This window comes from Synchiropus splendidus, chromosome 1 (genome assembly GCF_027744825.2).
Source record: "Synchiropus splendidus isolate RoL2022-P1 chromosome 1, RoL_Sspl_1.0, whole genome shotgun sequence".
Lineage (NCBI taxonomy): Eukaryota > Metazoa > Chordata > Actinopteri > Syngnathiformes > Callionymidae > Synchiropus > Synchiropus splendidus.
Genome location: NC_071334.1, coordinates 12,266,998 through 12,408,117, shown reverse-complemented (window position 1 = coordinate 12,408,117; position 141,120 = coordinate 12,266,998). Strand labels below are relative to the sequence as shown.

General features: G+C 43.8%; 7 protein-coding genes across 17 annotated transcripts; 3 read left to right on the top strand and 4 right to left on the bottom strand.

Moving 5' to 3' along the window:
• Positions 1-21,962: 21,962 nt before the first annotated feature.
• Positions 21,963-49,698, top strand: rnf220b (ring finger protein 220b). 2 transcript variants are annotated; one of them, XM_053865776.1, is made up of 16 exons: positions 21,963-22,069; positions 23,770-24,368; positions 42,249-42,375; positions 42,928-42,970; positions 43,060-43,152; positions 43,638-43,680; positions 43,974-44,063; positions 45,261-45,304; positions 45,518-45,605; positions 45,910-46,006; positions 46,182-46,241; positions 46,818-46,882; positions 47,010-47,094; positions 48,119-48,227; positions 49,123-49,197; positions 49,262-49,698. In XM_053865776.1, the coding sequence occupies exons 2-16, from the start codon at positions 23,777-23,779 to the stop codon at positions 49,331-49,333; spliced, it is 1,683 nt and encodes a 560-aa protein (XP_053721751.1). In that variant the 5' UTR covers positions 21,963-22,069; positions 23,770-23,776; the 3' UTR covers positions 49,334-49,698. The 2 variants fall into 2 exon arrangements, with proteins under 2 accessions (XP_053721751.1, XP_053721758.1); XM_053865783.1 differs by lacking the exon at positions 43,974-44,063.
• Positions 49,699-50,565: 867 nt separating this feature from the next.
• Positions 50,566-56,446, top strand: guk1b (guanylate kinase 1b). 3 transcript variants are annotated; one of them, XM_053865796.1, is made up of 9 exons: positions 50,566-50,660; positions 52,223-52,338; positions 52,422-52,463; positions 52,671-52,784; positions 54,927-55,023; positions 55,336-55,474; positions 55,785-55,869; positions 55,932-56,017; positions 56,077-56,446. In XM_053865796.1, exons 2-9 carry the CDS (start codon positions 52,227-52,229, stop codon positions 56,107-56,109), a joined length of 708 nt encoding a protein of 235 aa, XP_053721771.1. In that variant the 5' UTR covers positions 50,566-50,660; positions 52,223-52,226; the 3' UTR covers positions 56,110-56,446. The 3 variants fall into 3 exon arrangements, with proteins under 3 accessions (XP_053721771.1, XP_053721790.1, XP_053721779.1); XM_053865804.1 differs by lacking the exon at positions 50,566-50,660 and adding an exon at positions 50,955-51,152; XM_053865815.1 differs by lacking the exon at positions 52,671-52,784.
• Positions 56,447-56,459: 13 nt separating this feature from the next.
• Positions 56,460-96,188, bottom strand: obscna (obscurin, cytoskeletal calmodulin and titin-interacting RhoGEF a). 3 transcript variants are annotated; one of them, XM_053865749.1, is made up of 86 exons: positions 95,950-96,188; positions 95,557-95,645; positions 95,217-95,483; positions 94,122-94,283; positions 93,909-94,013; positions 93,178-93,444; positions 92,836-93,105; positions 91,971-92,237; positions 91,536-91,799; positions 91,201-91,467; positions 90,727-90,996; positions 90,396-90,662; positions 90,071-90,337; positions 89,681-89,953; positions 89,355-89,618; positions 89,013-89,279; positions 87,224-87,490; positions 86,806-87,075; positions 86,064-86,330; positions 85,132-85,407; positions 84,635-84,901; positions 84,526-84,552; positions 83,685-83,951; positions 83,336-83,602; positions 83,009-83,275; positions 82,684-82,950; positions 82,337-82,603; positions 81,998-82,264; positions 81,332-81,601; positions 80,915-81,193; positions 80,580-80,837; positions 80,191-80,457; positions 79,846-80,112; positions 79,300-79,566; positions 78,966-79,232; positions 78,626-78,892; positions 78,082-78,348; positions 77,562-77,828; positions 77,035-77,301; positions 76,701-76,967; positions 76,344-76,610; positions 76,009-76,275; positions 75,662-75,928; positions 75,318-75,584; positions 74,195-74,458; positions 72,148-74,115; positions 71,900-71,972; positions 71,713-71,828; positions 71,508-71,620; positions 70,481-70,681; positions 70,325-70,407; positions 70,049-70,222; positions 69,807-69,966; positions 69,636-69,722; positions 69,408-69,572; positions 69,163-69,321; positions 68,913-69,090; positions 68,722-68,835; positions 68,481-68,648; positions 67,474-67,576; positions 67,265-67,394; positions 67,086-67,191; positions 65,242-65,350; positions 64,717-64,838; positions 64,530-64,642; positions 63,212-63,380; positions 63,049-63,136; positions 62,775-62,975; positions 62,642-62,702; positions 62,502-62,579; positions 62,264-62,436; positions 62,168-62,194; positions 61,930-62,082; positions 61,700-61,745; positions 61,557-61,634; positions 59,231-60,902; positions 59,034-59,156; positions 58,850-58,969; positions 58,620-58,787; positions 58,432-58,537; positions 57,997-58,236; positions 57,694-57,917; positions 57,601-57,615; positions 57,339-57,435; positions 57,103-57,252; positions 56,460-56,939 (listed from the first exon to the last, which is right to left on the bottom strand). In XM_053865749.1, exons 2-86 carry the CDS (start codon positions 95,594-95,596, stop codon positions 56,759-56,761), a joined length of 19,647 nt encoding a protein of 6,548 aa, XP_053721724.1. In that variant the 5' UTR covers positions 95,597-95,645; positions 95,950-96,188; the 3' UTR covers positions 56,460-56,758. The 3 variants fall into 3 exon arrangements, with proteins under 3 accessions (XP_053721724.1, XP_053721733.1, XP_053721740.1); XM_053865758.1 differs by lacking the exon at positions 57,601-57,615; XM_053865765.1 differs by lacking the exon at positions 57,601-57,615 and having other exon boundaries at positions 57,339-57,414.
• Positions 96,189-97,740: 1,552 nt separating this feature from the next.
• On the bottom strand, positions 97,741-103,347 carry zgc:153738 (uncharacterized protein LOC558115 homolog). 2 transcript variants are annotated; one of them, XM_053854458.1, is made up of 20 exons: positions 103,139-103,347; positions 102,415-102,742; positions 102,224-102,340; positions 101,964-102,146; positions 101,820-101,891; positions 101,422-101,627; positions 101,220-101,304; positions 101,043-101,132; positions 100,894-100,969; positions 100,698-100,804; positions 100,542-100,622; positions 99,648-99,703; positions 99,495-99,577; positions 99,264-99,371; positions 98,986-99,185; positions 98,603-98,689; positions 98,358-98,535; positions 98,135-98,286; positions 98,048-98,068; positions 97,741-97,982 (listed from the first exon to the last, which is right to left on the bottom strand). In XM_053854458.1, exons 1-20 carry the CDS (start codon positions 103,147-103,149, stop codon positions 97,887-97,889), a joined length of 2,337 nt encoding a protein of 778 aa, XP_053710433.1. In that variant the 5' UTR covers positions 103,150-103,347; the 3' UTR covers positions 97,741-97,886. The 2 variants fall into 2 exon arrangements, with proteins under 2 accessions (XP_053710433.1, XP_053710432.1); XM_053854457.1 differs by having other exon boundaries at positions 98,048-98,286.
• Positions 103,348-103,720: 373 nt separating this feature from the next.
• alkal1 (ALK and LTK ligand 1) lies at positions 103,721-112,705 on the top strand. Its single transcript, XM_053854460.1, has 6 exons — positions 103,721-104,179; positions 104,284-104,546; positions 106,182-106,235; positions 106,665-106,748; positions 108,633-108,702; positions 111,619-112,705. The coding sequence occupies exons 2-5, from the start codon at positions 104,291-104,293 to the stop codon at positions 108,695-108,697; spliced, it is 459 nt and encodes a 152-aa protein (XP_053710435.1). The 5' UTR covers positions 103,721-104,179; positions 104,284-104,290; the 3' UTR covers positions 108,698-108,702; positions 111,619-112,705.
• A 4,423-nt stretch (positions 112,706-117,128) lies between these two features.
• Positions 117,129-125,224, bottom strand: mindy4 (MINDY lysine 48 deubiquitinase 4). 2 transcript variants are annotated; one of them, XM_053876326.1, is made up of 18 exons: positions 124,953-125,224; positions 124,172-124,291; positions 123,916-124,094; positions 122,945-123,158; positions 122,683-122,879; positions 122,546-122,604; positions 122,361-122,470; positions 122,155-122,271; positions 121,996-122,087; positions 121,754-121,855; positions 121,620-121,683; positions 121,039-121,104; positions 120,911-120,978; positions 120,780-120,843; positions 120,263-120,424; positions 118,434-118,617; positions 118,251-118,323; positions 117,129-118,184 (listed from the first exon to the last, which is right to left on the bottom strand). In XM_053876326.1, the coding sequence occupies exons 1-18, from the start codon at positions 125,046-125,048 to the stop codon at positions 118,136-118,138; spliced, it is 2,016 nt and encodes a 671-aa protein (XP_053732301.1). In that variant the 5' UTR covers positions 125,049-125,224; the 3' UTR covers positions 117,129-118,135. The 2 variants fall into 2 exon arrangements, with proteins under 2 accessions (XP_053732301.1, XP_053732308.1); XM_053876333.1 differs by lacking the exons at positions 117,129-118,184; positions 118,251-118,323; positions 118,434-118,617 and adding an exon at positions 118,630-118,923.
• A 173-nt stretch (positions 125,225-125,397) lies between these two features.
• nexn (nexilin (F actin binding protein)) lies at positions 125,398-140,346 on the bottom strand. Of its 4 annotated transcripts, XM_053854544.1 has the most exons (15): positions 140,246-140,346; positions 136,719-137,097; positions 135,730-135,927; positions 134,410-134,494; positions 134,182-134,330; positions 131,946-132,146; positions 131,703-131,876; positions 130,848-131,036; positions 129,385-129,576; positions 129,107-129,151; positions 128,411-128,605; positions 126,966-127,187; positions 126,719-126,907; positions 126,293-126,656; positions 125,398-126,158 (listed from the first exon to the last, which is right to left on the bottom strand). In XM_053854544.1, exons 2-15 carry the CDS (start codon positions 137,058-137,060, stop codon positions 126,145-126,147), a joined length of 2,559 nt encoding a protein of 852 aa, XP_053710519.1. In that variant the 5' UTR covers positions 137,061-137,097; positions 140,246-140,346; the 3' UTR covers positions 125,398-126,144. The 4 variants fall into 4 exon arrangements, with proteins under 4 accessions (XP_053710519.1, XP_053710518.1, XP_053710520.1 ...); XM_053854543.1 differs by having other exon boundaries at positions 125,398-126,656; XM_053854545.1 differs by lacking the exon at positions 129,107-129,151 and having other exon boundaries at positions 125,398-126,656.
• Between the last annotated feature and the right edge of the window lie 774 nt (positions 140,347-141,120).

The window sequence follows — 141,120 nt, the reverse complement described above, 5'->3', positions numbered from 1 at the left end:
GCAGAACCCGCTGCCGTGGGTCTGGATCATTTCCCTCCTCCAAACCTCTCATCTCCGACCCACTTTGACTTTCACCTCCCCCGCTATTTGGGTCACCTTCAGGGAGAAAACTTTTAATCATTGCTGCACATCACACTCGGCAGATCCTCCCGGGAAGCTGGGCAGCAACAAAGAGCCCGGGACTACAGGTCGGCCAGTTGCCGGGCCCCCCGGGCCTGGACAGTGGAAGTCATTTCCACTGGATTTTTCTGCAGGTGGGGAAAGTCCTGCGTGCACACAGACCCAATCACTGCTGCTGAGCAGTGCTTACAGCGAGGCATTAACCCCACTGTCCACTCTCCACATTCCGGCCCCCGGGAGGCAGAACGGAGGCGGGAGAAGTGGAGCCCAGAGACTGGACTAAATCTTCTCATGCTTCAGGTGCTGTGATGCTCAAGGATAGTCTCCTCTCGTTGATGCTTTTTACACCTGTAATATGTAAAAAGTCAACCGGTGACATCAACACCATCAGCCCACGACTGTGCCTGCAGTGCTTCGTCTGTCCTTTAATGGACAACATGAATCCAGATCAACAAATCCCATATCAAGGTTTGTTCCTGTGTCGCTATCATACATCATCAACCCTCTTTTAGTATATATAAATACAGTATATTATACATTAATAAATATTAAAAAAAGTTGGGAGGGACATCTTCATCGACAACATCTCATCTCAAAATAGATTTGATAACTAAGTCGGTGTGTGTATCATACATCATCAACCCTTCTTTTAGTATTTTATATATATATATATAATAATGTAATATATATAATGTTATATTATTATTATTATCATTATTATTACAAGTCACAAGACGAAGCTCTCGATTTACCGATCGATCTACGTTCCCACCCTCACCTATGGTCACGAGCTTTGGGTAGTGACCGAAAGGATGAGATCGCGGATACAAGCGGCTGAGATGAGTTTCCTCCGCAGGGTGGCTGGACGCACCCTTAGAGATAGGGTGAGGAGTTCGGTCATCCGGGAGGAGCTCGGGGTGGAGCCGCTGCTCCTCCACATCAAGAGGAACCAGCTGAGGTGGTTTGGGCATCTGATCCGGATGCCCCCTGGACGCCTCCCTGGGGAGGTGTTCCGGGCATGTCCTACCGGGAGGAGACCCCGGGGAAGACCCAGGACTCGCTGGAGAGATTATGTCTCCGGTCTGGCCTGGGAACGCCTCGGGATCCCCCGGGAGGAGCTGGAGGAGGTTTGTGCGGACCGGGAAGTTTGGGCTTCCTTGCTCCGAATGCTGCCTCCGCGACCCGACCCCGGATAAGCGGCAGAAGAAGGTGAAGGTGAAGGTATTATTATATTATTATATTCTCATCGATAACATTCCATCTCAAAATAGATTTGATAACTAAGTCAGTGTGTGTATCATACATCATCAACCCTTCTTTTAGTATATATAATATATATATATATATATATATATATATATAATGTTATATATATATATATATATATTATCATCGATAACATTCCATCTCAAAATAGATTTGATAATCAAGTCAGTGTGTTTTCAATGGAGTTCAGTAGAAACTTTGCTTGCAGGTGACTGAAGGCTTCACATGTTGTCGGATGAAGGCGTCGTGCGTGTTTTCCAGAGGACTCTGTTCTTCCACTGCCAGTCGTCAGAAACAACCCATGAGGGAGAGAGTCTTCTCAACAACATGTGACATGAGTGATCTCAGCAGATACATACAAAGCAAACGTCCATCTCTTACCTGCAACAGAACAGGTCCAAAGAAAAAAAAATCCAATTTACTGTGGATGCGCTGCTGTCACAGGAAAGGAATTAAACATTACCCACAAGTCGCTGGGAGCAGGTCAGCGGGCAGCAGGCTGACATCACTCAGTAACAAGTGATTTTAACCTCGTCGCACTTCCTTGACTCCAGCTGTGTGAGCAGTCAATGACTTAACATGCTCGTGGAAAATAAAAGACTCCCGATACAGCACCTTGAGGAACACCAGGAGCAACTTTGCTTAACCGACTGATTGATTTGATGCGCCAACTTGGCCGTAAACAGGAAGCAATGTCAACATAAATGCAATATTTTACATCCCGCTGCGTCTGGAGCGGCTTCTCCTGCGGAGCTCCGTTGGGGGCTGTCAGGATCCTAGTGTCCTGGTGTCATCAGCCGCACAGGCTCGCCTGGCTGGCCCGGCCCGCCACTACCAGAGCCTCAATTACCTGACTGACGTTTCATTAGCGTCTGCAGCTGATCCTGGGGCTGAGAGGCAGCGGGGCGCAGAGAGCCGAGCAGTCGGAGACGGAGAAGGGAGCCACGCTTCCATGCATTACATTCTCGTGGGCTGTCAGTGTCACTGCGCTGACTACATCCTCGCAGCTACTCATTACTCTGCACTCATTTAGTACCTGCTCTTATTCAGCCGGGCTTTGTTTACTAAAACACAACTGGGCTCCATCTCTGAGGAGAAGGAAGGTGTGTGAAGAGATCTAGTTCATGTACATCTTAGTGCATTATTTTGCTGCTGTTTATCCCGTCCTGCTCTCACTCTGTTGCCAGTGTCACATTCACAGAGAGAGAAACAATTCCAAGGTGGGAACCACCCACCACTGGATCGGCCAGTTGTTTGTTTTAGGCTATTTACTTTTATTATACTATACCAACCCCTGCAACAACATGCATAGGCTGTATCCATCAAAAATCCTTGAAAAAAAATCTGTCTAGTTTTAGCTCAGGTATTAGCTCAGCCTCCTCTTAGCAGAAGAAACCAGTGAAAGCTCCATTTTTAAAAATCGTTTAGACCTCCGCACCGCGTTTGTTGATCTGTTTGTCATGAAATTGAGGGGGAGTCAATGACACTGGTTGGTTCCAGTTATATCTTTCAGACAGGAAGTCTTCAGTCACCAGGGAACCTCTCTTCATCCACAGCAAAAGTTACCTGTGGTGTTCTTCAGGGTTCTATTCCAACATGTGACCTCTTGGTCAGAACATCCAGGCATATGCTCTCTGCTATGTGGACAACACGTTTACCCACCAGCTGCTGTTCTAGCACATCCCAACAACATCATCAGTCGCATTGCATATTTCATCCAACAGAACTAGAAGTATCTGCCCCTTGTCCAATAACTCCTAATATAAAAAACAGCGTAGTCCTGTTCTAAAAATGATCTGTAAAATCAAACCCTGCTGTCACACACGACTTAGAAAAAAGTATTCATGCGTCCATATTCTCCCACCTGGACTACTGAAACTCTCTCCTCACTTGGCATCGACAAGAAATCTCCATCACGCCTCCAGCAGGATTCTAACAGACAGCAACACAGCACTCCAGTGGTCGCTTCACTGCACTGGTTCCCTGCCCACTCAACAGTTGATGTAAAGATTGTATTAATAACTTTTGAAGCCCGTCTTGGCCTCTCCCCATTCTGTTGTAGAACTGCTCGACCCCTATGAACCAGCCAGGACCCTCAGATCCTCAGGTGGGCCTTTGCTAGTTGTTGCAAAGTCATGACTGACCTCTATCCGCCGACCAGACGTGAAATACAAACTGTGAAGCCCTGGCAAAACTCCTGCATTTCACTGAGACATTAACCAACTACAGTCATGTGCATGTTTATGCATATGTATATGCAGACTCATAGCATGTTCTTCATGAGGTTCTGCTACGTCTGTAAAGCTCAAGTTTCATGTGGAAATCCAAATCTTTAAGAATGAGACCTGTGGTGTGTCATGTTTCTGTATTCTGTGCTTTTATTTTGGGATTTCCCAGCTGTGTGTTGTTCTGTTACCTGTCCACACCTCCTCCAGCTTCAGAGCAACACACCTGGCACTAATCCTCCAATCAAGCCATGTGGATTTCAACACCCTGCCAGATGGTTACTTCGCATCCACCGGTAAAGATCTTGCACTTGTGTATTTGTTCCCTTGGGATTGATAGTTTTGGATTGTGCACGCATGTTTATTATCTGCCGCCTTCTTAGTTTCTTCCTTTCTGCCTTTCGCTATCACCTGTGTACGTTGTGTGAGTGTTTCTGCTACTCACCTTTTGTTTTCTCTGGTTAGATTTCCTCGTGTCTGTGTGTGTGTGTCAATTCCACCACACAGCGCTTTTTGTTATTCGGGCCTTGTGAGTTTATTCTGAGTGTGTTTGTGTTGTCCCCATTATTTAGGCTTGAGTTTTGACTCGCCTATTTTCTGTTTCGGGTTTCCCCCCTCTTCCCTGTGTGTTGTCTTCTTCACTGTCGACTTCCTTGTTTCATTGTTCGTGTTGGATTTTTGTGTATTTGTATTAAATCTCTCGCTTTATCTACTCTCGTTGTTTCAAGTCATCTGAACACCAGAAGCAATTTTTTTTTGTTTTTATAAGCATTTGGGCGATGACATTGTGTTAATGCACTGTGCAGCCCAGGAGCTCTCAAGTCTTTGAGTCTGAAGTTGAGGCCATACGTTTGGGTCTAACATGTTCAATCTAAGGTCTGCATGTAGACACACTCAGCAGCTGTGGATGGTGTGTCTAAACTTGACTTTCTGTGCGGTGCACTTGTCCTCTTCATACTTGGGGTGAGTGCAGGCCTTGTCAGAGATGATCCAGGGTGGAGTTGAAGGGGCTTAGCGAGACCCTCAGCATTAGCCTCTCCACAGAGCCCACGCTTGGCTGGCCTCCCCTTGCCATTTGTCATCCTGGGCCACTAAGACCCCTGGAGAGATTAGGGCAGAGCAGAGACTGGAGGAGTATAGAATAATAGGATCAGTTAAGCTATAAACACAGACAAGTTTGCGCCTCTCACCCACTCTGACAGTTTGTAGCGGATGTCAAAAGTTGGCACGGTGCCGTAGATCTCCCCCGAAAAGACACTGTGATGCATGACTGTCTCGTAGTGTGTCAGGAAAAATACAACACAAATCAAAACTTCCGCCCGTCTAATCTGCCGGGAGTTAAAAAGAAACAAGGAAGTCAAACGCTCTGACCCGCTGCGACCCGAAACCGATGAGCCGTGACCCACCGCCACCGATCGCGAAGAGGCAAATCTGCGATGCAAAGGCCATTAGCCAGATCCCGAGCGCCTCTTCATTTGCATATTTTTGAATACTCTACTTAATTATGCAAAGAGAAGCGCGAGGTAGAGGAAAAGTTAAAAGAAAGCCTCATAAAGTCCTTATTAAAAGCAGAGGGGATTAATGACAGCTAATGCGAGGCCAATCTAACGCTTCATGCCGAGGCCCTCCTGCAGGCCAGCACCCTTCCAATGACTCAATTAGCCCTTCATCATTTAGCGGCGTGTGAGCGCAAACCTCAGCACGCCGGGTAACTACCCTCTAATGAAACATTCACAAAGTTGAGCCACGCAGAAGGAGATATTGATGGCTGCGGGGCTATTTACGTGTCGTCCTCAAATCAAAGGGAGTCTGCGGGAGATTGTCTCATAAATCATAATGATTGAGTTAACACAATCTTTGGTCCCAATTAAGCGTCACATGGTTGCGGCGCTATGGAAGGAAGAGACGCTAGCAAGAACTTTTTTTTTTTTTTTTTTTAACTCCTCATCCCAACTCAAACCTGTGTTTTGATTTGAATAATGCGTCTGAGTGGAAGCCCCTCCCTCCTCCTTGTCGTCCTCCTGTCCCCCCTCTCTTTAACCTCCCTCCATGTCTCAGCCTCCCTCCACTCTTGTCAATTGCCTCAGCACACAATTACTGTGTGTGATTGCTATCAGGCGGGACGGTCGGGGAGGCTCCCAAATTAGGGGCCTAAATAGGATTTCCTACATGGCGAAGGGCACCGGCCTGGACATGGTAATGAAAGCCTATACATCACAATCAGGCCGACAATCCTATTCATACTGCAACACATTACTCTCACTCCTCATAATTATAGCCGGGTGACAGACGGGCCTGTGAGGCATCGCGAGGCGGCGCATGACTGCGGAGGGCGGGGGGGAAGGGGGTGGTAGGACGAAGGCGGGGTGGCTCGGAATGTGGCTGTCACAGTTAGTTTGGAGTGGCTTCTTCTGTGCGCTGGAGAAGGAGCTGCTATCTCTTGATACCTGGAGTGAGTGAATTAGCACCAAGCTCAGGAGGCACATTTCCACACACTCCTGCTACCCAAACTGTTGAAACAACATTGAATTTGAAGTCATCTCCTCCTATATTACAGAAGAAGTGATCGGCTGTCCATGCTGACCTCTGACCCGGAGCTTGTATCACTAAAGAAGCAGGGACTATCTGTTGAACTGCCCCTGTTCTGCAAAGATAGGTTTGGAGTTCTGTCCCATTTCTCGTCTTTCCAACTCTCAGTACCCTCAGTACTACACCTCCCTCCTGCTGCCTCACTTCTGTCTGCCTCAGATCAGTCCCAACATTTGTCTCCACCCCGTCTGCACTCTCTTCTTTGCTACCCTTCATCTCTAGTCCATCACTCTCTCCCATGCGACTTCACCTTTCTTCCTGCCTCTCTTCCATTTACCCATGGTGCTGGTGACCTTTGCTCCTCTTCTCTCCAGCTTGTACCACCGCACAAACCTCATCTTCCTGTCAGACCATCACAATAGCAAATAAGGATTTCAACTAAATGTTCAGGATTAAATTCACACTGATGATGTCATTCATCAGATCAGCAATGAGTATGGATATTTATTACACAGTCTACATGAGTAGTTTTCAAAGTGGGGGCCACTGGGGAACCCACAGAAAATTAGAAATAAAATAAAATGTAGTGAAAATAACACACAGTCTACTTATAATAAATGAGATGGCATGAGAAAAGATGTGGAGAACCTCAGGTCTACAGCATGGTTTATATTAAAAACCTGTTGGATGCTGAAATTTAAAAACAAGAGCAACACAAAAACTGGTTCCACTAACCACAACACACTGAAGTCACGGGATGCCAGGGCCACAGCTCTGCGATCGATAGCATGAGCAGGAATCAGCGATGGGGAGAATAAGACAATGTCCTATCAGATGGAGGTTGACTTCTCCTTGTATGTGCGACAATAGATTGGCTCAGAAATCCGATGGAAGCGCCCGACAGCGGGGAGACAGATGAAAAGAAAGATTGCTAATGCTCTGCAAGCAGGCATTTTAATCTGTGACAGAGGAGGGATTTGTTGAAAGCCATTATCACAGTGAACCCCCCGCTCCATCCCGTCACCCCTCGCTCCTCTCTCTCCTCTTTCTGATAAGAGAGTCTTATCAGACGGCTCGGGAGAAGTGTATGCATCCCTTGCTTTGCATGTGTTTGTGTTGCAAAATGGGGAATTCCAAATGGGATTCACTGGAGCTGGGAAAACCCGACTCTCGATGTAAATCACCTTAAGAACTCAGTCAAACAGAAATCAGCATGCAGTGGATCAGAAGAAAAAAATGGCTCCATCTGCTCTGGCCAGAGGTCAGAATCCACCTTCAATATGTGAGTGTGTCCCACCTCCGGCGGCGCAGGTACCTCTCATCTCATGAACACATCACAACCTTCAAGAGAGATGAGATGATGGCGGTTAGCTCACCTCAGGCTAGTCTCCTCTTCTGCCCTGTGCAGGTTCTCACTTCCTGCGAGTGCAGCTGCAGCACGTAGAGTATGTGCCCTGGAAATCTCCATGAGAATTATTTTTAAATTAAAGTCATCACTCTGGTTTCCTCCCACAGTTATGCACGGTTAGTTAGCCTTGCAACCTGCCTAGTGTGTTCCTAACTGTGGCAACAGGGACGGGTTAGAGCCCCATGTCACCCACACATCACGTAACATCACGTCTTACCAGTTATCATGAGTGAGATTGATTTTTCTTGATGCGTTTCACCAGCAGATTCACAGCTCCAAGACTGTCTGTTTCCAGTCTCCACGTATAGCTGCCTGTGTCTCAGCAGTTCATCTGCATGTGTTTGCATATGTGTTATTAATGTTTGTGCATATGTGTGTGTGTGTTGGTTAACAACCTTTTCCTTCATTAGTGTGTATGTGTGTGTGTGTGTGTGTGTGTGTGTGTGTGTGTGTGTGTGTGTGTGTGTGTGTGTGTGTGTGTGTGTGTGTGAGCACTCTGTCCCCTCTGTGATCAGGACAATCCATCAGGCACTGCCACTCATTAATCACCAGGAAGACACTCAAACACACGCTCAAGAACACACACACACACACACACACACACACACTGGGCTGACCACTGTACATTTGCCTTTTTTTTATTTCAGTTGTATTGTCTAAGACTATCTTTTCAAATCGAATGGTTTTCCATCATGTGTTCATCAAAAACGCAGCGTGGCTTCAGCACCATGGACAGCTCCATTCCTCTCCATCATTTTGATCAGGTTCACAATCATTCATTCGGCAGCACAAAGGTTTCTGGTCTTCTTTGTGAACCAAGCAGCTTCATAACACACGGTGGCCACACAATAGCCGGGAGTGTCCTGCTTTTCTCAAACTCTGAAACTCATCACCATCCCCTAATGACCTCTCTGCCTTTCTCTGGAAGCAGGAGCACTTGGCTCCCGCCCTTCAATCTCTCTTCCTTTCCATCCCACACACTCTTTTGTGTGTGTGCTCCCTGACTGATAAGAGAGTAACACGGGGTCCTCCTCGGTCCCTAAGGGAGAGACGGAGCGTGACCGAAACTGTAGTCCCAAACCAAACACAAGTGGAAATTGGTCCACAGGACAGGATCAATAGTGAATTAGCCAGTATGCTGGTTCTGTGAAGGACCGGTGGGCTCAGATCTGACGGTCCATAGGAAAAGGTCGCTGGCAGAGACTTGAGATGAGCTCAACGTCAGAAGGGTTATTACGCTGTCCAACATTGTGGCGACAGCAAACAAAAAAGTTTAGACCAAAGTGTATCCCAAATTCGTGAAGGTGACCGTTTTAGGAATGTTTCTGGACGTCTCTGAAAGCAGCAGATTTTTCTGACACACTTTCTACACATCAAGTCATGTCCACTGATACTCACCCAGGGTTCGGCAATTACATTTCCTGTGCGGCCACATTCTTTCACGTGAGTCACGTTAGGGGCTGCCAAGCCGAAGGTTAGACACAAGAAAAACTCTTGGAGTTACGCATTATATGCTTTTGTCTGTTTTAAGATTCTCAATATAAATCATAAATAATGAAAGATCTTTTTAAGTTGGTAAAATCTTAGCCACAGAAGTCTTGTTAAATAAATATGTTAAAATAATAATAATAATTTAGATTGAATTCATATTGCATTTGTGCTTTCACTGTATTGTGCATGGATACAGACAATGGGCTGCATGCGGCCCCTAGACTGCACTTTGCCCACCTCTGGTGTAACCTGTCATGTGACTTCTATTATAAGGAGTTGAAAAAAAAGTATTTCAACGTTAAAAAATGTATACTATTTTGGTGGAGTGCAGGAATAAACAAGGCCCTTCAGTCAGTGCAGGTTGTGGCTTCGGTGGCTGGGGATGGCCGCATTGAGTTTGGAGGATGATGATCTTTGTTGTCTTAGAATAGTAGCTTCATTAATAGTTAACTTTCCCTTTACCTATATATAATACTTTCAAACTCCTCTCGGCATATCTGTGTCCAAACCGAGGCAGTGAGATCAACCGATGCTTTAGATATCAAATGAGGCCCAGTCTGTGCTGTCTTTCGATCTCCTCGCCTCTCGCTGCTGCTGTCTCAACATCTCACCTCACCTGTCCTAAATCACCTTCTCCCCTTTTTATCTTCCCACCTCTCCATCTCTGTTTCCGCTGCCTCTGTATCCTGCTTCCCTCAGTAACAGCATTCCCCGGACTAATTGCAATTCTGTCAGCGGGTAAATGCTTTGTGACCGGTCGCTGACAGTCACGGCAGCCCGCAGCGTGGATGTCCCTGACAGCTTTTGTGGGGCCGACAGGAGAACCTCAGTCTGGCTGGCAGTCAGTTAGCAGGTGGTGTGTATGAACGTGGCCTCTCAGGTGAATAGTGAGACTGTCTGCTAGTGTGTGACGCTCCCATTACTCTGCCACACAGGAAGGCAGGAGGGCCGGATAATGCACCGGGTGAGTGACACCACACTGTCGCTGGCTTCCTGGGGCCCGGGACCCTCTTGATGTAGTCAGTAAAGCAAACAGAACTCTGATGATGAATGATGGAGGAGAGGGGAAGGAGGGATGCCCGCGTCCTCTCCATTTCTTATCGCGACACAAAGTAATTGAATTAACTATTACACTATCAAATCCTCTCTTCATATCAATCGTCGGCGTCAGGATCCTTGACGGCCAGACGCGGCTAATTAGAGCGGGCCGTTGACAATGGTGAGCAACCGTCGGCCCTCGGGGGTCTGTTAGCATGCTAATGCTAATCCCCAGTGACGGGGGACAGGGCAAGGCTGTCCCCTGCAGCCGACGCTCTTGTGACCACAGGATGTGTCAGGACAGGCGCGGTGATGTGCTAACATGGAGACGTCCCCATGTGCGTGTCACAGCTCCGGAATTAGATGCAGAGAGAGAGCGAGAGAGAGAGAGCTGGAGGGGACAGATATTATGGGACCACTTGATCTATGTTCTTGACGTGGCTCAGGAAAGAGCAATCACGCCTGTAACACGCTCCGAAAAGAGCAACTGGTTCACGGACTTTAATGCGACGATTTGCCTCGTGTGAGCTCGGGGCAGATGTGTGAGGTTTGATGTGAGCAAATGCAGAGTCGGGGTGACACGACGCAGCAGTAAACACAGACCAGTAAGTGTTGTCCGGAGACGGGGGGAGCTGAGGAAAGACATCTGCACCTGTCTGTCAGTCTGCTTGTCTCGCTTCTCCTCTACTCACAGCGAAGGTCAAGGACACATGCATATTCATGGGGAAGCCTGGCACAGGATCGATGGCTTTTAATTGTTTTCTCTTGGTTGGTGGAGAGACGTGCCAGTGTCTATTGATCTGTTTGAGCAGAGGCCACTCACGGAGCACAACACAAGACCTTTACCTGACTGAGCAGCGATAGACCGCCGAGGCAGGAGGCTGTGGTGATTAGAAATTTTGACACACACAAAACTCTCAAGCGGCACGAACAGGCCTCCTGGGAGCCGGAAACGGACGGACATGAACAGAGGTGACATCAGAGACACAGTAGTTAAGACTCAACGCTTTAATGTGTCCTGAAACCTTGGGGTCAACATAAAACTGAGCTCAGAAATCATAAATGATTTGGACTGTCTTAAAAAAAACATCACCTCATCCATCGAGCTGGAAAACAGCCTGTAAAAGGCCGAAATAGAAACGCTACCATCTAGTGAGAGGAGGTTGTCATTTCCTGAGTAGTAAGGAATTGTTAAATTTTTTTCTTTTTTGGGTGATGCATAGCACTGCAAATAGAAGATCCAGGAATAGAGGTCCCTGTCAGTGAACATGGTTTCATACCAAGAAAAAGAGCCCCATATCAGTTGTTTAGAACGTTGATGGATGTCTAGAGGAGGTCAGAAGGAGTTGTCTCTGTTCATGACAGGATTATGAAAAATGTGATTTTTTGAAGCCATCTGGAGTGTCTACGAGGATAGTGAGATGGTGGTGAAGTGTGCTGGAGAGGCAAAAGATGGGATTGAAGATCAGAATAGGACTACGTCGGTTCAGTTTTTTTTATTTTATTTTTTTTTTTATTTTGCTATGGTGATTGGCAGACTGAGACTCCTTGGACAATGATGTTTGCTGATGACATAGTGATTTGTTGTGAGCATAAGGATGGGGAGCTGTAAAAAGTAGGAATGAAAGTCAGAATCGAAGCCTGATCCATCTCACTCCTGTGAGGGGCAAGCTGGAAGACACCAGAGTGGGCCACCACCCGGTTCCATTGATCATTGACTACCTCCATCTACGGGACTGTGTGTGACGGCGCAGGAGTCCCACAGGCCACAGAGTTTTCTCTTTTCCTCTTTGTGCTGTGCACGTCAGACTCCAGACACCTTCAGAAGGTTTCTGCCATTGTGGGCAGGTTGACTGACGGGAACATGGCGGGAGTTCAGGGAGATCATCACTGACTTTAAGGGCTGGTGGGGACCAAACAACCTCCTCATCAATGCCAGCAAGACAAAGAAAATGCTGATTGACTTCCACAGAAAGAAGCTCTCAGGTTACTCCAGTGGAAACCCAGGGAGAGGAGCTCGAGACTGTGGTGACTGAGGGGACTGGCGTCTTCATAGTGGGCAGGACTCTACAGAAACACTGTGGCGGCATCTACAGTACTGTGTGGAGTGGTCTGCTGACAGGAAGTCCCATTCAGGACAACAATAAAACTGACGTTGTTGTCTGACATTTTTGTCTTGTGCATTGTTTTTTGCTCATTATGATGCAACTGACACATAACTTTCTCATGTAATTATTTTTCTTAATTGTTTGTATTTCTTGTCCCTTGAAATACATCAGAATTGAAAGTGGATTTTGAAATCTATGAGACACATCTTTAAATGGAATGTGGGTTAAATGAAATGAAACGCAACAAACCAACATTTTCTGTGCATTTTTTAAGTGTCATTTCATAATCACAAATGATGTCATCACTTGGTTTTAATATTCCATTTTCTCTAACCCTCCTTTCTTTGGGTTTGACGGCCCTTCTCAATGGTCACAATGGGCCCCTATGGAAATGTAGTTGCCCACCTCTGATCTTCGGGAGCACGTCCCAGCTCCTTGAGTAACAGGCCACCAGTGCAAGTATTTAGGATGATACAGAGTAACTGATAGGGGGGTGAAGAGGAGACTGCAGGGACTTTGAATGACAGACGAATGGCAGCTAGAGTGAAAGGGACATGAAGCGGAGTAAGAAGTACAGATACACATTGGCAGTGAGAGGAGAAGCAAGTGATAAAATGAAAGATTAGCTTGGTCTTGTACGCAAAATCTTTTTTTTTTTAGGATTTTCTCACAACACTGTTGTAATGGGAACACAACTCAAAGACTAAGTCGAAAAAGCACATTCTCATTTCCTTCCTTTGTTATCAGCATGGAAACACAAGAGAATATTTACATTATGAATAACAGCAAACTTAAACAGATGTGGTCGTCCCAGTCAACCACATCTTCCCCCACAAAGATTATCCCCTTCAAAGAGCTTGGCTCTCACTTTCATTTATTCTTTTGTCGCTGGTTGAATTTGTCAATTTGAACAGGCAAAGTTGGACGATGGCTGGTGTGTGTGTGTGAGCTGGAAGCAGACAGGAAGAGTGAGGAAGATAAAAAGATTGTGACAGTCACCCATTTGACCCAGGCGGTTGAGTGAAAGCAGTCTGGCTTGTCAAATCTCTGTGCTAACAGTGAATAGCCATATCTGTGCAGACCATAGAGGGGTGTCATGCACTATGGTTTCATAGTTCAGGATAAGGCTGGATAAAGCCATTGGCTCGGTGTCACACCGACAGACACATTTCCTCCCCCACTGCCCGTCTCCCTCTCTGTCTCAGTCAGTTGTACATAGTGAAATACCCCAGTGGGACTGCATGATGACATGCATGTCAAAGTCTTGTCGAGTGACACTTAACTGGACCAGACGCAAGAGTGAGTATAGAATCGTTCCGCTCCCACCTGACACCTGTAACCTGCATCTGCATCCACCAATCATGAAAGGGAAGCCGAATGTTTGAATATCCATGAGTTTTTAAGCCACCAGGGGGTCAACACAGCGTCAGAAGGCTTGAGTGTGTCATACACAGTCTGGTGGTGGGGTCAGGACTACGGACTGTCGGTCTCAGTGTACCGTCATCCAGGCCATGGTTAGAACTTCCTTGTTTGATGCTAATCACTTGTGCATGTGTGTGGGACACTTTTTTGCTTCTTTTAAGACAAAGTTTTCTATAATAAAAATGTGAGAAATGTATGCTTGAGGTCAGTGATTCTTAACCATCGGGCCCCCCAGAGGACCGCTACAAAAGTTTTTTTTTTTTTTACACTTTTGCGTTGTTAAGACCGCGAGACACTCACTTTTAATACATTAGCCACATATGGTGGCAGCTGAAAATTTGTGACAGTTAACAACGATGGAGAGGTTCTTGAAAAGAAACAATGATAAAGAAAGTGATGGCTCCCCCCACAGTGAAGCAGTTTGGAAAATTTATTACAATAATTTATGGCGATACTGTCATTTACACTTTACTTGTATCTTCTTTGGAGTTTAAATAAAATATATTATTTTTTTATTTTATGATATTTAGACCTGGTTTTATTATATTTATTTGATTCAGATTTTTTTTCTTTTTTTTTTCTCAACAGTGTATTTTTTTCATTTTTTTTTCTTCAGTAAATTTGATGAATATGACTTGTTTTTTATGACAAATATCTTTGCAATGATCACAATGTTTTTATGTCATTACATGAGGTTTTGGTTTGTTTACGTGTAAGTAGATTAAATATGGTTATTGAAGAGTTATTGATTAATGAAATCAAGAGTATGAATCAGTTCTATTGAATGGGCTCCGGCCCCATTTGTTCTGGGAAAGGTGGGCCCCGAGATCAAGAAGGTTAAGAACCCCTGCTTTAGGTGACTATCCGGAAGTTGGGGCTCAACTCGTAAGTCTCGTCACAGAGTTTATGAAGGTCTTCCTTAGAACTACGTGAACTAGTGAAAATGGCTTCCCATGTTTTCAACATCATCTTGTATTTCCAGGTTTTCGTCCTCTTATTTCTGCATGAGTTTGTGCCTGTTTGACCAGACATGTACACAGATAGGCCCCTCCTGCAAGAGAAAAATGCCTTTTTTTGCTGGCGCCCCTATTTTTCTTTCCTTCTTCAGTTCAAAAAGTTACTTTTTCTTCGTCAACAATATTTCTATATCTGACGGAGATTTATTTGAGTTCTTGTGTGCATCGCACCCTGTCCAGCACAGGCCCCGCCACGTCCCCTTGCACTCCTCCTCCTCCAAAAAACAACAATAAGGACCATAAGAATACGATGGTTGCCCCTTTTTTGAGCCCCCGCCCCCCAAAACACCGCACATGCCTGTGTTTCACTACTCAAATACGTCGCTACCTATTGAGGGTAAATGACATCAAACCAACTTCAGCTCTAATGGAACTGGTGACGATAAACTTTTCCTGTTTTGCTCTTGAGACAATTTGCCACAGATTCCATCCTGGAGTTGTATACATTTGTCACGCTGGCTAACTGCTGTATATATTGGTGGTAAATAGCTTGTCTTTTAGAATAAAGCCACGCATATATTACTTTTGATCTGGGAGCTTTTCCCTTCAAAATCGAGCCCAAAGAAACTTCACTGGCGGAGGAAACCGGTTATTGGCCGCCTTGATGACTGAACAATGAGAGGCCTCTACTGTCACCCCACTCCTGCCCTCCTCCTCTCTCCCACTCCACTGTAATATCCTCCTCATCCACACACCGGACCTATTACCAGCTCATTAGCCCGGATCATACACCAGAATTAGACCTCGCCGTGCTGACAATTTCTCACATATCGGCCAGTTTTTTTTCCTTCCCGCGAAGAAGTCAGGGGTTAACTTACCAATCAGCATTGCCGGGCAGATTTACTGAGACATTTTAATATTGGCCAATGCAGGAGCTTGGAAATTTTTTAATTTCTCACCGACACTGCTGCCCCTCAAGGCAACTCAAATAACAATGTTGAGGGAGGGGGGGGTGGTGGTGTGGGAAGAATTGATGTTCCCTCTGGCATTTGGATAATTGTGTCGGAATTACTGCCACCTTCAACTGCTCTGAGAAAAGCAGGCTTTGTTCAGTCTTATTTTTAAATCAGCGCAACCACCACATTACACAGAGCGGGAGTGGGTCTCAGTGGTACAGTAAATATGATCTGAACCACCAGAGGGGGCCAATGATGAAGCAGATAAACTTGTACATGCTTAGCGTCACTCCCTTCTCACCTGTCTCACTTGACTCCATCCTCCCTGTGGTAGCCTCTAGTCTTCATCACCACCATCATCATCGTCCCCTCCCCTCCCCCTTCCTTCCTTCTCCGTGCTCCTGTCCTCTGCCAGGGTTCAGACTAATGACTAGTGACAGTCCACTGAGGGGAGCGAGCTGTTTGCAGTCAGCAGTGCGTTTGTTGGTAATTATTTTCCAGAGTGTCACATTAGTGTCAGCCTCATGGCAGTGGGTGAGGACGAGAGCCCTGGCTGGCCGGGTGAGAGAGAGACAGGAGAGGAAGGGTGCGAGGTTTGGTAGTGGACGCTGTGTGTATGTGCGTGTTGATGAAGGATTTGGTGGTAGTCGGAGCATGTGTCTTGCCACAGCTCTCGGCAACACAAGACTGAAGATTGATGTGAAGGGAAAGATTTGGGTAATACCCTTTTTTTATATCCTAAATTTGTCTTGAAACATGTTGTCGGAGAAGTCATATTGGACTGGACTGAGAAGCAGTTAATGGGACACAAAACCATCTGATAATAAAGTGTACAGTTTTGATTTTGGGTGGAATATTGTCCAGGGCTTCAACAAAAACCGCACCTGGTTGACCTAAGATGGCGATTATAAAAATTGCCACAGAGTTAACAGGAGGAACTGACGTTAAGCAGTGGCACCATTACACTGAGGAAAACCAGTCACCAAGTCATAAAAAAACAAAACAAAAAAAATCTTCTTAAACCTCGGGAAGATACAGGTCCACCATATAGTGAAAAAAATCAAATTTCCATAGGAGATTATATGAAATCCCAGGGATTTTGTTTGGGGTACGTAGCAGTAAAATGCAACTTTTAATACACTCTAACATGGGCTAAAAGTGCGAGCCAGGTTAAAAACACACAAAAATACAGCATTGGTGAAGACAAAAACAGTAGAGCTGAGTATTAAATTGGATTTTATGAGGAAACAAACAAAATAAATAATTACATTTGAAAAATTACAATGCAAAAGACAATAAAAAAAAGAAATAATGGACTACACAAATGTTGTTCCATTTTGACCTGGTGCTCATGGGAGCTGGATGGGGACTTTTAAACGGGCCACCTAGTCACAGATGTCCAGTTCTGAACTCGTCTGCTCTGTCAACAGTGTAGATGGGGCACTGCCGACCTCAACTGCTGACATTGCCCATAGGTGGAGGGAAGACTTGGTCCCTGGAGTGTCTCAACGCTGCTGGCTGTCAGACATCAAGTGTGGTGCCTCATGATTGGCAGACCAGTATAGCAACCAGTCCAACTGAGTAGTTAAGGGGTCGGAAATGTGGTGGTTGCACACGGTGGTTATACTCCTCAGCATCACTGGTGAGGTTTGTGGTACTTCAGAGCTGAATTCGACCAGTCTACATGCGTAGACTTGGTGAAGTTCCTCATGTGAGGACGGGCCATGAAGTGGTTTGTGAGGACCTTACAGATGTGCCGATGGTTGGTTGTCTCTTACTGCTATGGACAAAAGTTCACTCACCCGAAACAACTGGCCTCCTGATCCTTGCAACTGCGTTCATAACACATTGTTGTGTATCTTGATAAATATGTCGGAAAGGTCTTCTCATACAAGACAAAGCACAAGGACAAGCTTTTTTAGGATCCAAATCATGGTGCATGGTCAGATGGATGGAGGGTTGTGGTTGGATCCTGTATAGATCCAGTATGAATGGCGTTGTTCGTCTGACTATTAGATCTTATCCCATATATTAGGTCAACAAACTTGACGCAGAGTTAAGATCATGTAAACAGTGTTGGCAGGACGGTGTGCTGGGAATGTGAAAACACACGATGTGCGAGTGTGTGTGTGTGTGTGTGTGTGTGAGTGTGCGTGTGTAGTGCTGGGCAGTCACCAGGACCCTTGGGAGGAAGCGATCAATGATTGAGACCATAATGCACCTCTCTGTATTCCTCCTCACATTCACGCTCACTGGCTGCTTTGGGGACCTGTCACACACAAACACACACATAGTTCCACTTCCGCACACACACACACACACATTGTCACATGTTGGACAGCTCATCTCTCACACGTTCCCTTCCACTCCATCTTGCAGCTGTCTGGTCGATGGCCTCGCCCTCTCACGGCTCAGTATTTGGCAGGCTGCTGCGCTCTGGCGCTGTCTCTGCCTATGTTAATATAGTAGCTAACCCTACTCTCACTGCTGCTACACACACTCTCTATGTTGATATACTGTGTAGCCCTCAACCGCACAACTACCACCCGGCTGACTCCAGAGAACTCTCTTCATCTTCACCGGCGGGATCGCAGGGGCTGTGTTCTCCTCCTGGCAAGTTGGAATTCAAAGTAGCTGCTTGTGTATTCACCTGAGGGAGGGTGTGATGTTGCCTTGTGTTGCGTGCGTGTAGTGATGATGCAGGGGTGAAGTGAGGACGCCGCCTGTCACTGTTCTGTACGAGTTGCCCGTGGGCTGCATCAAACCGCAGACAGAAGATGAACAAACTGCACCAAACCATTTGTGTCCTGAAGACCTGACCTGAAATCAAGTCACAACAAAAGGGGGGTACATGCTTCAGGACGTTCTAATTCCACACATGAAGATTTAAAATGAAAAGAAGAAACTCAACACATTTACTAATAATTGACTGATTGATGGTAAAAATCCTACCGTTGCAGGTGGAACCTAAATGAGTGTCACTACTCCCGCCACGACAGCTAAAAGTGAGGATCTGGATGAGATTGTAGGGGATGGGAGTGAGATTAAAACTAACATTTTTATTGTCTGCAAATCAATAAATATCAAAACATTGCTTCCTCGTTTCTCAGTTGGATCGCTTCACGATTGGCTGTGTTCTGTTTCACGTTGTGATTCAAGTCAAGACTGGTCATCTCTTCACGCACCCACAGAGATTTTTTATTTTGTATTTGTGTAAATATTGAACATGCTCAATGTTTCTGTGTGGCAATCTTGTTCGAGAAGTGAAACTAACACTACTGCCACCCACTGTCCCGCTTAGCTCATTGCAATCAATGATATTTGAAATGCTTAAAAAGGTGTCAAATTATAAAGGTGTGTAGAACTGCACTAGCAATGTGAAAGTGCTTTTCTTTTAAAAGTGCTTTTCTAGTTAACTCATTTAATAAACAATGAAAACAAATCATGAACTTCAATGTACTTCACTTCAAACATTAAAAACTTTAAAAACCTTAAAAACACGAATCAGAGTCTGAATATGATTTTTTTCGTTTCCCACAGACTGATGCGAACCATCAGTAGTGACTCACAAGGAGCAACATGGTGCAATACAAACTATTCAAAGAGTGTAAACATATTTCCAGCGTGAGACGCTAATGTGTCCAAGTTGTCCTCCATCTGCACTTTGGAAAAACAAAGTACTGATAGAAATTGTGGCTGACTGCTGATGTTTCGTGGGATGTGTGTCAGGAAGCTACATGGGAAAGATCCCATTCCACTTCTTTTGAGAGCAATTCTGGTATTCATGGAGGCTCTTGAAACTTAAAGTACAGCTACCCTCAACGCACCACACGGAGTGGAGCAGTCCCAATTGCTTCAACCCATAGGAAAACAGAATATACAGAAAATAATATGCCATTTAAACAACTTTTGTTCGTTTGTATGTTTCTTTCATGGAAACAAATTATGAAGTATGATTCCTTTTTTTTCCACATTTTTAATCCGTTGTTGCGGTACAGAAGTCCAGGAAGGATTCCTTCAGCCAAAAGCTGAAGGTCGAGCAAACGATGCACCTGTGAAGTCCGCGGCGATGTGCGATGGTCAGATTTCAAGCGAGTTTCTGGGGGTGTTGGAATGTGTCGCACGTGGAGTCAGACAACAAAGGGGGCTGGATGAAGCTGCGCCTGTTCAGACATTAACATGCTGTTTGTGTCGAGAAGACGAGTGAGTCACCTCCTGCCAGAAAAATGAAGACATACAATTAACATCGCATCCCATCATCCCCGGCTGAGCAGGCAGGCCTGTAATTGGCTGGCTGACCAACCTGCGTGGCTCCGGGTGGCAATTTATTCTGGAGTTTACCCAGGGCAGCTAACGGCCCCTGTGCCATAACCTGGCAGAAGCAGTGGGGACATCATTAACACTTCAGTGGGCCTGCAGGACACAGCACCCATCGTCCACTCGCCAACACAGAGCCCTGTAAGAAGGTCGGAAGACAACACAATCTCTGGTTTCTTATTCATTGCAGACACTTTTCCCTCCTAAACGGTGAGTGAGACGTGCGAGCTCGGGCCCCCCAGTTCTGACCTTGCCCTGTCATGTGAAAGGCATTTGTTTGGGCCATCCATACCAGTCCGACTGTCGCACCGTCCGTCTGGACCTCTGTTTATATGGCCATTTACAAGTCTGCATCTGCCGTCTGGACTCCAGCCCGTCTTCAAGCGTGTGAAGCGGCGGAAGACGCGGCGCTCACGCTACACAACGCGTTCTCAGTTACGTCAAGAGTGAAGTCATTTTTATTTCCACTTCCCATGATCCTGGGTGTTACTGGCTGAGTTGGTGCCATCTTCCCATGAGCTGTTCCTCATATCTCCTCCCCGCTCACTCATTTCAGAGGCGCTCTCCTCGGTCTGAGTGGACACACACACTCATGCATGCGCACACAGGCTCACAGCCAAATGGCTGTTCATTAGAGACAGGGACCTGAGGGGAAGCAATCGTCTGAGAGACGGAAATTGCGTGTCACATTAGATTAGCGGTGTAAAGCCTCTGGATTGGCTCCGGGGAATAAAGAATTATTTCAATTACATTATTTCAAAAAGTCTTTAAGCGATACCAATTCCGATAAAAACAAATTAAGAGTGATTTGGGCAGATTTGTGGCGCTCTGAGCTCTGCTTTCTGACAATGTGCTTGAAATCAGATATGAATTATGTAGATATTACACTGTCTAATGCCTTGTAGTTGAAGGCAGATTATCTGTGACAAATCGTACCATTGCTTTGCATTGTGTCTCATCAAAACGGAATGTTCCCAACTGTCACTCAGGCAGGCGGAGGACCAGAGTCGGTGAAACACAGAAGAGCGGGTCCCGGCGTTGGCTGGGCTTCTCAGCAGCAGGACTCCTCAGGCCGCTTGAAGGAAGTGGTAATGAGTTGCACTGACCCACTCAATCCACTGAGGGTCTGTTGGTTGTGTCGACTCACTCTTCACTTACACGTCGCTTAGAAACTCTTGAGGTGTTTGTGTGGGTGTGAACGATAAAATATACAAAATGAATTGCTTAACAATTTAATAAAGATTAAGTCACTATACGGACTCAAACAGTCCAGACATATTGTGAGCAAGCGCAACACAACTTTAAGCCACCCAGATTGTTTTGTTGTGTGTAAGTTGCAGTGTTGCATTGTTTTTAGTTGCAAGTGTGTGACTGTGGTGAGGATTCATTATGTATAGAGTTATATATGTTTTGGTGCAAGTATTTGAACTGCATCTAGGCGTTTATTTTATGTGTTGTTTGTTTTTTGTGTGTGTGTATTTTGCTGTATGAGGGGTTTGTATTTCACAGTGTGGCTTTGTAAAGTCCTTCATTTGTGTTGCTTATGGTGTCTCGGGACATGTGTGTGGCTGGCAAACAGTATTTGTGTTGCATTTTAGCTGCTTGTCTTAGTTTGTGTGCAGCAGTGTGGGTGTGTAGCAGTGAGGCATGGGGGAGCGCTTTGGGTAGAAGTTGTTTTTTTCTGGTGTATGTACAGTTTTAGTGTGTGTTTGTGTGTGAAAACCTGTGTAAGGATTTCAGTTAACTTTGGAACTGACAAACACAGTGTTATCAGCTGCTCATAATGTTGTGGCTGCTCACGTGACTCAATTAAAAGGATATAAATGAGTTCATGACTTGTTGTCCTGCAGCTTCCTCCTCACTTCTCCGCACCTTGTAAGAACGCAAGTGTCCGTCAGTCTCCTGGGGAGGAGGAGGAGGGGGGAGGTGACGGAGGAGGAGGGCCGGGAGAGGGTAGGGGGTGAGGAGGAGGAGGAGGATGAGGGGGGCCGGGAGGGGGGTGGGGGGTGTCACACGGAGCTCATGAGGGAGAGACCAGCGGAGGCAGCCAGTCCTCACTCAGACCCCGCTCCTGCGCTCACACACGCGCGCGCACACACCTCAGCGTCTGCGGGACAAGTTGCGGAGGTTTTTCCACGGGAGAAAGTGAAGAAGTTGAACGGAAGAAGAAGCGGCGGCGGAGAGAAGACAGAGAAGTTCACCCGCAGAGTGACTCCAGCAGAAGTTGATCTCGGTGAGTCTCCGGTGATCATTTACTTTAATTGCTTTAATTGGTTTGGAGTTGAAGTGACTTCACTCCGCGTTTGGCGCTGAAAACCAAAAACGGCTGCTCTCGTGTGACGTTCACGTGCAGGAAATGACTTTCACAACATTTCCCGCTTCGACTTGTCTGTGGAAAAATCGACGCGGAGAAATCGATGTAGTTTGATAAAAGTTCTCCAAGTCAGTTTTTGTCTCCACGTTTCGCTCTTCATTGTCGTAGTGTACAAGAGTGATGCGGTTGTTGTCAGGACAACCCGCATGAAGGGACTCGCGAAAATGTCGTCACACCATTACATTTTTAACAGTTTAAAATCACTTTCTGACATGAGTTTGTGTTTGTTTTTACTCGCGTCTTTAACAGGGTTTAATGTGTCTTGTGTTAAACTGCGTTGACCGTCATCGGTGTTTCACTGAAATTATATTGTTTGCTTCTCGCCTTTATTTAAGGTTAAAATTATATATTGCATTGTATCTGATATTAAGAAATGGATTGATTTACTGCTGAGTGAAATTAAATGTTAAAATGTAAAAGGTCCCAACTTCTGGTTTGAGTACAAACAACAACGAAGTTATCAATTAATTGAATTCGTAATTATAATATAGAATTATAAATCATTATTTACACCCCTTTGCAAATCTCTCTCTCTCTCTCTCTTAAATGTGATTATTATTATTATTTATGCTCAAATACTGAAGCTGGTTTGAAGTTTCTGACTACAAGTTTGGATGACTTTTATTTATTTATTTTTGATACCATGAAGCAGAATAAAATGTCCACATTTGTCACAAAAAACTTGAATTCATTTAAATATTTACAATATTTTGATCATCAAAATATGCATGTTCACCACACACTTAACATCTAACATTTCAGCTGGGAAGATGCTAACATACGTAATAGTTAATTAAATTCCACTTCCTGTTGAAGTTGTCATTTCTTTACTTTTTGTTACGTGACGTCATTGTCAGCGTGTTGAAAGTGCTGTCCTTAATTTGTAATCATCATAAAAAAGACCAAATGAAAGACAATTTAAATCTCATTGTTTCTTTCTTCATACTGGCTAAACATTCAGCACAAAATTTTAGGATCATTAGTATCTAGTGAAGAGGGACTCAAAATGTGTTTAAAAAGACTATTAATGAGCTGCTAAATCTAAAATACGATCAATGCTAACTCTGTTAAAGTCATTGTTGCCAATTTGTTCTGCTTCTACTTTACTTTTACAGCCATTACGGTGATCTTGCATCACTTTTTGGAAGCCTTTTTATTCTCTTATTTCATGGGAAAACAAGAGTTGGCACTAGCGCTGCCTAGAATGAACAAAATTCCATGTTTCAAAAGTACATTTTCCTCCAAACCCATTTGCTTACATCACTGGTAAATTTATCACTTGCTAACTTGAGCTACATGTGTGTTTTATAGGCAATTTATTCAGTCGTAATTATTTACAGGCACAGTAGGCCTCCAACTGCTCTCTATTGAAATTTGTCCAAAAGTCTAATTGTTAAAATGCACCCAGGGTTCTCTTCAGTTTGACAAAAATGAAAAGTGTTTCATAAGAGGAGGGCGGTTGGCTAAAGGGAACTTAAAAGCAAAGTTGTGGAAACTTCATAAAAAGTGTTTTACTATGTTGAAATGGATTGAAGACGGAGAGTTTCTTCTCTCTTCAGGAGTTGAATGGACCTCCACCGCCCCTTCAAGATGGACAGTCCCTCCTACCTTCCCGCGCCTCTGGCCTCCCCAGCTCTGATGGTCCTGGCATCCACGGCAGAAGCAGGACGGGACGCCTCTGTCCCCTGCCAGGCGCCCAGACCCTTTGGTGTCCCTGCTTCAGTGGAGAAAGACCTCCACCTCCCCTTCCCCTCCGCCTCCTACACGTTCACCTCCATGTATCAGCGCCAGGGTCCCATCTCAGGCACCTTTCCGCCCAGAGACTTCCCGGCCTCTCTTCTCCACCTGCACCCTCAGTTCACCCCTCCAAACCTGGACTGCTCCCCTCTGGGAATGCTCAGCCACAGCGGGGTCGGTGCTTTCCGACCTTTCACCTCTCCGCAGGAGGAGAGGGAGCCAGTGGGTTATCACTCCGCGTTCACTCCGGCCAAGCGGTTGAAAAGTTGCTTCACAGATGTGGAGGGGAAGGAGTTTGACTTTGGATCCCCGGGAGGTTCCCTGAAAGCCGGCGAGGACTCCGGGAGGAAGCTGTTCTCCATGTCGGGTCTTCTCGCAGACCGAGAAGCGTCTTCCAGTCCAGAGGAGCGGAAGGATCACAGTGAGTACGGCAACACAGAGAAATCTCGGCCTGGGGGAAATAACTGTGTTTACGGTTTTAGAGGAAACCTCAAACTAAACTCCAGGTCTTATTTAATTATTCAATTGTTTCATTACACGTCAAGGCCGAGCGTCCAAACACAGAAATTCAGTTACAATGAATCACAGTTACAAGATGTTTTATGTGCAGCCTTTACTTTGGGAATAAAAAGAGATGCTTTACATGTCATACCATCAAACCTATTTATAATTATCACTAATATTAATAAAGTTTGTACATTATCATTCAGAATATTGCTCAAAAAGCATTTTTAAAAAGAATTGTTTTATTGATGTAAAAGTGAATATTTAATGGAAAAAAGTGATATTGCATTAATGATGAACTAAAACTGGAATTTTTAAACCACATTTATGAGGTGAATGAATTTTTTTCTTAGTATTTTAAAAATACACATCAAAGGATATCAGATGAAGAAGTGTAGTCTCTGTTGCTGTCATCATTCACACACAGTTTTAGGGTTTGTGAATTCATATTGCATTTTATATTTTCCCCTGTTTATTTAAGTCTTAAATGTTAAAGTTAGAATTAAATATGTAGTTCAGCATGTCAGAAAATTACTCCACATGTTGATTTCACACCATATGAAACACCAGCTATGATTTAACTAAAATAGACTTCTTAATGTTTATTGAATTCTGCTTGTTGTATCTTCCGCCCTATAGTGACCTGAGGCCTCCGCAGATATTTGTGGCAAGTTCTCCAAAACATTCACAATTTAAATAAACTGCATTGTTATTGCGTGACACAGACAAGAAACTTTGGAATCAGAAGAGAGCAGAGGTGTCAAACTCATGGCCTGGGGGCCAAATCCGGTCCACAGTTTTGTTTTGCCTGAACTAAAGCATTTTAAATGCATCTGTAGTCTGAGCTGCTCCAAAAATGGAAAACTAACATGGATGTCATGACCTCTGGTCAACAGGCTAGTTGGCGATGGTTAAATTTATGAGAAATTTATGTGTTTTGAGGCAAGTCTTACACATGTGAAATGGACACCTTGATCTACTTTTTCCCATCCATGAATTCCATTTACTGACTGGCCCCTTATGTGACCCTGAGGCTAAGGATTTAGAAATGAGGCAAAAGGGCATTGAAACTTTCCTCTCTCATGTCACTCTCGACCCTGTGTCTTGTTGCTGTCTCATTAAAGTAGCGTGATACACTGGGAGGGAAATACATTGCAATGTTTAGAGTCCCTCATTTGGCCTTTGCAGAGTCGCTGTAAAGATCAAACTGCTTCCGACGCCCTCGCCCCCTGCTGGGCTGCGACATTTTCATAAATGCAAACATGCTAGTCTTCCCGGTGAACATCAAGGAACACCTCACAGGTTCTCTAATGTGGCGTCTCCACACGGGTTCTGACTTTAACTGACACATCCAAGAGCATCTGACGTCTCTGACACCAGATCACCAGGGCCAACGACTGCTTCATGAGAAAGGACCAATGCAGAAATATTTGCTTGCTTTGTGACTGAGTTGGACAAAGTGTTCGCAGCGGCAACATGTACAGAGTCACTTACTCAGCTCAGTGATCATTAGCTATATTTGACCATTAGGCCTTTCGGGAGTCAGGCGTGTCTCGCTGGGGCGACGGCGGCGCAGAAACACAAATAGAGGAAGCGTATGGAGGGTTGACATCGGAGGAGTGAGCGTTGGAAACAAGTGACATCCTGTCAGCGATAACGAGGTGGCAGAGACAGAGAGATGGAGGAGGATAGAGGGAGATGTGGCGATGCGCCTCAGCCTCGGCTCCCCGACGACAACCCTCAGCTCAATATGGCCGCCCACACCAGCCGTCTGATTTGTTGACAAATGAGTGGGAGAGGTGTCAGTCAGCGCGTCGTGGAGGACGAGACGCTCCTCATTACTCCTGGGGATAATTGCCCCAAGACGCAGGGCACAACATTCGCCTCAGAGGGAGAGGCAAGGGGTGGGGTGGGGGGGGTGGATGCTTGGCATGATGGGAAATCAAACTCTCGCAGCGGCGGTCGGTGAGGGGAGCGCCTGACAGATGAAAGGGACCAGAGGAAGACAGAGAGTGAGAGAGAGCACCCAAAGGCTCGGCGCATCTGAGGGGGACATTGTTGAGAATAATGACAATGTTAAAGTGGGAGGGGGGGCAGATGGTGGGGGGGATTCACGCTCTACATATCACCTAAAGGAAACTTTCATCCCACACATGAAGGGCAGAAACACGTTGTCTTAAGAAAAGTTTGGGGTTTTTGGGTGGCACCTCCGTGTGAATGTGTTTGCTGAAACTTGGGTACGTGAGGTGGCGCAGTGACAGGAAGGGAGTTTCACTGAAACTGTTTTGATCAAGGACATTGTCAGCAGAGCAAATGAAGCTTTAGCAGCAGGTGACCCTCACTCTCTGGGACTTTAACTTGGGATCAACCTTGCAAGATGACAGGATAGACTCGCTTGACTAAACTGGCATTAAACTTGCTTCTCTGGGTTTCAAAATATCAGTAGTTTTAAGTAAATTTCCTGCTCAGATGTGTATAATAAAGCGCAAGTTCAACTTTAAATCTGGAGTGAAAAATCCGACCCTTGTTAACCAGTAGCCAGTTTATACATATGTTGTCCGATTATTGAGAGAAAATAGTTTCATTATTATGATGATGATTTGTGTCCTAAAAAAATCACTGTGATAATAAAATACATGATTTTGAATACATTCAGATGCTTGCTGCATCCTGAATATGGGCCTTGTGTTAGCTACAAACTTGCTGGTTGCGTTGTTGAGTGACAGGGCCGGGGGTTGGCAGGAGGGAATCTCAATATGGAATTTTAATAAGGATGGGAAAAGAAGGAGACGCCAGGCAGCGTGTTGGTGTGAGAGGTGTGTCTGTCTGACAGTGTTTGCTCTGTGCGTGCGCCTGTCTCACCTCCTGTTTTTGGAGAATGTAGGCAAGGACAAAAGACTGCTACAACACAGGGAGCAAAAAAAAAAGTTTGAGGGGGGGAAAAAGTATTCGCTCACATTGGAAGCTGCTTTTCCAGCTTTATCCAATTAGACGGCAGCAAAGGCAAAACTAAGCTTTAATGCAATTGAGCTCCAAGTACTTTTCTAAGTCTGACACACTTGTTCCTCTTGGCTGGGTAAGAGACTGTCACTTCACCACCAAAAGTCTTACTTGTTAAGCTTGAAATCTGCTCAGAGAAGGAGAGTGTGTTCGACACGGCTGCAGTGACGTCAAAGCAAAAACACAACGACAACTCAAAACCTTATTCGAGTGATCCTCTCACATGATCCACTTTGGTGACAAACTTTTTTTCTTCTGGACGTTCATGAGTGTGGCGTGCATCCATAGGTTTTCAGAATCATCGCTCATGTGAAATCGTGCGACTGTGTATTTGTTAGAGGATCAAAGGGCTGACTTGTTAATGTTGTTGGTAAATCATAGCGTTTTCGTATTAATGTTTCTAATGGAGCTGCAGACATTCAGCCCGTGACTCACGCTTCCCTTCCTGTTTCACAGAACACATCATCATTTGTCTTGAGTTGTATCTACGTTGGCCACTCAGCTCACTTGGCGGTCTAGATCCTTCATGTGAGGCAGCTAGCGGATGTCACGTCTCTGCTTTACCCATCGCCTGTCCGCCAGCGTCTTCTGTCTACTGTGTTCCGGGCCTCACTTTTATCAGGGAAGGTCTGAGACGAGCCTGTGCTATGACAGCTGTTCAAACAGCCGCGCTCCCTTTCAAAGGGCAGATGTCCTCGCTGGAGCGATTCTTGCTTATTTTCCACAGGCAGGCGCATTCGGCCGCCTGAGCTGGGACGGCGCTTTACCAGGAATAGTAGTTGGTGGCAAAACACACATTGTCCAGATGTTGGCAATGTGCTGAGTGTGTTTATGCGTGCATGCATCTGAATATCTGTGTGCCAGCGCTGGTGGAGAGTTGTGATAACTAGATCCAGATGTTTCACGGCCATTGGACCTGTAAGATGGGGCCACAGAAACCTGGAAACCTCTCACCTGCACATGCGGCTGCCGTGTTTAAAAAGGCAGCCTGTTAAGTTTGTGGAAAAATCTCAGCACCTTTAGAGTAACTTGAGGTCGACGGGGTAATATTTGGGGTGGAAGTGATTGATCGAATTGATCCAAACTGTTGGTCCCTAACATGCGCTTTTATTGAAGGCTTGGTCTGTTTCTGTTGCCATCATCACCACTTTCAGCTTCCTATCGGTCCAATAGGGTCTCATCCCTGACTCTCTGGCCACTTTTCACTTGGGGTTTCCACCTCATGCTTGCACCAGGCTGAACTGTTCCATGTAGGACGACTAGAAAAAGGACTAAATAAATCAATAAGTAAAGGTACCCAATCAAAATGGTTGTCTTGAACAACTCCACAACCCTCACTTCCTCAACTACTGAATTTGAGGTTTGTCTTGACTTGCTTGGGCAGGGGTTACCCTGAAGAGGCCACCAGACTATGACAGGACACGCAACCATCCGCACGTAGAGTCTGTCCACTGACGGCCAGTTCATCTCGATTATTGTACTTTAGGTGGAAAATGTGTAGCACCAGAGAGATTCAGAAATTTAACAATCGTCTTATCAGTGAAGGTTGCGTGTGGACACATGGGATAAACCTGCCTCATTCTTTCTAAGGAGGAGAAATAAAGTAAATAAAGGTGCCAGGAATTAAACACACTTTTGAATTAAGGCACAGGAAACAACATTGTTCCTATACCTCGTGCGCAGTGATGTGAAAACAAACGTGCTCTCTCTGTTTTCCGTGCACCTGTCAGCGACGACAGGTCGTATTGAGTGAAGTGTCCTGTTGAAAGACACGGTGTTTACATCCCAGTGGCAGACTGCGAGGATCAATATCAGCCACTCGATGCTCATGCATACACATATAGTATCTGGAGCAAGTTGCTATTCCCAGGACGCATGTGCATGATACACATCAGCATTCCCAGTTGCTCCTTTAATCCAGCTCAGTTGTGTTACAAAGATCAAACATGAACAAATCAAAAACATCCGCCATGTCAAACTCCATCAAGTTGCTGTACATTGGACATTTATTATCTGTCCTTTTAAAGATTGAAACGTATATGAATCCCTCCATTTCCTGACAAAATACATTTATCCTCAGTCCCTGAAATAGTTTCCCCATCTTTCGCTGCATGACTGTCTTTGTTTGTGTTTGTTTGGTTGTGAAATTTTAGATCATCTTAATAGCACTAGAGGCTTGAACATCAGATATAGAAAGACACTTCTATTTCATAGCCAGCATAAAGAAAATATCATTAAAGCATCTGATGACCTTTCACCCTCTAATGAATGAAGGACAACTCCATAGTGTCAACTGTTTTGAGTTGCTCACAATCTCTGAATCATGGATTTTTTTACATAGATTTTTTTGTATAAAATAAAGAAAGCCGTTACCAAAGTGCATATCATAAGTGTTATTTATTTGTCTGCTTCTCTCAGACTAGCCCTGTAACACCTGTAATTACAGTGATCTCATTGAACACAGATTTTTTTTTCAAAAATGTCTTGCTTAAAATCCTTCGAACGACACTCAAAAGCAATATCTTCGCACCATTATCTCACTGGTTTTGTGAAGCTCCTGTTGATCCACATGATGTCACATCTGCAGCTCCTCGGCTGACCACACCGCTTGTCTTGTTCTGTCGGGGCAGAGACATTACAATATTAATGGTGGGTGTGTTTGATGTGAGCGCGCTCCGCGGTTGACTGTTCCCCCTCTGCCCCCTGTTGTGATGCTGGTTTGTTCTCCTAATGTTCTCAAGTAAAAGCAGCTTTCATCCTGGCGGGAGGGGAAACTCTTCCTCTGTCTTTCTGCTGGCATGTTAGAATTCGGGCCACAGAGAGGAACAACTCCACGTATTTAGACTTTGGGGTGGTCCGGCTTTTCAGTGATGTTCTTGTATGCAGTCATTGCTGATCTAGCAACTCACTCTTAGAAGGGAACATGCTTTGTCTAACCAAATATGTTAGAGACTAGCGACTCTGTGGCTAAAGGTTTGGCTCTAAGAGATGTCTTTCTCCCACAATAGGCTGCCAACCTGTTCTCCCCTTCTCCTCAAATAACAGCTGGGATGGTCTCACTTGCCCTGGCTAGCTGGGACTTGAGTGAATGATTGAATGTCTTATCATAATGAGCAGTTTGTTCCAGCTCTCACCCGGAACAAGGCAGTATACCACCCGGTATATTGTCAGAGGCAGACAGGATCTCTATAAGTCTGGCAGGAGGCTTTTACAGTAGCAGGGGGATGTGAATGTATCGTTTCTCCTTTTGTGGTGACCGCTTGCACCTGTCAGACGGTCAGCTGTGTGCGTTCCACCGACAGTCATAACATGTCTTGCCGTCTCCGCGTCCGCCTCCATCCCCCGCTGCGCTCAGCCTACATGATCCGCTGCTCCTTTGTGGCGAGAGAGAGAGAGAGAGACTCGAGTTTGTAGAGCGAGACGCAGGAGTGGAGGTCATAATGAGTCCAGCGCCCGAGGGTTGTTAAAGCAACAGCAAAATGTTTCGGCATCAACAAGGTTTTTCCTCTCTCGACCCTGCACCTGATCAACCTGCTTCTGAGCCGCCTCTGATCTGACATCAAAGAGCCCTAATAGTGTGTGTGGGTCTCTGTGTGTGTGAGGAGACTGAATGTAGTGGCACGCTCACACAAGCAAGCACATCGTGTCCTATCTGTCAAAGCCTCGAAAGATCAGTCAGGTACATAGCAAGGTCAGCAAAGGTCAAACGCTCCATTTAAACTTCCCGCTAATGAGCACGGCAGACGGTCATCAGGACCACCGCTGAGCCTGAGCACAAGGAGGACGGCCAGACAGGCGTGTGTGTCTTCATACGTCTCTCTCTCCGTGGCTGTCGCCGACGTCAAAGACAGGCCTCATTACAGCATGTCACTTGTTCTTGTTGCGTCTCCCAGTCTCAAGAAGAGCTAACATGTCAAGGACGTGATGGTTTCACTCCCCGAACACACAATTTCTCAATTTGTTTCTTCATATAGAGGATTTCCATCACGTCATTTGTCATTTGGAGTTGAACGGTGTGACACTCTGGGAGCAGCAGTGTGTTACCTACACATATAGATTATGTGAACGATGACAAGTTGAAGTCAATCTGATCCCCATTCAGAGGTTTCTCGACCTGCTTAAGACTCAAGACAACTTCTTGTCTGAGAGGAAGCATTTGTTTTGTGACAGAATATTTCTTACTGCGAGTGTGTGAACAAGCTTGTTTGTCTCACTCTTATACAGCAGCTTTAAGGTGGTCCTCCTGTTTTACCATGGTGATGCTGAATGCATGCAATTTGGAGGCAGATTTAGTCTGAAAAACTGTCAGACAGAAGAGGAACTACAGTGTTGTGGGGAGGAATCAGGAAGACATGATGTAGTTTCCCACCGTGTAACAGACAAGATGAACTCCAAAACATATTCTGTTAAACTGACCAGGCCCTATCTAGCTATCATAACTCATGTGTATACAGTGAAACTGCAACCTCAGCTCTGGCGAAGGTTTGAGCCAGGTCATTTGCTGTCTGTGATGTCAGTTAAAGAAACAGGCACATCATGTTATAGGGTGGTATTTCAAACTATGGGGTGGCATACAAAAACATTTTTCATCATGTTAATCATGATTAAATGAATATTTTGGTTTGAAAAATGAGACTAGAACATACTAAGTCCGAGGACATGGGCATATTGAGTTGGACCCAAATGAGGCATCTGGGAAAGGGATTTTACTTCAACTTCTGTACCTGCGACTCAACTGTTTCCGACTTTCACTGGCCAGAAATGGAAGATGTAGAATTGATGTGTTCATAACACGTTTACAAGTTGACTGGTTTTGGCTTCAGCACCAACAGTATGAGGTTGTATTGCATTCATGTATAAAGCCAGTCAGAGCTGACTTTCTAACCAGTTGAAAAACGTGGTTGTTGTCATGAAAACTATTGTGAAAGAAGGAGGAAAAAGAAGGCTTGCCTTTTCGCCACACAGAAAACAACGCATTGACATATTTAACAAATGCCTCACATTTGCATGCTAAACATCATCGGATCGATCCCGTCACTGGCCCAACTACCTTCCCGGCGGCTCTACCTTAGAGCCCTAAAGGTCAGAGTTTACCACGATTGACCCCTCACCCTTGCTCGGCAGGGGCGTAAACACTCCCCCAAGTCTCCTCTGAGAGTAGCGTTGAGGTCGCTCATAAATCACCAACCTGATAATTGGTAGGAAAACAGCCGTCTAGCAGTATATAACCTTTTACGTGTCATCTCAGCTCTTTATTATGGTGCTAAAGAGTGGATCAGGGTCGGACGGGCAACACGGAGCAGTCAGGCAAAAACAGGAGCGGTACGCAGCGGCCAGAGGGCTGACAGATGCCCAGCTGCTCACAGGAAGTGGCTATGGAGAAGGAAATGCGCGTATGCTAACATTCCCTAACACACACAGACACACACACTCAGACACATGCATATGCAAACACGCAGTCGCTGGCAGGCTCAGCAGTGTCCATTACAGACAACCATTAGTATGGAGATTGCGCTAATTGTCCCCATAGACCACACAGGCGGGCGCTCGGCAGGCCCACTGTGACTCCCTGATGCTGAGTAAGAAGCCCGGCCCGGCACCACGCATGCCTTTGTCTCGGCCATGACCCTATTAGTGCGATTACAAATCAATCCCTGAATGGTGATGTGAGGCCTGCCGTGGTTTGTTTCAATGTAAATAACACATTCTACACACGCCAGGTCTCAGCGCCCGCTGCTCCAGCGCCCCGACGTATTATTGGGTTTCTCTTTGTCAAGTGGGGAACAGGTTTCCAGGGCAGCGTACATTAAGAGATACATCTCTGTAATAACTTTTTTTTGTTTTTTCGGCCAACTCATAGCAGTTGTTATTAAACCATTTTTCAATATTAAATGGGGACCTTTGTGTCAGTTTTAATGGCTTCTATTTAAGTATTTTTTGACTTCCCATTTCAATAATTAATTTACAATGTTATGATCAAAATATTGAAATCATTATTATATCAGTGCCCCCTTACATAAGCTGTTTAGCTTAACATTTAATAGTTATATTACCGTATTATATATAATATTACATATTATATTACTGTCAATAAATATTTCCAATAACTGTAACTGACGTAATACATTAAACGTCATACATTTTTCCAACAAATTAGTTATTTAGCAATTCTAAAATCTATAGATAGAAATAATAAAATATGATACAAAGGTATAAACCAGTTTAATGTAAGTTTATTACATTCAAATGTATTTATTTGGTAAATTGCTAAAAAGTAAGTGACAAATGTGCGATGAATTACTGTCAATATGTCTTGTCTTCCTATAATCCAGTTGTGCTGATGCTGTTTAAGTTCATGAGGGCGTCCGTTGGTTTTACAGCCGGTCGTATAAAGCAGTGATCTTCTCTGGTGGACCCAGCTCCTTTGTCATTGCCAAAGACCTTAATCGGGAGTTATGGATGTAACTAAGGTGCTATGAATTCTGGACAACAGCCAGAGAGGCTTTTGGCAGTCGGTCAGAAGGAACTTTTGATCGGTCAAGTACAGGCGGTTGAACCCTGGAGCAGCTTGTGAGTGACCCCAGTGGAGTAGAAGACAGTGGAGAAGATCTATGCCGCTGGCTCTGCCTGAGGCCTCTTTGTTCCTACGTGTTTGCTGACAAAGGGGGGATCACACAGGGGTATTGACGGGGGCTGCACTCACCACGGATACATGGGGGTTTGTGTCAATGATATACAAGTGTGTAGACAGGCTGCACACAGATATACAGCCATGCTGTTAATTTTACACTGACACAACGTGAGGTCCAGTCTGAGGTGGCGTCTTGTGGAGTTCAGCACTTTCCTTTCTCCTGAGTCGTCACATTAGTTACATTGCAACAAATGTGATTTTTTTTCACTGGTTTCTTTGGTTTTTATTTGGCTTCAACATAAATATTTGATCTATTAAAGTGTTTTAAAACGCAATCAGATAAGACTCTCCGCTCAGACACAATATCATCCTGCCTGTTGAGAAGAATAGCCCAAACATGGAGGCTGCACCAGGTGCTTCTGCCCCTCAGGTACCAGCATCAGTCCTCACAGTGATTCACACAGTATCAGATCTTATCTGCCTAAGTGCTGGGAGGAGAGCTTTTTGACACTTCAGACCTCACGAGGGGCTTTTTTGTGGTCACATGATTCTTCCATCAGCTAGAGGAAGACATCCTATCAGCTTCAAGTGCTGCCTTTTTAAACCATCAACTCACCTGCCCTGCATATGGGACAGGTGTGTGTGTTTCTGACAACAATCGGATGTTATCCGTCATGTTTCCTCACTTCAAGTGATTTTATCTTCAAACTTAAGAACTTTTCTTTTCTGTCTTTGGAGCATAAAAATAAAAAAATAAAGTTTGTGCACTTGATGTCCGTGAACAACTTTGTAAAGGTACATACATCTATATTATACTATTATCAACAGTCTGTCATTGCTGGTGGAAGCTATTCTGTTCTGTCACTTATATTTTCTGGTTTGTTGGCCCCGTTTTCCAGTCCTTGAGCCTGAACCTCAGTCAACAGAATGTTGTTCTTGTTTGCTCGAGTTAACCGAACTGCATGTCTGTGGTGATGGTGTCATTAGCGCTGAATCGGCGACGAGAAAGAGAAACCGGCTTAAGCTTAATGATGTGGAGACAATGAAATAATTGCTGAGTGGGTATTAATGTGGGTTAATCACTGGTCCGAGTAATAGTCTTAGTTGTAGAGCCATTATCATCACAGATCCACTCATACACAAATGTTTAAATAACATGAGGTCCTGTTGAGGCGAGGGGGGGTTGTCATATTTCAGCTCGGCTCTGTCATGATGAGTGACAGCTGGAGAGCTTCCTGAAGTGACCGCTGACTGGATCCAGAGAACGGCCTTTGTCTGCTCTGATGCTCTCTGTCACACCTCATGTTGAGGACAATATGAAAGAATATTCATGGCTCTTTAATGTAATGTAAATGACACTTGCACTGATCAAGTTGTTATCTCCCTCTATTTTCCCCCCACATTCTGCAGCAGCACGACCATGTAGCCTGTGAACTTGCGAGCAAAAACTTGGCTGATAAGTGTAGTGAGACGAGTGCAGGTGAGGCTGACTCTTTAAGGTGAAAACACACGTAACAGTCTACGCTTATGATTTTCAAAATCCTTGTGTGTGTGCTTAGATTAATATTCGATCAAGTGTGCTGCCCCACTACACTGGCTACAGTGGTGTGAGGGGGGCGAATAGCGAAGGAGTGACTTAAGTAGATGTGGTGGTTGCAGTTGTTGCACTCCGCCAGACTGTCTAACAGCCAACACCTGCAGCGTGTGTGCCTGTTGAAACCACAGGAAAACACAGGGCAATACCCCAAACAAAAGACAAACTAGAACGTTGTCTATAATTTTGAAGGATAAGCATTTAAAATGGACATAAACAAGTTGTTTCTGGGCGACCGATTTAATAAAGCGGACCAGGTTTTGGTTTGGTGCTCAGAGACTCTTAAGCCGACCCTCTTTCACCTGAAGAAGGCCATAAGTAGCCTTATGTGACACTCAATACCCAAGGACAGTTCAACGACCTGCCGACTTGCACCCCCCCCACCCCCAGATCAGAGCTCATCGAGCCATGCATCTCAATGAGCCACAGATTGATCGGCTGGACTGGAGCGCGGGCAGGGTTCGATCTTTGCCCTTGGCTCCTGAAAAGGGAAATAAAGTCACACGGCCCCAGTTTCACTGCCGTCCAGTTCACTCTCCATCAATGTGATGATTGGACTCACACATGCGGGGCCACGCCCGCACCCGATGGAGCGACGGTGAGTGACCGGAGGAGGAGATGAGAGGGAGGGGAGGAGGAATCGGCGTGTGGTGTGCTGATTGACCTGTGGTCGAAGAGGTTATGTCCATTGATCTGTGGGCCAGAAGGAAAGGCTTTTGCCCTGCGCTGCTTGAGAATGAGTCTATTGGAGGTTTAGGATTCCTGTCCATTCCCACCAGGAGCTTTTTCATCATGCGATTCCCCCGGACTTACAGCTGCCCTGGCTCCCGCCGCGCCCCATAATTCACCACGCACTACAGAGGACAAAGGCCAATCAATGCTTCACAAGAGGTTGATACAGATCTTATTAGTCAATGAACGATCATTAGAGCTCTAACAAGGCATTGATCCCCGCAGAGGCCAAAGGTCGGCGCGGTTGCGGCGAGTATCTTTAACACGTTTAATACAATTGATCGCTTGGGAAGGAGGGCAGTGTTTTTTGAAGAAGGCTGGGATTGGATCGGACAGCCGGGGAGCTGAGGTCACATCGGGAGAGGAAGTGGAACATGGTTAGGATCGAGCGTGCCAGCGCGGCCAGCGCTCGACTTTTTGCGTCGCACCGCCGCAGCCACGCTGTAATTAATACAAAGCAGATATGCAGAAGTATGAAGTCAAAGTGAGTGGACTTGTAAAGGCGGGTGCTGCCGCCTTTGAAAGTTGAGGAAATGACTGTGCTCATAGCAGATGTGTTACTACAGGCCCTATTATGTTGCTCATTAAATACCCAACCTCTCAATAGGCCATTATTTCCTCAATAAAAAACAAACGGCGGCCTGCATACTTTCCCCCCTCCCCCCCCTCATCTGCTTCAGAGGTTCGCTGTACCTCACAGACGGCAGAAAAGCCTGACTAATATCCTGCATGCGATGCCTTAAATAGGAAGCAGGCTGTGGGACAGGGCGGGGTCCAGGTGTGGCAGGAGCCAGCTGCTTTTATAGCCTCCATCTCCTCTGAAAGTCTGCCAGGGACCTGCCTACACAGCAGAGCGCCGCAGCGCCGGCCGCCAAGCGTTAACTCCACTCCCCCCCGAGATTTCGACTTGTTATACAGAGTCTGTGCTTGTTACAACTTTATAGAGGGATTTCTGATGTGCTTAGAGAATTGTTTGATGATTGGGGTAATGATGCCGGTCCGGCTGACTCGCATCAGCACTTTATTGTCAGGGAGCAGCAGACGCCAAATAAGCTCCATCTCCCTCCCAGATATGTGACTTTCTTTGCATCCTTTATTTGATCATGAAAAAAAATATATGCTCTCACAAAAAAAAAAACATTCAATGTGGCTGGAGTTTGTGCATGTTCGTGCGTAACTTTCATGCCTTATTTCACCATTTGGGTTATTTTCTTTTCTTTTTTTTACAAGATTTTTTATTGACAATTTGTCAGCAAAATACAAGAAATGCGTTGCGTTTCCATCAACACCCCCCTCCCAACTTTCTGGCAGCGGCCCCTTTTTATGTATATATATATACATATATATATATATATATATATATATATGTATATATATATATACATATATATATATATATATGTATATATATATATATATATATATATATATATATATATATATATATACCACAGTCTGTTCACTTTTGTTCAGGGATGTTTTTCACTACACAATGGCCAGGGTTTCCACCACTCTGAATGGACTTGAAATTCTTATAAAATTGAAATTCTTATGCAAATATTTTGAAGACATTAAAAGAGCTTTAGTTTAAATGAGGTGATTTAAAAACTTGAATATAGCCACCATCGTGATTTATTGTGCTATTGTCAAACTGATGCAGAGTTAACAATATTTCAGTAATATACCAAATTCATTCACACACATATATATATACATATATATATACATAAATTTAACAACAACAAAAAACAGACATTTTTATACGCAGTCGTTTTCCACTCTCTCTCTGATCTTAACATATATTGAGCTCCAGGATTCCCCATTTTTTATCTTTGCACCATGCATTCATGCGGGCGATCTCTCCATTTGCACAATATCCAGTGGGGTGTTTGTCCATTGAGATATTGACAGAGAGTCTCACCTCAAAGCAAGCTTATTCTTTGTAGCAGTAAGCTAAGTCCATAAAAGCCGTTATCGCTGGAGGGACACATTCAAGCCGGAATCATCATAAAATCATTGGGTTCTTTTCTGAAACTACTGGTGAAGAGTCAGGGTTGTTACGAATTAATGCAGATATAACATTAGAAAAAATAGCAATCAACAGAAAGTCAGCTGACATCCAAATGTCTTCCCCATCCGTGCCTGCTTTAGTCATCCTTCCGGAACCTTTATTTTGTGTCTCCTGCCATTCAAAACCATCCGGCTCCCCTCATGTCAATCAGAATTATCCCATGTCCACATGTTTGTCACCGGAGGGGTGTTTGTCACCACGTCTCCCCCTGCAGAACAGCCTTTTCATGCCCCGGCATAATGTCAGCAGGTGACATCCAGGCCTGATGTGATGTGGCATTCACTAAAGGTCACGCTGAGCATCTCTGCTCCATCTGCATCAGCAGAACTGGCAGCCGTCATATGGGCGCTGGCATCGGCCATTACCCGGGCCCCCCGGGGGGACGCAGTGTTTTGGGGGTTTGTTGGTAGGATTTTGATCTCTGCGCTGAAGGGGCAAGAAGTGAACCCTGCAGAGCAACAAAAAAGCTGAAGGTGAACGACGGTGATATCTTGTTTTGGTTGAAGGAGGCTGATGCCGATCTTGATCCTGGGATGTCGGCCTCTTGGGATTGTTTCTTCAAGATAAGAATCACAATGTGTTCAGGAATGTTTGCATCCCAATTTTGATTTGACAACATGAACTGTGTACAAGACTGGTTAATATAACCGGAGTGTGTGTTTAATTCTATACTAGTGGCACATGGCAAAAGTGTGGCAGCTTCCTTCTCTCTCTTCAGGAGCACCAAACTGTTGCATCGCTGCATCATGTTATTATCCAGTTTGCTTCCAGATTCTTTCTTCCAAGTTAGGGGCAAATCTCATATATATATATATATATATATATATATATATATATATATATATATATATATATATATATATATATATATTACGTAACTGTGTGGTTGAGTTGGACACCTGTGTCCCAAATGTAAAGCTAAAAACTAGGACAAAAGTATGAGGGTGGGAGTGGGGGCCTGAACTGACAAGAGACAAAAGAGAACAATTGCACACAGAGAGGCCCTAAATACACGAGGAGATGGGCCAGTCATCCTCAGCATAGCTAAACCAGAGAGGGCCAAACCTTCCAAGGCAGTTGCCGTAGTGAAGGAGCAGTTAACAGGCCCCTTAGGCAGGTTTTACAGCCCCCTCCTGTGTGTCTGAGACCCCCCAGGCTGAAGAAGCGCTGAGTCTGACTAACACTGACAGGCTTTATGTGTGCAGAGGCGGAGACGGAGATGCGTAAAAGAGGTGGTCGTGAACCAAAAACTGTCACTTACGAGAGCCGGGCAGCAGCGGCCAGGCCTCGGACACGACATGCAAACACACACTTATCTGAAGTACAGAAAAATGCGAGTCACATCATTAAATGTTCGTGTAGACCTGGGGTGGAGTGTGTAGGGGGGGGAGGGGGGGGATGGATGAGGCTTATCCAAAAAAAAAGTGGACCAATAAAACACCTGGAAATCAAATCCCATTGCTCTTATCGCGGCGCCATTCACAGACGTTATCTGTCCAGGTAATGTGGTTATAAATTCAATTTCAGCCCAGAGATTTCATTGTTTACTGATGCCTGCATGTTCCGGGCGGAGGAGCGCAGAAAGCCCGGAACGCTCGATGCATGTCAGGAAAAGTCATTTAGGCACCGGGGAAGAGATGCAAAGGGGCTTTGGGGGTGGGGGGTCCCTCCACCAGGAGAGGTGTCCCTCCACCAAGGACGCCTGGCTCAATATTCCATTTCCACTTCCTTGTTAAGGGGCAATTTCTCACCACATTCAAACAGAGATGGCTCTTCGAAGTCCTGAACATGATGCCGCGTAACAAGAGTCACAATTAAACTTGTGACGACCAGAATGATCCTCACAATCGCACAAGTTGTGAGACATTAGCGGAGCAACGAGTGATTCATTGCACTTATGAGTAAATCGCAGCATCTTGGATGTAAAATCTTGATACAGTCCAGCACCTCTGGCTCCCACCTGGCTGCATATGGTAGGTATCCATTAGTGGAGCCCAATGGGCCGAGTGGTCCTGCGGGGTAATGTTCCTGTTGACAGCCTGTGATGTCAAAATATATGTGTACGCGCTGAGTACAAGGAAGCCTGTTGAAGTTCCTGTCAATAAGAGCTATTCTGTCACCGTTCCTCCACTACACTCCACTACGACGTGTAAAGTGTGTACCTTGTCTAGAAGTATTTTTCGAGAAGACCTTGGAAAAACCCCTATCTGGAAGGACATTTTGCTTTTGGGGACCATTGATCTCAATTTGAAGACTGAAGCTTCAAAATAACTGGGTTGGGATTAAGTTTGGTTCAGTCCTGGTTAAGGTTAGCCATTTGTTTTGGATGGTTAGGTTGAGGGTGTCATGTCAATACAAATCCGTGTGTGCTTTTTAACCATGAGGAGTCAAAACTTTCTCTGGTGTGTTGACGTATGCCACACAGTGTTGTTACCAAGCTACACAAATTTTTTTTGTGCACTTAAAATGCAATTCTGCGTCTTTATACTCAGAGTATCCAACAATTCTGTATATTAAATATGCATCCGTTTGCTTCTGATGGTGACATTTTTCTATAAATTTTTGTTGTCCATAATTGTGTAGTATTACAGAGAACTTTGATCAGGTCTCTGGCTGGGGAGTTTGGAAACATCGTGGGGTCAAGCGTTTTTCCGTGTGAAGATGTAGGGATGACCTGTTTACTTCTCTAGTCAGGGTCATTCACACTGGCTAGTTTGTAAACTTTTTGTTATGTTCGAGACGTGGAGCAGAACCCAATGCAAGAGAATACAATGATTTGATATAAAAGAAATACAAAGTCACAACAACAGGCGTCACTGAACCAGGAGAAATAAACAGAAAACCAAATCCAAAACGCTACGGAATCGGGAAGAGTCCACATCGGAATAAGTCCAACGAAAAGTGTCTCTGAACCAGGAGAAACGAATGCGAGCAGAGTCTGTCAAAAGAGAGAACAAATACAATGAACAATAAAACACTAAATAAACTACAGAGGTTGTCAAAACGAACGCACCTGCTCGGAGGTGCAATAACAAGGATAAAACCAAGAAACCACGCGGGGCAAATAGACCAAGAAAAGCCAAACACAAAACTCAGAGCACCAGGGTTTAGAAAGAGAGAACAAATGATAAATCACAGTCAGAAAAAAATGCAATGAGAGATAAAGAGCAAGCGAGAAAAGGCGATTGCCAGTGATACAAATGAAGTCGAACAAAACAAAACGGGAATAAAGGGACAAAATAAAAGCGGATCATGACACTTGGTGTCACCACCATCCCAACTGAACCTTCAGTTGTTTGTTTATTATTAATGGTCTGGTTAAAAGCATTTCCCTTTAAAACCAGGAATACTTGTTTGTTATTTTGACTTTCAGTTTTCAGCCACTTTCCATCTGAACGTCTAAAATAAATAATTTTCTAAATAAAAGTTGTAACAACAAAGAGTACGCAAGCATCCTCAGTCACATCGTTTTCACGTTTTTCACATTACGATACATGTTCACATTGATTAAAGATATGGAATGAATGAATGCAAAGACTTAAATGATATTGTTATATACAGTAGGTCACCAAATCAGTGTCGATTCAGTCTGTCAAGTTGGTTGCCTGCATAGATTTTTAATGTCCAGCAGGTGTCAGTATTCAGTGACACAGTATCAGCACAGTGTGTCATTGCGTCGAAACGCTTCATGATGCCTCATTTACCCATGACTCGTATTTAGACTTGAGTGGGAATTCAGTTCTTACCTGTCAGTTTCCTCTCTCGGCAGGCAAAGTGAAGGGGCTGTACGACTCTCAAGCCCCAGTCTGCCCAGTGTGCCAGACCCTGCTGAGACCTGGAGAGCTGCAGGAGCACATGGATCAGGAGTTAAGCAAACTCAGCCAGCTACAAATCAAGTACGTCTTCATCTTGGATCGACATTCTAATGTCAGGCGGCGATTCATGCTGTCCGATCGTCCACTCCTGAGCTTCCCCAGGTGGCGTCCCTCGTCCTCGCTGTCACCTGCGTGCCGTGTTTACAAGCCGCCTCATTGTTCCCAACATATTTCATATTACGACCTCCGCCTGGAGGCGACAAATCATACAGCGAGCAGATAATGTCCTGCTAATGGCCTCTCTGTGCCCCGCGCACGCACACACACCAGTAAACACAGGCAGGACGCGGAGGTGCGCACACGCAGAAATAGAAATGCACATTACGTGCTGCTCAGAACAGAAGAATGATTTCTCCAATAAAGACATTACACTCCAAATCTGCTTAACAAGCGCTCAGCGGACAGTAATGGTTTCAAATTGGAGTCGGCCCCGGGGGACAGCGGTTGTGGACTCTGCGTGTGTGTGTGTAGTTTTATTCAGAGACATGAAAGTGGACGGTTATTGACATGAGGACATTTAAATATTTGTTTGTGATGGGTGATATTGATCCTCATGAGCTTCTCTTGCCGCAGCATCAACCCGGCGCCTCACGACCACCTCATGAGGACCCCCAAGGTACACACTCACACGCACACACACACACACCGGAGCAGTCGCCGAGGTGCTGGTGCTTTCTCCTATTTATTTCTCCTCTTCTTTCCCAGGCTCTTTCCCTATCGCTGCACATCAAACGTGAAGGAGCTTCTCCTGCTTCGCCGCTCCGGCCTGCGGACGACACGCACTCAGACAGATACCAGGTCAGCCTGCGCGGATATGAATGAGCCTCATGGTCAAACCGTGGCTGAGTCATAAACAGTAGTACTTATTAAGTCTGGTGAAAATCAAAGTTCTGTTTATTAGTGCGCAAAAGGGGAACCGATCAGTGAGAACATCATAAACCTTCTCCTGATCACTAGCAGATGACTGAGCACTTTTAATGCCTCAACTTCAGCTGCAGAGCCAAACGTTTTGTAGGAGTCAGATGTGTTTACTTATAATTCTCATCTTAAAATCACATTTCCTTAATTTCAGTCTGGTTTTTGGAAATGAAAGATAAAAATGCATCTATCATTTTTGTTGTTTTAGATCTTGGTTAAACGTTTCACACGGCCAAACGCTCAGATTATAGGGCTGCATGTGGTCCTGGAGCCGCACTTTGATCAACTGTATAGTGGGTGACATTCATATCAAAAGCTCTATTGTTCTTTTAAAAACGTTGTTGCCGCTCCTCTGTGTCCCGCAGACCTTCCTTCGTGTGCGAGCGAACAGACACACTCGACTGAACGGTACGTTGACGCTTGTGTTTCACTGCTGCTGACTCAGTCTCTCATTAAACAGTCTTTAAAACGCCTTAAAAAAAACAGACTCAGAGCTTCTCAATCATCCCAGCAACTATTGTTGAACCACCAGTGTGTGTGTGTGTGTGTGTTTTGTGTCCAACTCCCACTGCCTCCTCTGCCTCATTGCTTGCTCAGATAGTTGCCCCCTTTTTTTCCCCACATCATCTCCAGCGGCCTAGCGCCCACACGAGCAGAGGAGCTATTAACCTTTCAACTTTGACCTCTTGATATGTTAACAGTTGATGACCTCTGCTGGTGCAGGTGCTACGTCAAATCTGGCCCATTACGTCCCCACAGCGCAGGAGCCCACCTAGACTGCACACAAGCTGGTAAGAGACGAGACCGAGGAGAAGAGTTGCATCCTGCTTGTTAAAAATATACACCACGTATATACATATATATATATAAAAATATCCCTGACGTGTAGCAATATATAAGAAAAATATACTTTTAAATATCCCTAACATTTTCATGTGTTAAAAAAACGCTCAAGCAACTTAAAAAAGAGGCGCCATTTGCTTTAAAACTAAAGGAATAATTGTTGAAATTTCCCAGAGACTCAGGCCTGGACTCACCTGTGGGCAGATCTTCTTCATCTTCTCCTGAGTGTTTCAAACTGTCACGCAGGTGTCGGCCGCACCTGAGTCTCGGCGTCAGTTTCATTCCTCATCTTGCATCATTGAACAGATCTTCCTCTCCCCGCGTCTCACTTCTGTTATTTTTGGCGGCGGGAAGTGACTCGCTCTCTGAAAGTGTCGGGCTCAGTTAGCCTTTATTGAGTTTTTTATCTTGAGGACATAATGAGCTTCTAAATGAGCGTCGTGGTTAGAAGAGGAGGAGGGAGTTGATTAATCAACCTCCTTGCCTCTCTGTCGGAGGAGCTCTTCCTCGCCCGGACTGTCTCTTTAACCCTCATTATGGTTGGTGGGGTGAACCTGCGTCAGGCAGGGATGAAGGGCCCTAAAGTTTAACGTCCCCCAGGGGCGGGTCAGGGCCCGAGCGGAGGTGCTGTTATGCCATCTTAACTTTCACACCGGCGCTGAGGGAAAGAGGAAGGAACATTTCCATCCAGCAGTTGCACGAGTATTTATACACACACGAGGCCCCCCACTTCTTCATACTCCACCACCAGGATATGTGTGTGACTGTGGTCGAGTTACGGTTATGGGAGTGTGTGACTGTTCGGCAAGCACAGGGTTGTGAAACAGGGCAGACACGTGAAGTCGAGAACACTCACATTTAAATGTGCACTTTTGACAGCAAGAATGTAACGGCAAATAATATGATATAAACAGGTCATATGTAATGATGTGCTGTATATATTTTGTGTAATGTCACTTAACTGTTTTTGCATTTTATCCTTAAAGAATGTTTCATATAGTCTAATCTAGCATCTTTTAACACCTAAAAAAATCACTTAATTTGTGTTTCAAATTATACATGTTTTAACACTCAGATTAGTACAACTACAACAACAAATATGGTTAATTCTAAGTAACCATGCTGTTTCCCTTTTGCCTCACCAGTCAGAATCAACAAACTGAGGAGGAGGAAACCAGAGGATGGACAGGTGCGTTCTCATTTAAACTCATTTCTATTACCATTAAAATCAAATATGTAACCCGTCACTCGAAAAGGTCGGAGAACGGAAGCCTCAGTATCACTGACAGCTCTCATGGACCCGGCAGTATCCTCCTTTAAATGATGGATGTGAACCTGCAGCCTGAAGCAGGAGGTTGTGCGTGTTTTATTTGTGCGTCTAACACATGTTTGTGTGTCTCAGGAGAGCGCTGCGGAGCTACTGCCTTTAGAGGACGAGTGGAACGAGAGGAGAAAGATACAGATGATGTCTATCGTGGGAGGCTTTAAAGGTGCGTGCGTGTACGTGTGCGCTCAAAAGAGCGAGAATAATGCGAGTGAGTGGCAGTTGAAAAACCACTGAACTTTTCAGTCCAGATTACGGCAGAACAGGATGCCTTCAAGGTCTAACTCAAAAGTAACGGTTTCCTTTTACAAGGCAGGAAGTTCTGACCCGCTTGTCACTCACCGTCTGTCATATTCAGGCATCATTATTCTGGCCCATCATTCGAATTTATCACGACAAAACTCAACTTTGTCGAACGCTCCGGTGCGTGAGAGTGTGTCTCTCACTCTTGTGTGAAAATGTCTCGGCAGGTTCGATGCTGGTGAATGCCACGTCTAAGGAGTGTCGGGACAGCGACGCAGACTTGGATGTGGATGGAGACGACACGCAGGAGTACGGCAGAGCACAGTATCCTCTCACCCGATGACCCTGCGTCTTAAAGATTGGCAAAACTAAACATCTATGAAAATTCAAGCCATTGTTTTCGTCCGCTAAACCTTCATGTGTTTTAGCTTATTCATCAATATTGTTGATCAAGTACATGATGCCATTGCTGCCATGAGTTTTCCTGAGTTCTTCCCAGATACACAGAGACAGACGTGATCCTGTGTTCAGGAGGAAGCCCCAAAGAGACTCCAGTCAAGTAAGTTGTAATGTACACTAGATTAAGAATGCCACACTTAAAAACTGAGCTCACTGCATCCACCAAGAAACCTCAATAATAACTCAACACATATGCAATTAGATTTCACGTAGTAAATATTTGTAAATACTCCTGAGGCTGACTCAGTTTAAAAAAATAATGTCCTTGTGTTGGTCATTTGATTTTGTTTTTTAATAAAGAACTTGGATCTATAATACTAATAATAATAACTAGTAATAATTAAACTGACCCACTCCCTTATCTGTAGCATTTTTTTCCTCTCTTTATTTTAAGTTTGGATGTGATTTGTTTGTGTCAAAAAACAAGAAAAGATTTTCAGATTTGACATCAATACAACTTGCAAACAATAATTCTTATTATACATATTTAGAAGTGTGTGGTCAGTCTTGGACATGAAGTTTACAACGTCTCGTGTCTAACATTTAGAAGTTAAGATGAACCGTTGCAACAAATATGTGTGTTCAAGCACATTACACGAAAGCTTTTTTAAACGGAGGAACATGATTGCTTTAAAATATTTAGTGTAACTGTAGAGTAAAATGAGCTCTGTTGCAGCTGCAGCATCAGCACGTCACCAGACTCTGGGGTGAAGCAGGAGTTCCCCAAGTGGTCCAGCGAGGGTAAGGAACATCCTTTTCTCCCTGTAGCATGAGCTACAGTAGCGTGGAACTGTACTGTTTGCTCACATTTGGTCGACACTACGCAGGAGTTGTTGTTCCTAATGAAGCGTTTCTACTTCCCATGCAGGAAGTCCGTCGACCAGCAGTGGGGAGAAGCTGGAGGGCAGTTTATCAGGGCTTCCAAAAACATGTAAAAACACAGAGCTGGAGATGTAAGTTTTTTTAAGCAATTAAATCAAAGATGAAAAGACTACACAGTTGTTTGCATGTGAACCTTTTCATAATAAAAGCTGCACATCAAGGTCTGCTCACCACATCTGACCTGAAACATCATTTCAGATCCTGTTATGGGCCCGGCTGGTAAAAAGCTGTCCCACCACTCGTACGACAAGCCCCCAAATGCATTGAAACTATTTAAACACAACTTTTGTAGTGCTAGTACTATTCACAAAACTTAAAATATATTTAATTTTTTGTTTCCCTTTTGATCATTAGAGATGAAACACCCACTTCTTTTTTAAAACCCTTGAAAGAACGATCTCACGTTTCAGGTTTTTATTTATTGTATTCAGGGAAGTCATTCCACTGGTCCAGGGAACACATCACCAATGCTTTTCCCTGACCCTAGTGTTCAAATGTAAAATGGTAACTTAATCCAACTTGACGTTCTACACTGAGATTTATCTCAACCACGTAGCTAAGCACAACTCTTAACACAGCGCTATGCGTGTCCCTGAATGCACCACCATCCACACAGACAAGTCTTTTGAACAGTATTTGGGCAGCTATGCCGCCGGCCAGGGTTCTGTGCTCCCGCCAGCCAGCAACATATTACTTTATCAACGTGATGATATCATCCATCAAGCAGCAGCAGCAGCAGACGCACACATGTACACACATTTCATCACACTTAATGCCTCGCAGCGGCCGGCTTGACTGTACAGTATGTTTGCGCACGCTGTCTGGCCTGTAATTGTGTGTATGTCTTTCTCTGTGAGGACCCCGACACCTGCCCCCGCCCCCTTTGACTCCCCCGCCTCCCCCTTTCGGCTCATGATAAATGAGACAGGGAATGCAGCCGATGTGATTGCTGCTAAATTTCATGCTCAGTGTCCATGTTGGCCAGCGAATAATTTAATCTGTCTTCGATTTATAAATGACTCTCCGGTGTCTGCCTAACTCGTGCCCTCCCATCTCCTCTCCTGTTACTGTCTGTGCGTGTGTGTGTGTGTGTAGGCTCTCCGAGGAATCCTCGCTGACGTCTCTTGATGCTCTTAAAGCTCGGATACGGGACTTAGAGAAGCAGTTGTCTAAAGGAGACAGATTTAAATGCCTCATCTGCATGGTGAGTGTGTTCACGCATCAGACGGGAAGTGGTGTGATTCTGTCGACTTTCTAATATCGGAGTTACAGTTTATATAACTGGGTTTTAAGTCACTGTAAATGGGTCATTTTCATTCTATTATTTGCTTTATGATGTGCTCTGTTTTAGTGCTCCAATTAACAACAAAACAATGATTTCAAAAAATCGGAAATTATCCCATTACATTTGTATTATTACCATAAATACTTATTTTGTAATGACCTAGTTATTTCTTATATTAGCCTAATATTGTAAAGTTTTTTTCCTTGCCGTCTCAAGTGTAGGCTGTTATATCAGCAGTGGTCAGTAGTTTTCCACTGAGATTAGACCGTTTTAAGTGGAAACAAGGGTCAGCATTGGGACACTTAAGTTAGTAGTGATGGCCACCAGGAATAAGCTTTAAGACTCTTCAGAATCAGCAGGTTGGCATAATGTTATGGGTGTTATGAATTGCATGATGCCAGTAAAGTAGCGTTTTATGGATAACGTTTTACATTGTTTCACTCTGAACATCTCTATGTCGTTCTATCGTCCTTACTTTCACAGCCTTTTTATCCCATTAATATTGAAGTTTTTCTTTTTCTACAAATCGTTATTACCACTTTCAACACAATTTTTCTGGTTGAGGTACATTAAACCATAAAAAAAATATTTTCTGTACAATAGTGGGGGGAATGGTTTCGTTGTTTCCGTGTGTCTTAATTAAAAATAATAACTATAAATGTTAAATTATTAATGAGAACATAACTCGACATGGACTGTGATCGTCAACACAGATGCTGAAGCGCAATAATGAAAAATGCAATTTCGGGCGTTTGTCGCCACCTAATGGCAGAATGCTATACTGCGGGGACTCAAACGATCTGTGTTCCTGCAGGACACCTACACCACTCCCCTGACCTCCATCCAGTGCTGGCATGTTCACTGTGAAGAGTGTTGGCTCCGAACACTGGTATGAGAGCTACCAAAGCAAACATGCACACTCTTGAAATGAACACCATGACTTCCTCCACCAGGGAGCCAAGAAGTTGTGTCCGCAGTGCAACACCATCACCTCACCCGGAGACCTGCGGCGGGTCTACCTGTGACCCGCAAGACCAGGTGCTTTTCCATTTGCAGCCAATCGGGGTGGACCTGCGAGCAGCTGGTCTGTCATGACTCCACCCTCCTCCACCTCAGCGCGACCTGCTGTTCCACCAACCTCTACCCAGTGTGGCCCCCGACCTCCAAACGTCTCCACCTTAGAGCTCAGGCACCGAAAAACAACAAACTTTGGGATGATATTTATGTAATTTGTAATCTTTTTGTGGGGAATATAATCTGAAGCGAAGCACATGTACATATATTTTGTGTATGTTGACATTGTTGAGTAAAAAAAACTGTACAGTCCTCGATTCCTGAAACACGTCGTTGTCACTTAGCTTTTCTCCGTGTTCCATCAATAAAACGCATCATGAAGTTTAACCTCATTTTGAGCAGGTGCCTTACGTGTTCGTCCTTTAAGAAGTGGGTCGACGCTGGATTAGCCAGTCAGAGGTCACAGCGGCTCATTTGGAGCCCAGGGACTAAACCCTGCTATTTTTAGCTTTTACTCATCTTGGCCTGAAGACCATCACGTAAGATTTTTGACGGTTCTCGAGTCTGCAGGTCCTGACATCGGTGAGCAGTTTTGAACGCAGCGGTGACTTCATCTCAGTGGCAGTGGTTTGAAACTGGTGGCAGAAGGTCTCATAGATGAAAGCTGCGATCAAACTTCCCGGCGAACGAATCGTAAGCGTCTTCACCAAGGACCTTTAGAACAATTGATCTTGTGACGGCCACTTTGCATCCAGACAAGCGACTTGAATATGAAAGCAGACTGCAAAGTGAAGGTTATGTGAAGAACCTTGGAGGATAGTAGCATGAAGTTATTCAGCTCTGATCCTTTCAGACTGGAAAAAAACAGCAGTTGGAATGAAACAATAAACACAGATTAAAGTTTGATCTTCTACACATTCAACATGAATATCTACATCAGTTATTGGAAGTTAAAACAGAGGAGAACAGCAGCTGGTTAGCATTCAGATTAGCTTCCCGCTACTTTTAGCACTCCGCTAACAATCGTGACCCAGGTTTCACGGCAGTGTTTCGCGTGTGTAAAACGAACAGTTTTCCCTGACCACACGGTGTGGGATTATGAGTCAGATAACCTCCAGTCACCTGCGAGTCACCTGGAGCGCGGCGCCTCCTGCAGCCCAGCGGCGAGGCCTCGGCTCCTGCGGGGATTGACGACGAGCCCCGCGCGTGATTGGTCCGCGGGTGGACAGTAATTCAGAGTGACAGCGAGCAGCTCCGTTAATTCGCGCGCACACACACGTTTGCGCAGTCCATTCACACACCGGGGTGAGGAGCCGTCTGCGAGTCAACCGCACACAGGTAAGACACTCACCTCCACTCACCACCACCAGCCAAATGTTTTACAGCGCTGTAAGAGTCGTGTTTTTATGACGTCAAACTTCAGAATTACACTGAAAATAAGACTCACTCAGATACTCGTTTGGAAACAACAATGAAGGAAAATACGGGCAGATGTTTTATAAGTTCTCATCAGAGTTGAATTCAAAAGCAACTTCTCGTCTTCATCGTCTCTCAGCGCGTCCGTAATCGGGTCAGCAGACCGCTTTCCGCCACCTGGGTAGGATACGATTAATCCGGCGCACAGGCTTCATGAGCAGGCGACATGCACCGCAGAGGCTCGAACTGCCAGGTCATGAGCGATACATTCGCTGTCATTTCAAGTCCCAACTGTTGATTGCTGGTGACTATTTGACGGAACCAGGATCATGGGATTAGTCTCTTCAGAAATGGCTTAACAAGATACTGGGACGCTGCGGCCGGTGAACCAGTTCACGATAGCAATAATGGAAGGTCAGGTTATCCTGCAAGTATATTTTTTACCTCACCTTTTACCTGACCTTTTTCACCGCTAGACATCCGTATATGAAGCTACTTACCTCGGTGCTGTCAGTTCCGTGTCCCACAGTGAAGAACTCAATAATACGTCAATAAATGATGGGGGAAAAAGGACAGGTTCTTCATGTACTGTCTTGTTTTCTTGCTGTAGTATTATGTACACAGTGTGGTGGGACTTGATGAAAATGAATCTGATCTATTACAGATGTATAATGAATAGATTATTCATCTCAGAAGCTTCAGATGAATAATCATAAACTTGAACATCAGGGTGAAATAAAAAAAAAACCTTTATACATGATTAATCTGTAACTTGGATTGCTGAAAAAGTTTTGTCCTTAAGTAATGAAAGTCTTGGCCCTAGTATAAAGTGAACATAAAATTATAGTTATAATAGTCAATTACAGGTATTTCAGAAGCTGTAAGTCAAGAGACGAAGTATATTCACATGGGAAATAGTACCATGTGAATATACTCCTATGCTTTTCAAAAATATTATTCTAAACGTTTAGTATTACATAAATATCACCCTTTTGTTCTTCATCCTCATTTATTTCTTTGTGTATATTGCAAATAGGTGGTGCAGAAACGCCAAACTTCTCAAAAAACTAATTCAGCTAAATCATTTTTTAAATTGAAAACTGTGACGTTAAGGTCACAATTCAGTCACCTCCAAGTTTGGGATTAAAACAACTAAATCTATCTATTCCCATCAGGTGAACATGCCTGATGAAGCATGGCTTCCCTCACTATTTTTTAAAAGAAGCCCAAAGAGGTGTTTCCCCTGAGAGTCCAGATGCTGCTCCTGTGTTTAGTGTGAGCCAGGGAAGTCTCCCGGTGAACCAACATCAGGAAGTTCACCTTTCAAAGTTTGCAGAAATGTCTCCCTGAAGTCAGAGTGATCTTGACTAGTTCATGCCGTCAATCTTGAGCTGTACACCAGCTGTCTACTTCATATTGAATGTTATGAAACTTAGCATCATTTGTCATGGGAGGATATATCGCTGATCCGAATCATGTTCCAGGACCATGTCTGGACCCAGGCCCGTGGTGCTAAGCGGCCCCTCTGGAGCGGGCAAGAGCACGCTGATGAAGAGGCTGATGAAGGAGCACGAGGGCATCTTTGGATTCTCCGTCTCTCGTACGTGTGCCGACTGAGATCAGTGAATTTGAGGCCCGAGCCAGCAGGCGTTTCACTGAGGACTTGTCATTGTCTTCACACAGATACGACAAGAAACCCGCGTCCAGGAGAGGAAGACGGCAAAGGTATGGCAGTCTTAGCTCCAAGCTGGCTTGGTTGGTCAGTTATCCAATAATCCCGGTCGACCCCTCACCCCGAATCTGCCTTACTCTTACATCTCGCCTGTGACACCTGCTTTACTCCCGAGTGAGCTGCAGAAATGGTTTCGTGTTCAGCCCCAGCTTTAACAAAGGGATCAACGTCTTTCTCAGCCTGTCTTGTTTTCTCCGTAGGCCTGAACAAGCTCCCCCTGCTACTGGGGGCTACTTTACTGCCCGTAGCAGACGTCTTTTCTTCCGAAGACTTAGAAACTTCGATTTCAAACCAATCCGAAACCACAGATAAAGGTGACCGCTGTCGGATTCCAGATGATTCTTTTCTTAAGTGAAGGCAGCGGGATGGGGGTTACTTTCATCATCCTGGCACTTTGGACAAAACCAAAAAACATCACAAATTCAATGATTTCAGGAATCAGAATCAGACAGTCAACACCTCGGAGTAAAAAGCTTTTGAAAATAGCCCCCTGTGATGCCTTAGTGGTGGTTCCCACGCCCGGCCCTGAACGGTCTGGCAACCCGTTTCCCCTCTGTGGCTGTCGGAGCGTCAACCATCAGCAGCGCATGACAGCCAGCTCAACCAGACTCGACAGCTGATGAGCCCGACTGTAATGGAACCTGCCATGGGAAAACAATGCTGTGCAGGAGTTACCAGATTTGATATAAAATAATAGCTGAGTTATTAAAATAATGAAAACATCTTCCATAATATACTATACTACAATACAGTTACATAAGAAAATATGCATTATAACTTAAATAAAAACAGAAAATCGACTTTCTTTGCAAAATACAGCGGTACCTCGGTTTTCGAACAAATCGGAGTTCGAACAAAAATTTCAAGATTTTTTTGCTTCAGAATTCGGCCCCGAAAAAGCCAGAAAAAACATAACTTGCGCGGACCGATCAGCTGACCCATGATGCGCTTTGTTATTGTGTATAACACAGCCTCTGTATGCAGACGTGTCCCGTTAGCTACATTTACTGACTGTTTTTTCTTCATACTGAGGTGTAAAACCTTTCCTGTCTCCGCACTGGACCGTGGCAGAGTGTCACAGGGGAGGTGCTCCTCGACACCTCCGAGGCTGGAGCTCACACTCCAGGGTTTGATGTCCTGTTGTCGGCTGGAGCTGGGACAGGGATGAGGCGAGTCTGGGACAGAGCGTGACTTGGTTTATGACTTTGTCACAGCCAAACTGCACAGAAGCGCACATTCAGAGCTGGACACGCACCGGGCACCTCTTCACTTCTGGAGAGACCTCACTCACTCGGCAACCCCTCCCACATGCAGCGGCCACACACATGGAGGAACAGCGCACCTGCAGCAGACACTCTACATTCACTCCTACAAAAGACTATTTTAAGGCTTGGAACGCATGATTTCTTATTCCTTGTCATGGGAAAAATCGATTCAGATTTTGAACAAATCGCTTCTCGAAGGGCCTTCTGGAACAGATTGTGGTCGAGAACCGAGGTACCATTGTACTCGAAAATCAGTTTTGCAGGCGAAGGCAAATCTAGATTTTCTGAGGAAGAATTAAAAAGAACATATGTTCTGCTTCCAATTCTCAAACAACCATGGCGGATTTCCAAAATAGCTCTGGTCTAGTTTACTTTCATGTTGCGCTGCTAATGGCTCACGGACCTTCCCTTGTCCTCATCCCTCCGTTGCACTGTGGGAGAATGTTTGTGTTACACACATACAATACAAGCTCTGACTCACTGCAGGTTAGCATACACTGAAACAAACAAGGTAAAACAGTGATTTATGAAGTGACCATGTGACTTTCAAAATAGTGTGTCTGTGCACTCATTGCACTTGACAACAGTTTTGCACAAAGCAATTTCATCTTTTCTTTCAAGTAGCAAAGAGTGTGTTACTGTGCGTGCAAGGCTGCAGCGATAGTCATAGACATTGCATCAGTGGGAGAGCACACACTTTGCTTACTCTTCTCACAAAGCTCCAATGGATTCACTTGTTTATCTGCTCACCCATCTAGCAAAACACCAGGAAAAATGGGGGTATTTAACGTGATTTTTCACAGTCAACCGTTTGGCTCCCCTGTGCATGAGCATGTGCGGCGCATGACAGTGTGTGGCGGGGTTTGTGATAGCACTAGATGCTTTGTCCTGATGATGACATGGGCATCTCAAAGATGTTGGCTGATGTCTAATTGTTGTTGACATGATACAACACTCACTATCGCTACCACAGCTTACCGCCGTCCTTGGTCCTGTGTGCAAACTGTGTGACTCTGCCTCCCAAACATTGTGGCAAATATGAGTTGATGTATGAATTTATAAACAGAGCTTCAACGTGAACTGTTTCCCACGTGTGTTCTGGGTTTTGCATGTCACTTTTTGGCTCACATTTTTGAGGCACACCAGCAGTTGTCGAACCATGATCTGTCCAACACGCTGTAAATCTTGCAGACTACCACTTCACCACGAGGGAGGCCATGCAGGACAGCATCGACCAAGGAGAGTTCATTGAAAATGCAGAGTTTTCTGGCAACTTGTATGGAACAAGGTGCTCATCTACTTGTTCATGTTTTGAAATAGAAAAATTGCATGGTGGACAGAAATAGGTTCCTGTTTACAGACCACATTGTTCAGTATTGTACCGAGTGTAAAAAAGTAGTGACATTCGTACTTGTTTCCCATTAATGGTCCAGAAGAAAGATCAGACTTCAGGGTGGCAGCAGTTCAGAGATCCGCTCAGACTAGCAGCCAGGAGCACCAACTCTCCACCATGTTTAGAAGCTGTTTCTGTTTGACAGTCAGACTTGAGAAAGTATTTGTGTTTGACTCTTAAATCTTTTTGACACTTTGTGTTTTCCAGTAAATCTGCCATCGAGGATGTCCAGGCCAAGAACTTAATCTGCATCCTGGACGTGGACATCCAGGGAGTGAGGAGGATTAAAGAGACTGACCTAAACCCCATTTACATCTCCATTCAGCCGCCTTCCATGGAGATCCTGGTATTATATGTATTGACCATCAGATTACAGCAGATGAGAAGGAACAGCTTCACAAACACCCTGCACTCTGACAGTATGGTGTAACTCACAGGGCATAAATAAATAGCTGAAAAAGGCGTCACCTTTCTGTATTGCTTTTTGTCCAGGAGTGTATTTTCCATGTTTACTTAGGATGATTTTAGGAACATTTTATCCCATTTTTGCACATCTCCTTGGAGGGCAGTTTTTAGAGTAACAGATTTTCTTTTCATTTAACAACTAAGCTCTGGACATCAGAGGTACGACTCAACAATTGTTCTCCCGATTTCAGGAGAAGCGTCTGAGGGACAGGCAGACGGAGACGGAGGAGAGTCTCCAGAAGCGCCTGGAAGCCGCCCGCATCGACATGGAGCTGAGTGAGTTCAAACAGATGAAGAAATAAACAGCGGTGTCTCTGATTTTGACATCCTGGTTCTAGGTAACGAACCCGGCGTTTTTGATGTTGTGATCATCAACGACGACTTGGAAAGAGCCTACGAGGAGCTGAAAGATATCCTCAATGATGTAAGAGGGCGCTTCTGTCGGCTGCTTGATACGACATGAACTTGTTTATTTGCTTTCAGGAGATCAAAAAAGTCCAAGAAGCCAAGTCGTAAGAAGGAGTCGAGGTCTGGATGTTGCTGAACGAAGTCACCGCAGCTGACCAATAAAAGCGTCCGACCGATTGTTCAGGGCGTTCACATGCAAACTTCAGCTCCTGCTTCCAAAACTGGGGGCTGTTTTTGGTTGTAGTTAAACGCCTGTGACAGGGTGGATCAACGCTTCCATCGCACTGGATCAATCAGCAGGTCAATGTGAACATGATGGAGCAACAAAACGCTGACCTGGCGTCACTGTAGCCGTAGAATAGCTGCTGTCGATGACCAAATCACAACCTTTCTTGTGTGTTTATACTCAAATAAAACATTTTGAACGATCACATTTGATTATTTTTATTAAACCTCACTCACACACACACACACATAACTCTAGTTGACTACAATAGAGAAAACAAATATCTACTATTTGTACATATAGCATGCTTCTTTTGAATTAAAATGGATATAAATCAAACATACTCAGGTTCAAGTGGAGCAAAAAACCTTTTCTTTGGCGTTAAAACACCTCATAAGCAGTGCTTGCACAGCAGCCCGTCAAACAAAGGGCGACCACTCCTTAAGACACAGTTATGTTCTCGTCTATATAAGGACATGTCATCACCAACGAGTGCAAAAAGTAGCAAAAGCAGAAGACAAAATCCTCATGTCACTGCAAGAAGGGGCCCTGCACTTTGGTTTGGACCTGGTCTCTCATCTCCTCCTTCTGTTTGAGGTAAGTCTTCAGCTTGTCCGTGGAGAAACACACCTTAGACTGGCGGGCCTTGTGAGGGGTGCGTTGGGCTCTCAGCCACTGGTGCTGGAGGCACTCGGCCGCTGTCGGACGCCCCCTGAAAGAGAGATGGATGTGTCTCAAAAGAGTGTCCGCGAAACCTTGCCTGATTTCATCTAAACAATGGCCAATACAGAGGCATTCTCCATCTACATTATGAGAGACTTGCAGGGAATGAAAATCTGTCTTTGTTTCACAGGGACAGTCACCAGGCTGCTCACCAGGATTTGTTATTGAGGCAGCTCTTCATCAAGTTCAAGGCTCCTTCAGACAGACCCGGGTAACATCGCCCGAACTGGATCTTCCCTTTCTTGATGTTTCTGTCTTGCTCCCAGCTCAGTTCCGAGTGAAACGGATTGTCAGCACTCAACCTTGGGACACATGACGCGCCAGCGTGAGCCAGTCGAGACAAAAAATCGAGACAAAATCAACGCTCCAAGTCATTTTCCCAACTCACATGATGAACAGCAGAAGTCCAACGGCCCAAATGTCGGTCTCAGGTCCGACTCCCTGACCCTCCAGGACCTCCGGAGCTTTAGGAAGGACAATATAAACTGACAAAACAGACACGTGTTCATGATGAGTTGGTCAGTGACTGTTATTTCCTTGTGTATTCACATGCTTAACTTGGACGTTAGTTGAACAACGTCCTGACTAATACAAACGTGTTAGCTCAGCTCAAGTGGTCAAGCATCACTCCTCCGTTAAAGACTGCGTACCTTTGCTGCGGCAGTCTGCAGAAGCCACCACAGTTAAAGTTTAGTCGATTAGACTAGGCTCTACTTGAGTCTACGCTCAGATCTGGTGGTCACCTTTGCTCTCAGAAAGGCCGTGGATGTGCTCGATGGTGAGCTGCTGACCCGGGGTGAAGGACTGGGCCGAGCCGAAATCGACGATCTTCACCAGGTTGCGTTCGTCCACCAGCATGTTGTCTGACTTCAGGTCCAGGTGCATGATTCGGCGGCTGTGCAGGTAGTCGACTGCACTCAGAATTTGGGACAGCAGGTCGGCGACGTAATTCTCCGAGTACAAATCTCTGGAGAAAACAGTGGAGATAAGGCATGAGTTTCTGCCAATACATTAGACTCCGGACCACAAACAAGACTGGATGCTACCTCGCAGCCAGACTGTACAGCAGCTCTTTGCCTGGGCAGAGCTCCTCCACCAGCGCCAGGTAGCCAGGGGTAATGTAGGCAGCGTGCAGCTGGACAATATGAGGATGATGAATCCTCTTCAGCAGCTGATACTCCCTCAGGACCAGCTGCCTCTGCTCCGCCTGGTATGGAGTGATCTTGGCAGCAAACACTTGGCTGGTCTCAGCGTCTCGGCACATGGTGATGATGCTGAAACGACCCCTGAGAGAGCACAGTTGGACAAGGCAATAGATTTTAGACTCCAGTGGCCGTGTCATTGTCAAACCAAATTCTCCTCCGTCCATGGAGGAATGATGCTGAATGATGCTGCAGCCACTCTTTCACCAGTCACCAAAAACAATGACCTGACTCCAAAAACACAGCTTCAATATGACAGAGCACAGCTACAGTTCCCACCTGTGGATCTCAGAGAGGAAATTATAGTTCCTCTGAGCAGCAACAGGTTCAGACCCAGTGGCCTTTGACCCCAGCGTCTCAGTCTGAATCAGAGGAATGTGAGTTTCTGTCCAAAGTATAAATGATCATTATCAGATGGCAGATTCTTCCCAAAATATATTTTGGAATTGGAAATGTGATTTTCTTGCCTTCTGGGTGAGTCGCCATGACAACGGGAGCTGAGGCCTCACTAAACGGCCCTGCAACCGTCTTGGTGATGCAGTTGACCCTGAAGACGTACGAGGCTCCCCTGGGCAAGTCGCTCACCACATAGCAGCTGTCCATCACCTCCTCCGACAGGACGCTCCACTCACCACCTGATCACAAAGGAACGCGTTACTTCCAGTCTCAGACTGACAGTCAGTCGCTACAAACTCACCATCAGTGCAGTACTGCACGCAGTATGTGGCCTCCTTGGATTTGACAGGCTTCCACACCAGAAGGACTCGACCTCCAGCTAACTGGTGGACTTCTGGTTTGTTGGGACGAACTGGAAGATCTGGATAAAAGGAAAAAAATGAGTGGCCCAAACAGCTATAGTCTATCTGTGGTATGATCGTCACCTTTGGACTTTTTGAAAGCAGGAATCTTGATGGACAAAAGTTTAGATTTTCGCCTTTTAGGAATCTCAGGACCAGAATCACGCACCATCTCCGGAAGGCTGGAAGTTGATCTCACGATCGGCCCTTAACACAGTAGGAGAAAACATGTTCATAAATGATGTTCAATGATATAAAAGCGTTAAAATAAAAAAGCCGACCTGTTTTACCGACGTCCTCTTTACTGGACGACCTGGTGAAGAGTTTGGTCAGGCTGGAGGCCGAAGCTCTCATCTTCTTCCTCAGCGACATGGTAGGAGTGTCCGGCTTCATGATCTCTCCAAGTGTGGGTCCTAGCTCTGAGTTCTCCAGCTGGGAGTAGGAGTGTCCAGTCCAGGATTGCCGTCTGAAGATATTCAACAGTCCAAGCTTTGGGGATTTTCCTGGTACAGGTCGAACTTCAAGTGCTGGGGCCGACGCGTGTCTCTGGAGGCCTTGGCTTTCTTTCTTGTCCCGGGCCCTTGGAGGCCTCTCTGGGCTTTGGAGGGAGGAGAGGCTGGGACTGGGAGTCATCTGTGATTCCACTTGGCCTCCACTGGTGATGGAGAGGTTGGGGTTGGAGCGGGTGCGGTTCCGTGGAGGTGCTTGAGGAAATGAACTTCTGGGTTTAACTTCTTGAAAGGAGCGAGGAGAAGCTCCTCGTCCTCTGTAATGCAAATCCTCATAAGAACCAAGTCTACTTGAGGATTCAGAGCTGCAGTGCTCCAGGATGGAAGACTCAGCTAAGGAGCCTTTGGAGCCGGTGAAGCTGTCTTCCTCATGCTGCTCCTGATCTGACACAAGCCTCCGTCTCTGTCCAGCGAAGAAGCTTGAGGAGCTCGATTGAGCCGCCGGTGCCTTGGCAACAGGGCTAGGAATAATCGGACCTCTTCTTCTGGTGGGTCGACTGGGACTCGGAATGGCCAGAAAGTTCTGTCCTCCTGCTTCATTATCAGTAGAGTCCTCCTTCAGACTTTGCGTTCCTTCTTCTTCACATGGTTTTGTGCGTTTTGGTGAGCTGGGAGATCTTCGGGAATATTCATCCAAAGACCTGCTCCTCCTGTGAGGAGGGGCATTGGCGTGAACCAGACCCACGCCACTGTCAAAGGAGCAAGACTTCTGCATCGCAGTGTGGACGGATCCTCGTCTTTGACTGCGGTTTGTCTCCGTCTCATCTTCCACGTATTCAATAAGGGGTTCACTAAGACGACCTGAGAGGCTTCTGCGGAGCGGCTTGCGACCTCGCTCCTGCTTTTTGGCCTGGAATTTGTCCCTCAGTGTCATGTGCCTGGCAGACATTGGCGAGAGCTGCTGAGAGGTGTTATAGAAAGTGCTTCGGATGACGCTTCCCCGAGGGATTCGCCCACTGTCGCTGCCTGAGCCTTCATCGCCATCAGACATATAGAGGCACGGACTACTGTCCTTGCTAAATCTCCTCTCCCTCTGAGGAGTGTGCTGGTACGAGACCTCAGACGAAGTTGCCGACTGTCGGCTTACACTCCGCTCTATTACACTTTTCCTTTCCTCCATTTCTGCTTCTTCCTCCCCCCATAATGTGGCATCCTCTTCGTCCTGCAAGTGGACACCGGAAAAGGGTTCTGGGATCTGTGCTCTCTCCATCACAGGGTCGTAGTCTTCCTCCGTCTCGTCCTCCTCCTCAGTTTGACTGCACTGTTGAAAGAAGTTCCACGAGTCGGCCTCATCATACTCGGAGGAGGAGCCACTGCTCAGGGAGCTGCTGCTGTGCTCCTGCGGCTCACGTGGCACCGTCACCGCCGTCTCTCTCAGGGGGGCATCCAGGAGCTCAGGAATGGGCCGCAGCGTCAGAACTGACCCAACGGAGGTTAGAGAACGCTGAAGAGAAAAAGGGCAAAATTGCTGATCATGTCTTTCATGTCAATTTCCTCAAGGGCCACATTATAAACTGCGGCTGTTGTGAGGGAAGAAAGGCGGCGATGACTACGGAACCTGACTAAAAAAAATCTTAAGAACCAAGGACGATTTATTTCATTATTTTACATGCATCTTATTCGAATATAAATCATAATACAACTATGGACCAAAGACCTAAGATAAAAAGGACATTTATTTCAAATTTTCATTCAATTAATTTTGAGGAACATACTAAAATGAAACAACATTTTAGTCATGAATGTGTAACTTATTATTAGTCTGACCTCGTGAGGGCCACAAAAACCAGGGTCACACTTTGCACAGGTCTGGTCTAGAGCTATATGTAGTCTGCATTAGGAGGAATGGTGATGAGGTACTGTGCTTTTCTTCCAGTAGTGGGATTATGAGTGCCAAATGCCAGTAGTTAAAGGAAAGCTGGAGAAATAGGACAAACTTCTACCATACACACTGCTACCATACGATGCAGCAAATAATTGAGATATTCATAATTCTATTCCCTCCCTCCCTTGTAGTTTGTCTCAAGGTCATGGCAATGTCAACAGCTACAGTATAGTGACTCGTGATGGGAAGTGAGGATTATTGGACTTGACTTACCTGCCACTTTCTTTTGCTGATAAATGTCTTCAGAGCTTTCGTGTTAATTTCATCAGTGTCCTCGCCAGCGTGTTCGTCCTGAGATAAAAAGAGGAGGGAGCTCACTCTCAGTACACTACACAACCAACAGCTCTTTGAGCTACCTGAATCCACTCATGGCTCAAACACTCGAAAGCAGACGGTCGCTTTCTGTGAGAGGATGGAGGAAGAGATGGCAGTGACTGTACCAAACATCCTTTTAAGAACACTTTCACAATAATAAAAATGCATGGACACACATTTTTGTTGAATAAAACACATTTCCTAATTTCTTCTGTAATGAATGACAGAGGATCTTGGCACATTGAAAGAAAACCAGGAAAATGCTTCTTACTCTGGGTCTGGCTGAAGGAGCATGTGGAGGAGGTTCTGGGCTTCAGGGCTTCTGTGAATGATGTCTGGCGCCCCCCAGTTCACAGACCCTTCACCCACTCTGAGCAAAGTGGCGCGGTCCGTCTCACCCACGAAGGGACATCGGCAAACAAGGCTGCATTGAGATAGGAATAATAGAATCATGTATGAACAGATGATATTCCTAGTTCCTGAATCAACTTCAGTTAAGAGCTACATACCACAGAAATGCGATCACACCGACAGCCCTGCGACAATCACAGAACAGATTACAGTTGCATCTCCTGACTGTGTTGTTTCACTTCTGTGAAACTCACCAAATGTCTGTCGCCACGGTGACTGGCTCGAGGTGAACAATTTCAGGAGCCACGAACTCAGGCGTTCCAAACATACTGTACTGGTGTCTGGAAGTGTCTATTTCCTGGCAGAAGCCAAAGTCACAGATCTTGATCTCATCTCTGGGTGGATACACCATCAGAATGTTCTCCGGCTAAAAGAGGAAAAAGTAAATGGTGTTTTACACAAAGTTTCAATGACGTCCGCCGGCACTCTTACTTTAAGGTCCAAATGCATGATGTTCATGCTGTGAATGTGGCCGAGCCCCTCCAGGATTTGTTGGATAAAGGACTGAATCTGAAATGAAAACATTTGTTATGAATCGCCCGAACATAAGTGGCGCAACTGGAGATTTGAACCTCCTTCTCTGACGCTGATCCTCTCAGTAACAGATGGTCGACAAGTCCATGAGAGCAGCAGCTGGAGGAGTGAAGAGGAACCCCCAGTCAGACCATGTGACCCTGATAATAAATGACTGACCATGATGGTTACATTTCAGTGATGAGCACAAGAGTCCGTCTGGTGCAGAAGAAGTCCAGCAGGCAGGACACTCTCGGGTGAGCCAGGCGGGACAACAGGTCTCTTTCCTGGAATGCTCTGGTACGGGTGCTGCTTCTCAGTGGGAGAAATTTGGCAGCAAAAATTTCCCCTGTTCGTCTGTGGACTACCCGTTTCACAACCCCAAACGTTCCTCTGCAAGACAGAGAGCTATGTCATATTGGGTGAGAGACGGTTATGCGTCATGAAGTGCGGCGAATGAGCCCACCGGCCAACTTCCTCGTGAACATCATAAACAGAAAAAAGCTTTCTCCTCTTCCCCAGTTCCACTTCTCTCTCCTGAAATTCCATTGGACCTGAAAGGAAGAATCAAGTATCAAATTTCATCAACCACGAGGAAGATCATGGAGGTCCTCCTGGTGGTTCCTCACCTTCCTCCACAGTGAGCTGAGCCTGGCAGGAGGCATGTCCAGATGTGTTGAAGGAGAAGCAGGTGTAGATGCCGCTGTCCTCGACCTCAGGGCGCACAATGGTTAGCGAGGAACGGGCGCCATGCTGAGCGATTTCCACGTTCTCATTTGCGACCAGTTGCTCTCCATCCTAGAATATAACAGAACAAATAGAATAGATATGTTAGAATAGATATGTTCCATGAAGGACACCATGAATCATCTAAGTGGTTCATTCACATTCTAACGGAGGCATGTGAGGAGACATGATAAGGTGTAACACATATTATTCATGTAAATGTGGTGTTCTTAGAACCATTTTCCTCCTCTGTTCCTCTACAAACTTCATGCACTCAATAAAAGACAACTTTTTTCTTCAACTTATATGTAGCAACTTCTTAAGTAATTTCTCTATGACCTGTTTTTTGGTTCACAGTGCCATGCTTTTTCTGATCGCTGAATTTCCATAAATGTCGATTGATGATATATTAATTTCATATTTTCCCAACAATAGGCTTTTCTGAATAAAAAATCAGGTTAACAAAGTGACTAAGCAGACATTACAGGTGTAGCCCTGCCTCATGGTTCAATAGTTATGTGGGCTTCTCAGTGACTCTCATTCAGTGGCATGCTGCGACCGTCGCTGACAGAGAGACCACCAGGCTGCTCACTCCTACCTAGACAAGCTAAAAACATTGCTCTTGTCAACAAGCAGAAAAAGATAAGATTTGCCCAGGAGTGAAAATATGGAATTGTAAATGTTACAGAGTCACACGTATGCATGTGGGCCAGAATTATTTTAGGGGAATAACTGAATAATCCAATGGAGGACTAAAACAAGGACAGCATCAGATGCTGCTGCACATGGAAGAACTGAGATATATTGTTCAATCTGGCTAAATAAAAGTCACAGTCTAATAGATAATAAAGAATCAATACACCTGAGAGCATATCTCAACAGTAAATATGTAGAATAATTCTAAATTTAGGTTCATCACAGGAGTTTGCTTTTTCATGTCATTGTTTTACTGTTTTCTGGAGATTTAGTTGTGTTTTTTTTTCCTTTTAAGATGCTATTGAGAGCTCAAAAACTCACAGTGAGGCTGTCTACCTGCCACATGCTGGAAATATACACACAAACACACTTGCTTGCTCTGTTACGTGGAAATGATGTGTTCAGACAGTGACAGAGAAGGAAAACTAAAGAAGTTGTCATTTGTTGTTACAGGATTGATAGATTGCTCATGTGCGTTTCTATAAACCCAAAGTGACTGCAATGATGAAGGAATGGTAGTTTTACCTTGTACCACTGCACACTAGGAATAGGCCTCCCAGTGATGATGGCAGTGAATGTAGCTGACTGACCAGGCTCCACCAGCGCGTCATCAATTGGGATCTGGATGGAGGGTGGTGCTGAAGCAACCGTTGCATGGATAGATTAGTGATCATACAGTCATGATGCGTAAATATCTTCTTCACAGTAATACCATCTGTTATCTCTTGCAGTTGGTCAGATATGTAAATCTCTTCTTCTTCCTCTTCAATATAATACAGAGGTTGATCCTTGGATGAATAGCGAGGAACAGTTTCTTCAGACGCACACTTGGCTCTGCAGAAAAAGACTGAGTTGTAACAGGTATAAACTCATCCATTCTGCTGAGTTAGTTGCTAGTGTCCGTGGCTGAGATTAACAGGGACACAGTTTGATTGACGGCTTCAGGATGCTAGAATTCTTGCTTGTTACTCTCATAAGAAAACACAGGGATAATAAAAAGTCAGATTTTGTTGCATTTTACCATTAGAATTGATGGGGGAGCACATTTTTGAGGTCAAGTTTGAAGTTCTATAAAATATTTAGTTTGTTCTGCTGGCTGAAAAGAATCAACATGTCAAAGAAAAAAAAAACATGAATAAATGTATTTTATCAAGTATTTAATAGTTTATTACTAGCTTTTACTCTTTCCCCAGTTTACTTGAAAGATCGTTACTCAGAGCCCAGTCATCAGACTGACTTTTCATGCTGATCCAGAGGGTCAATAGTCTTGGCGATAGTGGAAGGAGAGAAATCTGTTTGTAGCCACTTCTTCACAAACGACGCAGACCACCCCTCCGATTCTTCATCTACGACAACAAACAAACCATGAAGCATTGATAGACAAGTCAGAGCAAATAAACTTACCTCTGATTTATTCATTTCTATTGATTTCAATGAATCTTCTGCAGGCATTTTGGCTTCTTATCAAGAAGCAGAACTGATACATCTCTTACCTTGACTCTTGAGGCTTCACACATCAACAAGACACAGCTGACATGACCACTGGAGGGTGGGAGTTAGTAGAAGACTGAGCTGCTGTTGAGAGTTAGCTTGGGGATCATGTGGAGAACTTATTAGTTATGATGGCGATGATGACTTACATGGAGCGATCCATGTGAGGAACTTCCTGCTTCAGTGGAAGGGAAGACGAAAACTCATTACTGACAATGGAAATGCAAACATGATGGGATGGCGTCCAAACGTTAAGAGGGATAAGACAAATGTTACGTTGTGAACTCGAGTGTCTCCTTCTTACCCTCGAGGATGACGTAAAATAAAATGTGTTTGAAATAGTGTTTGGATTTTGAAGTGAGTGAAATGGATACGGATGATGTAGTTTGATGGACTCATGCCTGCGGAGACTGAAAACAAACACATTAAATACAACAAATGCATTAATGTCTTTCCATGGATGAAAATGTTGGGAAGTTCAGTATGAAGCAAGTATCATCATGAAAACAGCTGCAAGTTCTCTCTTGGTTATGGCAACAGGTGATTTGACAAATAATGTGTAATGACCCTGTTACAGACCCCGACCGTTTGATCATATTGTTTTGGACAACTTCCTGATCTCGCCTTTCTCTCCTCCTCTTTTCCAGGATTGGGGGTCTTCTTCCCACCAAACAGGTGTCACAGACACACAAACACATGAGCCCAATCCTCTCATCATCCACCATGCTACTTGAACTTGAAGACAACTGTTTGTTGCTTTTGCTCGTCCTGGTATGACCCTCCGTGCCTGTCTGCATGGATGATTCTTCTCCTGACCATGGACGTTTTTTCCCCATGCGCTTTCAGTTTGTGAGTTCTGATTGATCTCCTTTGTTTTACAGTGCATCTGTGCCTGCTCCTCTCCCCCAATCCTGTGGACTTATTCCCTGGACTCTGGTTCTTCCCCACCGTTTGCGCTCATGGACGCTTGTTTTTGTTTCTGGACTGTTTAATTTTATTTATCGGACTCTGTCTCCCAGTGGTGTTGAGTTTTTGTATCGTTTCTCCAACCACCTAGTTCAGAAGTAGAGTGTTCTGTTCCTGTATAGTATTTTGGTTTGCCTCCTTCTAGCGTGGAAGTTGAGTGTAATTCTGTCTGTGTATAGCATTTTATTCATTGTTTATCTGCCTCCTTCTAGTGTAGAAGTTGAGTGCATTGGGTTAGTTTAATAAAATTTCTTGGACTTAAACCTCAGTTTCCTCCCTGCTGCATGTGGGTCACCCGTCTGAAATCGCTACAGACAAGCTTTTCATTCCTACACACCATCAGTCACAATTTCATCGCTCACGTTTTTCAATTCAAGTTTCATCACAGCCTCTTGTCTCGAATTTAATCTTAAAGATGTTCTCAACAAATATGTTGTTGAGCCATTAACCACAGAGAACTGGTGCTGCTGATTTTAATTTATGATGTAAGTGGAACTGAAATGGAGAAGATACTGTAAGGCTTCCCATGTTTAACACAACATATGAACTGATGAATGGGATGTGAAGTGAAGTCAAGGATAGCTCGCTGTAGAGCGGTACCTTCAGCCTTGCCACATGTCCTACCTTTGGCTGGTAAGTCTTGTGGCTGGTCCTCCTCAATTTCAATGGAGGGAACATAGGCCGGACACAGACCTGCCTTGCACTTAACGCACCCAAATTCGTTCCAAAGCTGCACCAAACAGGAAAGAAAGTCTCAAGTCTCTGATACAGCAATGACAACGGGACATGGATAGTGATCCTACCTCACATTCGTACTGGCCAATATCGTCCTCTGTGGCACTCATGACTGTCAGTGACAAGATCCCACTGCGGGCGTCGTTCACAATGGCATATTTCTGCTTGTCAATCAGCTCATTACCATCTTTTAACCAGCTGTCATGTCAGAGAGTTGACGAAATTTAGTCTCACACGGCCTTGAGATTTAGCAAACTGAGGCGTATCACGACTGTACCGGATTCTTGGCAGAGGGGTGGTGAATGTGGAGCAAGAGAACTGGATATTCTCTTTCTCTATCAAGCATGCACTTTCCAGCCGACTCACGAATCTGGGTGGAGCTGCAGAGAAGAAATAAATGTCATGCATTTCAGAGAATATTATCACATATTAAATTACAATTTGAACCCAATTTGAAAAAGTAATCTTTTGTTTTGGAATTAACCAATTTTAATGTTGGTGAATTTAAGTTGAATCTGCTCACATAAGCTTAAACATCAGGGTGGAGGTTCCACAATGATGGGCAAACTCCCTGGTGTATAAAGCGCACATTTTTGGTGGAATACAATTTTTCATCATCCCATTTAGTCTCCTTCATCATGGAAGTTTTGGTGATGACATCACAAAACATATGTAGGGCACCTGGAAGTGGTGACTGAAAAGCGCTCCTCTTGTATGAAACAATATATGCAGAATTATTTATGCAGAAATTCTTTTTGTTTAATCTGTTAAAGTCCCAGCTTTAGTATTTACATAAATAAATCAAAATCTAGGGAACTGCACTTATAACAGCAAGTGAACATGCATATTCACTGGCATGCAAAAATAAAGTAGAAGGAAAAGGGGGGGAAAAACAACCAACAGAGAAGATATGAAAGCAATAAATAAAAGTTTCTTAAGCAAATCATTAGAATAATAAACTTTTTCACCTTTCATCAGTTTATTACTTTTAAATGAACAGTGACTTTAATAGTCTTCACAATAAATACTACTCTCCCTGAAACTCTTCAGTTTTTGGGCTGTCAAAAAACAAATGCTGAGCATTCTTACTTTCACTTTCGTTCTTGTTTTCATTCATTTTCATTTGACTTTCACAGCGAAGTGGGAGAGGGCTCTATGAGCTTATCTTAATCATAAATGTGCAGCGGTGTTTTACATGCATGCTGAGGCACCAAGTTAGTTTTGCATTACATCAGCTCAAACAAACTTGTAAGACAGAATCTCAATGCAAGAGTTTTGACTGACCTTGTACAACCACCTTAGCCAGAGCGGCAGCCTTGCCCACACAACTGGAGGCATAACAAGTGTACTGCCCAGAGTCCTCCGCTGTCACGCTGTCCAAGATCAGACAGAAGGTGCCGGTCCGGTCCTCTGACATGATGTGGCGAGGGTCGTCCTCCAGAGGCAGGCCATCTGGGACATGAGCACAAGTTTAACAAGCACAAGCTTCTTTCACGAGGACGTAACAGAAGACACAAATGTTCACCTTTAAGCCAGCTGACGGTAGGTTTGGGTGAACCCCTGACGTTGCAGGTCAGTTTGATCGTCTGACCTACTTTTGTTGTGCAGTCCGACAGCAATGACTCAAACACCGGAGGGCCTTAGGTGACACAGGTGATGGACGGAAATCACAAACCCTCTCATCACTCAGCTTGACTTCGGTGTATCTGAACTCACTGTGACTCAGCAGGCTCAGCCGTTGCTTCAAGTCCTTCAGGTCCTTGAGCCAGGACAGTTTCACCTGGGATGATCGACCCTGCAGTGTGTACCTCCGTACTGACCCCCTGTGCTCATGCCACAGCCCCCAAGACTTGTCATCCCCTCCCAGACTCTCCTTTAACTCCACATCACTCAGCTGCACGGAACAAAAGTAAGTGAACATCATCACAGTAACAGAGTTTTCATCATTAATACTTGTTTGAATGACCTTCATTTTATTCTTGAAGGCGAAGGAGTCGCTGCTCCTGTTGGTGTCTCTCTTCAGTTTACAAAGAACAATGCATTCTTTAAAGAGAAAGACCTGTCTCTGATGCCCTCTCGAGGTCGCCTTTATTTCTGGCGAGTCCTCCCAGACGGTGAAGCGCCCCTGACAGAAAGCGGTACACGATTTGAGAAGTTGAAATACTTCAAATTTACCTTCAGAAATGTTAAGATGGTGATGGAAACATCTACCTGTCGCACAGGTTCACCCAGAGCAGAGAGAGGAGCTGGATAGTTCTCGATCAGTGAGACCTGGTGCAGGTTTTCAGACCTCCATGGTAAACAACACACTATAGAGAAGGCGTCCTCCAGGAGAGCACAGGTCTGCCCACTTTTGGCCTTGTTCTTGATCAACTCCTGAATGAAGACATTTCTCATTACACAGAAGCTCAAGAGATTCAGTAAATGGGACGTTATCACCTTAAGAAGTGTCTGGTAAGTCTGAATCCTCTCGACGGGTCTCTGGAGGAAGGTGATGATGTCCATACTCCCGGACTTAGTGAACTCCTGGTCCATTAAAGAAAAGTGGTCAACTGAAACTGCAGCACTTCTACTTCTACTTTTCTGTCAGATGTGTTTTAGGTCACGTACTTGAAAATACTCCTGGGTTGCCTTTTCGCTCAGGCAGGCCTCCGCATGAGCTTGCCCCTCCATGTAATGAAGATACTTGTCGAAGTCACTGGCGTACTGGATCAGTTGCGCAGCGACGTCATCATCTGTGACACACTCCTTCAGGTTTGGCAGAATGGACCTGCACAGGGGCCAAAAACAGCTCAGTTACATATGGGTGCAGATAAAAATATTAGTTATCATGGTGAGCACGATCTTCCTACCGCTCATGCAGAAGAATAATGTCCTTAATATTCCTGAAAATGATGTCTTTCTGGTTGCAGATGTTCAATGGAGCTTGCTGGCTCGAGTCAATGGAGCGCATCTGGTGAGAGGAGAAGTCTTTCATCTCGTCCACAAACTCCTCTTCTCCATCAATTAGACCTTGGATCAGTTGACTGGAGAAAAATAGATGTGAAAAATAGATCTTGTTGTTGCGCACAACACTGTTGGGTTTTCACTATTTTCCTGAGAATAGATTCAATAGCAAAAAGTCCGACCTCAGCACTTTTCTGTACTCTTCTCTCGTGGAACCAATGCCGTCTATATCCTCTTGAGTTGGTCTTATTTGGGTGAAGATCTCCTGTTTGACACGATAGAAAATGTCACAAACTACTTGTGGTGAAAATATAATGGATGTTGCCGTCATTAGCGACCTTTCTCTTCTTCTCAAGGTAAGCAGGACACACCCAACCCTGGCGAGCAAGGCTGGTTTTAGTGGGTTTGGTCCGGATGAGCCAACTGTCAGGGTGAACAGAGTCCAGGACCTCCACATACTGGCCCTCCTTCAGAACGAAACTGTCCTTGTTTCCACTGTTGGGGTTACAATCTGCTCGAGCCACGAAGATCTCAAAGTTCTACAGGAATTAGAAGTAAACGGCAGGTAAATCAGTCATGTGCATTAGGAAAAATAAATAAGCAACTCTTTAATAGCAATAATCATAACAATACCAGGGTTTAAGTGACCTACATTCATCAAGCTGCAATGTGAAAGGAAAAATGGAAAGTGAGTGACTGGATAGCATTTCAACGACTGGAGAATATGTCTAGGGCGGTACATTTTTTTTTTTTTTTACAAATTATTTAGTAACCTCTTAACTAACTATATGTCATCCTGCTTATATTCCCCTTTTTTAGTCAGTTAATTTTACACCATTGACATCCAACTAGAACTACACATATTTCTATCTATAGAATTTCTGCAAATGAGTGCAATGGGCATAATCGGACAGCAGGGGGCAATAGAGGCACAGAGCTCTTACAACACACACCAGGAGAAGAGACTGCAGATGGAAATGAATCAAAAAACTTTTCAAAATGTATGTTGACTTATTTCAGATATTATGTTCTGTGTTGAAAGAAGTCTAAATGTCTGGTTTCTTGACTGAGCCAGACCTAGTCATGTCACTAGATGGGCTACTTACTGCTCATGAAATAATATAATAATGGGGAAGTCTTTAGGAAACTGCTGTCAGTGGAGGTAAAAAGTAAAATAAAAATCGGTTTTCTTGTTATCCTGTTTATACTCAATACCCCGTGCTTACTATTAAACTTAATATACTACAATGTTTCAATCTCAGATGAAACGGTGGCATGACAGTTTGGACTATCAGTTCCTAAGAGGTTAATACAACACATGCGTAAACAAACAAGGTAAGATCCACGCAGGGTAACAACCCCGACCTCTCGCTGGTTCTCTTCTCCGTCTGACTCAGATCCGGACACAGTACTAGTGAGAGGTGTGTGGGCACGTGGATGCTTGGGAGATGGTGTTTTCAGTCGGGCATCATGGGGCTCTGAGGGAGGATTGGGAAACAGATCAGTTATTCTTCAGTGCAGCAATAGGTCAACAATAATTCCAAAGATACAGTCAGAGTAAATATGTGACCTTTGACAGCCAAAAGATCTCGATCAGGTGCTGGAGGAGGAGCAAGACCCTCATCTTTTGGAGGCATAGTTTGTATTTTTGCTACCTGTTCTTTGGGTGTCTCTTTGGGTGCCACTCTGTCAAGAAATGATTGAAAACTTGGAACAATATGTAGAGCAATGCATTCACCAACCAAATGTTGTCTGACCTCATCATAGCAGGACTGCTTTCATTGGACTCAATCATATCTGGAGCTGTATCATAGTCAGAAGGACTTGACGCTGTTGAATCAGAATTAGACACTGGATTAATGTGTCAAAAAGGTGTATAACATTGATGAGATAGTTCTCGAAATACTAATGTGAGATGAAATATTAGAAATCATAATAAATCACTAACTTTAAGACTGATGGTGAGTTGTGATGTTTCCATGTCTTGCTGGCTGGTTTTACTCACCAGAGCTGGAGGCGACCAGTGAAGCTCTTCTTCTGTCATCCAGACTCATCTGAGCGTCCGCCTCGGTCAGATTATAAGCCTCCCACCACGACACACTCACACTTTCAACATAGTTATCAGCATCGGGAGTCAGTGTAGAAACCTGACTCTGCTGGAGAGGCTCACTGTCTGGGTGGGTCTGGGGTGCCAGCTGCAGAGGGGTGATGGTAGCCAGAGGTGGGTGCAGGTGCTTCTGGGCCACCTCCGCAGGCTGCACTACTTTTACATTTGCATTGTAGGAGGTGACGCCAAATTTATTCAAAGCCTCACATGTATAGATGCCACCGTCACTGCTGTTCACTTTGGTGATCACCAGTTTGCACAAGCCATCCTCTGTAGTCTCCATGTGACATCTTGAATCACAAGTTATTTGGTGTCCGTTCTTCAGCCAGCGCACACTGGTGGGGCTGCCGTCCACTGTGCAAACCAAACTGATGCTACCGTCAACCTCAACACTCTGGTTCTTAAAGACCTCCTTGAAGACGGGTCGCATGTCTTTGCGGGTTTTGTAACCTTTGAAGGCAGCCTGGATCTTAACCGCAGCATCTTGCATCTCAGGTTCATCTTCCATCTGGAACTCAGGTGTCCTATCATCGACCATCTCTCTCCGCTGGACGTGGTTATCTGGGATTTCTGACAAAGCCTCTGAAAAGGTTTCATCCTCAGAGATGTATAGAAGAGGAATGTCTTTGTCATGTGGTAACGGTTGTATCTCCGTTCTTCTGACTGGTTCAACCACTAGTTTCAATGCTCCATCTACCTCTGGGTCTTTTGTCAGTGGTTTAACTGGTTGTTTGACAGGCTTCTTGACTTCGAGCTCCTTCACACCCAGATTATTCTCACTCACCTTCTCATATTCCACATGTGCCGTTTCATCAGCCATTTCTTTTTTCTGTGAGCTCACTAGATATTTGACTGAATGATCGTCAGCTTTTACCAACACTGGTGCAGTGATCTGCTCCTCTAGGTCGGTCTCACTGTCCTGTGACAGTCGTTTCTGGGCTCCCGCCTTGGGTTTACTCTTCACTCTTGTAGGAGGCTTAGGAGGGACAAAGTCAGACTGTTTCGGTTGCTCTTCCACCACAGTCGGTGGTGGTTGTTCTGGCTTCTCCTCGCTGAAGACTTGTTTCACATAACTCCTCTGTTTTTGGTCGGTGTCTGAACTTATTGTTTCGCTAGGCCTCTCTAGTTGAAGATGAATGTCTGTGATTACCATTTCAGTTTGTTTCACTGGTTCCTTAACTCCTGTGGTTACCTTCCCTTTCGACCTTGAAGGTGGTTTTACTGAATCTACTTCAGAGTTTTCGCTTTCTTCACCTTCTTTCAGGTAAGAAAGAGCTTTCTCTTGTTTGATTGTATCAGTCATATTCAAATCTGTTTTTGGTTTCACATCCTGTTTTTCCTCTTTGCTTTTCCTCCACCATGATTCTGGACCATCGTCCCTCACTTCAAGTATATTTTCAGGAGACGTTTGTTTTGCATCTTCGTCTCCTTTGGTGTGAAGGTGCAGATGAGGACTTACTTGTTGGTCGACCTTAACAAACCCCAGGTTCTTATCAGGTGTTCTCTTCTCCATCTCTACTTGAGACTTGTCTTCTTTAATGGCAGCTATCTCCACGTCCTTCTGACCTTCACTGGCTTCAGTCACGTCCCTCTGAGGTAGTTTCCTACTGTCGTCCAAACATTTCTCCAATCTCTCAGATTTGATCAGCGATTCTTCTTTTCCCAGCGATGGTTTGGGCAGCATGATGTCCAACATGGTTTCTATGTCGTTTTCTGAGGGGGTCATAGAAGCTTTTCTCATCGTCCGCTTTTTAGGCTCTGGTGGAACAGGTGGAACAACAGGGGGCTCCTCTTGGCCTGGAGATGCTTTTGAAATAGATCCCCTTGACCTCGGAAGAATCGTTGGGGCTTCTACTTTTGGTAGTGCTACATACAAATAAACAGTTAAACATCACCGTCACATCTTCATTCTTACTAAAATGAAATGTGGACTTTCTGGATTCACCTTTAACAGAGACACTGGCAGTCGTTTCTGCACCGCCTGCTTGGCAGGTGTAGCTGCCATTGTCATCAACAATGAGATCCTTAATGTGTAGCTGGAGAGCTCCATCAACTTGCTTCATCTCATACTTTCTGTTCGCCCTCAGCGCCAAATTGTTCTTCTTCCATTGAACCTGCACCCCTGGTTTGGAGAACTCACAGGCGAGGACCACGGTGCCACCCTCCTCGGCCTCTGTGTTTTGTAGCGCTCTGGTGAAGTGTGCTCGTTCTGAAAGCCACATGGAGACAGTCGAATACATTTAGTTTTAATTATTATTATTATCTGAGATGAACATGGCAGTTAGCATGTAAACCTGCAAATTAAGAGCCTATATTTCTAATGTGTTTTGTAATCCAGGTCAAATGTATTTTAAGTAGCATAGTCCTTTGCGTTTGGTCACATTAAAATCTCATATTAAATCATATATAAATAAAAAAAAAAAAGGTTACACTGCAGATTAGGGGACAAATATTTATATTAAATGTGCATATTAGAAAGCTGATGCCTCGATGCTTTAATACATTAGCCACGTATGGTGGCAGTAGTGTGTCACTGAATTGATTTGACAGCGGCATATCTGTGACAGTTCTTAAAAGAAAGTGATGGCGCTCCCAACAGCAAATAAATGTTCATGGAAGCAACTATTGAAGCAGTTTTGAAAATTAACTAGAACATTTTATGGAAATACTTTCATTTACATTATACTTATATCTCCTTTGGAGTTTAAATGATATTTAGACATGGTTGTATTACATCTATGTTATTCTGAATTTTATAAACTTTTTCCAATTTTCTCAACAGTTCGCATCAAGTGCATTTATTTTCTTTTTCTCTTTAGTGAATTTGATGAACATGACTTGCACCTGGTTCTGCAGTTGGTTGGACTTTTCGATGACAAATATCTTTGCAATAATCACATGATTTCATGTCATTTCATTGTAAGTAGCTTGAATATGGTTATTTATCACAAATGAAATCAAGAGTAATGGATCAGTTTTATCACTTGAATGGGTCCCAGGCCCATTTGTTCTGGGAAAGATGGAACCTGAGATCAATTTAGGCTCGGAACCCCTGTCTTAAAACACACCTTTGACAGTGAGTGTCGCCCCAGTTCTGGCTGCGCCTGCTTGACAAGAGAATTCTCCACTGTCCTCCAGTGCAAGCTCCTTGATTCGAAGACTAACAGCACAGCCATCGTGTTTCATTTCGTACTCCCTGTTGGCTCTGAGGAGCACGTTACCCCTCTTCCACTGCACTGGAAAGCCAGGTTTGGAGAGCTCGCAGCACAGCGAGACTGACTCTCCTTCTTCAGCCTCTTGGCTTTCTAATTCTTTTGTGAATAGAGGCGGGAGCTCTGAAAAGAACATACAAAGAGATTTATAAAAAGTCTGATGTTACAGCCGTGCGTGATTCAACATGTCATCAAACCACCTCTGATTGTCACATTGGCCCGTGTCTCTACAGTTCCAGCCTGGCAGGAGTAACTCCCACTGTCCTGAGGACTGAGCTCTCTGATCGTCAGCTGAAGCAAACAACCGTCTTGTTTCATTTCATACTTCCTGTTGGCTCTCAGGAGGACGCTGTTCTTCTTCCACTGCACTGGTACCACAGGTTTGGATAGTTGACAGCACAGCGAGATCCACTTTCCTTCTTGAGCCTCCACACTTTCTAATTCTTTCATGAAAAAAGGGGGGAGTTCTGGAGAAATAACAGAAGTTATACAGTATATCATTTATATCATTCAAGAGGATTCATGAATACAGATGCATTTATGTCACCTGTAACGGTCACATTGGACCGTGTCTCTACAGTTCCAGCCTGGCAGGAGTAACTCCCGCTGTCCTGAGGACTGAGCTCTCTGATCGTCAGCTGAAGTGAGCAGCCGTCCTGTTTCATTTCATACTTCTTGTTGGCTCTCAGAGGCACGTTGTTCTTCTTCCACTGCACTGTCACCCCAGGTTTGGACAGCTCACAGCACAGTGAAATGGACTCTTCCTCCTTCGCCTTCATGTCATGTAACTCTTTCTTAAAGATCGGCGGCAACTCTGAAACCAACAAATGTTTTAACAGGAACATTCATGAGATACTGGGAGAGTGAGTTTGCCATCCTTACCTTTCACTGTCACAGTTGCACTTGTCTCTACAGCACCTGCTTGGCATGCGTACTTCCCACTGTCCTGTGGACTGAGCTCTTTGATTGTGAGCTGAAGTGAACAACCGTCCTGCGTCATCTCGTACTTCCTGTTTGCCCTCAGAGGCATCATGTTCTTCTTCCACTGCACTGGGATGCCTGATTTGGACACTTCACACAGCAGAGAAGCAGATTCTCCTTCTTGAACCACCTTGTTTTCTAGATTTTTCTTGAAGAACGTTGGGAGCTCTGGACATGAAAATTGAAAAGAGTATAATAATCATGAAACATATACTTCCTTATATTTCTTTAGAAACAAGGCTTGCAGTTCCATCACACCTGTAACAGTCAAAGTGGCACCAGTTTCTGCACTTCCTGTATGGCAAGAGTAACTCCCACTGTCCTCCACATTCAGATCCTTGATCAGAAGCTGGACCCTGCAGCCCTCCTGCTTCATCTCATACTTCCTGTTGGCTCTCAGAGACAGGTTGTTCTTCTTCCACTGCACAGCGGCTCCAGGTCTGGACAGCTCACAACACAGAGTGGCTGTGCTTTTCTCTTCAGCTTCCATATTTTTTAGGTTGTTCTTAAAGAATACAGGCATCTCTGGACAAATATGAAAACAATTTATAAGAATAGCACTTTGAAGTAGTTAAATATTCTTAGAACATACCTTTCACCGTCAAAGTCGCAGTCGTTTCTGCATTTTGTACTTGGCATGTGTAACTTCCGCTGTCCTCAACTTGGAGATCCTTGATGAGGAGCTGTAGAAGGCAGCCATCTTGCTTGATGTCATACTTCCTGTTGGCTCTCAGAGGTACCTGGTTCTTCTTCCACTGGACAAGCAAGCCGGGTTTTGAGATCTCACAACACAAAGAGGCCACGCCTCCTTCCTTCATCTTCAGACTTTCTAATTCTATCTGGAAGAATACTGGTGGCTCTGAGAAACAGAACAGAGGATTCATTACTAGGATTGGTGATAGAGTTGCAGTTGACCAAGACCAAGACTATAAAACAAACGTCTAGTTTGTTCCACTGAAAACAAAGTCTTGGTCTCCTCCTTAAACTAGACAAATACTCATCACGTGAGGAGGATTTTTTTTAAGGAAACATCTGAAACAAGAATCTTCATTAACTACGTTGCCTCAAAAACTTCCCAAAAACCCCAAAACAGAATGCTACCATATGTAGCATATATACCTTTCACAGCAACCGTCGTAACAGTCTTGACACTGCCTGCTTCACAAGTGTAGCTCCCACCGTCTTCAGGTTTGACATGCTTAATATGAAGCTTTATGAAACCACCATCTTGCTTCATTTCATACTTGGGCCCAGCTCTCAGCGGCAGTCCATCCTTCCTCCACTGAGGAGAGACACCTGCCTTTGACAACTCACAGCACAGCAACACTGTGTCCCCTTCTTCAGCCTCCACTTCCTCCAAGTCTTCTTTGAAGTACAGAGGGATTTCTACAAAGCATAGACAGGATTTTACACATTAAGACAGTATGTGATTGTCAACTAGGGCAATAACCTCATTAATGTGACAGCTTTTACAACATAGTCTTTGTCGTTCTTGTCACCCAAATATCAATAAGTAAGAGGGTTAGTCCCACTCACAACTATACATCATGATCAGGAGAACACTTCCAACCCAAGCTCTTTTTTATATATACCTCTGGTAATTTAATTTCTTAAAGCAACAGAGACCTGAGGGACCCACCTTTCACTGTGACTCTGGCGCTTGTCTCCACCCTTCCTGCCTGACAAATGTAGCTTCCGCTGTCTTCCAGTTTGAGCTCCTTGATGAGAAGTTGGACAGAGCAGCCATCTTGCTTCATCTCACAGTTCCTGCTGGCTCTCAGTGGCAACCTGTTCTTCTTCCACTGTACTGCAACTCCAGGCTTGGATAACTCACATTTAAGAGCGAGGGACTCGCCCTCCTGACACTCAACACTTTCCAATTCGCTCTTGAAGAAAGGTGGGAGCTCTGGAGGGAATGGCGGGACAAGAAAATAGCTATATGAACAAGTAATTATTTTGTTTTTGTGCTGTATTTACACCACCTGTGTTGCACTAAATCCACATAACCTGTAGAATTATGTCCATTATGAAGTTTCTTGAGTAGCACCACACTCACATCCCAAAATGTACAGCAACAGTTGACAGTCAAAGATTTGAATTAAATCTGAATTTGCAGACAAGATATTTGCAAAATATGATAGGATAGTTTCCCCTTCCAAAGTTGAGTTATATTTGTGACGAACCTTTCACTGATACAGTTGCAGTCGTCTTCACACTCCCTGCTTGACACGTGTATTCGCCGCCGTCCTCAACAGCGATCTCCTTCATATGAAGCCGCAGACTGTGACCGTCCTGGATCATCTCATACTTCCTCCCCGCCCTCAGAGGAAGCTTGTTTTTCTTCCACTGCACTGACACTTCAGGTTTGGATATCTCACAACACAGTGTGACCGACGATCCTTCCACAAACATCATGTTTTGAAGCTGTTGCTTGAAGAATGGTGGGACTTCTGTGAAACACAGACACAGACTTGTTTCACTTGCCATTGTATGATTATTTGAAAGACGTACAGTAGAACGTACCTGTAACAGTCACTGCTGCATCAGTCTCTGCATCCTCAGCTCGGCATGAGTACCGTCCACTGTCGTCCACATTCAGGTCCTTCATGAGCAGTTGTGCGATGCATCCTTCCTGCTTCATCTCATACTTCATGTTGGCTCTCAGAAGCAGTTTGTTCTTCCTCCACTCAACTGTTAGCCCAGGCTTGGACAGTTCACAACACAGACAGACTGTACTTCCCTCTTCAGCCTTTGTGTTTTCCAGGTTGGTCTTGAAGAACACAGGAAGTTCTGAAAATCATAAACTATCAGCGAATGCAAGATGGATTGCAATATCAATATATTTCTCTTCATACACCTGTAACAGTCAGACGTGCAGTCGTCCCGGCTCCCTCTGCCTGACATGTGTAGCTCCCACCATCCTCAAGTGAAAGGTCTCTGATGTGAAGCTCAACACGAGCGCCCTCTTGTTTCACATCATACTTTTGACTGGCCCTCAGCGGCAGCCTGTTCTTCTTCCACTGCACAGCAACCCCTGGTTTGGAGAGCTCACAGCGTAGGTGAGCTGAGCTCCCCTCATCCGCCTGTGAATTCTGGAGCTCGGCGATGAAAAATGGTGGACGCTCTATCGGGGGAAATTATAAATCAGAAAAGCAGAAGCATGTAATCAGTGAATATATCTGCAATTTGTCTGTGGTTGCAGACGCCGTGAAATAGCTTCAACTTAGAATAGAAACAAGAAAAAACACATAAAAATGCTCCCCCTAGTGAGGGTTGTGGGGCATTAGCTAGGATCAGGCTCAGAGGAGTGTTTTGCTGTTAAAATTACATACACAAATGACTGAAAACAATTATTCTGGTGCAGTGAAATTCAAGGTCAATATACTAGTCCCCGTGTACATACCTGTCACAGTCACGGTGGCACATGTTTCAGCTCTTCCCACCTGACAGGAGTAGCGGCCGCAGTCCTCACTTTTGAGATGTCTGATAATGAGCGTGAGGAAGCAGCCCTCCTGCTTCATCTCACAACCAGCGCCGGCTCTGAGAGGCAGCCGATTCTTCTTCCACTGCACTGCTGCGCCGCTCTTGGACAGCTCACACTGGAGGGAGAGCGTTCCTCCTTCCTCACCATTCACGTTTCTCAATTCTTTTTTGAAGAAGGCAGGGAGTTCTGGACAAAATAAAGGTCCAACAATGTGACATCTTATTATTATTACTAGCGGTACTAGTCCTGCCACACTCAACACACCTTTGACCTTGACAGTTGCACTCGTCTCAGCACTTCCAGCTTGACAGGAGTAGACGCCACTATCGTCCAGTTTGAGCTCCTTGATGTGGAGCTGCAAGAAGCAGCCATCTTGTTTCATCTCATACTTCCTGCTGGCTCTCAATGGGAGATTGTTTTTCTTCCATTGAATGGGTACACCCAGTTTAGACAGCTCACAGAAGAGTGAGGCCGAACCTCCCTCCTCTGTCTCCACGTCTTGGAGCTCCTCATGGAAGAATGGAGGCAGTTCTGAGCCAAATGAGGGGGAGATCAAGGTGTTGGGATTAGTAACTTGCAGTCATTTTGTTGCTAAAAAGGCCCTATGAGTGTGATACTTTAATATTGAAATATAATAGGAGGAACATGATCACCTGTCACGGTGAGCTTCGCGCTGCTTTGCTCGTCCCCTGTGTTGCAAAAGTAAACGCCTGTATCCAGAGGATCCACATCACGTATAAGCAGCATGTTGTTCCTTCCCTCCTTCAGCATCTCGTACTTATCCCCGCTGCTAAGAGGGATGTGATTGCGTATCCAGGTTACACGCGAGTGGCAATCAGAGATGGTGCAAGTCAACTTGGCTGTTTCTCCTTCCATTGTCGTGACATCTTGAGGCTTTTTCTCGAATAAGACTAGAAGTTGAAACGCCATGAGTGATCATAGGACAATGCAACACTTGTGGACAGGTGTCTTTTATGTATGTGCTCACCTTTGGGTTTAGCAGTCACCAGCAGGCTGGCGGACGTCCTCTCCTCCCCGACCACGAAGGCCACCGTCCCTGTCTCATCCGGAGTTGCCATGGTGAGGACCAGGCGGTGCTGCCGGCCGTGGCACATCATCTGGTTCATCTCGTTCTGTTGCAGCGGGGTGGAGCCCAACCACCACACTCCATCACGGACGTCTGCATGGCTCAGCTCACACACGAACACGGCATCCTCTCCTGCCGTCACCGTGATGTCCTGCAGCGCCTTCACGATCCGCACTCGTTCTGTGGAGGAAGATGGAGCTAGATACGGCTGGATGTTTAGAAATGGATTCTGCGATGAGGTTCATAAATGCTGACGGTCACACGGGTGGTTAGGCGTTGATGAGGTTGAGTTAGGCGTGGTCACATGTCATCACCTACCCCTCACGATCAGCTTGGCGGTGGTCTTTTTGCCCCTGGTGATGCAGCAGTACTCCCCAGCGTCCTCAGGAAGCAACTTTTGGATTTCCAAGGAATGTTGAGGGCCGTTCTTCTTTAGAATGTAGTGACCGCCGTCCTCTATGGCAACGTTGTCCTTTTTCCATGTGACAGGCACGTTGGCACTTGAGAATTCACAGGAGAACAGCACTGGCTTCCCCTCCATCACCGCCTGACTCTCCAGCTCCTTCTCAATGAACACAGATGCTGCGGCTGCAATGAGAAAGAGCACATCTGAACACATGGACACATTTACTGAAGCCTAGTCCAAGGGTCACATGATCGGTCGATAAGATTTAATTGATAAGATTTAATGGATAATCCAAGGCTAAAACAAAGTTTATTCATTATTTTATGGGTCTGAGAATAGTGAAACAATTGTTTTTGAGCATGAAAACTGTTGTGCATCAAATCTGAGAATGCCATTAGTTTGCATATCGCAATACTAAATGTGTTTATTGTGAATAAAACATTGCAGACTGCTTTTTGATCCTGTAGTTCACCAGAAGGTAAGTAATGCTGAGCTCCGCCCTGTTCTCCAGGCTGCAGTGAGATTGGTGAGGTTCGAGCAATGAATGTTTATCAACAGGTAATAAGTGATCGAATGACCTCGCACGTTGACTTCAGCTGCTGTCTTCTGCTCGCCGAAAACACAGCTGTACTCTCCCACATCCTCAGGCTGGATGTTTTTAATCTGCATCTCAGCCGTCTTTCCTCTCAGCGTCATCCGATACCGTCCTCCATGATGGAGCAGGTCCTCCCCCTTCCACCACTCCACAGGCAGCCCGTCTCTGGACAGCTCGCAGCGCAGAATCACATTGCCTCCTTCAGGGGCCTCCTGGTTCTTCAAACCCATTTTGAATGACAGGGGAATCGCTGTGAGCAAAAAAAAAAAGAACCGTTCAGTGGAACCTGCCAAACATGACCAGGCTTCACGACCTCACTCACGGTTCACGGCGACAATAGCCGTAGTCTTTATGTCGCCATGGACGCAGCTGTAAGCTCCGCTGTCCTCCACCTGGCAGTTCTTGATGATCAACTCCAGAATGCCACTTCGACTTTTGATTTGATACTTGAAATTATTCTTCAGCACTTCCTCGCCTTTCCTCCACTCAACACTCAGGCCCGGCTTCGACAGCTCACAGCTCAACGTCACAGTGTTTTCCTCCTCCACCTGCTGGTTTCTTAGCTTGGTCTTAAAGGTGATAGGAGAAGCTGCGAAAGAGAAGAAGGATTAAGTGATATGGACTGGTTCCCAGATCCAGTTGTGAGACTGGAGCAAAAATCCCCTGTACTTCTGACGCTCAGCTCAGCTGTGGACTGGCTGTCCTTCGTCTTGCAGGTGTACTTTCCAGCATCATTCTCCTCCACATTATTGATGATGAGTCGCGCCTGGTGCGCGTCCTGCTTCATCTCGTATTTATAGCCGGGCTTCAAGACGACTCTTCCTTTCCTCCAGTCCACCGCAGCTCCAGGTTTGGAGAGCTCACAGGTGAAGACTCCAGAATCGCCCTCCTTCACCTCCAAATTGTTGACCTCTTGTTTGAACGTTACAGGCAGGTCTGAAGGAAAAAGTAGACATTTACAGTCATGTTCCTGACAAGATAGGAAGAAGAGCACCTCTTATCTTGACGTCTGCAGATGTTTCAACGGGACCAACAAAGCAGCTGTACTCCCCAGCGTCCTTCAGAGTCAGATCCTTGATCAACATCTCACAAACTCTGGCCTCCTGCTTCATCTGATATCGTCCTCCCTCCTTCAGGAGTTGGGCATCTTTCCTCCACTGGACTGGGACTCCTGGTTTGGAAAGCTCACAGTGCAGCGTCATGGTTCCTTCCTCCACTGCTTCCATGTTCTTGAGCTTTTGCTTAAATGTTACTGGAATGCCTGGAAAGCATGAATCACGATGAGCGACGTGAAACTATATAGATTCAACGATGTCCGTACCAGAGATGATGATGGTGGCAGAGGTTTTCACATCTTCACAAACGCAGCTGTAAATGCCACTGTCCTCAGGCTGGCTTTTCCTAATGAGAAGCTCCACAGTGGAGCCGCTCTGCTTCATCTGGTACTTCTCGCCGTTGGTCAACTCTCGCTCTCCCTTCATCCACTGCACTATAAACCCTGGCTTGGAAAGCTCGCAGCAGAGAGTCACTCCATTTCCCTCCCGTACCTGGATGTTCTTCAGCCCTTGGACAAATTTGATTGGTTGCTCTGAAAAACAGATAAGATCCAGAGTGCTGACAACCTTTTCTTTTACTAAATCGCTAAAGCTCTTCTAAGCTGCAAAACTCACCGTTCACCATGACCATTGCTGTGGTCTTCTGGTCGCCACAAACGCAGGTGTACTCTCCAGCATCTTCTAAAGTAGCATCCACAATCTTCATCTCCACCTGCAGTTCCTTTTTCCTCATCTGGTACTTGTCTCCGGTCCTCAGCAGCGCCGCCCCTCTTCTCCACTCCACTGCTGGAGCAGGCTTACTGAGCTCACAGTGGAGAAACACACTGCTTCCTTCCATCACCTCCTGGTTAACCAGCGGCAACTTGAAACTGGGGGGTAAACCTGACAAGGCAGGAATGAAAATCACAATTTGGAAATGAAGATGAACGAGTTACGCCAAGCAAAGGATTTAGGATTTGGATCTATTCATTCTCAAGATGAGATGCCACATGAGGTGTTTTAGTCAAAACAATGTCACCTTACAGGTTTTCATCTATTTAAATAAGCGCTGTTAAAAAAAAGTAAATAAATGATGTGACAATATATACTAGAGATTTTTGCCAAAAATGTATGCAAAAAAAAAAAAAAAAATTTTAAAGGGACAGCGCCAATTTAAACAGACATAAACAAGATTTTAACATGCCAGTAAACAAAGTCAAACACGATTGTGAAGAATGTGAATTATTCTTTGGATGTGGGATGAATCACATGGAAGTGGAAATGTAGTTCTAGCTTCTGAAACAGGAAACGCGTGTCTAAAAAGTCATGTGAAGTACACTCAGTGTGTGCACATCTGTGACTGGGAGATGGATGGCTTATGCCTGTACATTAGACATGACAAACAACAAGTGGAAGGTCACTGGGGGTCAACAATAATGGATCTATATTCATAACAGCTCTTCTATTTATAGCTGACCTCTTTCCCTCTTGCGCTCTGCTGACTCTGTTAAATAACAACACAATGAGTGGCCTTCGTTTGATTTCGACTGTTTTTCAAAATAAAGTCCAGCTTAAATGTGAGGTACCTTGCACCGTGAGCTCAGCCGTCGACTGGCTGTCGGTGGTCTTGCAGGTGTACTTCCCTGCGTCGCCCTCCTCTATGTTGTGGATCACCAGCTTGGTGTAAGGCCCCTCTTGTTTCAGCTCATATCTGCCTCCAGGCTTCAGGAGGCTTCTGCCTCTCAGCCACGTCACAGGAGAGCCGGGTTTGGAAAGCTCACAGCAGAACACTCCGCTGTTCCCTTCTTTTATGACCAGAGACTGGAGTCCCCGCTTAAATGTGACTGGAAGAGCTGTTGCAAGCACATTTTCCACAGTATATAATGAATTCAAGTTTTCTTCTTGCAGATGTGTTTAATAAAAGAACTTCTGCAGGTCATTGTAGGTAAACACTGAAAGATACCAGTGCCGATAGGACCAAATACATCCAGGCTCAAATATTTCATGTCTCTTAAAGCATCACTGGGAAATGGAACAATGATCCCATATTATGATTTATTGTTCGTCATAACTTTCAACTTACGTTTGACTTTGACCTCAGCTGTCGTTTTTTCGTCTCCCATGATGCAGCTGTACCTTCCTGCATCCTCTGGTTGGAGGTTCCGGATGATCATCCGAGCTGTCTTGCCCTCAAGCTTGATCTGGTACTTTTCTGAAGAAATCTCCTCAGACAGCAGCTGCCCATCCCTCTGCCACTGCAGCACAGCGCCTCCTTTTGACAGCTCGCATTGTAACGTCAGCATTTTTCCTTCCTCAACCTCCTGGTTCTTTAAGCCAACTTTGAACTTGGCAGGAATTGCTGCAGAGCCACAGAAAGAAGGCATAGTTGTTGAGAGTTATTAATAGCTATGGTTAGAGTATGGGCAAAAACCTTTATGATACGATACACTTCACAATACTTGGGTCACAACGCAAGAGCGTCAACTTTTTTCATGAAGAAAAGTGAACCCACCTGAGCTATACTTAATTTTTAGATGACTCCATTGAATTAAACTTATTTTTCTTGTCAAAGACTGTTGTCACTAACTGCTTTTGACGCAACTCCTTCCATGTCAAGTCAGTACACTGTGTTCACATCAGTTCTAACATTTGTGGCAGCTACTGATTCCACTAGTAAACAACGGCAAACTTCAGTAAACACTTCAGTGAGATGTCAGCAACAATGGGGTAACTCTCATCTGCTGTGTTGAACTAGTTTGACGCGGTAATATTGAGTTTTTGTCAAAGTTGAATGGAAAGGAGTCGACTTGTTACAAAATCGTCTGCTACAATCTGTAAACCAGGTGTCATGTCCATGACAAAGCAAAGGCGAGTCATGGCCATTTTCCCATCTGTAAAAATCACTCCCATTATTCTGACAAGTACCATGAAGTACTGCAACGGTTGAAGACAGGTTGCATGTTGAAATAAAGAGCAAAACTAACAGTAATCTTCAGTGAATTCACAGACGCTCACCTATGATTTTAACCGTGGCCTTGGTCTTCTGCTCTCGGCACACACAGGTGTAAACTCCACTGTCCTCTGGCTCAGTGTCTCTGATGGTCAGCTCCAGGACTGTCCCCCTCTGTCTGACCAGGTACTTGTCTCCGTTCTCCAGTAAATAACCAGCCAGTCTCCACTCTACAGGGACTCCAGCCTTGGAGATCTCACAGCTGAGTGTGACGTGGTTTCCTTCCTCGATCTGAATGTTCTTCAGCTTTTGCTTGAAGTTGATGGGGATGGCTTCAAAGAAGGCAGCAAGAATAATAGTCATAAGCTAATATTCCCTCTTAGCAAAAAGAAATTTATTCAAGTGTACTATGAGTAGACTGATTTTATACTAAAACTGAGGTAGTACTTTTGGCATACTACATTGAAAATACTTAAAGGTAGAGAATGTGTCCACCATTCTGGTGATCTACCAGTATTTTGTTTGAACTATACATGACAGTGTACTATTGTAAACTTAAAAGATCCCAGTTTAGGACGAAGAAGTATTAAATTAGTATGCTTTTGGTAGACTATAAGTATATGGCCGGTAGTACACTTGCTATACTTATACTCAAGAATACTTTATAAAATGAACTTCAAGTGGACTACTTTTTGTGAAGGGCTTGTGGGACATTAGCATTTTAAATAAAAAACAATGTGGGTTCAGATTCAAAAGAAAGAAAGCAATTTTGGAGGCGCTTGCGTCAAGTTCCATCATGTGTTTTACCGTTGACGGTGAGAGTCGCAGTGGTCTCTAAGCCTCCACAGATGCAGGTGTAGATGTCGCTGTCTTCCGGCGTCACATCTAAAATCCTCAATTCGATCAGGGTTTCTCTCTGCCGCATCTGATACTTGTCTCCATTGTGGATGAGTTCATTCCCCCTCTTCCTCCACTCCACAGCCTGGCTTGACTTGGACACCTCACAGCGGAGTGTCGCAGTGTTACCCTCCTCCATCGTGATGTTCCTCAGTTTCTGTTTGAATGTGACTGGAAGACCTGATGGTGAAGTTGAACATTAACATCTACATCCATTTGTTCTGACATCATATTTCACCCTCCTAACATCTAGAATCAAGGATTTGAATTATTTCTATGTTTTCAATAAAAAGCTTGCCACTAACTGACTGAATAAAAGTATACGTACTGGTGATTTTGACAATTGCAGATGTGATTTGATCCGCACACGCGCAGCAGTAGATGCCGCTGTCCCCAGGCACAGGCTTCCATATCAGCAGCTCCATAGTAGTCTCCATTTTCCTGATCTGGTATTTAACCCCATTCCGGAGAAGCTCGTTCCCCTTCCTCCACTCTACTGGAAATCCAGGTTTGGAAAGTTCACACCGAAGGATGACACTGCTGCCTTCCTCGGCCAGGATGTTCTTCAACTGCTGCTTGAATGTTATTGGAACAGCTGCAGGGAACAAGTTCATTTTCACCAAACCTTTTAGTTACTATGGACACCTTTTTCAAATCAACCCCTTTGACCATAAGGCTGGGATCATGAAGAACTGAATGTTGTTGTTCATCCTTCTTTTGAAGAGTGCAACTTAATGATCATGTTTCTGCCGTTTTCATCAACAACAAATATCACTATAAATAATTCAAAAACCACAGATAAGAAGAGTAAACTTATCATACACAAACTATATATTCATGCAATCTTTGCATGAACAATTACAATAAAGTCGCTATTGGCTGGAATTTTATTTAAAAATAATAATAATAATAAACAAAGATAAAAGGTCTCCAAACTTTTGTTCACCAAATCTGGACGAGAAATTAGTTTCTGACAGGACAGTGTTACATAGTCACTGTCATTTCAGTCTATCTTTCAAAACAAAGACCACAGTATGCTCACATTGATATATTTATTTTTGTGATACAGTAATTATGGATTATTTTGTTTGTTATTGTTATTTTTATAATTAATCCCTGACAAAACACTCAAGGAATTTGGTCTTATACAGGGCAAAATAATGTAAAACACATCTAGATTTTATATTTTCTTGATATTTCTTGAACAATTTTGTCAACTGAAAGTTTTCATTGACTAAAACTCTACGTTAATAGCCATGGATGACTAAAATAAGAGTTTTAATCCACTAAAACTGGACCGGACTAAAAAGAGTTTGGAAGGGCCCAGAAGTCATTCAAAAAAATATTTGAGCTTGACGCAAAAACTAGATGAAAACTTAAATTAAAACATGAAGCCAGAAACAACACTACTTCAGAGTCACCTAATGAACTCTTTGAAATATTTCAGAATAGTATGGTAGTTTTTAAAATTCTTATCATCTTTGTCAAACAAGAAACATATGCAAAGAATATGGCAAAAAAAGGAAAAACAAGATTATCAATCACTAAATTACACAAACAAACATTAACTAGAAAGACATGCCAACGCCCAGCAATCCTTTCTCATCCCAACTGTGATTTTGATGTTATTCCTCTACTTGTATTTCATCTGTAGAATTTGTGTTTAATATATTCTGAGTGCGATGTGCTCAGTCGGACAGCAGGAGGCAGTAGCTATAAGTAGCTCCATCCACGGATGGAAGAATGAGAATCACTTAAAACAATGGTAGATCTACATTTTGCCACCATAGTGACATGAAGATTCATCGATTCAGTAGTTCGATTGTATGATGTTTTATTAAGTCAGTATTTACAGCCAGTAACTCACATTAACCGGAGCCACTCACGTGTTTGGAAGTGATAGAAATGAATGGGAAAACCTTTAGAATGTTCACCAATCCAAATGAGCCAATGGATCAGCCCTGAAACCGAGTATTGTTTTTTATATCCCATTTCTGACTTGTCCTCGAAATTCCATTAGAATCCACCATCAACTTTTTGAGTTTTGTTGCGAACAAACACACAAACAAAGAGGCCGACAGGTAGTAGTGAACGTAAGCCACGTTTCCAGCTCCTACCTTGAACCTTAAGGCTAGCGGATGTGCAATGCTCGCGACACTGACAGCTGTACTCTCCGGAATCCTCTGGTTTCAGGTATCTGATGGTGAGAGAGTTGACCGTCTTCTTCTGTTTGATCACGTACTTCTCTCCCTGCCTGAGGCTCTCTCGACCTCTCTTCCAATGGATGACGACGCCCGGCAAAGAGAACTCACAAGTCAGCGTTGCTGTTTCACCTTCATTGGCCTCAAGAGGCTTCAGAGGTTGGATGAACTCGGCAGGGATGGCTGGGGATGAAAAAGATATTTACAGTGATATTCCGGCTTTGGACAGTGGCATCAGCAAAGAATGCTGCTTCAAACCTTTGACAGTGACAACGGCTCTTGTTGTCACAGACCCAGCGCTGCACTCGTACACTCCTGCATCACCACTTGACACTTCCCGGATGGTGAGACGGGCTTCACAGCCGGAGCGAGAGGCAAAGTACCGCGAAGAGTGCCACATGAGGCAGCCATCTTTGTACCAAAGGATGTGACACGGCTTGGAGGTCTCGCAGGACAGAACCAGACCTCCGCCCTCTATGGCCTCACAGTCCTCCAGTGGTTTACAGATGGTCGGACGTCTTTCTGATGAGTGAGCAACACAATCAAGACAATGGGATTGAACGATAAACGGAAGACGGCTTTACCTCTGACCAGCAGCGAGGCATACGAGCGTTTGTCTCCTGCTGCAAAGGAGATGGTGCCGGTGTCTTTGCGGGCAAGCTGCCGGAACATGAGGGTGTGGTAGCCCCCTGCCACCATTTGAATTTCATTGAGCTGGTTGGTGTAAAGCAGGGTCTCATCCAGGTACCACTTGACGCCTGTGTAGTCGCTCGGACAGATGCGACACCGGAACGTGACGGTGTCGCCCTCCAGGCACTCGACGTCCTCGAGCTCATCCAAGATCAACACCTTCTGGCCTGAGACACAACAATGCCTTCATTCATTCATAGCACTTCCACTCCTGACGGTTTCTAAGAATTGTTAAAAAGTAATGTGGAACAGGGGCAGGTCGGGTCAACATTCGTGCCGCTCACCCCTAACAGTCAGCTGTGCTCTGCTCTGCATGGTTCCCACATCACACGTGTAAACATCCTGGTCTGACTTCTCCAGACAGGCGATGGTCAGCGACAGAACCACGCCCTTCTGCCTTATCACATACTTCCGTCCTGACCTCAGCTCCATCATTCCCTTCAGCCACGTGACCTTCTTGGCAGGCAGTCGTGTCTCACATTCCAGCGTCACTTTGCTCTTCTCCTCCGCTTGCGTCTCCTTCAGATCCCGAGCGAACGTGTGCTGAAGCTCTGTAAGTCCAAGTTTTCATCAGAAAAGGAAGCACAAGGAGAGCAGGAATGTCCAGACCTCTGACTTCCAGCTTGGCGCGGGTGGCAACGCCGGCAGCCTCGCAGCAGTACTCCCCAGAGTCTCTGACTGTCGTGTTCTTGACCACCAGCCGGGCCAAGTTCTTCTCCACACTCATCACAAACTTTGGGCTCTGCCTGAGTAGACGGCCGTTTCTCAGCCAGTGGATCGTGACCTCGGGTTTGGTGATCTCACAGCTGAGCTCCGCATCTTCACCAGGTACAGCTTTGACATTCAGCAGGTCTCTGAAGATATGCACTGGCCGCTCTAAAGGAGAACGCACACTTTCATAGAAGCATGAATGTGGTGAAATAAATCATACAAATCCAACCTTTCACAAAAAGCATGGTCCTGCAGCTGAGGTCTTTAATTGAGAAGACCACTTCACCGGCATCGGAAAGTGTAGCCTCCTTAATGCTGAGTTTGTATTTGCGCCCGTTGTTGACCACTTGGATGCGACTGTTGAGATCCACAATCTGACCGTTGATGGTCCAAGAGGGTCCTTCACTCATGTCGTGGGAGACAAGACACTCAAAATAGCACGTCTCTCCTTCGAGGACAGTGGTGGTCTTCAAGCGATGGACGATGCTTATGCGAAGATCTGGAAGGGAAGAGGATCTAATGAAGATTTAATGTAGGCATGAGCAAAGTGTGGCCCGAGGGCCACATAAGGTGCCCAGCAAAACTATAAAATTACATTAATTTATTACTGTTTGAACTGTAAATATCGTACGTATATTACTATTTATATTCGCAGCATTGTAGCATCATCAGTTTGCCAACAACCTTTTGAACCTTGACCTACCGTGGACCGACACCTTGGCCTTGGTCTGACTGGTTCCCAGGTCGCAGGTGTAATGCCCAGCGTCATCCTTGGTCAGTGCATGGAGAATCAGCGCCATGCACTTCCCAAACTGGCACATCTCATGTTTATCATCAGCCACCAGGACCTCGCCGCCCTTCCTCCAAACAGGAGCGACAGACTCTTTGGAGGCTTCACACTGCAGGCAGACCTCGCCTTGTTCCTCCCCTGACACGTCCTCCAGAGGCTTCAGGAACACCGCGGGGCGCTCTGAAGACAAACCATTTCATGAATAATCTTAACATTATGGGTATTCAACAGAGAGCTGAGGACCTCACCTTTGACCTTTATACATGTTGTCTCGCTCAGAAGACCCGCTTTAAAGGTGATCCTGCTGGTCTGTGGTCGCAGCTTCTTCATGGTAAGACTGTGCATAGTGCCCATGAGCTGGATTTTGTTGATGGCACTAGAGTATATTCGCACACTGTTCAGCAGCCACTCCACGTTGGCGACCACATAGTTGAGCTCGCAGGAAAATTTAGCGACACCATCCTCCTCAATCTCAACTGGCTCAAGATGTCGGACAAACTTCAGTGTTTTTACTGCAGTTTCAAAGAAGTATCGCACATCAACAAACACAAAACATCAAAGGAGTCATCATTCATCCACATAATTCTGATCTGAAAGCTGACTTACAGAGCGCTTTGTCATAAGAGTCACGTTTCACGAGATCATTGCTCCTCTAAATATATGAGTTCTTAAATACAGCTTACCTTGTACCTTGACATGTCCAGTGGTCTGTGAGCCCCCGGCCATACAGCGGTACTGTCCAGCATCCATCCCAATGAGACCGTGAATTGTCAACTCTGCCCGCTTCCCCTCTCGCTTCATGCTGTACTTGTTTGAGGGCTTCAGAGCGGTGCGACCTTTGAACCAGCGAACCACTCGGGGAGAGGGCGCGAACGCACATCTCAGAGTCACAGAGCTGTTCTCCTTCACCTCCACATCTTCTAGATGGTGTGCAACCTCAAGAGGTCGCTCTGGAGCAGGTATAGATAAAAGTGAGTTGAAGCATTTGGAAATGTTTAAGTCCAAAAATATATGAATAGAAAGAATAAATAAAATTATGACAAATGAGAGCCACACTGCAGCAAGAAAGTTGCAGGTTCGATTCCTGGGTTGGACCAGTGGCATGCATGGAGTTTACATATTCTCCCTGTGCCTGCGCTGGTTTCCTCCAGGTACTCTGGTTTCCTCCCACTGCCCAAAGACATCACCAGGTTGATAGGACACTCTAAGATTCAGATCAATATATACTAAGGTTTTAAACAACTGTATCAAAACTGTCTCCATTTATTTATTTATATTTTGGTCACAGTGTTGTATCATTTCATTATCATTATTTACTGTTTCTAATAACCCTTCATCATTCACATTTGATATTTAATCATAGATATTTTGGCAAAAATACAATCTTTACAAGCACACTTTTCAACTATTTAATAGTATTTAATTATTGTTTGAAACATTATTTTAATATTTTTTTGCCAACTGTTGAATTTCCCGACTGTGGGTCGAATAAAGGCCATCTAATCTAATCTGATGTAATCTTCTGCCGTCACTGAGCCTGTCACAGACCTTTCACAGTAAGTTGAGCAGTAGAGCGACTCTTGCCAGCCACAAACACGACAGGGCCAGACATGGAGCTGTCTGTGGAGGTCAGACAGAGGCTGTGGACGGTGCCCTCCCTGTAGATGTTTACTGCTGGACTGGCCTCCAGAACTTCACCATTCAAGGTCCACCTTGGAGCTCTCCCGGATTTCAGGCTGGTCTCCACCTGGAAAAGGGCTGGTTCTGGCTCCATAACCTCCACTGGGCTCATTCCTTTAACAATAGTGATCGCCTGTTCTGGATAGACGACCGGCCACACAGTGTTTTATTTTCAAGACTCTTATACTCATTTCTATCGGCGAGTCGCACCTTCCACCAGAAGCTGACAGGAGGTCTTGTCATCTCCTGCATCACAGGTATAAGTGTCCTCATCTGAGGAGCAGACGTCATCGATGGTCAGCTGCCTGTAGACGTCCTGACTGATCAGCTGGTACTTCTTGCTGGACAGGAGCTCCCTCCTGTTTTTGTACCACCTGACCTGAGCGTTTGCTCGAGAAAGCTGGCACTCCAGCAGACCACGGTGGTGATACATGGCTATCTTCACCCGCAGAGGACGGATTATCTGGACTGGCAGCTCTGCACAATGAAGGAATATTCGCGATACATAAGGAATCAATTTACAAATCGATAATACCGGGAAAAAAGAATGTCGCTCTCTTGCTGGTTTTGTTATGCAGTCCACCAAATAAGCATTTTCATATTACAGTTAGGAATTTGGAGCATGTTTAAAGAAAAAAAAATGTAATCTATATATACCTCCCATAGTTAAAATGTTCTGTTCTCATTCATCTGTAACCATAGTATGTTTCCTGTAATATTAAATATTTCTCACAATATTATTATTCATGTTATTTTTCATCTGTTTATAATTGAAATCCTTTGCTTCCTTTGTTGCCTTCTCATTCTTATCTGTCATAAATGTTGTTGAGCACAATACTTTTTGCTGTCTCTTCTAAACTCAGATCCAAAAGTCTATTTGGAGCCACCAACTTGACCGACAGTAATTGTGCGAGCCAGTTTAGGAACAAGCAGGTTCTCACCTCTAACTGTGAGCGTAGCATAAGATGAGACTCGCTCTGCTGTGAATCTGATCTCTCCGGCGTGTTCTGGTCGGACTGACCTGAAGGACAGGGTGTGAGTTTTCCCTAAAATGAGATGGAGGGTGAGTGTTAACTTGCAAGGTTTGTGTGCAATATGATCAACGGTGTAAAATACTGGTTGTTACGAGCAGTAAAATCGGGGTGATGTCTCACCCTGATGTCTGATCCGGATATTGTCTCCAGGTCTGATCCTGCAGTCGTCCCGGTACCAGCGACCCTCCACATCTGGCTGGTTGACCTCACACAGGAAGCTGATAGATTGACGTTCCAAGATGTCCACATCCTCCAGCTCTTTAAGGACACGGATGTCCCTCGCTGGCAGAAGAAAACACAAATCTTCCATTGAAGACAGCAGCACACTCCACACTCTCTTTGGCCTTTGCTTTTTTTTTGTTTATCTTTAATGACATATTTACCAACATGCAACAGCAACCTAAGAACAAGATAAACAACAAGCAACAACATTGGTGCATGACTGACAAGTCACTAAATATCCAGCAGTAGAGTAGATTTGGGCATTCATCCATAGGATACTACAGTTAGAACCATTTCAGTGGAGGTCCTTGTGGGGGGATCTATGATAGAGGTGAACCCCAGGGCCCATATTTTTTAATATTTATCTCGCCCCCAGGGCACATCTTTTATAAACATATGACTAATTCCCACTCTACGCTGATGATACCTATCTCTACCTCCCTGCTAAACACAGCTCCAATTCCCCTCCCTCTCAGACTTGGAAAGGCTTTCTTTCTTCTGTTTTCCCCTTCACCAGGTTAAAACTCTAAGGTCCCATTCCATTTCTTGCCCTGAAAACTTTGGTTGGTTTGAAGTGTCCCGTAAAGAAAATTCCCTTCAACAAGGAGAAATCGTCCCCTATGAAAATGGGACACCACTGAATATGAATTAGTTTAGTGAGCATAGCGAACATATATTTAACGTTGACATCTACTATTCTGCGTCCCACACATTTGTCGTTTACTTTGCCTTGCAGTTTTGTTTCAGGTATGTTGATCTGTCTAAAATAATATTTCAACAAGTTATTTACAGTTTGATTATAAGGGCAAACTCCCACTCTAAACATTTTAAAACTCTATTAAAGAGAGACATCGACTGGAGCTTGACGCACGACACATTTTCTACAAGAGCGAGCAGGATGGTAAGTATGAATGCTCTCTCATGACCGTTCCAATAGGAGCATAATACAAGGCCCCGCTCTTCAACACACACTTGAGTCCTCCGCCATCTTACCTCTGACACTGAGGCGACCGGAGGTTTGAATGTCGTTGGCCTGAAAGGAGATCACGCCGGCGTCCTTCAAGGCCACTCTGTTCAATATCAGGGCGTGTTTCTTTCCATGCGCACTGATGTGATAGTTGGGCCTGGACTTCAGCTGGACCCCATCCCGGGCCCACACGCCATCAATGTAGGCCAAGTTCAGCGTCACCTCGAACGAGCAGCTCTCACATTCCTCCACTTCAACATCCTCCAAACCTCGAACCACCTGCAGACGGTTCTCTGACGACACACATGGAAGACAAACCAGTGATGTGGAGCCAACACTTAGCAGAGTGACCCAAAAAGAACCTACTTGCAGCTGCCACGATTCCTCCGCTTTTAATGTCTCCCATTATTCCTCTTATACCGCGGCTAAAAAAGAACCCTCACTCGCCATTAGACCTGCATGAAACAAATGAACTTGAATCTTAAGTAGGTCAAAAATGGCATCAGTTCCATGCGGTGGAGCCCAATGACCGCATACCAAAACCCCCTTAGTAATGAAGAACAGAGTAATCTCTGTCACCTCGCTTGTCTGAGCTCAGCACCACCAATATAGAATCACTTTCCTCCGTCACCAGACTGAACACATTTATTTGGAGCAGCCAAGCTTATAGAATCAACAGTTTAGCTTTCATCTACTGGTTAGAAACAAAAAAACATTGTTTTAAACAAATAAACTGAAACAATAAGAAGAACAGCTCACCTGCTGAGATGCCAGCACTTTCAGCTCTTGTCTTTAAAGCTCACTTCCTTGCTGCTCTCCATCGATCACCTCGAAAAACAGCCACCATGATGTCATACGTCCCAATGTTCTGTCCTGCAAAGTTAGTTCGGCAACTTTTGCTTGTGCTCTTGGGATCATTCGAAGTGTTGCCAAAAGAAGCAGCGTCCCGCTCCCCAAACAAGACGCTGTTGTAGTGCTTTCTTTTTTTTCTGCTACGATGGAGGGTCCCGCTCAACAGCTGACATATCTCTCCCCACATACTAAACTCCAAAATAGCCCTCTGTCAGTATGAGGGGCAAAGATACTGTAGCTCTAATGATTTGGTGAGCTATTCACGCATGGCACCTCTATCAAATACAGAAAAAACGGTGAGAATTTCTGTTTATATTCCAGAGTCAAAGAGTCGCCCAGATGCTGTTAGCTTGAATTGAGAAATCAGCTACTTTTCAGCCTTCTGAGCGTCAGCTAAGTTGAGGAGATGGTTGTCCATGAATGACCTTCCACTACTGCCTCAGTGGAAATGTCATCTAAAGATTAACATCACCATTTCAGTTGGAGTTATTTCAATAGAGGCTCGCATACAGTTTGCTTGTAATTGTTTTTGAGTGCATTACCTTTCTTTTTTATTATTATTATTTTGGACAGACAGACAGACAGACAGACAGATAGATAGATAGATCTGACAACTTGTATCATGGTCCACAACTTGGTACCAGGAAGCAGAGAACAAAGCGGAGTCCAGTTCAGTGTTGTGGCTTGACGGACAGCTCCATGTGCCTCCGAGCACTTCCAAGTCCAGTGAAACTCTATCGAAGGGCTAAGCCATGATCTGTCCCGCTGTGACACCGAAAACAACTTGTCATCGCTGAAGGGAGGAGTGGCGGGCAACAATAACACGTCCACCTCCCACAGATTCACCGAACGATGACCCACAAACTTACCACCATAGACCCACGTCCGCGGAACCACAGACACCTGAGGATGTGTCTGGTGAAACTGCAACTTGACCAGTTGATCCCTCCACCTCAGCCTCTGGATTTGTGCCAGAAACTCAGTTCATGAGGCAATTCCGAATATTAGATATTCCCACACTTAGATTAGGATGACCTTGATAGCTGTCAATGACTTGGACGGGAATGTTTAAATAAACCTCTGGCTTGAGTTTGGTGTCGAGCGGATCTGCTTTCAAAAGGTTAACACCGAACCGTTCGACGTGTTACTGAAGTGTTTCGACATCATTTTCACACGAGAATGTTGGCGCTCTCTAGTGGCCATTGCAGTAATGTACACAGAGAGACGACTGAAGAAGATAGAGGAGATTAAAAAAAATCAATAAAAAAAACATACCAGACCAAAACCACGGAAAAAGCTGCTGATTTGTTTATGGTAGCAATAGAGCTGTTGATTTATTTTGAAAAATAAAATAAAACAGCCAATAATAAATGTGTGTCTACATGACAAATAGACTTGTTCTTCTGTATTTATATAAGTCTCAATATTGGGTCTCTGCATGCGATGGTCTGGCCACGATCGTGACTACAACACTACAATAAAGCCTAACTGATGTCTGCATACTGCTGCCCCTTCTTGTAGTCAGTCTAAAAAAAAAGAAGTTGTCAGTGATGGAAGTAAATAGAGATGGAATCGAAGCAATTATTGATGACAACAACTGCAAATCTGATACAGTATTACACCTCTCAATATCACCTTGACACACCATAGAATTTTTTTTGGATTTTAATTATTTTATTTCCAAAAATACAGGCCAAGAAGGGTTAAAAAACTTGCAAAATACAGTGTGCAATAAGACAAGAATTGATTTGAATACTAGTCATATTATGAGGTAACCAAATGCCGCGCAGTTGAATAACTTAACAAGACGCACAGTACATGTTCGTGATGCTGTGACCAGGAATCTATTTTTTCCCTTTCTTCCCACCTTTAGGAGGTTCTTCATTTCCTGAAGCCGCCTTTATCCGCTTCTTCCCCAAGGGGGTCTTTGCGTACCAGCCCTGGAGACAAGAACGCACAGAGTAGGCTCACAGACTTGCAGCACCAAACATCAGAGGACACTTACTTTCAGCGCCTCCTCTTCAGCCTGGAACACAGGGTCGATTTTAGCTAGTGGTGTAATGAATTCAGCAGTGGTCAGCGGCTTCTTGACCTGCTGCCGGATCCGACTTTTGGTCAGAATGTTCTGGAGAACGTGGACCATGTGACCAGGGGTGTAGCCATCTGAGATTTTAGCCAGGGAGCTGAGGTCCAGGGCTTTTGTTATGGTACCTCCATGTTTTTCAATTAATTGCTTCCATAGGACTGAAACCAACAACATCAAAGCCAAACATGAGTCTCGTAAAATGGGTTCTGCACAGCTGGTGTTTCCTTACTGAATCTTGAACCGTAGTCCGGCCGAGGGATGAGCAGGACTCTGCTGAACAGTTTACAAAACCCCTTGACGTCTGCCGCTAGAGGAGCTTTTGTCGTACCGATCACAAGTACTCTGTCCTCCGCTTTGATCAGCTTCAAAGACTTGGGTAAATCTTTCTTTAAACGTTTGGGATCCAACTGTGAACACGAAGACTTGGTCTCAGCTTGACGTCAAAAACACATAATTCACATTGACCGGTCGTACCTCTTTTTCATCTTTGGGAACCTTCTTGTAGAACATCTTTTCAGCATCCCCGACCCATATTACTGAAGGCTGCATCAATCTGGCAACCTGGCCGACATAAGTCACCCATTCACCTTCATGCTGAGCAGCTCAGTATCAACACATCCACTGTACTAACATTCAGTCACTGAGCAATCGCTTAACCTGCTGTAGCGTAAATGATACACCTGTAACAGCGGTAGCAACAACCAGAATTTGTTTTGACTTGAACATTAAATAACAAATAGCTGAACCAGCTGATCTTAACTGACACACTGACTGTAAATATCTTCATGTGAATTATACATGAGGGAGCTCAACAGACGACCATAACTCTCTTCAGCTGATGCAAACGTGAGTGTTACCTTGAACACCATGTGAACCATCATGGCCAGACCACTCTTGCCTGGGTACTTCCTGGCTGTGTTGATGGGTGACAGGTCAAACAAAAAGGCACCGGTCTCCTGACAGATAGCATGGACCAGCATCTTCTTCCCGACACCGGCCGGCCCAGCCAGCAGGAGCGACTTGATCAGCGGAGCCTTTTCATGAACCAGCTGCGAGCCTGCGAGAGACATTAATCACGATCCAAATAACTTTGTTTCAGGTCAAGCTGACTTTATATCGCGGAGCAAAACATTACCTAATGGCAGAACTGCATACAAGGACAAGACCTGTCGCACATCTGACAAAGAGGGCATGGGTTCTATGTCGTTCTGTCTCAGTGTGGTTCCAAGGTAGCTGAAGTCACCTAGGAAAGAAGAGGGAGAACATTACATTTACATCCTCAGGAAAATGTCCTTGGCAATCGTGTGCCAGATGAGGGCAGTAAAGACTACACAGCGCTTCCTAAAGCACCAGCTGAACAACTTACCCAAGTATTCCTCCATCTTTACTGGCTGTGCTTCTCTCAACAAGCCCTGTTGCACCAGCTCCTGACACAGGGACTCGAGGGTCCTTGAAGATGCATGACAAGCTCATGGGTTCACGAAAACAACAACTATAAATGAATGAGTTGGATGCTCACCTGTCAGCCGTCAAGTCTTTCTCCTTCTTCTTCTTTCCACTCTTTCCTCCCTTTTTCTTTGAGAGAACAAAACAAGCATGATAAATTGCACTTCATAAAGGGGAAAAAAAAACAACTATGTCATAATGGATTTTCAGGTCCTGATTTTGAAGGCAAAAAATGACACATGAATTTATATGATCAAGAAATAAATATGAATTTGATAATTGTTGAACTAAAATAATAAATAAGTGCAGCGATAAAAGTAGCATAGAATAGTATAGTATAGTATGGTATTTTTACACAGGTATTTTTCTATGCATTTATTTCCATGCATTTAATTATTTATTTAGTTATTTATATATTTCTATATTTCACCTGAGGACTGCCTACTTAACTCAAATATTTATTTTCGACCGCCTAAACGGAGACTGTAATGCAGAAATAAATATGTAAATACATAAATTAAAAATTAAATGAATTAATAAATATGGAAATGCAATAATACAGAACTAAATTCAATACAGAAAGTAAAAAATATTTGGTCCTGAAGTAAAGAGAAGCATCAATGAGGAAAATGGTGGATAAATGGGGTAGATTTACTGAACAAGGCTGAGTCTGGCACAAGGCTTCTCTGTGGTTGGCATCAAAACAGATTTACTGTAGCCTACCACCACAAGCCCACAGCACTTCTTCTTGAAGGACTAATATTCATCTACTTCCCTTTCTTCCATCAAATTCACTTTTACCTGCATCATTTTTTTAGGAATTTTCCTTATTAATTCTTGGCATTTTTAATCTCCACTTGCTAACCTGTCTTGAGAAGTAGCTTTAACAGGTCATGACGTCAACATGATACACCAAAATGTATCAAAATCGGCCGTCAGTTGTGAGAGCGACATGTGAATGCTGTACCTTGGCTTTTGCTTTCCCACCCTTGTCTTTATCAATCGTTTGCTTCCATTCTTCCAGCACCAGTCTCATCTGCTCATCCACCTGAGAGTCACAGAGCCGGGTGGCAACAAGTTAGAATAGACCACACTGATGTAAACCATGTTCTCTAAGCCACACCTTCAGTCGGATCTCCTCCTCCACTTCCACCCGCTTTTCCTCTTTGACTAACTCAATCTCGTGTCTTTGGTTAAAATTTGTCGACTCATTGCGCGTCTGCCAAAAATCTAGTGATGAAAAAAAACACACACGCAATCCAGTTCACGCCACTTTTGAACTGCAGCTCTGTATTGCAGTGAACTATAATCATCAGTACCTACAAACGTGGTGCATCCCAGCTCCAGATCTGCCAGGAATGCTGATGGCTGCAGCTTCAATCCTGCATCCTCTTCCTACAGTTCAGAAAGTAACTGGTCAGTCAGTGAACCAGTTGTGTTAAGTCACTTTTCAGTTGGCAAGAATCACCTCATCCTTTCTCTTGTCTTTCCCATCTTTGGCATCCTTCCCTTTTTTGCCCGTCTCCTCCTCCTCCTTTGCTGCCAACTCTTCCAGAACCTGACAACTTGTACTTTAATATGCATCCAAACATTTATGCTCATGTTAAATGTCCTTGCATTTTCCCTTCCTAATTCCCTTGCAGACCTGCTCAGGAGTGCTCTCAGCAAATATGAGCGTGGATCCTCCTTCCTCTTCATCTGGATAGTCCGGGAAAGCCCCTGTTAGTTCACTGGCAAAAAAGGAGACAATGCAATGGCACATTTAGAACCCATTTTAGACCACGTGGATCGAGTTTGGTGCTGAAAAGCAGCATATATGTGATAGAAGTTCCTGCGTGTCTCCTTACCGGCATTCAATAAACCACTGTCTGATCTGTTCTTCCATCGTCTTCCTCAGGTAGTGGCCCTCAGAGACGCGTAGCTGGCTTGTAATCGCAACTAAAGACTTTTGATAGTCCTCCTCATACTCCGCCTGCTTAATCCGCGTACAAGCTTCATTGGCCAAAGCAATGGTTTCTGCTGGAGTTGGCATCTGGAATCTTGGATCCATGACCTGAGATGGTCAAAAAAATATCAGTAAAAGAGCTCATATGAATGAAGTGGCACCATGAAACCTCATGCCACTGAAATATTTGTAATCATCATATATTATGAAGGGAAAAAAATAAGGGTGTTGTTCACATTTCATTTGAAATTTATTGGCCATAAAATAAGATGAGCATAAGATAGCATGTGTTTCACTTACCATTCCCAGGAAGATCATCTCTGCCTCTCGGGCAGCCTTGGTTCTTTTTCGTTGTATGTATCCTCTCCACACCTTCAAGTGACATTGATAACATGAAAACCATGACACCGCGCTAGACGCGAGTTCGCAATGATGATGTCTGACCTTTTGAATAGAAATCGCCGCCAGATCAGGGTTAGCCGATCCTTGCTCTTTGGTCTTTTGCATCATGTTCATATCTCTGCTCTCTTCATTCAACCTCGCTCTGAGACGGCCTTGGCGAGCTCTCTCTGCCATCTGAATGATTTTTATGGCCTCCTCACGACTCATTTTCTGACTCACTTCAACCTGTGACGGATATAAAACCTGGTTGGGACTGTTTCAATGAAAAGAATCAACTGTAAAAAATGACATTTTTGACTTACTGCAGGACTTTCTATGACCACGGTTTTGAAGATTTCACTCAGCATGGATTTCTGCTCTTGGTATTCTTTGCTTTGTTCAGACATGAAATAGTGAGGAATAGGGATATCGAGGTGCTCCTGTTACGACAGTAAACAAAATCATGAAGATCAGCAGCTTCTCGTTTAGGTTTCTGAACAAATATTAGACTCACAGGAAGCAGCTTGAGATCGTGAAGAATATCATCCATGTAGTGGTACTCTGAGAATTCATTTTCAACCATTTCATTTTTGAGTTCTAGGATTCTTCCCATGACAGGCTCCAGAATGGCCCTTATAACCCTTCTCTTCTGTGGATGAACCAACTGGTCGTAGACCTTCTCCAGCCGCCTGAATATCTGGATGTACCGCACATAACGCGTTGCCAGGAGTTGAAAGAATACCACCCGATCTTTTTCTGGCTTCGGTGGCTCTTCGGGCATCTCCTCCTCGAGAAGCTGGCTGAGGTCTGCCTGGGTGTTCGCCCACAGCTCATTGTATGATCTGAGAGTTCGGAGACATTGAGACAGTCATAATTGGATCAGATGGCAAAATATACTTCTGAGAATAAATACATTTAGTAATGAGTATGTTGACTGAACTGTACTTTGGATATTTGGATGAAGGAAAGAATATTGAGCCAAAGACAGAAAAACAAATTCAAATATATTGAGAAAATCTACAGAAAAGGACATAAACAAGATGACGCTTAAAATATAATACTGACATGTTGCAGTAAACACCTGCTGAAACTTTTCACACGCACTCACAACCCACAAGATCCAATCTAGAAATTGAAAAGTGACGTTAAAAGTAAGCAACTATTGCTATGCACTAGCCTTCCTTTCATTAGCTCGCTAGCTCCTCGGGTAAACAGCGACATCATAACATTTCCTTTACCTTTGGGACATAACTGCGGCTTGGTTCGTTCTTTAGATGGATTCAAAATGCAGGTGAACTGCTGAAAACAACATCAGGCCGAGTAAAAAGTGACTACACACAATGCCAACAGTCAGACATTGGCGTTTGGTCCGTCTCCGTGGCAACAGCCATACCGGAAGTCCCTCGCCTGATTGTGATTTACATATTCATATTGAATAAACAATCAGGCCGACTTGACTTCTCTGAATACCTTACCAGTACTTATATATACATTTCATGTTTAAAATATGATGACGAAATTACGCTTTTCCTTTTATACCTTTATTTTGGCGTCATTTACGTCACCACTCGAAATGCATGCGAATGATTTACGAATCTCGTTTTGAAACGCAGTGTTGAATTAAATACAATTCTCGGATCTTGTAATTCGCGTTGTCAGAGTGTGTTGGGGAAACTTTTTACACACCGCGTTGCTCACAGTGGGGATCAAAGGCGGATTATGGTAATTACACAAGTGTTAAAAACTGTAGGATCCAAGATTAAGATTCATGAAAGCTGGAAACTGAGGCGCATATTTGCGCCGCTTAGAGGATCACAAGACCGGTCCATCGCTGGACAAACAGATAAGTCATGTAGAAGAAGCTCGCGGCCCGCCAACTCTTTTCTCCGCGTCCGTCTGCAGCGGGACTCGCAGTGGCACTCGCGCGTGCCTTTCTCGCTGCTCTGTGCGCTGTCTCCGAGCATCGGCGCGTGTTGTGAGGTCATCTTTGTCGGGCAGTTGTCGTGCGCGGGGACCCGAAACTTGTGATGCGCTGGTGCGTAAAGGAGGGGCGCGCGTCAAAGTGAGCGCATGTCACTGCGAGAAATTGCATCAAAGATGTTGCTTTACCACCCACTCGATATCGATTCCATTACCTCCAAGAGGGTCGCTCTTCGTATAAAAAGGCACGCGTTATTTCAAGCACGGCGGCAGTGAGCGCGTCTCTCTTTCATTGTCGGAACTATTTGGAACGTCTGCAAGATTTACTGAGGACAACTGAGCCGCCATTAATTTCGGTGGTAAGTTTTTCCTCCACTTTTATTTTCGATTACAGCTGAAATGTTTTTTTTTTTGTTTGTTTGTTTGTTTGTTTGTTTTAACCAAGCCTTTCTCCTATTCACAGACAAGTCATGCGGGTGGAGAGGAAATGGCACATATTGTTAAGTATTTTCCTTCTGCTCATCACTTCGGGTCAGTGCCTGGACAGCAAAGGGGTCAAGCAGAAAGAGAAAAGGACCCTGTTGGATCTAATCTTGCAGGTTATCAGAGACAGCCAGCAGAGCATTTCCAAGCGCTGCACCAGTGGACTCTTAACTCAAGACACGAAGTTCTCCTCCCGAGAAAAGCCTTTCTTTGCTTCTAGGCTGGATAACAGCAGACTCATAGGTAAGCTGATGAGATTTATTTTTAGATCTTGATGATGAAAGCATAATCCTTATTTTTCTGTTGGAGACATCTGTCAGTCTGTGCTGATCAGCTTCTGCCACATTTTAAATAACTCTACATGCGCTTTTTTGCGCTCGGAATGCTTTCAATTCTCGAGCCATTATGGTACCCTTTTCATCATTTGCCACACTGGTCAGTGGCTTCTTGCGTCTTCACTCAAAGTGATATGAAACCAGAAAGATTTGGTAGGAGGAGCAACGTGATGCCTAACTTGTGAATGACGCATTCAGAATGATTCATTGTGGAATCGTTAACAGAGCCACCTCAAACACGTGCTTGTACGTAGAGATATTTTTAAAAACGATGCATAAAACTGTTTAATCTAGAGCAAAAAAATGCAACACTCAACAGATATTAGAGGTCAAATAACACAATAGGTGGAATGGAATAACTCAAAGAAAAATAAAAGTTGGAGCTGTTCATTGATTTCTCTTATATTGTCTACCAAAAAAGAAGCTGTAAGCTGCTTTTCAGCTGTCAATATTGGGAGAAATTGTAATGTAAAATACCTAGTCTTCAGCTGCAGATGCTGCACAGACTAAGGGAAGTCTTGCTCTGTGCTTATGCAATGGGAAAAAAACCTTTATCAGGCCACTGACTTGGTGGAATTTGTCTTTTGAGAGTATCAAACGCAGCAGACTAGAAACTGATGCGTGTGACACGCAACGTTAAGAGAAACATTTTCCAAACCTGCCGTTATTAAAACTCAAAGCTCTGTCATCTCAACAACAGCCATGGAAGGAGATACATAGCTGGATTACATTGGTTTTACTACCGGTTTTATGTGTAACATACACCACAAGATTACTGCGTCACTGATTCACAGCGTGTATCACCAACACTGACTTACAGTCCAATCCCCTTTGCTTCTGGGTTGTGTCTTTAAATTAGAGCCTTGAATTTCTTAAAATCAAAACAAATCAGGATGTTTTCATTGGCGTGTGTAAAGAGGCGTTGATGTTCTGGCCAGTGCTTGTAGCAGATGTTGATCAGCCTCTTCGGTTACAGTTACATATTTCAACGTCTGTGTTAAGCCAAGAGCAGACTTGCACAGTCTCAGTCTAATGAGTATTAAACTCTCATACAGTAATCTCATCAGCCAGTTAGCTGGTCTGCAATGTGCTGCTGTGGTTCAGAAACACACACTAATACTGCCAGCAAGAACACACAACAATCAGCGAGAAGGTATTGCTCCCAAATACTTTCATTTGGAGATGGCGTGAGTCACTCAAGCAAGATAAGCCTCAGGTCCTGAACTGTTTCACACTGCTGTATTCTGACTCACACATCTGACCACACACAGCTAGAAGCCATGAAGGACAGAGTTGTTAACCTGTTTTCTAACATCATCGGGTCAGATTTCTATGAATGCAGCCACCATACTGAACACAAGAAAATCGGTCGACATCAGCGTGTCCTTGTCGTCATACAGGAGTTGTTGACATGTTTAGCATGAGAAGATTGGAAACCACCAACCCACACTGGATGGTGCCTGTGACAGCATGATTACATAGAGGCTGATGGCTCATGTCCTTTTGCTCCATGATAACTGTGATTTTTTTTTTTTTTTTACAGAAATTGTTCCCCGAGATGTGAACATGAAGGAGAAATTCATTCAGCATTTCACAGGTAACACAATTTGTTCAACACTTTTAAATCTCAATGGCATTCATTGCAGTAGAGTCTGGCCCCTGGAAAGGTTCTAATCTCCGCTCATAGTCCAAAGCAGCTGGCTTAGCTGTACTGTATATGCAGCAGAAAACAGCACATGGTTGGAAACTGACAGTCCAGAGTTAAACGCAGTCCAAAGTTAAGCTGATTATTTGTCTCAGGACAGGGGTCTGCTCCATTAGTAGTGTGAAAATCTCGAGGCTTTGCTGCACAACTGCTAAAGAACATTAGAATTGAATCCTAGCTTTGGTAATCCAATTAAACAGCAACAATGCATAGTTCACTCTAACCGCCGGAACAGAAGCGCTGTCAGCGCATCCACGCATGATGTCGTACAGTAGGCAGCGTCCATTTTTTGTTTTGCCTGATGAGAACTTTTCTCTCAAGCAGGACCAGTCAAGTTCTCCTCGGAATGCAGAACACACTTTCATAGGATTTATCACAACACTAGGGATTGCTCAAGACCGGCACGTACGTATTCCCGCTCTTGCTCTCATTGAAAGAAAGTCTGTTTACTCCAAATGAACACGCTGAACTGGGACCTTGCTGGATGATGCATATATTCACGTACCCACTGTGGGACAAATAAAGGATGATCTAATACAATGTAACATGATAAACAGAGCAGAAAAATGCTAATGCACTTTCTCCAAATAGCTGGCATATTGAAAATAAACACCTGATATCAGGAGGTAGAAATACAAAAAGTTGAAGGAGTCCAAATGAACAGCAACCCTCCAAATATTTCCTTTGACAGAGGAGAACCATCATAAATTAAGGCTCAAACTCCGACTCCTCGCCCAAAATGAAATATTTGAGGAGTTACTGTCAATTCCAATAGTTCTTGTGTGTGTGTGTGTGTGTGTGTGTTTTCTGACCTACTGTACAGAGACCATTAAACTGGACCTGTGCCTCCATGTGTAAAAAAATAATCCACTTAGAAAAGGTTGGCATTATAAGCCTCTGCTCTGAAAGGAGCTCAAGCTGCTCTTTGACTTTTTGTTTGAACGGTGGATCTGACTCTTGGAGATGAAAAGCCACCCAGATTCCTAATTTTTCCTTAATTTCACCTGGACATCGACAATAATCTGCCTTCAACTCTTCAGATTTATCTTGCAAATCCATGCCACGGGCCCAAACCACTGGCTGAGAACCAGCGCTCCAAACAGAGCCATAAATCTGGTTTGCAGAGGGATCAATCTCTTTTCCTCCAAGGTTTTTACCAGTGGGATGTGGAGAAGATGACGTCAAAGCAGACTTGAGAGAGTCAGTGCAGACGATGTGGACTCGTCATTGAAGGATGTCTGTTCGCTTTAATTGGGAACAGAGTGATTCAGAGAGAAAGATCTGCTCCTTACTTTGCTTCAATTGTCTTATCAGCATCCAACATAAATCATCATTTATCCGCTGTGGTCTCTGAATACATAGATTAATTCATTAAATTGTGTTTGTGTGTACTTGTGTGTGTTGTGTCTAAAACTAGCGAAAAAAAAACAAAAACTAGAATTGTGAATCATTTTTGTTAAATAACATACAAATAAAAACCCAACTTTTTCATAAAATGATAACTAACTCAAACTGCATTTTCTGTTTACAAAAATAATCAAAACAAATACAAAAAAATAGCTAAACTGTCCTTCGTTTTTGTCTCTATTCCTTTCATTTTTCAGAAGCATTTTGAGATGATCTTAAATCTATTTATTCAGCTGTCGACAAGTCCGGTGACGTCACTTGTATTGACGATCGGACCTGACCTAGTGTGGTGGTATCAACAATATTGGAAATGACTACATGTGGCTACATATGTATTCAATTTCATGAGGTTTAAATTTGACAAAAGAATATTGTAGATGGCGGGAGTTAGGCAAAAGCGTCATCTTTCCAATCTCAATGCATGGTTTTGTTGAGTTTTTATTACTGAGTACTTTTGTGAACTATTTCAATCTGCCCCGCCCTCTTTTGCACCCCATAACTGTTCTGTCAAGAATAGCTCAGAGGGAAACAGGGGAGTTGAATTCTGGCAAAAATGAAAAAATATATATGTGAAGAAATGATAATATTACTGTGGAATATATTTAATTTAAAAAATATGAAAATATATATATATATAAGTGTTAGGTGAAATAAGAATTTCATTGGCCATAGAATATAAAAAGCTTGGGGAAATTAAGTAAAGAAACTACTGTTGGATAAACAATACAAATTTGCGAAAATACATGCAATAATATAATTAAAAATGCACATTTGTGATGTGTCAAGTTGAGAGATGATGCTGCTCTGGTCTCAATTTGTGCTACCAAATATTTTTTGCCCACCACTTATAAATAAAATGTATCTCTGTTTCTTTTTTTTCAGATTATAAAAGATGTGCGAGACTGCTGACACGGTTAGCGATGAGTCCCCTCTGCATGCAGTCATAAATATTGTGAGTATGAGGGACTTCCACAAGGGAGTGGTCTGCTGCATTGTCCAAACACACGCTCAATGTTCCACATTCCCGTCCTCTTTATGTCAAAGCAAAACTAATGCTGCAGGATGACATTTTAGTTTCTTTTTCTTGTTGTTGTTGCCTGTGGTGGGATGTATTTTAATTTGTATCTGATGTTCAACTGAAGCAAAGTGAAGTTCACACAATGTGATGCCTGTCTCTCCCACATTCGCATGTTGGCCAAATGATTTTCGAAGAACTGGAGTCCCGAGTGAATACATGCCAGTTTATTCAAGGTTGGGCCATAGGAACAGTGTTCAAAGAGAGCGGACATTCAGCTCCACAGAAACCTTAACCTCTTCTGGGAGGGTGCCGAAACACTCCAAGGACAAGAAAGACTTTGGCTACTACCAGATGAAGAGTGTTCTGGGCCATGTCTTACCGAAGCCACCACAATGTGTTTCTCAATATGTGAATGAGCATTTGTTCTCGTGAATGACCAAGCTCATCACTCCTGTCTGGAGGAGGGTCCAGGCTCTCCTATTTTATCTGGTTCTCCATGAAGCTTGTGACCACTGCTGAAGATCTGGTGTAGATCAACCACTAAATGAAGAGCTGCTCTGCCACAGACTCCATCCTCCTGACCTGCCCCTAATCACTAGCCACCTTCCCTTCAATCGTGAACAAGACTCCAAGATACTAGACCTGCTCATCTTGGACCAAGCAGGACGTTCAGTCCTTTTCACCGTGAGGCCCACAGTCATGATCTTGGACTGACTGAACGCCTAACTGGCGGCTTCACACTTGGCTGGCAGATGGGGTCCATTCTGAAAAAGCGCAATGAAATGTATTGATTCTTTTGGGTGAAGCAAGATTTTCTCTTCCAAGTCAAAGAAAATGGGCAGCTATGGAGTCCAATCCTCACTGGAGTCGGATTATTGTGGACCAGACAGGTGCCTCTGGTCATCTGTGCCCAGGCTGATGTGCTTGTGTGAACTTCAGTACACCATAGTCTTGAAGTACCTCCCACAAGATTAGCATTTTATAACCACAATGTTTAGTGTGCACACGTATGGAACACTTCCAATCCATATTTCATTGAAGAGTGAAGGGGGGGCTGGCAGTGCCACCAAGTACTCAAGACGTTATGGATGATCCTGACTAGCAAAGTTGATGATATGTCTGTGTCACTACCATCCCTACTTCATTCTGTTTGTTTTTTTTCACTTGTTTGTACACTTTTATAGTGTTATTTATTCACAGTGGCGTGTATAACATTAAGCATTTAATAAGTAAAAGACACTTGTTGAGCGACTCGCCTGAGTGGTTTCCAGCTACTAAAAAAGTTTAGTTCATGTTTAAAAGTATGCTGGAGGCAGGTCTAAGTGGAACATCATCTTTATCTGTTGTGGAAAAACCAAAAAATAAAACTATGGATGCCCCTGTCTCTGAGGCCATCAGATTCATCAGAGGCACGACCACCGTGGTGAGTTGTGAACGGCAGCGCCCGCCATTTACTTGTCTTTGTTGATGACTTTTCTGGGCTCTGGTTGGTTAACGCAGCGCGACTTGTCACTGAAGTCCAGATTTTTCAGCATTTGATGCTACAAATGTTGCCCCAAATATGTTACATTCCCCACTCAATTATTTGTGTGTCGCTAGAAAAAGAAGGAAAAACCCGCTCTCCACTGTGTGGACGCAGAAGTCAGCCTTCAGTATTGCATGTTCTCAATTGGTTTTTCAATTGGAGAAAATGTTCATTTCAAATTAACATTTTGAAAGCTATTTTCACCACAACATGGGTTTACTTGACATCAGTGCAGTGACAGCATGTAGTCGTCTCCACCTCTAAGCTGAACAGATTGATACCAAAAGTATTGTTAAGTCAAGTTGCCTCGTCACATTGAGGGAATGAGAACAACAACAAGAGCGTTTCAGCTCCACTGGGTTCAGCACTGTAGGTGGACGGCCATTTTGTCGGTTGAAGGTGTAGTTGCTAGGTCTAAAATCGGTCGCCCTAAAAGTGTAGTCCTGTTGAGATATCGACTCTCCTCCTCGCCTTGACTAATAAAAAAGAAAAAAAAACTTATTTGGAACATGCAGTCTGACAAGTTATTGTAGCATGCGAGAGGTTTCTCTGTGCACCCAGAAACAACACGATTTCTCTTCGCTCTTCTCGTGTATTAGAAGTCAGTTTTATAACCTGGACCTCCATTTTACATCTCCTCTCGAGCGATATTTCACAACCATTGGCATGAATCTTATATTTAAATGCTTCTTAGTATTCAAATGTAACCACAGCTAGAACGAGGTGAAGAATAAAATCAAGTCAATCTGGTGGTAATTCCAACGCAGCCTTCTTTTGTGGAGATGACGGTTGGTGACGGCCGGTCAGCTCTGGTCTCTGACGTCCGCTGCACGAAGCGATATAAAAGTAATGGCTGTAGATCTTTCAAACTCAATTAGGCTTGGCTAATGCATAATGGCTGTAAAATAGTTCCACTACTGACCACTTCAGCTCATGTTCATGGTGTGGAGATGCCAGTGGTGAGCTGACTGAAGAACATGACACATACTGACACAAGTGTTCCTTTCTTCCAATAGACTCAAATACTCTGGTCCTCATTGATGTATGTCGGAGTAAGGTTTCTAAGTTCCATTAAAGGTGAAAATATATTTTTTTTTACATTACCTGCACTTACTAACACTGATATCTGTGCTTAAAAAGGAAAACAAATGTTGCTTGTATTCACAAGAGACTAATGTAAGTAATGTGAGGAGACACATAACCTTGAAAAGAACTTTCTGTTCTCAAAGAACTTTCATCCAAAAGCCAGGTGGATCAGTGTGAAAACATGCGACCAATGATGGCAAAGGTTTGATCTCAAAGTTGATTTTCCCTTTGTGTTTCAGGTCCACACATCTTGGTAGAAGGATCAATGTGTCACCATGGAAGTGCCTTCACAGCAGTTTGAAAGATTTTGAAACATTTTGTGCTCATTTGTGTATCGGCTGAGTTCTGTGTCACTAGTTACTTTTAAACTGAAAACTCTCTAGCTATTCAAATATAAGTGCTGTTGAAACCATCAAAAAAACGATCACAATGGCTGACCTCAAGCCGTAAGACATAAAATAAATAAATAAATAAAATATGGACCAAAGCTGGATGTGAATATTTCATCTAAAGCCATCAATTTTCTTCCACCTGAGTGAGCTTGAGTCTCAGGGGTCTCAGCCAAGGGGTGTAGACTCATGGATCAACAAACCTATCATGAAAACATGGTTTCAGATACGTGGAATTTGCTCCTTTGGTCACTGGCTGGCGACCTTCGGTGAGGATTGGGCTGCAGATCAACTTCGAGGAGCTGACCTTGGCCAAACATTAGATCTCGAAGTCACTGAACGAGTCTGTTGCCGGTGAGAAGAGTCCAGTCCCTCTTCTGTGTTTCAACATCAGTTGACCAATTTCAAAGAGTCTGATCCAGAAGTGAAGGAGGTCAGCATCATCTGTCTGCAGTGCTGGAGCGTGAAAACACCACTTGTTTGATCTGAAATGATTTTGACAGCTTCCTAGTTCAGATTTTATTTGAACCAAAATTTTCATTCTTGTTTTCTTCTAAATTTTAAAGCGTTAAAATCAGATACAATTGCGGTGACATACAATTCAGCCCATGATGTGTATTTGTTTTCCCCTGAAGACACAGATGGACTCAAAGCTTGTTTCAAAGTGTCTATTCTGACCATGTATTTTTCAAGTACATTAATTTAATATTGAATACATGTATTTATTAAAAGACTGTCTTTATACTTCACTGTTGGTTTGGCTTTACTGGAGGCAGAGTCTAGTCGCCTCTGCTGATGTAGTGAAACATGCCTTATCTGTTCTGGTTGGTTTTTCATGCTGTCTTCATTGCATTAGATGTGGCACTTGAACAGTCAGTACTTGTATAATGATGAGGGTTGTGATGATGCACTATAGTATTGAACAATAAAATGACAACTGAAGCAGCTCACGTGTCATTTTTTTTTTTAATGTAATACTGACCATGTTCTGGCTTTGAGCTCTTCTCAAACAGCCACTTTTTTATGCATTTCTATCCACACACCATTGAAGATGAAGCGCAGGGGACCTTAGGTCGAGTTACATCACTTGTAAAGTCACAAATGCAGACGAATGGACTCAATACTGTTCACAATTTCTTTTATTAAACTGATTCATCCTCCAAGCCCCATAATGCCCAGCAGCTCTTGTTACCGGAAATTCAGAAAATGTTAATCCCTCTTAGCTCCAGACTATATCTTTTGTGTTGCCCTCTGTTATGAGGGCGAAAGTGGTCGCACGGGCGCTTAAGAAGGGAGGAGAAGGGAGAGAGTTTTGGAGCCAGAAGACAACGTTCAGCGAGGTTGTGATCATGTTATCATTTCAACTCCTTGTTTCCTTTACACCGGTGTTGCCTTTGATCCTCGCCGCTGTGGAAACGGACCTGACTTCTCATTCACCGACGAGTAAAGCAAATCACTTCAGACAAGAAGGAACTGATTAAGTCCTGAACACATTACACAAAATTGCCAGGCTTTATAAGATTGATCGAACTCGCATTAATCCACCTAAAGTGCGGAGAGGGATTACGGGTACTTGACCTGGAATTGCTAATCATCAGATCTGGATCAGTGTCTGGACTTTTGAAGCCCATTAGTTGTGTATTAATACACGTGACATTTAGACATATAAAGCGGCGCCTCGTGAGCTCTGTGCAAACTTCCTTCTCTCATCGATGAGGCAGAGCAGCATGCTGGTCTCTCTTCCCTGCAGGTTTTGCTGTAAAAAGTATAGCAATAACTTAGTGGAGAACATGTTTGAAGAGCGAATCCATACTGAATCATATATGTCCTGGAGTCCAGCTGAACATTGAGCAATACGGATCCACTGTCATGATTTGCTTTTATTTTGGTTTCTGTGATCCCGGTTTTGTGTTTGCTCTCTTACTTCCTGTTTAATGGCACACGGATGGAGCTCATTATCTCATCAGCAACAAGAGCTTAAAGACACCTGGACTCCAGCAACGTGTGCCAGATCGACTCCTTTTGTGCCTGTGCTAAACTGGCTCTCGTTCCTTCACTCATTTATCCATTTGCTGATTTACTTTTGATCCCTCTGTCTGAAACCCTGGTGTTCTGAGTTTGTGTTTCGTCCTCCTTGTGGTATTTGCTCCGTGAGGCTTCCTGGTTTTCTCTTTGTTCTTGCTTTTCCTCGCTCGTGTGTTCGTGTTGATGACCACTGTTGTGAGTTTGTGTTTCATTGTTCATTGTGTGTCTTTTCTCTGCTTGCAGACTTTGTTCGTTCCATTCTCCTGGTGATGCCTTTTGAGTTTTTGTATCCTGTGAAATTAAATTACTGTACATGACCCGCTGTCTTCCTCCTGTAATTCTTCCTTTTCTGCACTTGGGTCCCACTCCGCGTCTTGAACTCATCATCCACACTGATTGAAGCTGGGTTGATCATCATCAAAGCACTGTAATCTGCTTTTAATGAGGCGACTTCAGGAAAGGTTTTTATTCATCAAGGCCTTAAAGAAAATGAAATGCTCAGCAACAAAAACCATGAATCTCATTGCTAGGTTCACCATGGGAGCAATGAGTTGGACCTCCTCCAACCAAGAGAGTTCCCTGGATTCTTGGCTTTGATTTTAATACTTGCTGAAAACACTCTCACTGATAGGCATCACCGGCTCCTACAGAGGTTCTACTGGATCTCGATCTGGTGACAGTGGGGGAAACACATGCTCCAGATGTGAAATGTAAGACAGATAACCACATTCAAGCACTGTTTTGGGAGCCCGGAAACCAATACTGCAAAGTAGTAGTGCTGTAATTGTGCCATATATATGGGTGACCAGGGTTGTTTGCATCACTAGTGAGACAGTCTGGCCGCCATCAGTGAGCTCTACCCAGGTGGGTGGGGAGGACGACTTCATGGTGCAAACGTCCAGCTATAATATCCAGCTAACTAGACCGGCATGTCTCAACGCTGGAACTGAAAACTAGAACAGGAACTAGTTCAAACGTGATGTATCCACATGCTGTTTTAAAGCCGTGACATGGAAATCACTAACCCGTCGAACCGCTGCACCTGCAGCCTGTCCATCACCGTGGCTTACTGTATGTGTGCACAGAATCTATTTTCTTCTTAAATTTTGTGGGTGAGGCTTACGGTCAGTGCACTCAATAATGTGGAAAGTATGTAAATAGAAGTATGTAGAAGTAAAGAAATAGATACAGCTTTTTTTTTTTTTTTTTTAAACAAGATGACAGCTCTCCTTTCTCAGCCCAGCCAGAGGCAGAATTGAATAGCAACTGGAACTCAGTGGAAGGGCAGTGCGAGGGTTAATAAAGTTCCCCGTCATTTCGGCGAAACTTCGTAACTTTGGATCAGAGTGACACCTCACCTCTTGTGTCACGATTACCTCGGGCAATTAGCAGGGCCAGGGTCACGGCGCCTGCTCTAAAAGGATTAGCCTGCTAAAAATACAGCGGGCACCTCCAGGGGCCGCAGTTGGGATCCCTTCTGCTGCGGCCAGGCAGGGCAGGGAAACCACTTGTTAATCTGGGAGGGATATCACATATCTGGAGACAAATAGCGCAGATTAGGAGAGGAGACAGAAGATGCACCGGGGGGGGTAGGTGGGTGGGCTCTAACACAATTACGCACCGGGCCAAATCCCCTCTGTGGCACCTCCGATGAAATGCTGGCGCCATAAACAGTAAACAGAGGCCATTTCCTTCCTGTCAGGACGCTGGAGCTCACCATGTCCCACCAGAGCCACCAGCCAATCACACGCACCCAAGTGAAGGTCAAAACCGCAAAGTTCTAATATGATTTCCTCCAACGTCTAAATTGACAAATGTGTCCAATTGAACGTCGTCGTAATTGGACACATTGGTGTTAAGTCGTGGTTTCACGGAAATAGATCACAGAGGAGCCACATCACATCACCCCAAACCTAAACATGGCTCCTGATGACGTCCATGCGCCGCCCACTCATCTGTAGCGAGATTTGGTGGTAAAAAGTAAACACTCTAATCCAATTGTGTGGTCCCCCAGGCTCCCCTCATTGGTGGTGATGGCTGGGGCCTCGGTGGCTGTTAAATTTGCTCCATTGATTCACAACATCACTCATGATTAATTCATGCTTTTGTGGCAGGCACAAACCCGACATGAGTCACCAATAATATACATTCAAACGGTGAACGCGACTTGGACAGCTGGAAGATGAAACGGTCAGGATCGCAGTGCCCTCCGATTCCACGCTTCCATCACTCAAGCGGCAAATCTTAATGACTGAATGAATCTGGCGGCTGACGTGGCGAGATGGCTGCAGTGTGCAATGACCCCTGACCTGTTCGTCTGGAAAAAAAAAAAGATGGGGAAGGAAGTGCGTTGCAGCCACTGTAGTAATCTGTGTGCCAGCTGCAGCTCTTTGATCGTACGTGCTGGAGGTGTTGGCATCCATCCTCCACCACCCCCACAGCCTGAGCTCACCATGGCTGCAGCACACGACTTATCATCGCACAATTCACTCGCATAAAAAAAAAAATGGTTCTAAACACAATGAAGACGTATTGATCAAATTGATATACTTTACAAATGCTCATAGGTATCAGTCCACCTGACTGGAGAAAACTGCAAATTGAAAAGATAAAAACCTCTTGAAGGATAGAACTGCCAAACAACAGAGTGCATTCGTGTTCAATGATTAAAGAAAAGAACTTTCAACTACTGTCAGTCATTAATCTTGTTTATATTCAGGAAGAAATTAAAAGAATTAATACAGAATTAAAAGAAAAGAAAATGAGAAAATATTTTATTGTAAGTTTTATGTTAAAGAAGCAAAATAAATCTATGTGATTTAAGATACTTTTTACATTTATTTGGCTTGAAAATATTACTTCGCATTTGGTCATGCTGGATCAAGAAGGTCATACACGGAAGGATAGAATGGAAGCGCCATACGAGTATTTAAGTAAGGTAAAATAAGGTATAATAAATAGAATTATGAGGGAATTAAAGGTGCAATTTCTTATTTCTATCCTTGCTAGGACATAGTGCGGTTTCTCATTGACTTTCATGCTTTCCCCAGCCTCTCCCAATAAACCTAAACATCCAAAGCAAATAGAGGCGTGGACTTCTTGGGGACTGGCAAAAAATGTCTCCAAAAAGCAAAGTTCCCACAAGTAGGTGTGTTTCCAAGAATTGGAATAGTTAAATAATAGTTAAGCACACACACGCAGGCAATTTATAGTCCTCAGTTAACATGCTTGGGAGGGAGTCAGAGTAGCATAAGGAGTAACAAACTCCTTTTCGGTATTTTCTGCTTTTTCTTCTTTAAAAAAAATGACAAGAGATCAGTGAACTTGAGATCAAGGGAAATTTTACTTCGAAGGAGTCAGAGTTCACAGAAGCAACACTGGTTTACAACAGTGAAGGGTGACTGGAGACTGATGCTTAGAGATGTTCTTTTTATGGTGAGTCCACATTCCTGCCATCCGAGAATGCTGAGAGGCCATCCTGCAGTAAGGAGATGCTTGCTTTTTGGGAAAAGCACTAAATATAGAAACTAAGGGGCCTTTGGAATGCAGTAAGGACATCAGCATGTAAGCATATGATCAATCTATCACATTTTCTTTATCAGGGTTACAATGAATAAATACCCTGAACAGTATAAATGACAGTTTGTTCTTTTAAAAACACTTTTAATGAGTATAAAAACAAAACGGATACAAAAATGTGGCAAAACTTTGGCCCAAAATGTAACCAAGTACCAGAAAAGTATCGTTCTCAAAACATGACTGTATGACATACACCGCATCAGACACAGTTAGCTTCATTCTTGCAGTGCGGGTTTTACTGCACCAGGTCAGGGCACATTTTATATGCACTAAAACATGTATAAAAGTGCTAGCTCAAGCAAAAAAAAGTATACAAGGTACTGACATATCACAAATGCTTGTGTCTCTCAAGGAGGCTAAGTAGCTTGCGCAACACATTCGCACGTTTGATACTATGAATATAAAATTCTAGAGTACCAACAGCAATCTGATGTATAATAAGTGTTTGTTATATCTAATTTTAGTACTTTCTTACTCTTTGTGTTATTGTGCAATGAAAAACAGACTCTCACTGCAACACAAAACCTAGTAACACACAATTGGCACACTGAACTTGTCCATCAGTTGGGTCACCTAAACTCTGCCTCTGAGTGTGTTTTGGTGCCGATGGATATGTTTGCAGTTGGCCCCAGTGACAAGGGTTTTTCACGTAGACTGGCAGACGTCATTGGTGCGTTGCGAAGGCCACTGTGTATGAATATGAATATGAAGCTACAATGACAACGACAAACAATGACGACCGCAGTTCAAGAATGGTGCAACCTCAGAGAAGGGGCTCGGTGCCATTCCAGCTGACAGACGCATTGGTCCACCTAACAAGAAAATAGAAGCGCAGCATGTTACATCATCCAGCGACAGAGCTATTAAGCCATAATCACCTTGTTCTAATACACAGGTCCAGCGGTGGGATGAGATCCGCCTCTTGACATCCGGCGGACTCTTTTCCAGGCGCTGCAGAAAAAGCAATGATATTTTTTTCACTTTTGTCAACACACAGACTCAAAATGAAGCCAAGGTTAGAAAAGAAACAACAGCTCTAGCAAGCAGCTGCGCGTGCTCACCGACAGTGAGACGGATTTCGTCCTCCTGGTTGGCCAGGCCGTCATAATAGTAGAGGTCGAACTCTGGAAGTGCGGAGTCCTGGCTGGTCAACAGCTCCCTCTGCAGGCCGAACAGCACACTGAAGTGGCTCTCGCTGCACACCACCCAAATCGGGTAGAGGGGAGTCTTGAGATAGTCTCCGACCTGAAATGGAGGAGGAAGAATCGTGACCGGCTTCCCTCTCTGAGCTCACCGCCGTGAAACATGACTGGACAGTTGACAATAATGCACAGAAGACAGCCCAGGTTATCTATGTGCTGTGGCCCCGGCCAGACTGCACATAAACAAAGGTATCAATGCCTCCTCAAAGCGCTGCCCACTCGCTGAAAACAAATATCTCCCGGGAGTGCAACCTGTCAGCCACTTGCAGGAGTCAGTGAAAACTCATGTTCCCACAGGAACAGGCGCGCTGATTGATCTGTCTTGAAAGTTTCAATTCATGCCGGCGTTCTGCGACAAAGAAAGTGAAATTTTACTCCTCTGCCGTGCAACTTTGGATCAGCAGAGATTCAAACCACCGACACTGTTACACACATTCTTAAAGCAACCCATCCCAACATGTGATGAAATCCACACTAAATTTGGGATGAATAAATAATGAGAGCATAAATCTACAAACGTATGACACCGATCAATGTAAAGTGAATAAAAGAGAGTAAGAACAGCGTTTTCGGAGAGACCTGATGCTATCGTGAGTGACCCACTCATTATATTTCACTTCATCTGTCTGTTCAAATTTGTCCTGGTGACCCTGCATAACCCAGCAGATGCACTCTCCTAATTCCCTTTTATGTTTTGGGTTACTTTTTTCCCCATTTTCTTTCATGGGACACTGACTAATGCTGCCGTTTCAACAGCTCAGACTTTGACTTAAATCAACACTAAAACCATAAAAGAACTCAGAGAGCGCAGACCCCCAACAAGACTCTTTTTTCCCCCAATATTATTGTCTTGTCTACGTATTTCATTAACAGAATTCACAATAAATACTCAGCGTGCAATGAGTTCAATTAGGCTGCAGATGGCGGTAGTGCTACCGAGTTTCTGCAAGTCACATGAGAAACGAGGTAAATCCGATCTGATACCAAATTGTTTTTAAATTTTTATTTCTATTTCAAACCCAAATCAAGACAAAAGAAGGGTTTGAATCAAAATGTTAACCACTACGCGATATGGCCTCTCCGGGGTTGAGAAGTGTAGGTTTGTCCACTCTGTAGTAACATGAATGATGATTTCTTACAGTGATTCAATTGTATGTTTAGTTTAAACAGGTCCAAATCCCCAGTTTCCGCCTGATTTAGTTGGAGCTGGTCACATGCCACTCAAACAACTGAAAATCAATGAGGGGAACGTTGATGAATTGAAAAATGAAACAAACAGAACACCAAAATCAAATTAGTTTTCTTATCTTATTTTATTTATATAATGTATTTATTTAATTGATTTGTGGTTCTGTTTTTTCAAGTAAATAAAAACAAGTCAATGCCTTTTAAAATATTTGTCATTTTCTATCCCCATAATATCAAATAAGGTGTTGAGTATGGAGTCTATTCCTGGATATTGATATTGAGTTGACAACCTTACCATCCACAAACAAACAAACAGAACTCTCATACATCTGCCATGCTGAGTTTGGCAGCGGTATAAAGCAGATTCTTACTGAGCATATTTTAAAAGATATAGTTGCATTACTTAACTGCACATTGTGATCAGTAAGTCGTGAAATTGTTTGGTTCAAAATTGTACCCAAATGAATATAAATAAACAGGGTAGTCTGATAGTTTCTCACCTTACAGATGTGGTAATGCTCAAACAGAGAGAGCAGACCAATGTTGCATCGAGCTTTGATTCCTCTCAGCAGCGTTGTGTGGCCGTCGCCAGACTCCAGCTCCATGTCATTGTCGAAGACGTTAGACACGGCTCGACCGCACAGCAACAAGTTCACCAATTCCTAGAGAGCAAAGTCGGGTGAAACGGTAGAGCAGTGGTGCAGCACACAGTCACTTTAGACAAAGCAAACAATACTACGGACTATTGTACAAGATAGTTCAATGTCAGCCATTAAAGCTGCAGCATTATGTTTATGCCATCTATGGCATTTATAATTCTAGGTTGTTATAAAGTGCATGTTTTCATAGTTTTAGGTTGTGACCACTGTAGAAGTATTCATAGACTTGTGACTCAGTTCTGATCATGAGGTCCCAACCATTGCAGCTCTGCTTGTCTGCATCAGGGCAACTGAATTATCCCTACAGAAGATGGTAGTTCACTGTTTTTGATGGTATTCCATCCTTACAAAACACTACCTGAGTGCAGTATCCATGTGCTCCGATAAGTGTAGAGGTAGAAACATCCATATCTTGTCTCACTCTGAGCAAAGAGAGAGCACAGTGATTATTTAACCATTTAACCTGATCCTCTAAATAAATCCACTAACTTCTCAGTAGACCGAGAGAGAAGCGCTGAAACAGTCAACAGCAGGCACCCGACCGTCCCAGATGCAAACTGTGGAGATTATGTGAGTGAGTCACTTGAACGTGATGATCAAACTGATGAATCTGTCACCTGTTCGATATGCTGCTCCAGCAACATCTGCAGGTCGCTGACGTTATCCACAGGAAAACATGTCAGCTGAAGCAGAAAATACTAGTCAGGAAGAACTCAGTTACCTTCATGCAAGATGTCATTTCAGCAATCTGGCCATTTATTATTTATTTATTTATCTTTCTATCACTCTGCTACGTATGCCCATGTATATGTATGTATCTGTGTACGTATCTATGTATACAGTAACTTGCACTGTAAGTAAAATACTTTCGTCCCCAGAGGTGACAGTATTTATTATTTTTCACGTTTCAGCTGGTGCCAACACGACTAGCGTAATGCTAACCCATCTGTCACAGCACCACGCTCACAAACTCTAAACTCAGGAATTCACTCGGATGGCAGAATCACAAACTCACTCCCAGTCTTCAAAACCCAACTAAAAACACACCTACTTCACTTACTCACAATAACTGTTCTCTTCATTTTTCTTTTGTTTCATTGTCCTGTACTGTTATGAGAACTGAAGAGTTCAGTGATCTGTGATGCCTGTCACCTTTGCTTCTGAGCAACTGCATGTACAACCGGCATGATGTCTTTACCTTTTCCAGAACCCCATCAGACTTGTATTTTCCAGTTGAGGTGAAAACATTTCTTCCGGAATTTCTGTCGGGGCAAAAGGAAAGTCAATAAGGCATACAGTATACTAATCTTGGGGTTAAAGGTCGGCTCATACACAGCAACAACGGCATGTTTCTCCTCCCTGGCCCTCCAGAGGATTTCAGCCAGAGCCAACGCAAGGCACTTTCTTCTGGTGGGGTTGGACGGTCGCAACCTCCTTTAAGTGAAAGAATTTCAATAGGAAAGCAGATTGAGAATTAAATTAAACAAATACATAGTTACATGAATGTGCTCACAACATTTTTTTTTAATAAACAAAACCCCTTGAGTGCACAAACAGCGGTGTTGAACACCTACTCGAGGTCAGTGCTGCCGATTTCCATGCAGTCAAACAGCAACTTCTTTAACACATAAGCTTGAACTGCTGCCAGAACCCCGCATGGACCGCCCTGAAGCAGACACAAGAATTATTCATGAAAAGAAAAGTTACATTTGAAAAATGTTAAAAGGCTGAACCTTATTTTGAACAATTCCATATCTCAGATCGCTTGATTCAGAGAATGTGAAACTCTGATTCTTCCACTCAGCACTGAAGGATTTCAGAGGGGAACCCAGCAGAAGCATTTTTAATTTCTGAATTCAAACACAAACAGAGGGAAGGGTAAGTAAAATGAAAGGAAGTTGTAGTAACCGTCTCAGACAATGTAATGAGAATCCCTGACCGAGGCAGAGTCCTGGTCCATGGGGTACTCTCCTTTATTCTGTGTCGCAGCGGATGCATGAAAGGACAGTGTGGAGAGTACTGGCAGATCCCCATCATCATCAATGTCATCTAGAAATAAAACCACAAACCAGCCTCACAAAAGATTCCTATGTGCATTCACATATCAAACCAACTGGGACTCACCCAACACCATCTCAGACACTTCCAAATAATCCACACATGACCGAGTCGTGACAGTCAAACTGTAAAAAGACAAAAAAAAACATTCTGAAACCATTAAAGATAGTTTCACAAAACATAAGGGGTTCAGGGAAAATTACTTTTTTGTTTCACATTTGCCCTTTGGTACCATTCCCAAGCTGTTTTCCCTTGACAAAGCCACTGGCTCACTCCATGACTGTCTGGATTTAGCAGTTTGAGCAGTGACTCGTTCTACACTCGCGCCATCCTCTTCTTCAGGTCTGAACAGTGTCTGAGGAGCATCTCCTCTTCGACTGGGCTTTCTCTGGTTTGAATCCTAGGAGGAAATGGAATCAGACAGATGGACATATTTTTCATGATGAACCTTCTTGAGATTCATACCTGGTGGGAGTTTGAAATCGGCCCAGTCATCATTCCTCGCCTCATTCGATTGGACCTGTTCCCAAAGTTTCTTCCAGGATCAGAGCTCTTTTTCTCTGGTTCTTTTGCAACATCATACCCTTTTGGGTTCTTTGAGTCAGGTTGGCAGGAAAGGTTGTCAGTAGATGCAGAGGAATGGGTCACATCAGACTGACTGAGTTCTTTTAGAGTTGACCTGAGCCACAAACAGACCAATACAACATGATGGACCAAAGTTATTCCATCAGTGCTGCACAAAACAGTCTTGAAGGATGACGACGACGACAACAACAACAACACACTGCAGTTTGCATATGAATGTAAGACTTTTCAAATTAAATTTGTGCCTTTATTCCTGTGTAATCACTAGTGCACTTCACTTTGCAGACAGGCAAAGTAGGTTTGATAATAAGGGCAGCTAAGTGCTCAGTCAGTCAGTTACATAGGACCTTTACCATCATCAAATCTCAAGGGTTGGTGTAAAAAAAAAAAAAAAAAAATTTTGTTCCACAAAACCTGTAGTGAAGCTGTTATATGGCATCGCTCAACTATGACATATAAAAAAATATTTTGGAGAAGACAATATTGATCCTCTAGATTACATTACATTAATAATTTCATTTCATAAATGACCTGTAGTCACTTTCCCGCATCTTGTCTGAATTATGCTAAGACAAAAAAGCCACAACTCTCTGATTGGTTGACATTATTACAATATTATATTTCATATGTTAACATAACTGAGTTGTCACTGGGTTAGAGGGCTGTACGAGCATGCCATAATGAGAATGGCCCATCACTTCCAAGACAAGTTCTGCGGCTGAAATGACTTTGTGTTTCAGATTTGAAAGACGGCTGTAAGGCTGAGAGACATCAATACAATGAGCTCGATCTGTGTGTCTTCAAAAACGATCACTATAAACACAAAATAGCAATGACAACAGGCTGAATACCTTGATCCGATGGCATTTTCACAGTTAATGTTAGCTGTCCATGGGCGAGTGTCATTCAGACCCACTGAAGATGTTGAATGCAAAGATTCAATTTGATAGTAGGTCTCTTTGTTGTGCTGGTTCTCAATTTGATGCTTCACAATTATTTCCAATAAAGTTTTCAAAGGGCAGCTCTTAACCTGTGAGACAGTAAACACAAGTCAGATATATGATGTTTAATGTTGGGGAAAAATATTCCACAATAAGTTAAAATGACCTTGTTTTGTCTGTACAGATCTTCTATGTGCAGAATCTCCCTTAAACTTGATCTGTTGTTGATACTGGATTCTGTGCGTGGGAGCTCCTCGTCCATGCAGGCAATAGTCCTTTTCAGACCCTGCGCATGGAGCCAAAACATATAGTGGTTACAGTGTTAAAGACTAGATTAAAACTCCAGTTGAAAATTAAACAAAAAAAAACATAAAAGGTTATGGAAGAAGCATTATGAAGCAATGGCTGACGTCTTGTTGATGTGTGTTGACTAGCTATTATATTAAGAAACAAATATCATTGTCTCTCCTCTTGACCTACCAGACCTGCGGCTGAGAGTTACTGACAGATCATAAGCTACCTTTAGGGCACCTCTAGTTTATACCATCCGGTCTTTATGAATACTGAGACTAACTGGGATGAACTTTGGAAAATGGTCTCTCACATTTAGATCACACTGTCTGTGTAATATGAGCGTGTATGAGAATGTGTGGCTGTGTTCTAAAAGACTGACCACACCGTAACAGATAAACTCTGTCAGACTATAAGGTGTGTTAGTGCTGTAGATCAGTGCATAACTTTGAAATACTGTGTTACATAGATCGACGCTCAAATAAGACTTTTAGCGATGGGTCTCACAAAAATAGAAATTCAGTATTAAAACTGCAACGCCAGAACATAAAAGCAATTGTCGTCATATCCACTGCAATTAATTGTTCGTGCAGAGGCGCCACTAGAATTCTTCAGTTTACATACACAAGGACATCATATAATTCCAGGTTACTGACCTTACGGCTCAAATATTCCCGCACAAGAGATGCAGTCACCTCTGCAACAGATGCAGCCATTGCCGTTATGCTGTCCAAACGCTTGATCGCTTCCATTAAAGCTGAGCCATTAGACTCACACTCGTCACGCTTCTCAACATTAATCCTTCATGACTTTTAAATAATGCGTACTGACTCTGAAGTCATACTCGGACCCTCTGCTGTTTGACCGCTACCCACTAGCATAACAGCTCCAGTTAGCGTTCATGACTGTGGTTGTTGTTGCCATGGCGATCCTGGTGACTTCCGGCTCTACCGGAAGTGCCGCCAGTAAGGTTCAATAAAGATTGAACTCGTTCGATAACGATATAAAAAGTAACGTCACGGACAAAATACGGCTCACTTGAGCTTGCGAACTAATCCTGTAAATATGTGGCAAATACAAAAAAACAACTTTCATCAGGTCTTTAATAAAACATTTTATTCATATAACAAATATTTCAACCCTATGACTGTTTGATCATCAAAACCATTAAGCAAGCACAGCGAAACACATCTGGCAGACAACTGTACCAAGATTGGTACACATTCAAATGCTGTGAAAACAAATAAGTGAGATCAAAACACGTGATTTTTTTTTCCGAGTTACACAAAGATGTAAGTCAAGAGCTGGGACTGAATTCTAAAACTGCTGTGAGTGTTCTGTTGTTCAATTACTGCAAGCTTTGTATCCGTGAGCAACACAGATATTTATGAAATAATAACGCCAACTCAACTCAGTTGGCTCCTTGAAATGTGGATTCAGACACTGCCACTCATGTGTTGCTTTAAAGCATGTTGCAGAATAGATTTAACCATGTTGCTCAAAAACATTTCCTGCTTCTTTTTTTCTTTTGCAATACTGCCAATATGTGTGTTTTATTTACCTTTTGGGATGAAGCCTAATTGTGGGTCTACTGGTCTTCACTGAAAATACAGCTATTATGCATCTCTTAAAAAGTTTGTCTTTGGCACATAACTTCCGACACTAACAGGGAGCACGGCTTTACAATTGGGCGTCAAGTAAAGAACATTTTCTTTGTCAGATCTCACTCCAAGGAATGACATGCAGGTCGTCTATTCCCCTTCAGCTTTGAAACAATGAGAGATTTCGTTTTTTCTTTGTTATTGTCTTTTTTTTTTTACAAAATGAGTCAGAGAGATTCGCAGGGCTTCAGTAGTCATAGGCTGTAAGACAGAAAAAAAACAGAAACAGTTACCCATCTTGGTCCAGTGTTCTTATTGACTAGAAAAAGGAGCATGCGATCCATATCGATCCTGAAGAGTCATGTAGGCATGCAGTCACACCAAGGTGGTCTTACTTTCTATTGTGAGGATGCAGGTGCTCGCAGCAGTCCCGCGGCTGTTCACAGCCTTGCACATGTACTCTCCCTCATCCTCTGGAAAGGTTTCCGGCAGGTAGAGGCAGTAGGTCTCCCCTCTTTCTATATACTGATAGTCCTCACAGTCTTGAAGCATCTCTCCCTCGAACCACCACGTGACCTCTGGCTTTGGCTCCCCAGTGATCTTCACTGTGAACCGAACTGGCTCAGAATCCACCACCGATTGGTTCTTGAGAGGCTTCTTGAACCATGGAGCTCCTGATCTGGCATGGTCTTCCTCATCTTCATAAGCTGCTGACCCATTGATGATACTTCCCTCCTCTTCAACATCGTCGTCCTTCTTCTGCAGACAAAAAATGTTTGTATCCTCCACCTGAAGAATTGTATCACTTTAAATCCTCTTACTTTTTGAAGAGCAGCATCAATCTCTTGCTGCTCAAACTGCATTCTCTGTAGCTTCTGCTCCTCTATCCTTCTCCGCTCCTCATCCTCCCTTGCTTTGGCCATTTGTTCAAATCGAGCTCGCATGTCCACCTTCTGTTTGAACGGGGACTCCTCTGGCCTCACCGCAGTCGTCTCACCTTCTTCCTCTTCCTGGAATGAAACAAGCTGTAAGTGAAACTGCCAACACCATTAATAGAGACTTCCCCACCTCCTGAAGCCTTTCAGCTTCTCTCTCTTTGATTTCATCATCGATGGCCTTTCTTTTCGCTCTCTCCATGTCGATCTTCTTTTGAATTTCTTCTTCCGTCAGCTGCTTGATCTTCTCAAACTTTGACTTCAGGTTTTTAGCCTGGATGGAGCCTGTCCTCTTCAGTTTGGTCAGCTCTTCGTACTCTTTGCTCACAACGTCTGAGCTTTCATTCACTTCTTCCTGTGGATGATAGCAATATTGTGCTGGTGAGTAGAAGGCTTGAAAGTGCACACGGCTCAACTCAACCTCGCCATCTGCCATTATATGCTCCAGATAGTCACTTGTGAAATTTAAAAATGGACAAATGAGACAACTCGGCTCACCCCTTCTCTGTTATTCTATCAGATAGCACTAGATGCGGCAGAAGACGCATTGATAGGACATTTTCTGTTGATGTGAGTTTCAGAAATTTTCACATGAGCAAGAACTGGTGTGCCTGAGATTTAAGGCAGGTCGAAGGCCAGAATTAGGTTTGAGTCGGCGCAGTCACACTCTCATACCTGGTCTGGCTTTTTCCTACATAACCTGACCATCATCTGTTTCATTCAAGTGTCAGCTAGAAGTGGAATTTTAGAAAAAAAAAATCAAGCTACAAATATGAATGTAAGCCCACGAAAAACATTAAATATGCTAATGTTTGGATTCCTTTGGACAAGGGACAAAATATATGATCCTTTCGTCATCATTCCAAATATAATTTAAATTTTCATTTCTATTTCCGAGGCCCAGACGGCTGGCGTATTTGCCTTCTTCTACACCCGGTGAACAAGCCTGAGATGTTCGTGCTCTCAATAAAGAATGACCTAGTGTTTAAATACTGGTTGAAGAAATGTAGAGATTGCTCAGTTCTGACTGACTGATTTTGGCCATACTAATGTCTGACAGTCTGTCAGCTGTTTGTGAGACAACACGATCCGTTAAAGTAAAATGACTTGTTGGCAATTGACAATGAATAATACCAGAAATACAGAATACCAGTGTAGTTAAGATCAAAACAAATTGTAAAACTGATCAAACAGAATCATGAGCAGATCCAAGTCAACGGGAGCAGACATGTTTAAATACCTGCAGCATCAGACATCGAATGTGTGAATGGGTTTTTAAGCTCGCTTGTATGAAAATGAAACGAAAATGCATAATATTTATATTCAAATTCATACATTTTAAATTACACAGTCCTAAAGAAATAAAATTAATGGGAAAGTCAACCCCAAATTTTGCTTAGCCAGCATGTAAAACATATAAACCTTTTTGATCCTGCCTCTTAAAACGAGTCAGAGTGGAACTAGGAACTGGAATTGAAAAAAAAAAAAAATCTGAACCGTTCAAGTTCAAACAATGCCCAACACTGCTCAATATATATACTCATTATACATATTTGACCCCCAGGGTTGGTGGCTGACCTCGCCCATCTCCTGTCTGAGTTGCTCAAACTCCTGCTTCTCCAGCTCCAGTTTCTTCTTGCGCTCCTCGGCTTTGCGCCTCCTTTCAGCTGCCTCCTTTTCTTTCTGCAGCTCCTCAAAGTTGATTTCAAGTCTTCTTGGGTGCAGCGCTTCCTGCGACTCAGTCTTGACCAGCAAACCGTCATCATCGTCCACCTGCGTAGCATAAACACGCTTTAGTGGAAATAGGAATGAAGGTTCATTCTACAAAAACACATTTCCCATCATCCTTTCAATTGACATGGAACAAACTGAGCATTCTGTTGTGCTAATTGCTTCACTCATTTTAGGATTTACTAGAAAAGAATGATTCAGAATAGAGAGACCATACACAAGACGTGGCTGAGGCAGTCAAGATACAACATTACTCTTGGACAGTATAAACCCAGCTAGCTGGCACGTCATAGCCAGAGCCTGTTTCAGCTCTGCATGGACAAACTGCAGGTTCAGAAATGTTCCGCTTTCTTCCGGGACTCACACAGCTAATGTCTAGTTTTAATCTGTGATTGAGTTTCATCCAAATTATTGTTATCTTTCAATTGTTTCTTTTCCACAACACTCAAGAGCTGCATGCACGTCAAGCCACACCATCAACGCATGAGAATAAGCTGACACGCTTTGATTCCTAAACAGTTGAACACTTGAAAGGTATCTTACTGTTTCATCTCCATATGCAGAATTTTCCTGATCCACACCAGCGCTCTTGAAGAAATTTAGAAAAGGGAACAGTAGTGCCAGAGGGCCATTATAGTTTTATAGAACGACATTCAATACATGAACAAACAGGAGACCTTCAAATGTGATACATGTAGTGTACAGTAGTTTGACGAAGGGCCCAAAGATACGCGTCTGAAATGTAATTGCCAGCCGGACCAAATTGCAGCGTATTAGTGAGCAGCCAAACATACAGGAACATTGCTAATTCGCAGACGTACCATGTTCTTGCGTGCCTCGGCGAAGAGCCTCTTCTCTTCCTCCAGTCTCTTTTTGGCCTCCTCCTCTGCCCTCCTCTGCTCCTCCTCACGTCTCTGCCGCTCCAGATCCTCAAAACTGGCGCAGATTTTTCCAGGTTTACTGCCCTCTAGGTTGAGCAAGGCCATCAGGACCTCATCGTCCTCATCGACAAGCTTGAGGAAAGATCAGACTTGTTATTCATTCTGGTCAATTTGGCTACTATTGACTTCACAAACATTGTGAGTGGTGCGCAGTATATCACCCAAAACAACGGGGATCCACAATGGCCTGAACAAATATGAACTACTTCCCTGCCAAAGATATGAGTTTGACATGATTTTTAAAATGGTTTCTTTTTTCTTCCACTTACTCTCAGCTTTTACTGAATTACAATCTTTTTAATATCCTTTTTCTTAATCGTTTTAACTTAACTTTAGCACTCTTGTGAAGTACAAGTTGTCCAGTAGGACCTCCTCTGTGTTTTCAAAGAACGTCCTTGAATAAAGAATAAATTTAGAATAAAACCATGCTTCACTGGGAGATCAACCCCTGGAGGTAACCCCTGCAATGTATTCTGATCTGTCTTCCATTTTCAATGGCAGGAAACATTATGGCCGCTCTGGTTAAATGTCAAATGCTCACTGAGCTTCAGAAACAATCCAATAGTTTGTGGCCCAGTCTGGCGTTATTGTTGCTGGAATACATCGACTCCAGTTTCATTGGTTAAGGTTATTGATGAAGGGAGACAATTCTAAGGAAACAAAAACAACATTTATATAAAGTCATTCAAGACAAGATAAGACTCAGTTTGGCATGCTATAATATAGTGGCTCCTAAGTGGCTGGAGTGTGGATTTGAGTCACGGTTGAGACACATTTTTACCCTACTGAAAAAATGAAATAAATTCTAGTGGGAACTGAGCCAGTTTCATTTTCAAATATCTGCAACACAAACTGTAGTATAGCAGCGTGTAGTTAAACAGCACCATTTCTCACAGAGAAGTTGCATCATTAAAAATACTTCAATTTCAGAAAAGGCTACATCGACCAGGACTTGATCCGACATGTGTCAGACGACAGGTGAGTGCTCTGCCTTCAAGGCTGCCAATTGGCATGACAAATCTAACAGGTCCCTTCTCCCTGTTTTCAGTGTCGATAATGGAAGAAGACAATTACGATTCGATGGAGACAAATATGAAGGCAGGATCTGATGAACAAGAAGCTGCTTCCTCCGATATATAATGGTTGGTACTGTGTTGTGTACAGGTTGTAGAGCACCCCAACTTAAAACAGTGGTGATCAATGATTTCGAAAGCGACTCTATGGACAGGCTGCTGATCTACAGCATGTAATGTGTGTTATGATAAATTGCTGTTCCTATCAACAAGGGAAAATACGTGGCTTCCAAATGGTCAAGGTCTCCACCAAAGCAAATGCATACTTACCATGCTTTTCCTGGCTTGTGCAAAGGCTCTCCTCTCCTCCTCCATTCGTCTTTGTGCCTCGGCCTCTGCTTTCTTGCGTACTTCCTCCACCCTTTGTTTCTCAAGTTCCTCGAAACTCAGCCTGAGTTTTCCAGGTCTGAGCTCCTCTTTGTCCTCCAGCGATGGCTGAGTGTCTCCCTCATCTTCGTCCTGACATGACAAGAGTATTGTGCCAAGCATGAAAAATATGATCATAATCCAATCTGATATTAAAGCACCTCCAGCGTAAATAAGCACTCAGACAAGTCCCATCATTCACGGCAACATCTGAAGCACTGTGAACTAAGTGAAGTGCTGAACTGACTCAGCTCCCACTAGAGGGCACTCACCACTCGACTACCTTTGGCTTTGAGGAACTATTGTGAGCATCACCAGCTCAACTCCAAAAATGAAGACGCTGTTCCACAAGGCTTCACCAGCCTGTCACACGTTTTCAGAGGTCTTGTCATCAGAATTCTTCTATATGTATAGAAGGAACATCCGACTTACAACCGGGATCGGTTCTGACCAACCGGTCATAAGTCATGTACATATGGAATGCCATTCAAAATAGCAGACGTGAGGGTTATAGGTGCTACTGTAGTGGTAGATGGCTGCGTGACAGTGAGATGCTGGGATACTGTGCTGCTGTAACTATCGTACGCGTTGCTGGGCTGCTACGGGCTGCGGTGCCAGACATTGTATAAAAAAAATAAGCATCTGCTGGCCGTAAGTGCAGGTGGATGTAAGTCCAGCAGGTCGTAAGTCGGCTGTTATTTGTACAGTGCATCATATTTGCAGTCCGACAGTCTGAGAGCCTCGGTTGAAAACCCTCACCTGTCCCATCCTGGCCTCTTCAAAAGCTTTCTTCTCCTCTTCAAGGCGTCGTTTCGCCTCATCTTCTGCCTGCTTCCTCCTCTGCTCTTGTCTTTCTTTCTCCAGCTCTTCAAATGTCATCTTCAGCTTGCCAGGTATGACCTGCGACTTCTCCTGGGGCTTCTCCTCCTCATCCTACCAACAAAAGTTTGAGATTGTCCCCCAACATAATCCAGAAAGCCCCCCATCTGTTTGCATTTATACCTCTGGAAGTGCAGAGTGACGCTTCGCCTCCCTGAAGGAGCGCCTGTTCTCATCATATCGTCTCTTCTTTTCCTCCTCAGCTACTTTCTGCAGCTCCGCCTCTCGATTCTTTTCCATGTCTTCGAAGTTCATCTTGATTCTTCCAGGTTGTCGCGATTGTTTTGCAGGGACCACTCGAACAAGAAAGGTGTCATCCCCTTCCTATAGAGAACATATTAGTAACATCTTCCTTAAAGTTTACAGTGTGCCTCAAACTAATGTTAGGATGAAAATCCAGGGTTGACTAATTCAGAACTTTGTCGTACTGTTGAGGTACAGGTCTGGTGCCTCCTCAGTACCGGCACTGCAGATAAACAGCTCAGCCTCACAGAAACAGTGAACAGTGAGTGAAGTTACTTTCCATTGCAGTATTCAGTCCATCTTGGTCAAATACATACAGACTATTCTGTAAATTCATAATTCATGACAACATTTATACATACTGCCATTAATAGTTAGCTTGTAAGCCCACTGTCTTCCCCGAATGGTGGTGGTTGTCGTTCATCATCACCTCTGAAATTCATTTCAACATTTCAACATTTTTGTCCTTCCAGGAATTAAACTTTTTACTTTCTTATACTTCGCAGATCTTGTCTTATTTATTGATTTACCTCCTAAGAACATCACTCTCTCAGCCACAGTCCCTTGCTCACTCTCATAAGTGTGACGCTATATTTACCATAAGTTGGATAAGGGTTGGTAATATATAATTCCTGCTCAAGTTTCAGTTGATTTAACTTAAAGTTGTATGTAGGTCAATCACTGCAGCCGACTGTTGGGCCCAGCCTAGCACAGTTCATGTCGCTCTGTGTGTCATTCTGAGATAGCCGAGTCTAACTGAGGCATACTTGACATGTTTAGCCACTGTGAAGTGTGAGAAACAGTTGCCAGTCATGTGCTGTCATCAGCTGGTATCTCTGGTGGAGTGTTTGTTTGGCAAAGCAGGAAAGGAAAAGCAACTACAGAAGGTAGGATTTGACTTGTTTGTGCTTACTGGCACAAAGGGGAATAGTTACTGACAGAGTGAACTCAAACTACACACACGCTGAAGTTGACAAGTCTGTAAAGCAGTAGTTGAAGGTATTAAACACAGGAAAAACAAGATGAATATGAAGTATCTTAGCAGTTAATTAAATAATGAACCAATATATGGCGCCAAATGAGGGGGTTAAAGGTGCAGGTGACACGAGCAGAAAAAATAATTTGCGTACATTTTTACGAAGCTTCTACTGTAATGTTAAGTCATTTACTCAGTCAATAAAAATGAATTGGTGAGCTGTTACACTTTAAAAAATAATTCCAAAAGGTTTGACAAATGTCAAATTTAGGAAAACCCCTGACCTTTTAAACTTTAAGAAATTATTGTCGACTCACGTAACCTTCAGACTCTGTTGGCTATGAAATTGAAATCATTTGTACGTTCGAATCTACAATTACAGCCACACAATGGGAAATAACTGTGTACATCACTAGACTGAAGACAACAATTTTATTTCCATTGTGTGGCCCTACATTCAAATGCATACACAAAAACATTGCATAAATATTTTTGCCACAAAACACGGATATTTGAAACGATTAGTCATCAGTAAATCTGAATGCTACACGATATCTTAAACTCTTATGGAACGTTTAACCTCATGCTCCTACAGTAAAGTCCCTTAAATCTAGACAAAAAAAAATGAAAACAAGTACTGCGTTCTGTTGGTGTTACTGTTGGTATTAGTATTATCAGGTTTTGGAAATAGAAATTGCTTCCTACATGAATGAATTCTGTGTTGGCTGGAAAAAAGGTGAACACCAGTGTTTTCCAGTAAAACCGGGTTAAAAAACAAAAGCATTTAATTATATCATCATCCATTTTAATTCCACATGATTGACCATATACAGGACAACTACTTGGCAAATGACTGTACTGTCCGGTCATGTGCTAGAAAAGTCAGTCTATTGTTGAGACGATCCAATAATGTCTAAATGTCAAACCTTATGCACTTCATTGAGTTATACTGTCTTTGAGACTCAGCCAACTGGTGGGTCCCCAACAAAACCTAAAATAGCTGGGGAAGTGGCAGCTGAGGATTACCTGAGCAACTACAGATACCACTAAGCCACTGACCTCACAAACACAACGCGGAACTCTCTAGACACGCTGACCCATTTAAGCCCCTGTCAAGGAAGAGAGTCCCGGATTACTCACCTCCACCGCTTTCTTGGCCAGTTCTTTCTTTATTTTGTCCTTCTCCAGTTTGTCCTGGGCCTCTCTCCTCTTCCGCTCTTCTTCCATCCTCTTCCTCTCCACCTCTTGTCTTTGCTTTTCCATTTCCGCAAACTTCCCTTTGACACTACCTAAGGTTCTCACAAACCACGCCTCCTTTAGTTTCCACACAGCTCTGGTCATTCTCACGGGGCTTGCTTCAAATCTTACCTGTGATTTTAGGGACGTATGATTTTTCCACCTTCGCTGGTTTCACTTCCTCTTCCTCATCACTGGAAGCCAGAAGTTCTTTTATCTGTGGAGGATGAGACAGGTGGGCGATTAGGTGTTGCTGAATATGGGATCATCTCTCCTACTCAGGAGCCATGCTGGTCCCAGCAATATGAAGGCATAATCCCTGCTAATAGGCAGGTCATGTGGCCTGATGCCCAGACTCTGATTGGGCTTTGCTTCTGTTGCTTGGGCAGAGGAGAAGCATATGTGTCAGATCTCAGCCAAAAGTCGGGTGGTTGTGCCAGGTTATTGCTTCACCTGTGTAAATTCAAAAACCCACATTAAAATGTCTGTCATTTATTTTGTAAACACGCAAAAATGAAACAGAATAGATGCCATATATACATCCTAAAAATATTGCAGTTCTGTTGACTCCCCCTGTAATGGTTCATATCAGTGCATCAACTGACACTGACTTTCCATTTCCCTGAATAAAATAGTGTGCTTTGCTTATCTTCAGTTTAAGATCTTGCATAGTAAAACAATATCTACCACACTGTCTTCAAAGTTGAGCATAAGATTTCTAATTTCTGATAATAAATGGGAACTCTATTTTGGTTCTCTGCTAAAAATGACAAAACATAAAATTAATCTCAGAAATGGATGAACATCTACCATGGGGTCACAGTATATGCTATGAGTGTTGTCAAGGCCTGTCAAGTCAAAAAATATTCTTACACATGATTTCAATTTGTTATTGAAATATTACAAAACAGGGAGATGTGTAATAACTCCATGACATTCTATGCCTACGATATGCAATTCTATTATACATTGTTTCTTTTTATGCATATTTTACTGAAAGAATCTCAGCACAAATCATAAAAATGGGAAGATGCTGAATACCTTGGTAATGGAGCTACATGTAAATCCTGCTACACTGATATTCAGTTTATTACAATGTTTTTTCTTATATTTATTTTTTAGAAATAATGGTAAAAAGCACATTTCACATTAAAATAATAAGAAGGTAATAATAAGAAGCTGTGGGGGAAGAAGAAGACGCACAGTGGGGAGCAACATTAGAAATAATTCTAAATCTAAAAATAAAACTAAACATAATTGAAAAAGCACAAGACCTGCATGTGTTCAAAAGCTGCTCTCTCAAAAGTGCTTCACCATAATCAGAACAGGTTTTGCTCAGTAACAGAAGAAAAAAAAAGACTTCTCACACAATCTAGCATCGCAGTTATGCCACCACGTCTCATCATGCCATGCAGGTCGTGGTCAGATGGTTAGTAGTGACACGCCAGCGACCTGCTGCTTCCTCCGATTCCACTCCCTCTCCTTGATGTACTGCTCTTTCCTCTTCTGCTGCTCATCCTGGTTCCTCTTTCTGCTGCGCTCCTCTCTGGCCTTCTGCATGGCTTCGAACTTGCCCGTCACCTCTCCCTTCTCCTTGGACACCTTGGGAACGTAGCTCCTGGCCACAGGCTTTCGGGACCTCATCAGTTTCTGGGTTAGGACCAGTAAACTCTCATTACTATGTTATTATTTCTGAGTCGTCCATTTGCCTAATCAGTTCTAAATATTATTATGATGTCTTTGAAACCTAAGAAGAGAGACAACAAACCAAATGCCTTGACCGAGACGAGCACTCAGAAGAGAAGTTCTAGTCCATGCTAAAGAACTCATCTCAGTGTCGTGACATGAGCAGGTTCTTCATCAACAAACTATTTCATAGTATAAGACAAGATATTCCTGTAGCTCTATAATAAACACTGATTTCGCTCTCACTGTTCACAGAAATATTCCTTACTGAACTTATCTGAGTGTTCTTTTGTTTTTATCCAGTTATCCTGATGTAGAAATAAAAATAAATTGTATATTTGAATTATATATACGTATATATTTGCCTCCCAGCATGTCCATCTTTATTTCAATTTCAAAATATAAACAAACACAAATCTGCATCCGCAGTTGTTCTCACTTGACATATGCATGGAATATAACAGACCTGATGTGACATACTGTATGTCCTCTATGACATATCTACTAAACCCAAGAGGTGGCTAATCATGCCCACTGCCACATCACCAAAGGAGTTTCACAAACTAAAAAGTGATCTGCATTTGTACTACACTTACTTAGGCAACTCTGAAAATAAAAATGGACATCATTAAAAAAAACGCCTAAAAATGCTTTTCTTGGTCCCTCAGATCATGTTGATATGAAAACGTGTTGTGTATGATGTGGGATTGAAATAAATATTCATTCAATAAAGTGATTTCACGAATACAATTTACCTCTTTTCTCAGGATCACGTCTGAAACATTCTGGTCCTCAATGTCAGCCTCTCCCTCTTGTGTGTTCTTGGCATCACCATTTAATGTTTGGGATTCCTGACTCGTCTCCGCCTGGCTTTTTTCTTTGGGCTTGACTCCATTCATTTGCTTCTCCTGACAAGTGTCAGGATTGTCTTTTTCCTTCTCATCAGCAACGTCATCTGCATCTTCTGCCACATCCTCCTCACACTCCTGGGTCATGTCTTCTTCCTGGTCTTCCACTTCACTGCCATTTTGCTCCTCAGTTGTGACATCATCAACGTCATCGACGACTGCAGCCGCGACCTGCGCCACCTCAGTCATGTTTGCACCACAGTGACAAGTTGACAAACAGGAAGAACTGCCAGGAGAAAGACGTTTGATTTCACTGAGGGAAAAGGCAATGCGTAATGGGCGTTTGACACCCAAACATTGTGTGAGAATAGCTCAACACGTTGGCAACCACGATGACAACTGCCTAAAATCATTGGAAGTGCGATGGCTGTTTTAGAACATTGGAAGTGTGCCATTTATTTGACGTATATGAAGGAACACCTACCAAACCAGTACAGGCTACACACTGCTGAAAGTCACTTCAACTTTTACCACGGTGACATGATAACTGGACTCAATTGTCAATTCATATGCGCTGTCAATCCGGTCTGCTCAGTCCAGGATAGTGATGCATCGACCTGCACAGAGGTCAAGTTAAGGTTTGTTGACGGCGCAGCACTGACACCTACGAACCAGGCATATCCTGATGTCATCAATAAGCAGCCGCTTGGACACATTCATTCGCAATATTCATTTCTCTGAACGTTAATATGAATGACAGACTTAAAAATTCCCACAACTGTGTTGCGTAACATCATCACAGGGCTCTCTTGATAAAATATATTATATTTCTTAAATTCGACTGATTAACTCATCTTTTTATTTAAAAAAAAAAGCTTGATTCATACCAGAGGTATTGGTACTTCCAGTCAAGATTATCTGTGTTATTTGTGTACTTAGTTTACCACTTTATTCTTAACCTTATTTACATTGTATTCATGTTTGTTTCTAAGATGCAGGGTTTTTTTTTCCAAATTCAAAGACTCTAGGAAAGAAAACCAACTCAAGCCTTAGTGAAAATATTTCTATACAACAGAACCTAATGTGAAAATGTCTCTGTATTTATGATCTCCAGCTAATGTCTAGAAGGAATTGGAGCAAACTTTAAATTTGGCTAAGTCTATGTCTTCTCAATACCTTTGTATTGTTTCAAGTGACTTGCTGTTAATGAAGAGCAGCCAGTGAATGTGCCTTTTCATGACATTGTGCCCACAGAGCCTCTGAGAGAGGAACTAATATGGCCGCTCGCAGGTCACCTCGGGTACAGCAGAGCTGTGAGAGCAACAGTCAGGATGTTTGATACAGAGCAGAAGAGTCTGTGACATTTAGCAACATGAAGAGTGTCAGCGTGTACAAAGGCCTCGCTGACAGCTTCACTCTCCAGCTGGTCTGTGGATTAGGTAATATTCTTGTATGATCTACAGAGAGAGATTCTCAGTGAATCCAAATACTTCATGCAGAACGAATATCCAACTATGACTTTCATCTCCGAACTGCAGATCTGAGTCGAAGTGAGGCCACTAGCGTGTTCACAGAGACAGAGAGCCATGGAAGCCGGCGAGTCTCTATTTTTAACCGGTTTGTGGGCTCCTGACATGTGATCGTGAGTTATTTCAGAGGACTGATAGTCGATTGGACAGGGCTCAAGTTGGCACCCACATGTCGCCCAACAGACCCTTGAACAAAATGGCAGACTAAGAGCCCAACAACTGGATGAATGGGGCATGTTTGGACCGTTAAGTCGGCCAACACTAAAACTGTGGCTGTTTATCAGAGTCCAGAAATACCTCTGCTATAATGGTGCAGAGATATTGTGGAGTCAAACTATGTCACTGTATGTATAACAGTGGAGATATGGTGTCTGACCTAAATATTATTAGAATGAAAGAGTAAAAACATCAACAGCTGCTAAAAAAGGATTTGGAAATGCCTTCATAAATGCAGTAGGTGTTGCCACAAAGCAATTCTTATAAGTGTTTTTTGTAGCAAGATGCTAGTGAATCATAAGATTTGCACCAAATCAGTACACATAATTTTTCACCACAATGTCGTGATTAAAAACACTACCAAATTTACAAATTGAAAATCATTCTGGTGAAGTTAAAAAACTGCTGCAACGCAATTTGACTTTCACAGACTCATCAGCTAATGCGGTGCGTTCCTCAGGCAAAGTCAATTGATAAAGTGAGCAGAAAATCTAAGTTTTGGAATGTAAAATGAAAGTATTTGCATCATTCAGTTTTGCCTTAGTTTAATCTGTATATTAAAAAAATCTAATCCAATGAGGAGTTTGGCCACTCATTCAATGAAATTACCCAGCAGACCTGGAGGGTACACGATGCATCACCAGCTGGAGGGAGTCAAGATTTTTCCGCATCAACCATGTGTCTGCCAACATTGACTGAATCCATTTCCAACAATTAACCGGCTCACAGAATTCACATTTTTTCTGAAGTTCCTCCCAAAATTATTTAGGGTTGGCTGTTTCTATAATGGGAGGCACTCAGAGGTCCTGTACATCACTACAGTTAGGCGTCTATTGGTACTTCTCTTTGGCATATGTTTCTCTTCAAAGTCAAGTACATGAAGTTTGTTTCATAACGCAAGAAAAAGTTTTTTTTTTTTAATGGAAATTTCTAAGGGAAAACATAACACACCTCTTAAACTGTCTCCCTCGACAGCAGAAGAGTTCGATAAACAACATTCTCATAGTTGAAGTTTGAAACGTGATGATCACGTTTCCACTGCATTGTTTTATCTGAAGTGAAATAGTCTTTTCTGATTTAGATCATTAACACTCAGTTTGGATGAGTGAAATGTAAGGGTTCAAAAACGTGTTTTCCGAAATGAGACCAAAAGTTGTAATTTAATAGAAAAAGGTAGATTGAATCTCTGGACATTCATCACTTTTCATATTCTATTAATCTTTTTAATATTTTACAAATGGAAATTCACAGCAGCTTTTTTTCTTTTAAATTATTATCATGAGTATTATTATTATTAACAGAGCAACAAAATGAATTTAATACAAAATTCTCATCAAACTGAACTTACATGTCAAATATTTATTAAAATTATCTTGGCATTTGTGATATAGCTTTTTTTTTCTCACCATAATTAGAATGATAATTAGGTGCTGAGTTCTGGCACATTAAAAATGTACTGTATATAAAGTCATACTCTGGGTAAGGTCAAGACGGATTAGGCCCCTGAAATGAAAGGGCCCTGCCTTTCCATGGAATATGTGAACCACCTGTTTGTCCATACAAACTGGTGAAACAGTCGCACTATTTAATATTATTCAGGTGTCATTCACGCTACGCGATCTACATCTAAATCCCTCATGGATCGAGTTAACTTCAGGCAGAAATCGATGACTCTAAACGGGAATTTACCTGCTCCACGTGGTTGTGGTCCACTTTTTTTTTAACTGGGGATGAAGAATAAATCCTCCAGGTGGGAGAAGACGCGAGGCCACCGCGGTCAGACTAGCGGAGTCCGGGCCGACTGGCTGCTGGCTACGTGCGGTTTCTATAAAAGTACCGTTACTTTCTACCGGATACCGCCGAACATGGGTTCAGCTGTTCTGCATCGCGCACACGCGCGCCCCCGACAGTCGCAGCTGCGAAAATAGACGTGGACGCGAGCGCGGCGCCTCATCTGCTCCCAACAATATGACACATGTGAAGTTAAAAGGATGTTGATAACGCGACCCTAAAAATATGCTGCAGTGCGGTCCACGACTCCACCTCTCCATCTCGTATTTAACCATGAACGGTTGAAACGATTGAAATCATTTTTCAAAGATTATTGAGGTAGTTTTGAATTTCTATTTTTTACATCATTTCTGGAATAGACAACACACTTTTGCACTGAAGCAAGAACTGGAGCGACATTATATCCTTAAAGGCCTGGCTCCTAAATTTTGGACCAGTTTAAGGTGAAAGACTGTGCTTTTTTAATTAATTTAATTATTTATTTTGAGACCCAGAAGGAGTCGCATTGATGCAAATTTACGGAGCAGTTTGAGTTGAGTCTTTCTGAGTGAACATTGAGGGATACAATTCCATCTTCTTAAAGTTTGCTCACACTCTTTTGGTACGAATATTCTTACTACTACGATCCAACGTCCAAGAACATTGATTTATTGGATCACCTCAAAATTCCTTGAGTGACTGACTTCTTTTCAGCCACATATACATCACCCTCTGGAAACATTGATAGGCCTCAATACCATGAAAAGACCTGATTTATATCATCAGTTTACAGT

Excerpts from the sequence above, each read along its gene's own strand:
- rnf220b (XM_053865776.1), top strand. The coding sequence starts at position 23,777 with ATGGACCTCCACCGCCCCTTCAAGATGGACAGTCCCTCCTACCTTCCC. Across the intron at positions 42,971-43,059 it reads ACCTCATGAGGACCCCCAAG|GCTCTTTCCCTATCGCTGCA; the intron begins GTACACACTCAC and ends CTTCTTTCCCAG. Across the intron at positions 49,198-49,261 it reads AGTGTTGGCTCCGAACACTG|GGAGCCAAGAAGTTGTGTCC; the intron begins GTATGAGAGCTA and ends TTCCTCCACCAG.
- guk1b (XM_053865796.1), top strand. The coding sequence starts at position 52,227 with ATGTCTGGACCCAGGCCCGTGGTGCTAAGCGGCCCCTCTGGAGCGGGC. Across the intron at positions 52,785-54,926 it reads ATCCGAAACCACAGATAAAG|ACTACCACTTCACCACGAGG; the intron begins GTGACCGCTGTC and ends TAAATCTTGCAG. Across the intron at positions 55,024-55,335 it reads GGCAACTTGTATGGAACAAG|TAAATCTGCCATCGAGGATG; the intron begins GTGCTCATCTAC and ends TGTGTTTTCCAG.
- obscna (XM_053865749.1), bottom strand. The coding sequence starts at position 95,596 with ATGGGAGACATTAAAAGCGGAGGAATCGTGGCAGCTGCAA. Across the intron at positions 62,195-62,263 it reads ACCGTGGCGACAGACATTTG|GGCTGTCGGTGTGATCGCAT; the intron begins GTGAGTTTCACA and ends TGATTGTCGCAG. Across the intron at positions 57,253-57,338 it reads GGACTTCTGCTGTTCATCAT|GTTGAGTGCTGACAATCCGT; the intron begins GTGAGTTGGGAA and ends ATGTGTCCCAAG.
- zgc:153738 (XM_053854457.1), bottom strand. Across the intron at positions 101,133-101,219 it reads CTGAGAGCACTCCTGAGCAG|GTTCTGGAAGAGTTGGCAGC; the intron begins GTCTGCAAGGGA and ends ACAAGTTGTCAG. Across the intron at positions 99,578-99,647 it reads AAAGACTTGACGGCTGACAG|GACCCTCGAGTCCCTGTGTC; the intron begins GTGAGCATCCAA and ends TGCATCTTCAAG.
- alkal1 (XM_053854460.1), top strand. The coding sequence starts at position 104,291 with ATGCGGGTGGAGAGGAAATGGCACATATTGTTAAGTATTTTCCTTCTG. Across the intron at positions 104,547-106,181 it reads GGATAACAGCAGACTCATAG|AAATTGTTCCCCGAGATGTG; the intron begins GTAAGCTGATGA and ends TTTTTTTTACAG. Across the intron at positions 106,749-108,632 it reads GGATTGCTCAAGACCGGCAC|ATTATAAAAGATGTGCGAGA; the intron begins GTACGTATTCCC and ends CTTTTTTTTCAG.
- mindy4 (XM_053876326.1), bottom strand. The coding sequence starts at position 125,048 with ATGGAAGCGATCAAGCGTTTGGACAGCATAACGGCAATGGCTGCATCT. Across the intron at positions 120,844-120,910 it reads CTCTCTCGGTCTACTGAGAA|AGTGAGACAAGATATGGATG; the intron begins GTTAGTGGATTT and ends CTCTTTGCTCAG. Across the intron at positions 118,618-120,262 it reads AGCATTACCACATCTGTAAG|GTCGGAGACTATCTCAAGAC; the intron begins GTGAGAAACTAT and ends CCTCCATTTCAG.
- nexn (XM_053854543.1), bottom strand. The coding sequence starts at position 137,060 with ATGACTGAGGTGGCGCAGGTCGCGGCTGCAGTCGTCGATGACGTTGAT. Across the intron at positions 129,577-130,847 it reads CACAAGCCAGGAAAAGCATG|CTTGTCGATGAGGACGATGA; the intron begins GTAAGTATGCAT and ends TCTTTCCTCAAG. Across the intron at positions 129,152-129,384 it reads CCGAGGCACGCAAGAACATG|AGCGCTGGTGTGGATCAGGA; the intron begins GTACGTCTGCGA and ends AATTTCTTCAAG.